This window comes from Scleropages formosus, chromosome 3, assembly GCF_900964775.1.
Source record: "Scleropages formosus chromosome 3, fSclFor1.1, whole genome shotgun sequence".
NCBI lineage: Eukaryota > Metazoa > Chordata > Actinopteri > Osteoglossiformes > Osteoglossidae > Scleropages > Scleropages formosus.
In genome coordinates this window covers 23,496,308-23,640,486 of record NC_041808.1, presented here as the reverse complement: position 1 = coordinate 23,640,486, position 144,179 = coordinate 23,496,308, and the positions used below count along the sequence as shown (strand labels likewise).

General features: G+C 46.2%; 2 protein-coding genes across 4 annotated transcripts in view; one reads left to right on the top strand and one right to left on the bottom strand.

Moving 5' to 3' along the window:
* Positions 1–9,796, bottom strand: part of LOC108936652 (FH2 domain-containing protein 1-like) — a 20,740-nt gene extending 10,944 nt beyond the window's left edge. Inside the window, exons 1-3 of the mRNA XM_018756162.2 lie at positions 9,722–9,796; positions 1,037–1,657; positions 442–503 (exon numbers count right to left, since the gene is read on the bottom strand). Of these exons, the coding sequence (XP_018611678.2) occupies positions 442–503; positions 1,037–1,450 (476 nt within the window). The 5' untranslated portion in view covers positions 1,451–1,657; positions 9,722–9,796. The remainder of the gene's footprint in view (positions 1–441; positions 504–1,036; positions 1,658–9,721) is intronic.
* Positions 9,797–29,785: 19,989 nt separating this feature from the next.
* LOC108936717 (F-box/WD repeat-containing protein 7-like) lies at positions 29,786–115,601 on the top strand. Of its 3 annotated transcripts, XM_029250511.1 has the most exons (13): positions 29,786–30,136; positions 47,518–47,580; positions 65,651–66,364; positions 100,436–100,518; positions 102,367–102,508; positions 104,184–104,318; positions 105,055–105,178; positions 105,712–105,848; positions 106,326–106,439; positions 110,647–110,828; positions 110,952–111,177; positions 112,290–112,500; positions 114,332–115,601. In XM_029250511.1, the coding sequence occupies exons 3-13, from the start codon at positions 65,720–65,722 to the stop codon at positions 114,598–114,600; spliced, it is 2,268 nt and encodes a 755-aa protein (XP_029106344.1). In that variant the 5' UTR covers positions 29,786–30,136; positions 47,518–47,580; positions 65,651–65,719; the 3' UTR covers positions 114,601–115,601. The 3 variants fall into 3 exon arrangements, with proteins under 3 accessions (XP_029106344.1, XP_029106343.1, XP_018611771.1); XM_029250510.1 differs by lacking the exon at positions 47,518–47,580 and having other exon boundaries at positions 29,824–30,136; positions 114,332–114,600; XM_018756255.2 differs by lacking the exons at positions 29,786–30,136; positions 47,518–47,580; positions 65,651–66,364 and adding an exon at positions 96,489–96,842 and having other exon boundaries at positions 114,332–114,600.
* The last annotated feature ends 28,578 nt before the right edge of the window (positions 115,602–144,179 follow it).

Here is a 144,179-nt window from a genome sequence, read left to right as displayed (position 1 = left end):
TGATGGAAGTTTATACTCATCATGTCTTCACCACAATCCAAACAGAAAACAGCCTGACCAGTTCTCTATGATTCAACCACAGATGGAGAGACAACACTAACCACCTTAACTACCTTAACTGGCCTGACTGCTAGGTGTACGTCAGCCCTGAGACACAGTACAAAGGTTATCCAGTCATTGTTCACTTTTACAATGTCACACAGTCGTTTGTTGTTTTATCCTGAGTTCTCATTCAGCTGAGGGACAACAGCAGGGAGAGCCAACATGCGCACGCAGAGGTCATACACTTTCCTCGTCTTTGTTCACCGGCTCGGTCGAGAATGTGAAGAAACGTTGTCGCACTTGGGACCGCTCTTGGCCCAACGGGTCAAACGACTGCTGTGTCCAGCATGATCCCAACGACGGCGCTCTAGCCCTACTGAGAACAAGAGGTGCGCTTACTTTTTGAACTGCTTGAGGAAGATTCCCACGTTCATGCCTCTTTTGGAGTCGAGAATAGTGATCTGGAAAGAAGAAGCAGCATGGGATGAGCGCTGAACCACAGTCGAGTCGCACGAACACTCCCTCGCAGCAGCCGCTATACCGAACTCACACTGAGGAATTGCATGCAATGTTACAAGGAGAGAAACAGCTGGGCCAGCGGCTCATCTCCTTCCTGCCAGTCGTGACCGCAGAAGGTTGCAGGAAACTTCAGTAAATAACAGTCACGTGGCCTTGGCTGAAGGCGAGGCTGACGGAGTCAATCGGTGCCGCGAACCGTCACACGCGCAACTTTAATGGACTCGATCTCTCTTAGCTCAGAGTTCACCCTCTGTGTTTTTAGCAACATTCTTCAGCAGCCCAACCCCACCTGCCAGCGTCCAACAGCGGGACGCAGACGGAGAACGGAAACCGGCGACAGCACCATAGCTCTTCTGTCAGGGTTGCCGGAGCAAGATCAGTGTGACTCTAGTATGTTTTGTCCCCTTGGGAAAGAAAGTGTGTGTGTGTGTGGCAACTGCTACGAGATAAACAGAGTAATGGTGCAGTAACTCACCTCCTCTTTGGTCTCCCGGAAGGAGGCTCTGGACCTGCCTCCTTGGCTGGCTGTGTCACGTGCCTCTTCGCGTTGTCCGAAGAGCTCCTCGATGGTACGCACATCAATCTGGTAGTGCTGCTGCTGCCGCACCGACAGCGTCCAGATGTTGGCTCTGCCCCGCACCTTCTCCTCCGGAATGGGCTTCCAGAAGAAACTGCGGACGCGCCTCTTCTTTCGCAGGCCGTGGCTGGGGATGCCCGTGCCCGGTGGCGGGGGTGGCGGCGGCGGCGGGACCGCAGGTGGGGGTGGTGGAGGAGGCACCGGAGGTGTGCCGACATTAGAGGAAGCGGGCATGAAGCCGGCAACAACGTTCTCGTCTCCGACGTCGCTCTCCTTCTGATTGACCGGGGTCGAGCTATTCATAACATGCATGACCGAGGCCTCTGCGGTTGCTGAGAGGGCAGGCGGGACGGGGACAGGAGATAGCAGGGACAGAGCAGCACAGGGATGGCGGAACGTCTCCTTAAACGGCGGCCTCTGCTCAGCTCGATCCTCATCTCAGAGTCCGCAAGACAGCGAACGCAGGGCGTCAACGTCGCGCTGATCCATGGGTCAAAGGTCTGACGGTGTTCAACATAGCTGCCACGAACGCAAACAACACAAAACACAAAAACACACAAAACATTAGAACTGTGGCTTGTGAAGCACGCAGCCTAGAGACAGCAGAAGCGCGGCCGGGCGTGTGTGACATCAAACGGGAGACCTTTCACAAATAAAGTGAAACAGGTGTAAGAGCAGCTAGACGAAGGACACCAAGAAGACCTGGAGCTCGAGTTACCTCTCAATGCCGTCCTTCGAAAGCTTTGTCATTACACGGTTTTACGTTTTACCGAACCAAAACACAATTAATTCCGTTCACACTCCTCCTAGTACCATTGTTTCACCTTGCATTCCACAAAGGATTACAGTAAATTAATCTTTCTTTAATAGTCTCCCTCTTGCAGATACTGACAGTCCAGTTCCCAGTGGGAAAATGAGCCTGAACTAAATGAAATGGCACTTTGTCGCACCTGCTGCTGAAAAGTGACAAAACTGGATCAATTAACGGCTGGCAACAGGTTGCGATGTGGTTGGTAAGTGGTGGGCAAGTTCCTTCAACCCACATTCAGTCACGGTGCATCACGAAGAAGAAGATGCAGGCCGTCTGTGTGTCGTTGTGGTCCCTTCTGGAGAACACGCGGCCCTCTAGCTCACACGGCCACGTCGGGTCCAAAGAAAGGCGTGTCGGTGCGTCCGGAGTCCCGTTCGCACACAAGAAGGGAGATATCGACAGGAATCGCATGACCTCCCACGCACTTTACGCAAACACATTTTGCCTCGCAAGACCCCCCACAGTCCATCTTCTCGTTTAAGAGTAGCTTTGCATTTGGCTACAGCCGGGATGATCCTCCCCCCGCAGGTAAGGGGCCACGGAGCGCGTGGCTCAGTGTCGTTACGCGGGATTGCTTTGGTGCATCAGGTTCATGTTCAGTTTACAATTTTCACATTTACTCAGATGAAATACTGTCAGACCAATAAGTTCAAACCCTTGCGAAAGGAGATCTGCTATTGCCCTCGTAGCCAAAAGCTCTGAGTACCCAAGACCTGTCTCTTCTAACTTTATTACACTACTCCACTGCTGTGGAGCTGGCATCTCACACACACACACACACACACACACATACACATAATGCCTACAACTGCTTGCTCTGAGTGGGGTTGCAGTGAGCCAAAGCCTAGCTGCACAGCGCAGGGCTAAGGTGGGGAGGGGACACACCCCGGACAGGACGCCAGTCCACATTGCAGGGCACCCCAAGCAGGACTCGAACCCCAGACCCACCGCAGAGCAGGCCCCGGCCAAGCCCCCCGACTCGCATCTCACCGGCCCCAAAATCACACTTATCTATTTAGAAGATGCTTTTCTCCACAGCGACTTACAATGTTAATCTACCTACACTTATTTACCCATTTGAACAGCTGGGTAATTTTACTGGAGCAATTTAGGGTAAGTACCTTGCTCAAGGGTACTAGAGCCAGAGGTGAGATTTGAACCTGCACCAGCCACTACGCTGCAAGCTGTCCCCCACGCATGAGCGCTCAGAAAAAAATGATGGAGACACAGGGCACCACCGAGGGAGAGGAAACCACATCAAGTCCTTAGTGAATGCTGGCGGTATGACTTCGGGGAGGCCGTTCTATTCATCATCACGCTGCACCCGGCAAGTTTCCCCAAATTTACAGTACTAGTACAGACACGGGATATTCACATCCGGTCCATCCGTTCTCTAAACACTACATAACCGCACGCAGCACGTCCATTTAAGAGTCACATTTTTCTCCGTCGCGCAAAGACTCGTAGCCACGACACCCGAGTCTACAGTTACAGCGCATTCGTATGTCTGCGCTGGTCTTGGCACTTTACTGTACAATAGGCTGCAGATTAAATGTCATTAAAGACTTGAACTTTTTGCACCGATTGAAGGACATTAAGGAGCTTTACTGATATAATCCTGTTAAGCATTCTGGAGAGGCAAATAAGCTAACAAAATCAGAGATTAGCATGGTTGCGGATGATTAATTTAATTGTTTCTGTACTCCGTAATGAAGCGCTAAGACGAGCTTTGCACCAGCCTAGCAGCCCACGTCGGAGCCAAGAAAAACTCCAGCTTCCGCACTTCCTGAGCGAGATGTTGTATCATACAAAATTGAACGCTTCCGCGGAAACGGCGTCCGCTGCGCAGCGCAAGCGCATGACAAACACTGTCCCAAGGAGTCTCGCCATCGTTTTACTCATTCATTACGTACGACGGCTACAGCGTTATCCATTCTCAGAGGCAGGTATTTTACAAGAGCAATTCAAGATAGAAAAGGAGACTGAAGACATCCTGTTTATGGGCACAACAGCATGGACCTCCCGTAAATTCTGAAGTCTGCAAGTCCCTGCCCTTTACCACCTTGCTGATCTGCTTAACGTTTACCGAGCTGAGGAAATTAAGACTCGTATTTCTCGGTCAAACGGCAGCACGGTAGAATGGCAGGTACGCAAGGATTATACATCCGAATCTTTCGATGTTTTTATTCTATATCGGTCAACATGACTGCAAAACTAACATCTGTTTGCGGAACGCAGGTCGCAACAAACTTCTTGAAAACAGAGAAGAAAATGCGCACACACACACACACACACACACATCATCTGAAGCCGCTTGTCTCATACGGGGTCGGGGTGAAATGCAATTTAAAAAAAAAAAAAAAAAAAAGACCTGGAAAATGTTCGTAACTCAAATGTTCGTAATTGCTGTAGCTTCCACAGCGTAACTACTTCTGCCGAGGGGGAAGAACTAACAAAACGTTCGCTGGAGATAACACAGAAATCTCCGCCAGCGCTCCCCTTTCACAACCTAAAAACTCAGGTGCAGAACACAACAACACACTACCTTATTTACAAGCCTCCTGAAAAGAGCAAGAGCTCTGCGGACGGGCTTTGTCGTTCTTTCCTTTGAGATGCCTTACCGTGATCGCTCCAGAAAGGAGCCTTGACGGCACCCGCCGCTGGCGCTGCCATGTCCCGTGTGTCCGAGATCACAATGACCGTTTGTTTAGGGGACACCTGACGAAACGCCAGCTCCCGCCGACCCCGTCTGTTCCTCACTCGGGAGGTTCCTCTTCCGCACAGCCTAGAGCAGCACTGTGCGGGCTCACCATGAGGTGGACTCATTTTACAAACAGAAATCTGGGAGAATTCTGTATCATTTTAACACATTTAACTCTTTCTTGTTCATCTGAGTCTTCTCAAGGTTCCACATGAGATGAATCTGAACCAGAACTACAACATTCAGCGATGTTTCACTTCCACTATTTTACTATTACTATTACGGCAGAAGGTGGTGTAGCGGTTGGGATTGTTGCCTTGTACTCCAAAGTACCCGGGTTCGAATGCCCCTTCTGCTACAGTGCCCTTGAGCAAGGTATTTGCCCTGAACTGATACAGTAAAGCGAGCCAAGTGTATGAACCTAACGCTGCAAGGCTCATTCGACTAAGGTGGCAAATAAATTCAGTTTTAATAGTATCTGTGTTCTGTCTTATTATTCTATCCTGCAGCACATGTATTTTAGGAAAGAAAGGATGATCTACATAGAATTCAACATGGGCAATGATGTCCAAACTCACGCAGTCTGTGGGTTTTCTGTTATAAAACAAAGGTGTCATTGGTTCCTTTATTTGGCAATTCTATTAACCCCGTGAACCAAATTAGATCTTCTGCAAGCGGACCCTCAGCACGGAGCCTGACCTCAATTCTTCTTCCGCCAGAATGAAGACAGACCTGGTGGTGGAGGACTTTTTCGGAAAGGAGGGAGATTTCCTATCTCGGCAGCCCAAACTGAAATGTCATGGGTCTCAGGAACGCAACATTGCTCACATCCTCCTACTGACAAAAGATGTGGGAGTACACTGCAGTTTGTGCGAGCATGCAGGCACGCACACACAGTGATCAAGCGCGCATGTGGATATAAAAAATTCACACCGGAGTAGGTTGTTGAGTAGGTCACCAGACACGTAGGGTACAGACCTCACTGCTTTGGACAAGGACACCGTGGCCATACTGATGCACAAAACCCAGTAAAGACAGATGCAATAATCTGTTCTTCCTTAAGGCCAAAAACACAACCCCTCTGCATGTCCTCTTTTACATTTATTCATTTTTCTGACATTTTTCTGCAAAGCATCTTAGAGTTGAGATGCCTACAGCGATTTACCCAGTTATTCACCATGGTAATTTTAAATGTATCAAGTCAGAGAAAGTGCGCCGATAAAGGAAACAACAGCAGGTGGTGGGATTTGAACCCCAGGAGCTTCCCATTGGAAAGTGATGTCTTTAAGCCCTTGGCACCTGCTCCTCCTTTTCAATGACTTCGCACCAACCAGCATCTAAGCTGCTGCGGTATCTTGACGTCCACCTACATCAGTATCACTCCCTTTAGTATCTCAAGAAATGTTCTTACATTGTGAGATATAACTTCAGAAAAATGGGTCTATCTTTTTCCAAACAACATATTAAAAGGAAAATGCTTAAATAGTTCTGTAAGTCCATCTGGTCAAGGAGTTCTGCAAGGGTTAATAAAAGAAGCGATAATATCCATAGCATAGAACAGAGACCCTTAGACAACATAAACGTCAACTGCATATAGTTTGAATGGATTCAATAAATCACGAAAAGCAAACCTTTCTACAGTAAATGACTTAAAAGTTACACAGGATGGAATTTGGCTGAAACGGGACCTGCATTAGTCCATCAATCCAGTCTTTCACTTTTGATTAAGGGGTTGAGCTCCATTCTGTCATTTGGAACAAAAATGCACTACAGCATTTCCCTCTGACACAGATGCAGGAGTACATTTACATTTCATATGGCCGCATGGACGATGGATGAGCGCACATGCAGAAACTAAATATTAATATCAGCGATCTTGTTGAGCAGGGCTCTTAAAGGTGTATCGTCTTTGCAGTGGATGCTGTTTGTTCTGTCGGCATGGAAACCCTGAACACAGTGCAAAACAGTGAGCGCCTGTTTCAGACTGTTATCTCACACCAGCGGAGCTGTAAATAAGTGTGCTTTCTCTGGATCCTCACGTTAGACATAAGCATCCATCTCTGCTTTGTGAACGAGAGATGCAGCATTGACTTTGAAACGAGATCGGTGTTTGCTGTGGATACATTAGGTTTTGACAAATAATAGCGAAGTCGAGGGGGTTGGACTGGGTCCTGCTCTCCGGTGGGTCTGGGGTTCGAGTCCCGCTTGGGGTGCCTTGCGATGGACTGGCGTCCAGTCCTGGGTGTGTCTCCTTCCCCTCAACCTTTTGCCCTGTATTGCCGGGTTAGGCTCCCCGCGACCCTGTATGGGACAAGCGGTTTCAGACGATGTGCATGTAGTGGAGTCTATTCATTTTTTGTGTATTACAGTTATTGGAATAGATGGAATTCACCAAATGATTACCCTTTTTCATATATTTTTCAGAAGTACATTAGTGAGGGTATGTCAGAGGATCTTGCAGGTGCATTTCACCTGTTTTCACGCAAACTCAATAAGACTTTACACTTCTTGAGTCTAGACTTTAATGCTCTTAATTCTCCTAATAAAGACCTGAGGGATGTAACAATAAAGTGAAATTGATCAAATTCTTGTTTGTATTGAGGAATTTTATGTTTGTATAGTTTAAAAGATATTTTTGTGAACAGTTTTGTGGGGGTGGCATAGGAACACTGTACCATAAGTGAATATTGTTTGTTCACCCTATGAAATCCTGTTAAAACTAGCCAAACGTGTTAACTTTGATGGTAACTTACATACTGATATTTATTACCAATTTATTTTTGTTACTTTACAATTGTTCTTTACATTTCTTTCTTTTTAATGTAATGACTTTGAGAAGCAGCGTTCAAAGGCACTTTATAAGAGAGTTTATTAATGTAATGATAAACTACAGTAAAGCCTCAAAGAGTGACTACAAAGAAATTGCATTCATGTCGCATCGTGGTAATACACTGTTTTCAGACAAGAAGCAGATGTCTGAGAGCAAAACTCTTGACGGTAGAAGTGCTCGCACATCCGTTGCCAAGGCAACCAAAGTTACCAAGGACTGTGCTGTGGTCCATTTGAATAAGATGAACAAAAGGGGAGGCGAGACTTTTAGGAGCTGTTGTTCACCTGCTGGGAGCTCCTCTGCGGGTCGGGTCCAGCCAGGCACTAGGACGTCCTCACTCTCTCTCTCTCTCTCTCTCTCTCTCTCTCTCACACAGACACTCACTTGAACCTTGTTTTCCATTCCCAAAAACAAAAGTATCCCATTAGGAGTCAGTATTGAAAGAAGGATGATCAAGCTGCCACCCAGAATGATACCAGTTTGTCCACATCTCCTGTACAATACCTCTCGTGTCCCATTATGTGTTTTTTTTGCATCACCGTGAGATGAGTGCAGTTATTACCCCAACGATGGACTGTCCACCAACTGAACCCCCAACAATGTTCACCAGTAGGACACTGGGTGTCAGGTGAGTTCCCACAATGCACCTCTGCCTGTCCCTCCTTTAATACCCACCACATCACATATGGTGAAGGGTAAAGCATCTTACAGAGAGGTGCTGGTGAAACAACATAACCCTCAGACAACACATTTCACAAGTGAATTCATACAGACAGACACGTTGGCTGAAGCAGCTTGTCCCAAGCGAGGTCACGGCAAGCCGGAACCTAACCCAACAACACAGGGCGCAAGGCTGGAGGGGGAGGGGACACAACCGAGAGGGGACACAACCGGGACGGGACACCAGTCCGTCACAAGGCATCCCAAGCGGGACTCGAGCCCAAGACCCACCAGAGAGCAGACACAGTCCAAACCTGCTGTGCCATCACACCCCCCCCCCGCGAGTGAATTTCTCTACCTGTTCATTTCCTTATTTGTTGTGTCCTTTCCTTTTTTAATTCCAGGTTTTCAGGCTTACCTCTGACATTTTCCTAATTGGCTTTTAGTTACCACAGTAACAAGGAAAGATGGTCCCTCCCCACAGCTTGCCCTGGGAACAACTTCTTGCAGAGCTCCAGTGTGAAGCACTTGAATACCTGCCTTCTCACGCGAGTGTTTATGAGGGACCAGCAGGGAAAGACCACGGGGACACTGCTGCTGTGAGTACAGCGCATCCATGCTGGCCAGAACCACACATCAATAAATAAAACAGCGTCAGCAGCATGAGGATATGGTCGGGGGCCTGCTGGACAGCAGTAAACAGTGAGAAAACACCAACCTTTGAGCTTCCTCCACAGAACCTGTTCTGTGAGCTTTGTGACTGTACAATACATGGGAATTAATTAGCCTTTCCTTTCCATACAGCATCACGGTGAGCACCTGTACTTGCACCCGTGTCCATGATCGGTGGTAAAATCCAGGAATTCCTGCTGAAATGACTCTGGAAAGCGGCGGCCTGCCCTGGACTCCGTCTCCGCCCTTCAGGTATCCGTCCAACGTGTCCCGCAGCGTGGGCACCTGCCGGAGGCGGCGCCGCTCACGCGGGAGGTGCCCTTTCGGACTCCGTCACCGCAATAACTCCCTTCTCCATTTTCCTTTCACTTCTGATGAGGTCATTTCCATTCCCAAACATAAAATGCAAGCATGCATTCCATACAAGCTTAAGTGTAAAAGCATAAAAACCCAAACCCTTCTGTCACAGAACACAACGCTCCTCCTAAATCCTCCTGTTTGGTGTTCAAACACATAGAACATATTGAGTTCAGAGACATTAATTAAACACAGAAAGACATAATGATGGCAGAGCTCTGAGTGCTATGCAGACACGGATGGTGGGAGACACACTCAGTCACTTATCTTCTGGACAGAACTGGAGCATCGGAGCTGGAGCTCCATCATCTCAAACCCGACATGATAATAATTCTCATTAGGACTGCATGGCAAACAGGAGGTTTATTCATTCTTATTAAATGAATAAGAAATCAATAATTCTTATTTATTAGTATGTTACAACACTTAATTATTTTATTTACATGTGACTAATAGTTATTATTACACGTGTCTACAGACATGAATATAAGTAAAAAGCACAAGGAGGACTCGAGCGCGGCTGGCGGCTGAAGGAAAAGAAGCGCGACTCACCTGCACCGCGTAAGAAGCGCGCTCTCCTTCCTCCTTCACGCACTTTCGCCGCGCCGTACATCTGAGCGAGGCGAGCTCCAATGGATAAATGCGCGTGTGCGTGTGCGTGCGCGCACGAGCCTCCGTCCGCCCCTTCGCGCACCGCGAGAGCGGCGCACTCCCGCGTACCGGGCGATCGCGCTCCGCGCCTGCGCGCTCCCGTTCAGGTGCGCGCGCTAGTCCCGCCACGAAGCTCGCAGGTAACCATTCACGTAACAATCTCTATTATTATTATTGTTATTGTCTTTCTTGTTGTACAGCATATAGCACCAACGACAACAACAATAATACATTTATTCATTTAGCAGACGCTTTTCTCCAAAGCGACTTCCAATGAACTCTATCATAGAGCAGTGTTACCAGCCGCACACCTTATTCACCGCGGTGACTTACGCTGCTGGATACACTACTTGCACTGGGTCACTCATCCATACATCAGTGGAACACACTCTCTCTGTCACACACTATGGGGGAACCTGAACAACATGTCTTTGGAGTGTGGGAGGAAACCAGAGCACCTGCATGAAACCCACGCAGATACAGGGAGAACATGCAAACTCCACACAGACCGAGCGGGGATCGACCCCACGTCCTCTCGCACCGCTCAGACGCTGTGAGACAGCAGCGCTACTCGCTGTGCCACCACCATACCACCCCAGTAATAATCACCCTTTTTTCTGACACCTACGTCCTAGACTGCTGAAAGTGTCAGATAAGCAAAGTGATTTCCTTATTTATACAGCAGGGTAATTTTTACTGGATTACTACAGTGTACTACAGCAGGAGGTGGGATTCGAACTGGGGTCCTTCAGATTGCACCAACAAAAATGAGCTCACACCGAAAAAATTCAAAAATTACAAGAAAGGCACATGTTAATTGGAACAGGAACAACACAGACACAGGCAAAGACTTTCAATTTAACATTACAGTGATTCTGATATGGATTTAAACAGCTGCATGAAACTGTAATAAATATACAGTAACTATATGTATATACAGACTGTAACATATTGCCAGTAAGAAATGCTGTGCAGTTTTTATGAGATCTTTCTTGTTTCTTGTTCATTTCTATCTATCTATCTATCTATCTATCTATTTCTATAAAGCGTGGCTTATGAATACGTCATCAAAGGATCTTAGCACACACACAAATATATGCCAACACATATACAACCATAAATATGTGTGACAAAGTACTGTTATCCAAAAACAAATGTCCTTATAGTTCTTCAGTATAATTTGACTAACATATTCCTGATTTACATTTTAAAGGAAGGAGAAACAAGCGCACTGGTTTGAACAAACAGGGAAATGAAAAAGGCCAGTTTGCTTTGGGATGCGTCAATGAGGGCCCTGTTTGGTCATATAATGGTTGCCTAGCAAGTCAACAGTGTGTGAAACTTATTCAGAGAAGGAGCTGATGTCACAGAGTAAACGTGGCAACGGGGACCCGCTTCCAGCACGGCTCTCCGGGCGACATCCAATGGGACGGCTCGTTTCGCGGGGACACGCGTTTTAAAAACTTAGGCTTTAGATGTGCAGTTCGAGCGAGATGTTCTAATGCGCAGTCCTAACCCTAACAGCAGAATTTAGTTTAAGGGCGCTTAGCTCCAGGATGCTGTATATCAGCGCATCCTTTCCTTGGACTCTGCGAACTTTTGACACTGTGTCCTCAGCACAAGGGTTTCTGTCATGTGAGTAAAGACCGTTTCTGAGACACTCGTAAGAAAACAACTGCTGGATGTCAGCATGACCAGCAGCCGTTGCTTACAGAGATGCTGCGATACTGGCGTAGTGGGAGGGTGTGATACTGGGATACACTGGAAAACACTGGGATAGTGGGATACTGGGAGGGTGTGGGATACTGGAATGGTGTGATACTGGGATACACTGGGATAGTGGGATATTGGGAGAGTGAGACATAAGGGTACAGTTTGTACAGCACTTTTTTCTGAGAGTTTTAAACATGGCTCCATGCTGCTGGATTAAATGTTTTGTCAGGTGGGATAAATAAGACTTTTCGTGGAATTCTGACTTCAAAGGGAGAATTAGGTTCCCAAAGAGGATTTTATTTTTCAAGAGCAGCTGTAAGTGCTTCTGAGCAGAGCAGGTTTGAGAGAGCAGTCCTTCCCAGCGAAGTGCCAGGTCCACATCAGGTGTGTGTGTGTGTGTGTGTGGAAGCAGTGACAGGTGTGTATGGGGGTTTACACTACACAGTCCTTTACTCAGCAGTCATACACATGTCTGTTTCCCTCTCCTATTATTTACTATAATTAACATTTAGTTGCTGCTTTGGTCCAGAACACCTAACAATGTTCGGTTCACCCATTTATACAGCAGGCTGATTTTACTGTGTCAATTCAGAGTAACTACCTTGATCAAGGCTACTATTGCAGGAGGTGGGATTCAGACCTGGAGGTATTGATCGCAAGGTTATGCTCCAGCCATCATCCTACAGCAGATTCTCTGCTTTTATAGCTCCTCTGTCTCCTGTGGCTCTCCTTTATGTTCCTTTGTGGCCCAGTTTGACCCAGATGGTCCTGGGTCTCGGTCCTCATAAATGAGCCCAAAGCGGGCAGTGCTGACATTGGAGTTGGGTGTCCCAGAGTCTCCGTTTGCCAAACACCTGCCCTTCTGTTGCGTTTCAGCTACACCGACCGCCGGGAGCCGAAACGGCATAAATCACAGAGCCGAATGAAGGTCAAGCGCCGTCAGCCCTCGAGCGCCCGGAATGCACACGGCTCACCGGGCGTAGGACAGCTGAGCACGTAGAGCGTGGGAGCTGCTCACCGTCTGTCTGTCTGTCTGTCTGTCTGTCTGCTCACATCCACACACAGACCCCAGCAAGTGATGTCTGAGAATTTGTGGAAGTGTTCCCTCAAAGGTGCCACCGTGCTGCAAAAGGCGATGTGTGATGAGGGAGGGGGGTGTGATTTTTTTTTGCCAGCGGAGCACCTCGCGGCTGCAGCTCGCACATCGTCCACGCGGGACGCTGCTCTGCTTTCTTCACCAGCTTCTGCACCCAACAGGATGAGGGCTCAGCCAAGGGCTGAGACAGAGAGTTAGAGACGGAGGGAGACGACCCACCAAAAAGGATTCGTCTCGAAACGGATCCAACGACGCCAGACACCGTGAAAAGCAGCTCCCGAACCTCGCGCTCAGCTCTGCTGAACATCCGCCACACACGATCAAACACCTGTGATGTGCTCGGTAGGTTTTTAAAAACCAAAAACATATGATAATGCATTTAATCTATTAATGCAGCTCCTAAAAAAACAGTTGACAGCCTTATTTCATCACGTTTACATATCGAACTCCAGCAAGCCGGCTGAAAAATTAATATGTATGGGAAGAATGTGGTAATTTGACACTATCACTGGGCTACATTTCCCAGAGATGGTTATTGTGTATAAGAGGAAAAAACGGTGTTCTGCACAGTGCATTATTGGAAAAGCAATCACTGTTCCCATGAAAGGAAAAAAAAAATGAAGATACAGCAGCATAAAAAACAGAACCTTAGATACCAGACAGCCTGTTTTCTGTGACATAGTGTAAAGTGTCTCTCCAGGAGAACCGTCCTCTACAGCTCCACAGATCGCGTCCGTGATCTGTATGGGCCGTGTCATATGAGAGAAGACATGAGTCTCTGCACCTCTTTAAATCACGTTCAGCAGCGCTGCTCCCAACACGAGAGAGTGTAGCATTTCGCCAGCTCTTCGTTTCCTCCCACTGCACCCTGGAGGCATGTTCTTCCAGCGCAAGTCGAAGGGTTGAGGCTGCGATCCGTGCGCGATGGTGGGCGAAGCGCGGAACAAAGGGCTGCGTTTCAGCGGAGCAAAGCGCCGATCGTGTTTTAAACACGGCGTGAAAGACGACACGCACGCATAAGACCTTATCGCTCTAAGATGCATGCAGGGAAAGCGTGAACACATGAGCATGAACAATGTCTCCATTCCACTGGACAGCGTTGCATTGTATTTCCGTGGTAAAAGGTTACGGTCAAGCACCGCCGCTACTGGGAAGGTGTGATACTGGGATGTTGGGATACGTCGCACGCTGAAAGTGCCGGCACACACTTGCAGAAAAACACGTCAGCGGACGAACTTTGATACAGATTTGGGTTTTGGCAATGACTGCTGAGCGGTTAAAGTGATGGTGATGGTCAGCGAAGGGGTTGCGCAAGCGACCGCCCCGTGGCGGGTGTCTTCCGGACCGTGGTCCTCCCACCGGATGGGAAGGTAACCTTTTCCAAGCTCATTTGTACTCATTAGGCTGAAGGTTCGAGGCTCTGCTGACTGATCCCATTAGCGTGTCAACGCTTTGGGCCGTCCGGTTTGGCCTTTCTCCCTACTGGAGCCCTACCTGAGTACACTGTTCAGTGCATTAGTGTGAACAGAGTGTGTGGGAGGTGCTGTTTACCCTGATAAGAACCTCCGTCATCAGCTCACCCGTGCCCGCAGTGCCCCCCCCCCCCGACTGCCACAGCTTTCTTGATACTTTCATGACATCCCTCGTCCCGCATCGTGACTCAGCTGAACCTGAAGCTCATGCTGGTTGAGGTTCCTCAAAGCCGTGGTGCAGAAGCGCTCCTCTCAAACACAGGCAGCTCAGTAATTTGCTGAGCTAGTTCCTGGTTCGAACAAATACCCGTCGCACCCCTGGAGGAGCACAGGGATGAGCTCCTTTGTTGGCCCGAGGTCACGCATTGCGTTGTCGAGCCAAGAGGAGGGAGGGGGGAACCTGTACGAAGCGAAGCTCGCCGACATAAAACATGCTTTTCATCCCCCTGCACCCATGTGGTAGGACACTGGGTCCCGTGGCTACGCCTGGCTGTAGCTCGGGCTCTTATAGAGTCATCGGTCACTGCGCTGTGGCACCGAGAGCCTTACGTCACCATCAACAAACAGAGGTGTGAGTCACACCGTGTCCCCGCGCGTTACATCACCCGCGTACTGCCCTTTCCTTTATAAGCGTGTCACTATTGTAGTGCCGGCGAAGTGGCACTGCCCAAACGCACTTGTTAGATCAAATAGACGACCCTGGAGCAACCAGCACCTTATTCATCTGTAGATGATGCACATTTGTGCTGCTCGCATGTGTATTGATGTCACCCAGAGCGACAGCATCGCGTGTCCCGCTGTAACAGCAGCTCAACGCTCCATTACCCAGCGGACCTTCACAGGCACTCTGTGTACATGGAAGGTGTGTGCAGACTGTGGCAGTGATCGCACTTTGAGACCGAACTGCTCATGTGGTGCACGGCGGGGCCGTCCTCGCTCGGTAGAGAACGCAATTAATAACTGAGCTGGTTCGAGTGACTCGGCCTTGGGCAGCGCAGGCAGCACCGAGTTATTGCGTTTCCACCCTTTACTTTGAGGGCGTGAGACCTTTCAGTGGTGCTATCATAGGCAGGGCGCCAGTGTGTGTGCCCTGCAGACACATCTGCACTTTGTTCGCTCAGCTAGGCACTTATTCGTGCAGCTCAGCACACAGTGAAAATGTGTGTAAAGATGTTCATATGAGCAGAGCAAAGCAGAGTCACTGTGGAGCACAGCAACCCTGATACTGATCACGTTTGGTACCATGATCCAGATCAGTACAGCTAAGTTCCTCAGCTACATATCTGTACAGTAAACTAAATCCATCCATGCATCCATCCATCCATCCATCCGTCCATCCATCGATCGATCCATGCATCGATCCATCCATGCATCCATCCATCCATGCATCCATCCATCCATCCATCCATGCATCGATCAATCGATCTATCCATCCATCCATCCATCCATCCATGCATTGATCCATGCATCCATCCATCCGTCCATCCATCCATCCATCCATCCATCCATCCATCCATCCATGCATCGATCGATCGATCTATCCATCCATCCATCCATCCATCCATCCATCCACCTACAGTCAGTAACTGCCTATCCAGCGCAGGATCACCGAGGTCCAGAGTCTATCTGCAATCCCAGGGCGTGAAGCCACTGAGAACACTGAAGTAAAGGAAGTTTGTTTTAACCCAGTTCCAGCTGATGCCGGTTGTCATCAGGCATTATTCTGCTGACGCGGAAGGAGAATGGAAGAGTGCCTCGAGGTGCCGCTGAAGGGTCCGTGGCCCTCGGCGACTGAGCTGAAGTCACTGCTCTGTTTTTTAGACCCAGTGACCAATAAGCAGGATTTCAGCTCAAAGTCCAAAGCCATTGAAAGATGGTAAAAATGAGCTCGGGGCTCTTCACCACAGCTGGAAAGTTTTCATTTTCACTTTCTCATGCATGACTCTCCTCCTTTCGGTCTGATAAGGCCAAGTTAACTACGGACCAAATGTTTACAGCTGTGATGCCCCCATGTGGCCAGACACTGTGAATGTACTTTGTATTACAGTACCGAGGTTTTGCTGGCTGTCATGCAACTCCTGTTATGGAGGCCACACGTTTCCTCCGACTGCAGCGCCGACATCTTGTCCAGGTGCACGGGGATCTGGGGCTTCTTCACAGGACACGTGAGGTCTTAATTTAATGTGAAGGAGTCTTGCTATTTTTAATAGATTCAGCTTTTATAAACAGGTGCCACAGTGGTTTGAATCTGACTAAGCCAGCGTGGAGCTCGTATGTTCTCCCCGTGTTTGTGTGGGTTTCTCCCAGGGGCTCTAGTTCCTCCTAAAACCCAAAGACACGTGTTTCAGGTGAATTGGTGACTCCAAATTGCCTGCTGTGTGTGTGTGTGTGATGGGCTAGCATCATGTCCTGTGTTTCCAGCACAGACTCTGAATCACTGCGACCCTGAGCTGGAAGAGCAGTTATTGCTCAGGTGTGTCATAATTGCGGGATTCCACTCCTGGGTGGATGAGGAACAAAGAGCACTGTGAGTGGAAAGATCCTGCGTTCAGTTCCACATGACACTGACGGTTGCGTGAGATCAGCTCGCCCAGCTAGTCTGACATGTAAAACACGTAAACTAAACCAGCGCTGTTTAGACCGAGTGACAATCGCTCTTTTAATGTGTGTCACTCCTCAGGAGGACAGGATTCATAAATCCATTAAATATTTCCAACAAGATCCGGTACTGAAATCACTTCTCCCTAATTTTACAATGAAATTTCCATCCATCCATCCATCCGTCCATCAATCTTCTGTCCCGCTTGTCCTAAAAGGGTCACGGGAGCAACAGGGAGAGCAGAGAGGCCCAGCCGCCCCTGTCCCCCGCAACTTCCTCCAGCTCAACCTGGGGGATCCCCAGCCGTTCCCAGGCCAGCTGTGAGATATAATCCCTCCAGCGGGTCCTGGGCCGACCTCGGGGCCTCGTCCCAGTTGGCCGTGCCTGGTATACCTCCAAAGGGTAAGGGCAAGGTAATTGCAAGTCATAATTTTGAGTATTTTTCTCATGGTAACATGCAGGCAGGCAATGAATGGATTCAGGCTTGCAAAATTTCCCAAGTTAATCTTTTTTAATGTCGTTGACGTGGTACGTATCACATATACTGGTATAGACTTACAAAGACAGCTGGGATCAGAAGTGTTGCGGTAACTCGTAATAACAGAGACATACCTCAATTCATTCACAGGGTACATTCTACATTATTGCGTCGTCTCGGGCCAACAACACTCAGGAACACCATCCGTAAGCACAATTGCCAAGGAGGCATCTGGTAGCGTAATCATTAGAGCTGCTTCCTTTGGCCCTGAACATTACAGGTTCCAATCCCCCTTCTAGCTGTGGTACCTATAAGCAAGGTACTTACCTTCGAGTTGCAGCAGAGATGTTACTCAGCTAGGTAAATACTTGTAAATAGCTTGACACTGTAAGGTGCTTTGGAGAAAAGTTTCAGATAAATTTAAGTTAGTTTGATTAATCAATCCCCGATTCCTACTCTACACTGCCAACTAATGGTGGGTTGCAGAATCACAGGTTATACTCATTACGCTACAAAGTTTCGAAATTATACGAGACAAATGAAAAATAAATGAATAAAAGGGAAAATGTTTGTGTGCTCGGGAATTTGCAGCTGTTCATCACAAGAGCAGCAGGACCCACTTCGTATTTATGGCTGTCACATTTTTACAATGGAAAAAAATCTGTGCTTCCATCACTGTACAGTGTTACAATTATGGTGCTACCTTGTGGCGAGTCTGTGTAAGTCATAGATAGATAGATAGATAGATAGATAGATCCCTGGAGGAAAGATCACTTGGCTGTAGCTACACGGCTGTGTGTTTGTGTGTTTCATTAACATGACTCAGATGACTGTGACAATACTCTCTAGGATGAATACTTGTTTCCGAGAAGACGCCTGCATCATTGTGTGGTAAGGACTACCTATACACATCCAAAGGGTTTCAGTCACCTTTGAAAGTTGCCGCTGCATTCTAAAGGAATTTCCTAAAGACTGGCGACTGGAGACACGTTTCAGAGGAAGCTGTGGGAATGTTTGCAGCCGTCGATTTCGATCGCCAAACGACCGTCCGGTCTGCGCAAAACAGACGCGTGACCCAGTGACGGCCGGACTCACGACTCCGGTGTAAGGGCGGGAGGATGGAGCGTCCGCGCTCTGTCCGCAGACCGAACGCAGAATGAGCGCGTGAAGCAGCTGCCCTTTCTGACCACACTATAAATGTTCTGATGATCCTCTCCATGCGTGCGTCACTTAGCGCCCGACGCTGAGATCACCCACGGGAAGAGGACCGGCGCACACGTGGTGTGCGAGGAAAAGGCCTCGCAGGCGATTGCTCACCCGAAGCAGCTGCCCGTCTCTGTGTGACATCCGGCACGGCCTGTTCGAACGTGCCCTCGATGTTGTCAATTCGTTGGAAGGGCCTGTTCCGTTGACGTGTTTGAGAGGGGGACAGGCTTAGATGAACATGGGAAGAGGCACGTGATACCTGGTGCCGGGCCGCAGCGAGGCGTGTCCGAATGGGCGGCTTCCAGAGCGCCCCTCCCCACACGCCCCCGCAGCCCTGAGATCGTATCGGTTTGGCCCGCATGGAAATGAGATGTTTTCCCTTGTAAAGCGCCACAAATATGAAGACAGCGGGAGTTATCAATAAAACATAGACCCCTGAGAGCCCAGCAGAGCAGCTGCGACGGCTCTGATCCACAGGGCTCGAGGCGTGCGACGACACGCCAACCGGCATGGCTTCCCTCGCCGTGTGCGGACAGGTGGAGCGGCAGCCCGAGCCAGGAGACAGGAAGTGTGCAGCCTTTGTGTGTGTGTGTGTGTGTATGAATGTGTGCGGGGGGAGGAGGGGAGTGTACCAGCTCTGTGTGTGTGTGTGGGATGGTGATTTAAGGCAGCACAGCGTGGGAACCTATTTACTGTGGACTCCTGACGCTGTTCGCTCACGGCCGACATGGCACCAGGTAGGTGACACACATCATCTTGTTCCTAGGAAGCATGCCGGGTGTGAGCGGTGGGGCAGATCGGTGTTTCTCAGCTCGCCGGTCACGTATATTTAGGGTTCGACTCCATGCGTTTCTCACCATCCTCACGTCATGTCTGGACACACTGTGATGAGAAGGGGCTCCTCTTCCGTTACCATGGCGGAAGGGCCACTGTAACTTAGTTTGAGGGAAAAAAATCAACAAATAAGTAGATAAAAAAACAGTGGAGCGCAGGGTCTCCGTGGTGAATTATGAAGGGAAAAACTTCCTCCGAAGGGAATTACGAGCTGCAGCTCAGACCTCTTTGTCATCAGTGACACACGTCTGCGCTTCATTGCTGTTATTTCAGGTCCTAATCGTTGGGCTTCTATGTTTTTCCATGAACGCTCTGCCCCCGGGCCAGTGGGCAAGTATCTCCGAGTCTCAGCCCCTCTCATAGCTCGGGTTCGACACGCTGAAGGGCTTCCGGGCTCCTGCCGCGACGCCCCGTAGCGTTCTTCCAGCATCCCCAGTCCGTCGCGTTGTCCGCACGCGGCCTCTGGGGCCGCCGAAATGGCGCCGTGCTACTCGGATCGGCCCCGGTGCCCTAAAAGCACCGCCGTAAGAGCTTCGGATACAGACACCCGATTGTCAAAGTACAGTTAGTTTGTTCAAAGCCGCTGTTTTACATGAGCAGCTGCATGGAGAATGATGGGAAATACAGAGGTGATTGAGACAGATGGTGTGATGCATGTTTACAGAGCAGTTAAGAGATCAGGAGAGAGGTGGGTCTGAAAGAGATGGGTTTGAGATCCTTTTTCATTGTAGCGTGAGGGATTCAGCAGTGCCGAGGGACGGAGGGAGCTCATTCCGCCACATTGGGGCTCAAACCGAGAACCAACAGGCGAGATTTCGGACCCCTCCGTGTTTTTGGCTTTATTTCCCCATAGAAGGAGAGATACCACGACACACACCGGTGGCTGAATGTCACAGTGATGTTCTGTGTGCGTTTCAGAGTTTGACAACATCCTTTCGGACTCCGGTTCTGGCAATTTCGAATACAAAGGTAAGGCTCACCTGTCAGTGGCAGCACACATCCACACACTCCTACAGCGTGCTTCTGCGGCGCAGCGCGTGTGACCAGTCTCTGTGTTTTCAGAGGCCCCCGACCAAACCGCTGACCCATTTGCAGAGGACCTCACTTCTACGCATATTGATCCCACAGGTAAAGGGAATTGTGGGTAACGGAGGGCCTCTTGTGACTCTCTCTCTCCCCTTTTTATGGTGTTTTTAGCGTGTTCCCTTGCAGTTCCGCTCCAGGATGCCCCGTTTTCCTGCCGTTTCCACACTCGGCGGCTCCCGCGTCACCTCCTTTCATGAACTCCTCGTTTCCCCTTTTCGCACCAAAGATTTGCTGCTGTTCAGACCGGAAACAGACACTACAGTCTCCCCGGAGGCGGGGGGTTCGAGCGGCGTGTGGCTCGTCGTGATCGGCCTGATTATCACAATGCTCGCTGTGGCCATCGCCGTCAGCCTTCTGGTCAGGAGGTGGAAGAAGAGACAAACTGCCAGTGAGTGTGTGTGTGTGTGTGTGTGTGTGTGTGTGTGTTCCTGAGCTGGACACACTCGTGGACACGCAAAGACAGGAACCAACAGAAAGTTAAAACTCACGGTCACGGTTCTCATGTGCATCTTCATCTGCTTCCACGTTCTCTAGGCGATGCAAAAGCGGATCCTTTCTTAGACGACTACTACGCTGAGAAGATTCCAGCGTGAGTTTTTTTATCTTTATGTTTTTGCTATATTTAGAAAGACAACCAAATACGTTCAAAGCTGCCTAATGACAACAGAAGGCACTTATTGTCATAGAAGCAGTGAGGACTATAGGGCTACATGTTTCGCTGTTGCTGTATGAAACACAGGAGCTCAATATCGGGAAGCGAGCATTTTCCTGCGTTACGTCTCATCGGGACCGTCGCAGTATATTTAGGTCTCGCGGCGCAGCCACACCGAGCATCGGGGCGCCGGGCCGCGTGCGGAGCCACGCATTTCCGAAGGGTGTTTCTCCCCGATGCGGAGGCCCGGCGCGTAGGTCGGTGTACCGCGGTGCCAGGCCACGTGGCACGCCTGGTCCGCAGCCCTCGGGGCAGCAAAGTGCCCCCGTGGCAGCTCCCCCTCGCTAGACACGCTCGTTCCGCAGCAAAGGCGAACCGTCGTTCCATCGTTAATCGGGTTGCTGTTAAAGCAAAGTTGCCATAGTTGGTATCTGCTGTTATTCAGCTCCTGTGATCATTTTACTGAGACACACCAGGTGTATATTTCTAAGCGTTTTAATTGGATTAAATTCAATAAGGGAAAAAAGGGGCAAACCGCCATCACTGAAATGTGTCCCACGCACACACCCCGCAGGCCCAGGTTTGAGGATGATGCGCCCTCTGTGCTGGAGCTGGAGCTGGACATGCGGGACTGGGACGAGTGGGAGATGACGACCGAATGTAAGTTAATAAAGAGCACAACTGCTCCTCCTTCACTGAGGCTCAACACGTTTGCTTGATTTGGTTAAAAATTGTAAGTGAAGAGCAAAACAAACTCTCTCTCTCTCACACACACACACACACACACACACACACACACACACACTTTCTGACCCGCTTGTCCCATACGGGGGTTGTGGGGAGCTGAAGCCTAACCCGGCAACACAGGGCATAGGGCTGGGGGGGGACACACCCAGGACAGGACACCAGTCCATCACAAGGCACGCAAGGCGGGACTCGAACCCCAGACCCACCGGAGAGCAGAACCCGGCCACACCCGCTGCACCACCAAACTCCCCCTTGCAAAACAAACTGAATAATTAATTTGACAAGTAATTTACATAACAACGATAATTTCAAATATTGATCGTCAGTAGCTTTTGTATGTGTGCTTTTTTTAGCCCCATGCAGCTTCCCTCTGCTACCAGTAAAGTGAATCTCTCTCTGTCTCCTGAGGTTTCCTCAAAAACCGATGTGAACAAACCAGATTTCCAGCCTCAGATTTAACGGCTCTTACTTTAAAAGTCTTGTTGGGGTTCGAGCGTCTTCCTTCTCACCTACGCAAACACAAGGATGAATATGCTGTACATGCCTGCGCAATCTTCTCGACGGGTTTCCTTCCGATTTTCCCAGTGGCTTTCTCTGCCTTCATCCGTAGCACAGGTGTGGCCCTGAGTGAGGGAAGGGGTTAGGATTTACGTACAGCTTGTCTGAGGATGTGTTCGCACAAGACCCAGCAGAGCTCCGGCACGCCTTAGTTACACCGCAGTTAGGCTTCTGGGTCTCGACTCATGGTGATATATGTTGGCAAAGCTGGATTTTGTTCTCTGTGGCTTCCTGTTGATTGGACTGGGTCTGTGTGTACAGCCGTTGTAATATACGCATGGGGTATAACATCTTGTCTTGTCTATCTTGAATGCACTACCCCACCTCCAAGCCTAGATCGGTGTTTACATCTATCAGTAATCTGACGCTATTCTCCTAAACGACTTACATTTGTGTATTTAACAGACACTTCTCTCCAAAGCAGCTTCCAATGAGCTCTGTGTAGTGTTACGAGCCCTCACACCTTATTCACCGCGGTGACTTACGCTGCTGGATACGCTACTTACAGTGGGTCACTCATCCATACATCAGTGGAACACACACACTATGGGGGAACCTGAACAACATGTCTTTGGAGTGTGGGAGGAAACCAGAGCACCCAGAGGAAACCCACGCAGATACAGGGAGAACACGCAAACTCCACACAAATTGAGCGGGGATCAAATCCACATCCTCTCACACCACCCAGGCACTGCGTGAAACGGCAGCGCTACTCGCTGTGCCGCCATGCCACCTTACAATGTTAAGGTCACAATTACTAACCCATTTATACAAGTGGATAAGATTACTGGAGTAATATAGGGTAAGTACCTTCCTCAAGGGTGTTACAGCCAGCAGTTGGGATCAAATCTTTATTTCTGTGGGACAGCTGGTAGTGTAGTGGTTGGACCCAAAGTTTGTAGGTTTGAGCCCCACTGCTGGCTGTAGTACCCTTGAGCAAGGTGCTTACACTAAAATTACCCAGGTGTGTAAATGGGTAAATGATTGTAAGCATGTAATAAGTGTGACCTTAACATTGTAAGTGGCTTTGGAGAAAAGTGTCAGAGAAATGTAAATGTAAACCTGTCGCCTTCGGGTCCAAAGGCGGCAGCCCAAACCACTGCACTACACAAGTCTCTTGCTGGCAGGATGCACTGCATTCTACTTCCCCAACTTTTTAGTAGCATCAAAAGTGTGTAGATACATGTGTTTTATGGCTGCTCAGGATGCCATGATCATAGAACTTTGAAGGACTGAGAGCCGCACTGTGTGTAGCGCGCGTTCTGACCACTAGGGGTCGCCCCGTTACACCACATGCAGTATGCTCTGTGTGTGTGTGTGTGTGTGTGTGTGTTCAGCAGCTGCTTTTCTCCAAGGGGACTTATAGCGAACACTGCGCAGTGCTCAGCTCACTCCTTATTTACCCAAGGTGACTTGCACTGCTAGACGCGCTGCCCACAGCGAGTCACTCGCCTATCGTTTGGCGCCTCTTCTGTCCTGAGGAAACCGCGCACACGCAGCTGCTAGGCCCGGTGTGTAACGGCGCTTTCGGGAACAGCATTTACGGCACACGGCAGCAATGAACACGCACGGCCCATGGGAACTTACTCAAAATGTCTCTTTATCGGGGTTTTTAACGTATATTCTTTCTCTTTTCTCGGCAGCCGAGGAAATTCCTGAAAGACAAAACTAACCCCGGACCATTCCGCAAGAAAAGTGTCGCCGATTTCAGAAAGCGGGAGCGACAAATCAGCACCCTCCCTCGTCTCATCTTTCCCCGCTCTCTCGCCTCGCGTGTCCAACACCGTCTGACGCGGGGGGGGGGGCACCTTTGCGGCTTTGTGGGTGTGCGGTCGGCCCGAATCTCAGCCGTACGTCCAAAAGTCGCGCAGGTGTGAGGGTACCGCACTTTTGGGGGCGTTCCTGCAGCGAGAGACTCCGCCGGACAGGCGGCGGCGTGCTCAGCCGTCCCTGCGTGACACCGCGGACGTCTCCCTGCGACGCCGCCTCGCCTCGCCTCGGCCCGCGGTGCGCAATCCCCCTCGGCAGCCGGTCGAGGCCTCGCTCGGCTCGGCGCTGCCTCTTCCGTCTCATTTGTTCGACGTGTTCCTGCTCCTGCCGTGGATATTTTTGACACTGTTTGATTTAAGCTCGATGCTGTAAATTATCGACCATGTGCTGTGAGACTAAGCACGCATGCCACTACTACAATAAAGCCAACAGAGATGCTGTGTGTAATCGCTTAACCGCAGTAAATTAGCAGCGCTCATTCACAGCGTTGCCGTGTGTGCGGAGTGGCGTCCGTCCCACACGTACCCTTGCCTCTCATCCTGTGCCGATGTTGAATGTCTGTGTAACACTTAAAACTGTTCATTTTGCTGATGCTTTTCTTTAGGGTTACTTACAATTATTTATCCCTTTATAATATAGCAGGGTCATTTTTACTGGAGCAGTTTAGGGTAAGGACCTTGCTCAAGGGTGCTGCAGCAGTATGTGGGATTCAAACCCATGGAATTTGGATCCAAAGGCAGTAGTTCTGACCTCTATACCAGCAGGTACTTTGTTTCTAGTGCCCTGTGTATCTGGCCTCCTACTTCCAGTAGAGAAGTTGGACACATCACACATCAGCTGAAACCACTTGCGCCATACAGGGAGCCGGAGCATAACCCGGCAACACAGGGCAAAGGGCTAGAGGGGGAGGGGACACACCCAGGACGGGACGCCAGTCCGTCGCAAGGCACCCCAAGCGGGACTTGAACCCCAGACCTACTGGAGAACAGGATCCAGCCCAACCCACTACACCACTGCACCCCCTTTTAGACAAGTTAGAATTCAGCGTATTTTCATTCTTAGCAAAGAGGCTGTAACATAACAATTTTTGTACAAAGTTTTATTAAAGCTTCCAGAGGAAAAACAGATGAGCTTGCCAATTTTTGATTTATTTGTGTTATCAGTGTTGTCTGCTTTTCACTGTGATCCCTGGTATGAGATGTTCTGTTTCTGCGGACACAAAAGCTGGCTTTTGTGGCTGGATGCCACTTTACCGTGGTGGACTTTTTAGCAGATGGAACTATATTACAATCAGGATATATGGGATGTGTTTTTGTTCAACAATTTTAACAACATATTGAACAATATTCTGAGCTGCATTTGAAATAAATCTGTTTCGTTTGTTGGCTACACAAAAATTTCTTCATTTGGCTGTTCATGGATTTAAGTACATTTTGTATTTTGAAATACATATATTTGTTCACAACCAGTTTATCTGACCATACCTTGAAATAATACTTTCCACATGCTTCCATGTGCTGTACATGTGCTGTAAGGATTGATAGCCTTCAGAACAGTCTTCTTCATAGATGTGAAAGCATGCCCGCGCGCGCACACACACACACACACACACACACACACTGTCCGAAACTGCTTGTCCCGAGCAGGGTCATGGCAAGCCAGAGCCTAACCCGGCAACACAGGGCGCAGGGCTGGATGGGGAGGGGACACACCCAGGACGGGACGCCAGTCGCACGCCCACCCCATGCCCACCCCATGCTACGTATATTCATACTGCCCCACAAGAGCCGGGACGGGTGCCTGCCAAGACGATGCACACAGAAAAAGACTACATAGCAGGATTAATGGAAGCAATATTCCCTCACATGGGCTGCTGCTGCTCCAGAATGAGAATGAGAGTGAAGAATGTCCATGATGGGCTGTTGCAGGAACGCAGACATTCAGGACTCTGTTTCGTGTATTTGCACAATCCCATCTCAGTATCTCTTCCCCAAATCATCCCATTCACCTCATTTCGTCTCCATCGTGATGAGCTCTGCGATGAATCCCGAACCACATTCGGAGGAATTAACGCCAGGTAAATTCCACCTGTGACTTTTTCACTTCACAACGGCAAAGAAGTACATCCTTTAGAGACTGCATTTTGTTGCGGTGCTATAAAATGAAGAAGAATGCGCTTTCGTGTTTTTTAATGGACACACCTTTTTTTCTTTCATTGTGTTTTCCCATAGCTGTGCAATACGTTGGTTTCAATCCCTAAAATGTTTACTTTGCATGCAAGAGCCTCCGCAATGTACAGTTCATTGAGCGTGTTACATAACAGTACGTTAGTCTGTCTTTTGTCAAAATGTTACCCAACAGCTTCCCTTTGCCCCACTCCTGCAGAGTCACCAGCGGGGGGTATGGTGTCTATGCCGTCTGTCCGCTGGCGCCCCTTCGGCTACCCAGTATGTTTAACAGCACGTCGCCAATGGGTTAGGGTTGGGGTTGCACTGAATTTCTTACCTGTCTACAGAGGCAATGAAGGGACAATTTGGCCTGGAATTAAAAGTTCGGCAGCCAAGCGCTGCAGGGCAATTTGCATAACATGGTAATCAGTGTTTGTCTTGCTATAGCCACACATAAGGGCTGACTTTGAAACCAGTCATGCATGATTATGACTCTGCGAAAAGGACAGGGTGGCCTCGAGTCTTCTGCTCCCCACATACAACGCTGTCGCTGCAGACAGAACGCACCTGAGCGTTCGAGGGTTACCTGCTGCCACGGCCTCCACACCTGTCTCTCCTGCTCCTTTCATTGTTGGCAAAGGTTCAGGTTGGACTGGTTTACCAGTCTGGCACCTCCAAGGTTAAGTAAACAGCAGCAGGGTTTCATCACTCAAACTGTGCTGGAAATCTGTAGAACTGGAATCTGATCCTAAGCCACAGTAGCTCCAGCTCTAGAAGCACTTATGGCTTTACACATAAAGCGTGGCGAGCTGGCGAGCAGACGAGTTTAGTGCACAGTACAGCGAGCAGAAGAACAGCTGTCAGTGCGGTGGAGCAGATGCCCTTGGCCATGCTGTGTGTAATTTGTCACGTACATCAACACATCCGTGTGTCATGTGAGCTGCCGTAGATTCCCGAGTCTGCGTGAAAAACACCTGCTATCCTCCGCGACTTAAAAGTGTCAGTCTGAAAGCTTATTGCTCGGCTCATGACTGTATCTGTCAGACAGGTCTATACGAGTAGGTATGTATGATCACACACACACACACACACACACTTTCTGAACCGCTTGTCCCATACTGGGTCGCAGGGAACCGGAGCCCAACCCGGCAACTCAGGGCGTAAGGCTGAAGGGGGAGGGGACACACCAGGACGGGACGCCAGTCCGTCGCAAGGCACCCCAAGCGGGACTTGAACCCCAGACCCACTGGAGAGCAGGATGAGGTCCAACCCACTGTGCCATCGTACCCCCCTTTATGTATGATCATAGAAGGCAAAAAGAGAAATGACATTTTTATGTTCAGCATACTCCCCAAATAATGGAGAGACTACTCATGGGCAGCAGGTGGTGTAGTGGTCAGGTCTTTTGCCTTGCAAACAAAGGACTCAGGTTTGAATCCCACTTCCTGCTGTAGTACCTCCGATGAAGAGACTTACTCTGAAAGATACAGCACAAATGGCAAAGTGGTATAAATGGAAAAATAGCAGTAAGTGGTCCAGTGTAAGAAAGAAACTTTAAGTTGGTTTGGAGAAAAGTGGCATCTAAGCACTGAAATATTTTTAAAAGAGTCACCATAGTGATCCAAAGGGCATACTTAGTCAGTCACACCCACTTTAAAAAGGATATCTTTAATATACTTAAAATACAGTGGCAATTATGAAGGATTGAAGTTCTTTTTTTCTTGCGTTTTTTCAAGAAATCATTTTATTGAACAAAGGGGCTCTGAAAAGAGGTGACGTGAATCAGCATTCATATCTCAGACAGGTACAGTTCCGGTGGTGGTGGCGGGGGGGCTCACCGGGACGTCCAGGGTCGGATATCAGCGGGAGGTGAAGGACAGGTGAGCCAATGGAGCACCTGCTGCCTCTGAATATGGTGACAAACATCTTACAAACACAACACCCACCAACAGCAGGCAAATGACATGCTGTCAGAACACTTGTACCTGCAGGGTGTGTCTGTCGGCCCCACTGCAACATGTAAAGGAGTGTTTATTTGGCTTGAAGCTCTACTTTGCAGCTTGGAACAAGGGACAGCTGGAGGCGTAGTGGTTAGAGTAACTGCCCTCAGACCTCAAGGTTGCAGGTTTCATCCCTCCCTCTGACTGCAATACCTTCGAGCAAGATATTTACCCTACAATTGCTCCGGTAAAGTTACTGAGCTCTATAAATGGGTAAATAATTACAACCTTAAGATTGTAAGTTGATGCGGGGAAAAGTATCAGGTAAATGCAGGTTGTTGGTTGTATTACTAACATGACTGCATTTCCACTAACACTTTCTTTTTATTCCCTTGGTAAAAACTCACGCAGACTCATCAAATTTATCAAACTGCTATCAAAGTTTGTTTTTGTTTTCCGGCATTAAATTACGTGTCGTGATCAGGATCACAGTAGTCCGGAGCCTATCCCTGAATCACCCAATAAACGTACCGCCATAAATATGTCACCCATTCACACACTACAAATTTAGAGTCACCATCTACCTGAACCGCAGGTCCATGGACCGTGGAAGGAAACCCAAACAGACACAAGGAGGACATGCAAACTCCACACAGAGTGAATCTGAGCTGGATTCGAACCTTCGGCTGAACCACCCAGCAGCAGTACCAGTTCCACCATCCACTTTATATAATAATAATAATAATAATAAATGATCGATTACACATATTAACAGTTCCTTTAAGCACTTTTACTAAAAATTGCATTATTGAAAAGTGCACTTCTTGTTAAACTCAAGCAGTGCCTGAGACATAACCCTATTAAACATTCCTTCAGTGAACCATATCAGTAATGAATGAATGAATGAATGAATGAGCTTATTGCCAAGTATGTTTACACATACAAGGAATTCCTCTTGGTGACAGGAACTTCCACAGCACAGACAGAATGACAGTGACAAGAGACACAGATAATAAAAAAGTAGAGTGGGCTAATAAAAGATTAAAAAAAAAACAAAAAAAAACAAAGTGAAAGTACACAATAATATACAAAACAGACACTAGACATTATACGACTGTACAGGTAATGTTATATACAATCACAATGCAAGCAAGGGAAAGTAAATAAAAGATATGATGTGAAAAATAAATATAAATAGCGTTGTTTATTGCACCAGTTTACTCCTAGGGGGGATTTAGCTGTTCATGAGGTAGATGCCATGGCCTGAGGCTGAGAAAGAAACTTTTCCTCCTTTCCACTAGTGCCCCCTGGCTCAGCTGCTGTCCCGGTGCTCAGTGCCCTGTAGCGCCGGCCAGACGCCGGCAAATCGCATAGCCGCACACGTACCCCTTAGAAACTTGCCGTTTTAAATCTAAGGGCGCGCTCGTTCATTTTTAACTGTTATTAACTCTGTTTCACGAACAACCCGCCCGCATCTCTTCGCGCAGCACGGGCACAAAACCGAGCAACGTGCTGCTGTGCGCTTTTGACGTCACAATCCAGCGCAAGGAAAGAAAAGAGGCAAGGGGCGGGGTCGAGGGCAAAAGCTGGAGCCGAGCAGCTTGAGTGATGAAAGGCTGAGGCCGGCGGAGGAAGTGCCTGGTGCGCGCTGACGTCATCACGCTGCGCTCCCATCACTCGAGAGTGTCGGTGTAGAAGAGGTGCTGAGAGCTGAACGACAGTCGGCGGCTCTTAATTTCACTGCGGTTTTTGATTATTTTGCGGCGTTATTTGGACTTTTTTCGTGGTTTACGAAGCCGTTGGGAAACCTCCTGGAGCGTCTGACGCTCCGGAGCGAGATTTCGGTCGAAAGCTGAGTCGTCGTCGTGTGGCTAGCTGTACCGCAGCCGTCAGTTGTGCTCAGGCCGGGGCTGGTGACCTGCTGCTGGGCGAAGAGGAGTCTGGGGACCACCGGCGAACCGACCACCAAAGGTTTTGGGCACGGAGAACCGGCTCAGGTGAGTGTTTTTTCTGTAGAACGCCACCGCGCGTGTCAGCTCGCTTGGACGTAAACAAAGTTGTGTGTACAGAGAAGTTGTGGTGGAAAACCCGTTGAGTTGTTTCACTCACTCGCTGTGTCGGGCGCGCGGCATCTCAGCAACGCACCCACAGGGAACTGACGAGCCTCCGGGGGCGGTTAGCGGCCTCAGTTCTTGCTCACACTGCACGCGCACCTCTGCTTTTTCGTCACTTTTCCTCCCAACTTAAGTTAACGTGTTCACTGTGTGTCTGTCCGTCCGTCGGAGTCCGTGTGTGCTCCCGCCGCCTTCCTTCGCCAAAGAGACTCGTTTTAATTGAACGTCTCCCGCTCCACACGCGCTCTGTGCTTCCACGGGGGTCGGAGTAAATGAAGTTAGAAGCATCGGGTCGGGAGGCGCACGGACATCTCGCGTGGCTCGAGGAGCCTGACCCGGAGGAGCACGTGCGCGCTCACCCGCCCGCGCAGCTGCACCAGACCAGTGCGTGCACCTGCACGCGCCCCAGAGACCGACAGGAAGGTGCGCAGCTCGTGTTCAGTGAGTCAGTCTCGGTTGGTAGCAGCTTCCTTCCAAGGATCGGATTGCAGTGTGAGGTGAAGGGCGTCATTAGGTTGCCACTATTAGTTGGAGTGGTGGTGGTGGTGGTGGTGGGGATTCACTCAGCAGCTGGCTGCCATAGCAATATTCACTTTTTTAAGACTAATCATTTGTCTAGTAGCAGTGTGTGCTGTCTGACCAGGTTACACAGCCTGGTACACTTCGTGGGCTACCCCCTTCACACCTTTTTCAGAAATGCTTGTTGAAAGGGTTGAGTCTTGAACGGTGCCTGCTGGATTTACTTTTGCATTTATTAATATTAAAGTGCTATTTCAGTGCACTGTCAAATGTGCATCCTGTAAAAACTTTGAGAGGCAGTTTGTGTGCAAATGACCATGTGTTCAAATTCTTTGTATGGACTAGGGACATTTTATTTTATGTAGCAAGTGCAACACCACCTATCTATCATGCAGTGGTTGCATTATGGTATGAATGCAACAGGAATTTGTTTTAGCATTCTTATAATGATGGGATGGGAGAAGGTCCTGAAATTCCACTCTAGAACAAGTGTTATTTTGTGTGCCTTAATTTATCAGCACCAAACAGTCACATTGATCTCTAACAGAATTTTGTGCTTTAGTTTATTCTTGTTCAGGTAATTAGGTTAAAATATTTTTCTCTGCTATTGTTTGTCTTGTGTGGATTTATTTATTTTTTTGCTCCCCCACTGTGATGACAGTATTCACAACTTAAAGCAGGTATCTGCATTACACTGTCCTTTTGGTTTATCCCTGGTTTGCGGCACGTGATTAACGTCTTAAGGAGGGCCATAGGAAAGTGATGATTGGAATTAATGTCAGACTTTTCACTTCCCAGCTCCTGATCAATAGTTGCCTGGATGGAATGCTAAAGACTGCAAGTGTGTGCCAATATCCCCTGCCTCTTCCATGCTATTCAAGCTCTTTGTCTTCCAAAGTGCCATAGTAGACCAAATGGCTCTCCGTAACTCAGCCAAATTGCAAGGAAGGTGTTGGTGCAACAGACTTTAGTCTCTTTAGGGTGTCTTTAACTAGTCTGTCGACTATTAAGTATGAAATGCATTATCTTCAGTCTGTGAATTAAACGTGAAAACGCTGTACAAGAGATTTTAAGGGCTAAACTAGCATCACCAGCAGTCCTGCTTCTTGGAGTGGTGTTGTAAGTTACTCGGGCCCCATTTAACACCTTTCTTATCAACCCCTTTGGCCTGTTCTGTAGGGCAGCATGTTGAAATAAAATGTTCTTGTAATGCTGCTGTAATGACATTGCAGATATGTTGCAGTTTTTAGTGTAAGTTGGTGGTATGTAAGTGGATGTTGTGTTAACATTTCTTGCTTCACTGTGTCAAGTATGTGTTTGTGCTAATTTTCACATCAGATTTGTCATGCTGTGCCAAGGCAACTGTTCTAACATACTAGAGTGCTGTTAGGAGTGTGTTATGAATGACCTTTCCAGGTTTTTAATGACAAATTGTGGCCTCCAGATATGTTTATACTAACACAGTTTTTCACTTAATGGAAAGTTTTCCAAGACTTTGATTTTGACATGCTAATAATTCTGCCCCTCCATGTTTTCAGGGGAATCTTCAGGATATGATTCACTGCATGATTCAAGAGTTGTCTTACAGCTGTTTCTGTAAAATGTTCAGTTGACTGCAAGCAGCATCTTGTTTAACTCACCAAGCCGTTCATCTGAAGGGTAGTAAAGCTGTTGCAAACACCATAGAAAATGTTCTTAATACTACAGTGTATGCAACTGTGTACTGTATGTCCAGATTTTAGTTTTATTTTTCAGTCTGTTCACATGTAGGTTTACTGCCTTCATCTACAGCCCTGTGACACTGTGCTCTTCTGTTATGAGCAGAGCATGCCTTCATAGAAGGAACTGAAGAAAGTGAGAGTGCATAGGGTGGAAGATGCTGTAATCTGGAGAAGAATAAATAGCTCTCTGAGGCTGTGAAAAGCCTGGCTGACCCAGGGCTGTATTTCTTTGGACAGAAAGGTGGCTGTACTGGAGACTATGTCTGAAACTGGAAAAGGACAGGAGAATAGTTCAGATGAGATGAAGTTGCTTTAGAGCAGAGGTTCTTAACCTTCTTTAGGTCACGGATCCCTTTTAGAATCTGATGAAAGCTTAGGACTTTCTTCTAGTAAAATCTTAAACTTCAGGAAAAATATGCTATGCAATTTCAGTCTTGATTACATTTACAGGCATGCCATCGACAGTAGTGGCATGGTACATTTTTTCATTTAGCTGATGCTTTTCTTCAAATCAGCTTACAATGTTAAGCTACTTATTTGCCCATTTATACAGCTGGGTAATTTTGCTGGAACAATTTAGGGTAAGTAACTTGCTCAAGGGTGCTAAGACTGGAAGTTAGATTTGAACCTGCCACCTTTGGGTTTAAAGGCAGCGGCTCTCCCCACTGTGCTACTAGCTATCCCGTAGTAGTACTTGCATTTTATTTTTAACTTTTATTTGCTTACTCCATTGTTTTCAAAGCAAGCTTGAGATTCACAGACCCCCATAGAGCATCCATACAACCTCAGGGACTCTATAGACCCCAGGTTATGAACCCCTATGTTAGTGTCGGGGCTGCAGTGGTGCAGTTTACACAGTGAACTTAGATATTCTTGTGAACCATAAATTTGCAGTTTATTAGGGGACTCGAAGTGAAACTTTTAAGAACAAGCTCATTTACCTGATTGTGTGTTTTGAAACAGAAGCTTAAACTACCCTGCATGTAGAGAGACCATTGTTCACATGTAGAGCCTATTCTCTGTCCCAGGCTATTGTGACTTGTTGAACTCTTATAGAATCATAGTGCTCTGCTTCACAACAGGCACACACTAATGTTCTGTTTGAATACATTTTATTTTTAGAAAGTATATGTAGAACCAATAGATTGAGTTATTCTTGTATTTTCAGTGTTCATTTTAAGTGAGTCAAGGCACAGTTTAAAGTATGTAAAATGTTCACACGTGCTCCAGGCTCATGCTTCAGAGTGCTAAATATTTAATTCTTATGTTTGTGACCTTTGGACATGGTGGCTGTGGAGTATAGGGTTGTAGATTGAGCATTAAACTGATAGCTTTGTCTGAAGATTCAGGAGCTGTTGCCCCTTCACCTGAGAGAGAAGCTCATTTTTTTTTCCTGAGAGAAGAGCATGACTTCAGATTTGGAGATGCTGATTTTCACACCAGCCACTGTACTTGGCAGTGAACTACCTGAATTCCTGATGGACACAGTCAGATGAGACCAAAAGGTCAGCATCATTTGAAGATGGCAGAGATTCCATCCTTTCTCTCCCTAGTTGGACACCTTCTCAGCCTCAGGTGCAACTTGATATTTTGTCTGAAAATCACAAACAGGAGTCTAGACAAAACATAACCTTAGTGGATTCCAACACCTGCATTGCATAGAACTTAAGTCAAAGTGCTTTGTGTTGTTTTTTTCACATTGCATTTTCCTGTTAGTCTAATGTCAGTATTTTAGATTATTTGTAACTGAGTGCTATCATGCTTACTACCTTTCTCCACATGTTTCTTATTCCCTGTTGCTTGGCTGTTGCAGCTCTACTAACTGCACCGATTGAGCCTCAGCTGGGCTCAGCAGGACCTTTGAAGCTAATATTTCCTCAGGGCTGGCATTGTGGAGTATTGATTAGAATAGGAGGGTCCTGGAATGGGGGTTCCTGGCTTACTGGCCTCAAACTATTCTGCTTGAAGGTTACTGCTTCATCAAACCCATGTATTGGTATAATGTGGGAGGGAGGGAGAAGGGGCAAAGGGGTTCTCACTGCAGGCTGTTTCACTGTTTGTTCAGTGGCTCATGTTCTGTAGCCAGTGTATAATGCAAAATATTTAAATAAAATTGCTTGCCACAGAATTAACTTTTGGTCCCATCTGCAATTTGACTTAAGAAATGGTAAGATGTTGGATGAAAAGGTCTTAATTTAAGATGCATTTTAAACTGGTTAGAGAACATGAGCAAAAAAAAAAACTGCAGAAAACTAAACAAAAAATGACAAGGCCAGACAAGACCTTTGGCCCTGCATGTTACCTTGGGGACCCTGCAGTATCCTCTGAACAAGGGTTGGAACTGCAGAAGATCTTCTCAATTGTTGTTGATAGCTAGCTTGGCTCTAAAGTACTAATGGAACAGAAAGCCCTATGACTTCTGGGTGAAAAGGTGGGGTCACTTGGCAGAGTGTCAGTTGGCTACTTTTGGTGAGAACATGAACATGAAGTGCAGGAGTTTGAATAGTCTTACATTTTATGTAAATTCAGCCATGGTTTTATGCATTATGTTGAATATATAGGCTTTGGATTCATGGTCAACAGGTAGCTGCTGTTCTCCAATCTCCCTGTACTGTGTTCCGTTTTTTTTTGTATTTGGCTTAAAAAAGGTGGGCTTAGACTCAAAGGATCTGTGCTCGAATCCCACTTCTTGCTGTAGTACTCTTAGTTAGGGTACTTACCCTGAATTGATACAATAATTTACCCTGCTGTATAAATGGGTAAATCGGTGTAAGTCATTTAACATTGATGTTTTTGTCCAAAGTGACTTAAAGCTAACAAATACTGAAAAATATTTTTTTCTCCAATAGTGTATAGTTTTCCTGCACAGCCCAGACTTCACTATGAGGTAGTGCTTTTTCTTATGCGGTTTGCTTTTGAGAAATTCTTCCCTCTTGAGAGACCTGTATGCTTCCATTTCCCACTGGATCAGAATTTTTGTTTATTGACTTATTAATATTCATTCAGTATTCATTTTTGTTAGTTCTTTCTGCCATCACTAATTGTAGGATTAGTGATACTGCATTTTCCAGTTGCCTCTGCTACAAGAGGGACAGCAGTACAGTTTGTGGAAACATAACACCTGATATCTGGAAATCTGAGGATACTGCAGAGACTTTTCACTGCAAAGTTTGACATGTTCCCATGTAATTGAAATTCCCTACATTGTTGACCTTTGTGTAATGTGGTGCCCACATAGCTTTTGTATTTTTGTTTAGCAATACATTAATGTGGCTTTTAAAAACCTGCACAAATGTATCAATTGGCTGTATTGCACTGTATGTAAAGTGACTTTTTTCCTGCCCTTTAGCAGCACTTTTTTGGGGTGGGCTATGTGTGAACAACCTTATTATAAAGATGCATAACAAGTGTTTGTTTGTGTGTATATTTGAAGCAATATTGTAGCTAAATACAGTTAGGAATCCCTGTGGACTCTGTGTTGTTTACTGCAAAATGTGGGAGGGGTGCAGCTCTTATTCCTTAGTGAGTTAGCATAGCACTACAGTTCTTACATAGCAGGGTTAGTGTTGCATCCTGAGGATACCTCCCTGGGCCAGGTTGACCCCATTGTAGCACCTTGCCCCGGTACTAAGCGTACAGACTGACCTCCCCAATCCCTTTACGTCCCATTGGTTGGCTGGCCAGGCGGAAGCACTCCAGTACCGGCCAGCTGGCAGCTCAGTGAAAGTGCATTAGGACTTCTTAGAGAGGATTATCCTCCCCAGGAGGGCTGGCCGGTGGGCAGAGCAGAAGCACAAGCCAGGCAAGCTTTGCCTCTTACATTCCTGCACCATGCTTGAGTTTGCAGAGTTGAGTCGTCTTGGCCAGCATCTTGCATCATGGGAGAGCAGATACAGCAGGTAGTGTAGTCCTTGTATGCTTATGCCCAATTTGGTTGTTGGTTCAAATTCCATACAGGGCTATGTTACAGTATGCTGAGGTGAAAAAAGTAAATTAACCTGAACTGCTGAGATAAAATGTCCAACTACATTTAAGCGCATAACTTGCATGTAACCCATGTATGTCACTTTGAATAAGCACCCCTCAGAAGTTGCTAATAATCATTTTTATCTTTTTCCTTCTGATGCCAATAGCCAGTTGTTGGTGGGTTCACCCAAAAAATTGAATAACTTGTTTTGTCTCCAGCTGCACCTGAAATCCGCAGTCTGGTCTACACATTCAAATGTGATTTCTCTTTTCCATGCTGAAGAGAATACCTGGCTTTTCTGACACATTTACAGCTCTGTAAACCTGTGTGTGTAAGAGTGCCTGGGAAGCAGGAGGATTCCTCGCCATATGTGTGGCCTATGAAGAGTGTTCCATTGTTTTTAGCCAGCCAGGAAAGCGGTCCGTTGTAGTTGCCTGTTGTTCCACTCCGCTGCCTTTGAGAGCCATCACTACTTACTGTAGTCAGGAATACAAGAATGGCGCTTGAGTGTTATGGGTTTGCTTCCTGTTCACACAAAGGGAGTCATTTCGAGTCTCTTCTGTTTTCTTTACACTGTGGATGGTATTTTGTGCCGTTTTCCCACATTCATGGCTTTGGTCTCTCTTGTGCTGCATTAATAGTTCAGTCAATGCACTCTGTGTCTGCAGTTGGAAAGTCATGGGGTATAAGCTTTGGGGAATAGGAACAGAGTGTCATGTTGACATGTCTTGTTGTGTGCTTCAGCTGCATAAATGTGACAAATGCAGTCAGGTGGTTCCTGCAACCCGTTCCAAATCTCCGCTTTGTCTCCCACATGGTGGCTCTAGCTTTCTCATCCACGGACAGGCAGGGGAGATCCTTGGAGGGCACCTGCGCTCTCGTCTCAGTTTCCAAGGTAACCGAGCCTGACACAATCAGCACTGTTCTCTCCCTTATAATGGGATCCAAAACAGTGCGATCAGCAAATTGGTCAAGTTGTGTAAGGATATTGTCTTTGTTCTTCTCACAAGACTCATCAATTTCCAGTTTATATAGCCTGCATTCTTTAAACTGGTCAGTTCGTTGATTGCTGATGGCCATTCCCTGCTGTACCGTGGGAGGTATATCTGCTTGGTTACTTGAGTTATATAGCACAGCAGTGTCAAGACCTACACTTATTTTGTCTTAAGGAGCTGTCAAGCTTCCATCCACATACTGCTTTTATCATACATTTATGCCAGACTTCTTTAAATATAAATCATTCAAATATCCACAGATATTTTACTGGTGTTGAAGGAAATGGTTGCTTTTGTTAAAAAAAAAAAAAAAATGTTGAAACATATGATCTGTGAACCTGGAAAGGGCCTAGTGTGTCAGATGGCAGAAGACCTAGACTCCACAGTTCACAGGCTACCAACTAATAATCATGCAAACTAGCAACATTGAGTAATATTACTACTTTAAATAAGCAGAGAAACAATGAGTAATCTAATTGTGGGATAGGCTTTGGTATTGTGACTTAATCTGCAGGGACAGCTGCAGATAGGGATTTAGATTGGATGCTGCTGCTAACCTGGAACATAATGCATCTGTCAGCCAGAATGATGCCAAAAGTGGCTTTGCACCCAGGGAAATAAAATGGTTAAAACTGAAAATTGTGTTGTTTTGAGCATATGTTTTTACAGCTCTTCAGACATCAGCCAGTGTAATAGTTAATATACTGGAAATAACTGGTAGTCTCCCTTGTTCTCTGTATTCTCAAAATAAAGCAAGATTCCACTATTAGTCTTACCTCAAGCTTTTTGGACACACATTCCTTTGTCAGAATTTGATTATTTACTCTTAGTTACATTGATGCTTTTGATTGCTAAGGCTTTTTAATTTACAGAAGCACATTGTTGACCTGCTGTTTAAGACAAGAAGACACAGCTTCTGGCAAAGACCGAGTGTCTGAGATGCACAAAAATGTGCTGTTCTAAGTGACCGTTTGACCTTTTTTCTTTTAATGATTCACCTCATCTATTTAATAAAGCTCTTGTAGTCTCTTCAGAGGTTAACAAGGTGGTGTGTCTGTTGTCCGCTGTCTGGTGACACAGTGATTAGTTTTCTACCATGACTTCATTACTCATCTTAAAGAAGAAATGCTTTTGAAGCCTTTTTAAGAAGATGTCTGCCCATGACTCGAGAAGCTTGTGAGGCCAATGTACCAGAAGTAATAATTAACAAAGCTGAAGTGCACACACACACATCATCTGAACCGCTTGTCCCATACGGGGTCACGGGGAACCGGAGCCTACCCGGCAACACAGGGCGTAGGGCCAGAGAGGGAGGGGACACACCCAGGACGGGACGCCAGTCCGTCGCAAGGCACCCCAAGTGGGACTCGAACCCCAGACCCACCAGAGAGCAGGACCCGGTCCAACCCACTGCGCCACCGCACCCCCCAAGTGCAGTAGTCTTTTTTTTTTTTTTTTTAAACTCTACCCTTCCTTCCATGTAGCTGTTTTCAAGCCTTTCACCCTGGTGAAATGTAGTTTGTCCAGTGTATCTTTTTGTCACTGTGACCTTCTAACCTCCTTGATAGTGGCACTAAATTTTTCAGAACTACAAAGGGTATTCTTTTTCCCAAAGTAGCTTAGAATTTGAAGTTTGAATTCTATGCTACTTGGTGATTTACATATTTATATATTTGGGAAATTTTTATTGGATAAATTCTGGTTAAGTACCTTGATCAAGGTACACAGCATTCAATCCTGCTTTATGATTGCACGGCAATAGCTCTAGCCACAATGCCACCTGCTACAAATAAGAAGATGGGGGAGATACTGGGGATGTAAAATTTAAGAAATTTACCTAAAATGTTTGCTAATGAGTCCCTGGTGAAAACAGTGACTCCTGCACTCCCTTTGGGTTTGTTTCTTACGGTGATAAGTGAGAGTAGAGCTTGCAGTCCCTGTGTTTGCCTCTGTCAGTATAGCAGTGCTGGAAGCAGAGTGAGACAGCCCACCTTAGTGCCATGTCCTCCTGGTGCTTTCGTGTAACCCCTTCTTGATGCAAATTAAAGGGTTTGCGTGGAGCGAAACTTTGTCCTCCAGCAAGTGTGTGATGGTAAATGTGCACCTGTGTCTGCTTGCAGCTTTCTGTGTGGTTCAATATACTGCTCGTGTGGTGTGAAATCCACCTGCTAAGATATCTTCTGGTGTCCCAGGGCTTCGAGCATTGACTTGCACAGCTTGTTCTATGTTGCATTTTTCATTTTCTTAGCAGCTGCTGTTATCCAGAGAACTGTCGTTTATTCTACTGCCCCATTAATACAGCTGACTGATGACATGAGTGGTACAGGTGGATAATGCCATGCTGGCATGCTGTTGTAGTTCCACTTGGAGAATGTGTTTCATTCCTTCTAGCCCACAGGTCCTGATTCTTAAACCCTGGGTCACTAATTGTGAACTCCAGGCTTTGGCATGGCCTGGGTGTCAGTGGAACCTTTCCAGGCTGGTGGCCCTCCTCAGGCCAACTCAGGTTTGCCTTTGTGGTCCTGGCAGGCTGTCCAGGGTGCTCTTTACTGCTGTTTTTACAAATTACAGACCCATGTGGTGTCTAAGCTGCCTGTCTGAAGTAAAAATGCTAACACTTGGCACCTGGTGCCACAAGGATTGTGAAAAATAGCTTTTGGGTCTATGCCATAAATGGACTGAGTGCAGAATGTACATTGTATCTTTAACTGTCCAGCCTTTACTCTTCATCTCCTTGCAGTGTGAATAGACTGGATCCTTAAACTGATTTTAATTGATGTACTTTTTTCAGCCCACCAGCTGCTAGAGGTGTTTCATGGTGTAGCTCACAAGGAGATTCTGGAACAAGATCATAACCTACATAGCGCTGAAGTCCTCTTATAGCAGGGCCGACTGTCACTGATGCTAGCAGCTATGTGTGCATTGTACTGCGTTGTGCTGTTGGTGTGGACACATTTTTCATCCTGTTCTGGGAGTCAGCTGCAAGGTAGTGGAGGTCAGTTTTCTACTTTCCTGTCACGGTTGTCTGGTCCTCTGGTGAGAACTTCTCCAGTGGCAATCCTTGTCCTCTGCATTCCTTACCTTTAAACAAATCATTTGCCTGACAGCCACCTTGCATCCTTGTGTTGTACTTTGCCTTTGTCTTGGGGGTCCTGCAGCATGGTCTCGCTCTTGGCGCCACATACCTTGTATCGACTTCTCTGCACCTGCTGTGCTACAGGATGCTGCATCCTAGCTTTTGTAGAAGAGCTGGTGCCGTTTCAGTACACGTCTTAACTCTTTGCATTGCTCGAGTGCAGGACTTCTTGATATTTGACTTGATGAAACTCCAGAGCTTGGTTTGAAACATGCTCTTGTTCTGCTTTTTCATACCTCTACATTGTAGTGTTCCCCCTGCCCTTTCTTGACACTTGAGGAATGAATTTTTGAAGGTCTGTGACAGGCCTCTGCAGTCAGCCTGTTGATTCTGAAGTGTTGTCATTTCCATCTGTCATCTTGTTTTCTGTAATCCCCGTCAATGTGCAAATTGCTACTGACATCATCCCGACAAATTAACAGCTCTGAGTGATGCAAGCAGTATTTCAACTTTGCCGACCTGTACTGGTGATCTGATGCTTAGCATGCTATCTAGCAATGATTAAAAAGCCAAGTTTTAAAGACTGACATTTGATATTTTGGAAATGTTAGCTAAACAAAAGCCCTGCTTTGGCTCCTGGATGTTTTCAGCAATGGAGGCAGTAATCTTAGGCTTGGCGGCATGCCTGCAGACTGGCCTCTGCATTAATTGTGTGGCCTAATGAAGACAAATGATTTTCAAGGCTGAGGGCTGCCTTGGCCCCAGTGAGGGCTACTTATGTTTGCCTCTATACCTCTCTCATGTTGCAGTACTGGATCAGAGGTGACATTAACACAGCTCTGTTCTAGTTTGAATTCCAATGACGCATAGTTTAACTGGTTCCCCCATACTTAGTAGTTCTTATAGTGTAGCTAAACTGTCCCAGCTCTTGTGGTGATTGCTAAGTTGAGTATTGCAGCTTGTCTGGGGTTCAGTTAGTTGTTTTCAATAAACTGTTGAACTGATTCTCTGATTTCTTCCTCTGTTGCTTGAGCTTTTTAAATGTTGCACTAGTGTACAAAGAACACTATAGAAACCCTGTACCCACAGGCAGGCTGCAGTCAGTAAATCCTCTTAAACATCCAGGACTTTGGTTAAACTTAAAATTATGGCCAAGCTTGTGACTGTGTTGACACTTTAAACTTGTCTGAGGAACTTCACTGTACATGCAAAATATTAATTTGTATACAGTGGAAAAATTAAAATGTGAAACTGTGTAAAAGCTATACAGTCCTCATAAGAAATGTTAGGTATTTTTAAAGATGGTTTAGTGTTTAAGGAACTAAAGTTTCAAAATGATGTCCTTGCAGCATTTGTTGATTAAAACTTTGGTCAGATTCACTCATAAGGTTTTTGAATGGCTGTTTTCTCTGATAAACCGATATCAGGCAGTAGAGGTTTTGTACGTCGCAATTTTTTTTTCTATGAATTATCTCAGCATAATTTAATTACATTATCAACTAAATACTGTCAAGCGATGATGCTGATTCCTGACGAATGTAGTGCACATTGGAAAGACACTGCAGTGAGAGATTGTCTGTCTGAATCTGTAACAGGTTCAAAGGAGCTGTATAAAATATTGTACCATATGTTATGGTACATAGGCTGTCTACTGTTACGTATTTGCCAATGAAATGCATTTTAATGTTGTGGTCTACAGCAAAAGTTCCCTCTGTAAACATGTGGGTGACTAAATTTCTCCCACTTGAAAAACCTGACATTTTATTTGTGTGACGATTCAGTTAAGTTCTGGAATGTTTGGACATCATTCTAGAAGCTTTTGGAAAGTGCTGCCTGATCATACCTATATAAATTGTAACCTTTTGCCCCTGAGCCCTTGCACTATGTATGTGGATATACAGTATTTAGTTTGTGTACTGTATCTGTATGCTTTTGACCCTACACTGACCCTAAAAATCTTAACCCTGGATGGGACATATAAGACTTTGAACTGGCCACTATACTTACTGTTTTAAAAAGGAGGTGCTATGATGCTTGAATCCAGGCTGACTAAATGACCGAAATGAAAGCTGATACATGAGATACTGTAGGTACAGTATCATTCACCGCTTATTTCACTAAGTGTGATGAAACGGAAGTGCAACAGTAGGCCTCCATTGTAGGAAATACCCACTGTGGGTTGTGAACATCCTGCTATCGAGGGAGTGCTGGTAATACCTGCTGGTTCTCATGTGCAAACCTGAAATGTACTGACTGTGAGTGGGCAGCAGACCAGAGCCATGTTCCTTGTGACATTGTCTAATGAGCCATCTCTCGTCTAAAAGGATGGATATACAGGTGGGTGATCACAGCGGTGGCGGGAGGCTGTACAGTGTCATGTTTTGCATTGTTCTGTCATGACCTGGAATCAAAACTTTCATCATTAGGTAGCTAATAAAAGCAAAGCATGTTTAATATTCAGGGTGGTTGTTTTCATCCCACAATGCAGCATTTATCTGCTGGGTTGGTGATGCGGTGTTCCAGAACATTAATACAGTTCATAAGACTTGCATTCTGAGTGTATCCTTTGTCAATCATACCTTTCAAAATTGCACTTGTGTCCCTTTCAACCAGTGAAGTACTAAAGATATGTGTCTGAAATAGTAGTACCATTATATCACACGCTCTTCACCTTCTGTAACCTTGAATTTGGTGGTGATGTGCTCAGCACTGACTGTAGGTGCGAGCTGGTTCAAACTGCATAATTTTGTTGCATCGTCAGTTGTTTTGTTTGAAATTGGAGTTGAAGATTTTTACTTGGTATAGTCAGGTTATTTTTCGTATGTAGGGCAGATGGCTCTACCTTTATATGCTTTGAACAAATTGTACAGAAACTGGTTTAGAGATGCTATGCATTGATTGTTCACAACACTAAAGTCTTTACTGTACTTGGAACAGGAAATGCAGTGGTGCTTTCGGTCTTAGCAGGCGTTATGTTAGAGTAACTAAAAATCAAAGAGAACCTGCATTATGTAAATTACTACTTTCAGGGACCTGAATATACAGTGGAGTGCAGTTTCTGTAGGGAACCAAGTGCAGCAGTTAATGTTTACTTCCTTTTCGGCTGTAATTGCATTGTTCTCGAGTGGGCTGCTTGGTAAAGAGCTTGTTTGAAGGCTACAGAAGCGCCAAGCAGTCCAAGAGTTGTGGCGCTCTTACTAACACTTCTGCTTTTGCTTGAAAAGGCCAAACATGATATAGAAAAGGAAATTTGCTAGTGAATATGGGGTTTTTCCTTTGAAATGTGGAAAAAAATTGAAGAATTAATGGATCCTCTTCTGTTCTTACTTGTGGGCTTGGGTTTTCTCAAGAGAGTGTTTCAATGGTTTTCTCAGGTCTTGTTTTACCCTACTTTCTGCCACATGTGGGGAAGAACAAGCTTTGTTCTTGAAATGTGCACTTTGATACCAGAGGGACTATGCTTTAAGCCTCCCTTGCTCAGAGTTGTTTGATCCTTTTTCCTGCCAAAAAGCCACAAGTTCTCTGGAAGCCAGAAAGCGATTTCTCTTTGCAACTGGAGCTCCGTTTATGACCGTGTCCCTGGACTGCTGCCTCCATGTCACCCTCCCTGCTTGTTCTGGGTGTGTGGCACAGGCGCCACGGGCTTGCTACTGACACACTGGCCTGGTTTGCATGAGGGAGGTGTCTGTGTTGGTGCGTCTGTCTGATGAAGACCCTGAGGAGAGCGTTCCCTGTACGGAGGTTGTTTCTGGAGACTGAGGTGAGCCCTCCTTTACCTGTGGTTTAGTCAGTACTGTAGAAACTTAGTACTGCTGGAGGTGGACTGTCACATGATTGAGCTGATGGCTTGGAAAGAAGGGGATGTAAGGAGTGATGTTCATCAGGCTTCTGAATAGATGGGAATGGGTTTTTCATTTCCTTAATTTTGATGTCAAAAATCTGGTGTCTCATGGGTAGGAGGGGCTCAGCATTGCCCTGCCTGCTAAGTTGCTGGGCAAAAACTGTGTACTGAAACATCAGTAATGTTGCCATGTGGAGCAATGCACTTTGGGAGGTAGCATCTTAATGACTGGGTGCGACCTGCATTCCTCCTCCATCTGCTCAGTCACTCTGCTTCCTGTGATGAGCAGCTGCTGGTAGACAAAGAGCAGTATGTGTAACAAGCTGCTTGTACCTCCTGGCTTGGTGAGGGTTTTGCCACCTCTGTGGACTGCCCTGTTTGGTTAACTTTTGCTCAGCCCACGCCACCAGTCGTACATTGAAGAGATTATGTGCCAGCATGGGGATCGCCCTTTGCCCTGCTTGCTGCTAAAAACCTGACTAGTATGTTTACATTTACAGCATTTATTGTACAATTGTTGTTATATTCGTATATATAAATATATATTGTTTGCCTAGGTAGCTCTGAGTTGTTTCTATGTAGCACCATGGTCCTGTAGGAACGTTGTTTTGTTTTACTGTATACTGTACCAGCTGTATATGGTTGAAATGACAACAAAAGCTACTTAGACTTTCACTTGGCTTTGCTTTCTTGACCGTTAACTGGAGGTATATGTGTAACCTGGGTTCATTTTGTTCCTTCACACTTTTCCTTTTTCTGTAAAGTTTCTACTATCAGTACAACAGATTGTTACATAAGTTATAATCAATTTCACTGTGGCCACAGAATAACACAACAGCTTCTGTTCTTGCCAGTGTCTCCTAAATCGTAAGTTTTAAAAATTATACAATACAGGACCGTAGAGCACTTTTGCATGCAGTGTCATCATAGAGCGCTTCCTCTCTGTGTTTTGTTCACCACGTGCCGGAATCTGTCCTGTTCTGGGTAAAGCTCACTGGACCCAGACGGTTGTGTTTTGGTACGACGTTGGGAATTTGGCCTGGGCAGCAGAGAAAGGAGTGTTCTGACACGCAGTGTGAATGGTGTCTTGTACTGCTCGGTGTTCCAGGCCATTTCTCAGAGTCCTTGAAGGGCTGACACCTACTCAAATCAATGGTTTTCCCATTATGACAAATGAAGCATCTGTTCCTCTTCCCTGGACATAATGGGGTGTCCTTTGTGCAAAACTGTTCATGTATTTGACTTTTAAACAATAAAATGCTTTCTATGCCTAGTGCTGTAAACTATATAGATATTTTATATATGGACATTTTATATTTTCATTTCTATTCAGCCTAAAAAAAAAAAAAAAAAAAGAGGACTGCAGATATTTTCCACAAACCAGAAAGAAATTACATAGCACTGGAAAAATTGTTGAATGAGTGTGGCCCAAGATCCCTTAATGTTTGCTTTATTTTTGGCCCTGCTCTAGCTTTATGTCCAGAAGCTCTTTGTCTTTTGGGATACCAAAGCAGAACTTATGCTGGTCAAGTTCTATATGCTGACAAATTGCTATGTGGTCTGTTCCAGACTGAGTATTTCCAGTGCATCCTAACAACAAGCTCTGGGATTTGTGTTGAGTTTCTGAGTAATTTACACCCAAGACATTTGTGCTGGAAATTGCCTTGCTAGACATCCTGAACCCTAATTGGTAATCCTTTGAATTATAATCATACTGCTCATCTCTCTTTGAGAGGAGTGTTCTGGGTGCTATGTAGGAATTTCTGCTTTCTTTGGAAATGTATCTCGCATTTGGGACGTGTTCTGTTTTGTTGGAAAATGATTTTCTCAAACACTTCATTCTTTTTTGTGTTGGGGGTGGGAGTAAGGGTGCTTTTCTTTACAGGGCAAGGAACAGAACCACTTCTTTTGTGCAATGTATAAAAATCCACAACAGGGCTCTGTTTGTTTTTGCCTGGGTTCTGGGAAGGCCCCTGTTTTCAGTGTTGTATTTGTACACCTCGTCCTTGTGCCATCCATTCTGTGAACTTGTTGCCCACGATGTGGTATAGAATGCTAAAGACACCCTGTTGTGGTGATGAGTATTAAAGCCTGAATCTGTCAGCAATGGAAACTGCTTTAACGTGGAAGCCATAGAACAAGTGTGACAACTGCACCCCGCTCTATGCGCCAGAATCTGTAGGTATATTTCTGAGATCGCTCTAGTGGCATGGTATGCCGTACAGCATTTTGAGAAGGAAATCTATTCTCTGTTTTCTGTCTCCTTCCATCTGTGTCGTTCTGTGAGCTTACTGATCATGCCATTGCTTTGGTTCTGAAGGACAAATGAAGGTGAAGGAGTGGACATTTTGAACTGAGTTTGTCCTTTTGGTCAGTTGGTGATCACTTGTACTAAAGCATTAAATTTATAGATGAAATGTTAGCTTTGTTGACTTGAGGTTTGCTGTCAGTGTCATGTTTTCTCTCATTAATGTGTCTAGTCTAGCCAAAGAATTACTAACTTTTCAGAAACTTTCTTTTTAAATCTGATAGGTTGCCTTTGTTTTCAAGTCAACCCATTGGCTTTGCAGCACTGCTTAGGTAGGTGTACAAAAACACTGAACTCTTGGGTTTAGGGTTGTGGTGTTTAAGGCTGCAGCTGCCAAACATGTTTACCTTTCTAGTGTCTGCATTAGGTTTATCTGGAAGGAAAGATCCTAGGCCCCTTTGAATGCACCAGCAGCCCAACCCTAAAGTGTTTGCATGTTCTCCCTCCAATGAAAATGCCTATTGGCACTGTAAACCAGGAACTGTGCTGTTTATTTGCAGGCCTGAAATCATTCATTAGTAAGTCTGAGTGGCTCATTAGTCTGTTCTGTGAAGCAAAGGTATCTTCTTGCCTTCCCAGGGATCCCTGTCTCCCACAGATCCATTTTGTGCATGTCATGTGGCTCAGAAGCTGGGTCACCACAGACCTGATGTGCTGCAGGCTTCTGGATATCTTGAGCTGTACAAAACACTGAGACAAGCTTGTTTTGTTTTGAAACCGAATGCACTTAAAAGGGACACATGTTCCTCAAGTGACTCCTGAATACTTTAACTACCTGAGCTGTGGCCTTTTTCCAGGGTGTTTGTCACCGGGGCAATGATGTACCATCTCTTCTAGGCTGTGCTGGAGGAGCAACAGGAAGGAGGGAGTGATCCAGCTGTGGCCTCACCAGGCAGAATCGTGAGTGTCTCCTCTTGACTTGTCAATGCAAACACAAACTTTGTTCTGTAACAGTTACCTTCTCTGCCCCCCCACATAATCAGTAAATTTTTACTCTGACATGGTCATGTAAGATTGTTTATCAAGTTTGATTTATGATGTGCTAGGTCTTTATTTATCAGTACCATCTTATGGCTGGCGGTCACTCTAGATTCTTGGTATGGAAACGGAGTTGATTTAACATCTGCTTCTGGGTGTTGGCATGGCTGCCAGTTGTCTGAACAATGGTGCTCTGTATGTGGTATCTCCCCTAACATCTTGGGAAACACATTTAACTTGTTTGGATGGGCTGAAGTCTATGTGCAATGTCTGGGAGCATCTGTGCACGAGCAGCCTAAAATTCTCAGGGACACAATCAGCTAACAGAAGGGGAAAAATACTACTTTTGTTATTTATGGTTGTGTGCACTGGTTTGCTTGCAGTAGTGGTTTTGCTTTGCTCTGCTCTCTTGAAAGTATTAGACTTATGCTCCTGTGTTATCAATGGCATACTGTTTTAGTTTAGGGAAGGAACTTGACATCTTTCACTTCGGATGACTGTTGCAATTTTTTTTTTTTTTTTGCTTCTCTATCTCAGAAGCTCAGATGACTCATTTTGCTTTTATATTTTCTATAACAAAATTTCGATCAACAAATCAGTTTCTTCTTCCAGTAATGGTCTGTGCTTACATGAAGAGGGAGTAGTGTGCTTTTTTTTTTTTAAATAATAAAATACTGTGGTCTTTCAGGGCACAGAATCCTGCAAGTTTTGGAGAACACTTTTTAATTAGTACCTGATGAGCACTTTAAACTTTAGGTGAGATGACATACTGTCAAGGTTACTACTTCAGTACAGTAATTAAGAGTTCAGACTGTGGTAAACCAGGACGCCCTTTGGCTTTTGAGAACTGGAGCTGTGCTCCCCTGTTGAGATTACTTTTTTCTGCATCTGTTATGTCCTGTTTTTGGGTGTAATAATTATGCAGTGATGTAATGAACTTGTGGAATGACTTCTTGTATCAACTTTGTAATTTAGTGTTTACTGGTTACTTGATGACCCAAACATTCATTGATCCATCCGTCCATGTTGAGTAGAACTTATTGACATTTAGTTCATTTCTTTGTCCAACAGTTTATATTGTAAGGTTTATAAGACTAAAGGTTTTAATGATTTACCCATTTACAAAGCTGGGTTATCTCTGCTGTATTAATTCAGGATGACTAACCTCATCAAGAGCGAGGGGCGTGGTGACGCAGCGGGTTTGGCCTGCGCCCGCTCTTGTCTGGGTTCGAGTCCTGCTCGGGGTGCCTTGTGACGGACTGGCATCCCGTCCTGGGTGTGTCCCCCTCCAGAATTGCGTACTCTGTTGCCGGGTTAGGCTCCGGTTCGTCATGATCCCGTTTGGGACGGGTGGTTTCAGACTGTGTGTGTGTGTGTGAGAGAGAGAGAAAGACTTCATCAAGAGTACTACAGCAGGATGAAACATTTGAACTGCAGACCTTCAGCTTGCAAGACAACTCTTAAGACTACCTGCCAGACTTACTTCCATAAGAGTGAACATTACGTGATGCTCGGTCTCATAATTTGTGTGAAAATGGAGTTAGAGTGGTGACAGGAAATGACTTGCTCCTTAAGGTAAATGGAAGGACTTCAGGGCAGAGGCAGACACCCACCATCTCAAGTTCACACAGCAGTTTTCTCAAGGTCTATCTGACAGTTTACCATGGTGTGCCAAAGAAGCATTATTCATTTACCCCCCATGTGTAGAAATGAGGTTGCCTGCCTCTGCAGAGATGGTGTTGCTTAGCAATTCCATTGACTAGAGTCACAGCAGTGAAAGGTATGAAAGAACCCTGCTGACTGCCTTCTCGCCAACAGGACAAACAGTATGATGAATGCTGAAATTAACCAGTATCTTAGTGGTGGGCTCCTAAAAGGTGAGTGTGTTAGAGGCTCCACAGGGTGTGGTGTGGTGTGGTGTGGTGGCAGTTCTACAGTTCCTTGACCCAGCAGCACACTGCCTGGTTCTGCTGTCTTGAGGTTGGTTTGCTTCATGAGGTGAAGCGACACGTTGAACTTTTTCAGGTCTGAAGATGATCATCTCTGGCTGCCAGCTTGCGAGTGCTCCACACCAACAGCTGCCTCAGAACAAAGGAGAGAAGTGTTGAGCTTCAGGGGTCAGTAGGTGTCTGTCTATGTGTATATGCAGCTTAGGGGCTTTGGAAATTTTCATTGAAAAGTTATCCACCTTTCTGCAGTGCCTTTATCACATTTCATCCTTGTTACTTTCAGTGGGCAGCTGTTGTCGCTTAGAATCTGCCAGGTGAGAGAACTGTGATCCCACACCAGCACTCCAGGGTGGTCTGTGTTCTGCAGAACCCACTCTTTGCTGCAGGAATGAGGCTCTTTATCACATGGTCGTTCCTGAATGGAAATGGAAGGGCGGTTCACAGGTGGTGTGTACTGCAGTCCTTCTTTCTTCCAGCTTGGTCCTGATTGTTGATGGCTGCTGACAGTTAATGCTGTGAGCTTCATCACAGTGGAGTTCATTGCAGGGGTGGAAAAATGCTAATAAGGCAGTGCTGTTCTGTCTTTTGGTGTTCCCTGTATGTAGCAGCACTAGTGGTCCTCCTTGACCCCCTGGGCTGTGAGCAGCAAACACTAGTGTTTCTCTCAGTTGGGGAAAAGGGCTGTTTTTGGTTCATTAATCTCTCTCCTCAGTTCAGATGACTCATCTCACAGTGCCAGTTGTTAGTGCTTTTATTGCTCATGTTATTCTGTAGCATAGGGTTGAAATCTAGTATTTCTACAATACTGTACATTGTTTCCAGGGTTTGGTTCCTGCATAAGAAGATCATGTTCTTGATTTGTTAGCATGTATCTTTGCATGTTCTGTTAGCCGCTGGAATAAGAGTCATTATTTACTTACAACTGTAAATTTGGTTAACTTGCCTCTTCAGCGGCGCCCTGTGTTGGGGATCTGAGCTCAAAGAGGCCTCTGTTAGCTGTGGTTTTCTGTCCTGTGTTTCTGAGCAAGATATCTGTGGGCAGCTTGGTGCCTGATGGGTTTCAAGTAAAGGGCTCTCCCTTGACAGCATGTACATTGGAAGAGGTGTGTGCCTCTTCACTGTCAGGTTAGAATGGCATTGTACCTTGAGTTGTAGGTGTAGGAACAGGGTTATGAGGCTTACAAATGTTTGTCAGCTGTTTTGTGCCCTTTTTTAAATTTTTTTTGAAACAAGGCAAGGTGATTCAGGATTCAAACTTTTTTTTTTTTTTTGCACTTGGGGAAACTTAAATATAACCACAATAAGCTATGTTGAGGGTCAAGGCTTCTGTTTGTTGATCCCTCACCTCTAGCCACTAGAGGGTGATAACCAGAATGTGCTGTTATGTGCTTTTTGTTGGTTGTGCTTCTGTCTTGTTTGTGCCACTCACTTTGCTGTGCTGTTTAGGTCCAGTTGCAAAAGTGAACACTGAAGGTGAACTGAGCCCAGCTTCAGTTTCATGCGCAACACACTTATATTGTAAATGAGCAGCTTTCTGGCCCCTTTGTCCCGTGTCAGCGTGGGAGCAGCCCCAGTAGTGAGAGTGCCGCTCACAGCTGATTTACAGCTCCTGCACGTCCCACAGCTGAGCCGCAGGGCAGCGTCTCACTTTGTCTCCATGTTAATTCTCTGCTCTTGTGTGCTACAGCACAGGCGCATGTTGACTCATCTAAACCGTAAAGGAAACAGCCTGAGTTCTTGCGGTCTTGTTAAATGACCCCCCCCTCCACCGCTGTTTCCTTCCAGGAAGAGATTTTCAGCTTCACACTGTTCTGATTGAGACATGAAACCCACACGAGCTCTGGCAGGTCCCGTCTTGCCACAAACTACACCCCACGAGGACAGCCTTTCCTGTGGGATAGCAGTCCACCTGTATGGCAAAGTGATCGGAGGGGTGTGTGTAGGGAGTGCTGTGACATCACACTGTAGGGTACTGTGACTCTACATTGAACATGGAAGTACCAGATTCCCATCCAACCCTTAATAGTGTGCATCACAGACCTGTAGGGCAGAGATGATCTCCACAAGGCTTTCTTCTCACGATGGTGTATGTTTGTGTTTGTGTGCCAGTGTACTTTGTCAGTTTTCTGGATAATTTTGCAATAAAACACAAGTGCTGAAGATGCTCTAGATGAACATGTAGTTTGCTCTTCTGAAATGGCCCCAGGATCAAAAGAACAGGGTGTGTGTAGGTTCCCATAGGTTCCTGTGGGGTGCCATCATGGCACCATAGGTACAGTGGGGTGTTACATTTCATTTAGATTCTCTCCAAGTGCAGCTGATCTCAAATATAGGTGAAACTGGCAGTCCTTTTAGTGTGAAGAAGGTATAATGTCACACCTGCACTTGTTTAACTGTGTTTACTGTTTAACAGCTACTCGTGTAACCTCAGATACTGGGGCCTTTAGCCTGAGCATAACTAAAGTGGAAAAACAATGTATAATAACTTTAAGGGTACAGTATACATCAGTAGTTCCCAACTCTGTCCTTAGTATGTGCTTTATCCAAATTGAGCTCTGAATTCTACTTGACAGAGGTGACATTTCAATGTATTGTACAACTCAGATTTCAAAAGGAAAGCATTTGCTGTTTGTTGCTTTTACATTTTTAAAATTTTGTTCAACACAGCAATATAAACAGTTTAATTTTATCCATTAACAGTATTTCAGATGGTTTTTCCAACAGTTATGTAATTGTTTTTAGCTTTTTGAACAATTAACTAAGGGATTTAACAATCCAGGTTCAATTCTAATTAATACCACATGGAACTTAAATTAACAAGTACAAACACACTCCTGACAGTTCTGTTTGTCAGGAATTTGGGTTCATACGAGTTCTCTGCTATTGTTCAAAGCGGTTTGTGCAATACCTGAATGATGGCAAATTAGCAGCTCAGCTGGAATAAAAGGCAGCATCCACAGGGTTCCAGTTCTATTTCTCTTGTCATTTCTCACATGGACAATATATGGATGAATGTGTAAAGGTGCTGCTGGTTTGTGCTCTGACTTGTCCATGTTATCTGACACCTTCCTGTGGAAGCAGAACAGCTCAGACTGTGTCCAGTGCTTTCTAATTGCATCACTGCGGATCTTAGGTGCTGACCTTGTGCCTCGGGCCTTTAGGCCTGAAACAACTTGAGCCTTTCAGAAGCCACAGGCCTCAGTTAAAATGTTGGATGTCTAAATATTAGGTCATGAAGCTAGCAGCGAAAGTGGTGCTGCTCTGAATGTGGTGTCGTCCGGAGGGCGGATCGCTCGCTTTCCAGGAAGGGATGAGATGCATATGCAGGTCTCTGACGCTCCCTATGTACAAGGTAGGAGTGCAGGCTTTCATTCTGTCAGGGTTGCACCATGCAGTGATGGAATGCTGTACAAACACGAAGAAGACATTCCTTTTTGTAAGACTCCTACCTCTTGGGAAACAAAAATGGCTTGTGTAGTTAAAGAGCAGTTTTGAAACAAGACTCGAGTTGTATTTTTGTGAAGTAAAATCTGGTGTGTCTTTTCAAGCGAACACTGGAGAAACTGATATTTTGACATGATTGACTTGGGCTGCCCCCCCCCCATTTGAAAAGTCAAATACATAAAAGCTCTTTGAACCATTCTGCCAACAATAAGGAACATGAGTCATAGTAAGAAACTTGACAAATTGCGAAGGAGCCGAAGGGCGACTGAGGGCTCAGCAGGGCAGTAGAGGTGTGGTATGATGGGAACCTGTGGCAAGTTGCTGAAATGTCATGATAAGTAGAATATAGCACTGTTTTCTTCCCCCCTCGTTTTATCTCTTCACGTGTGGTATAAATTTTAGCGCCTGAAAGTCCTGTCTGTTGTGTTCAATAAAGTGACAGCCAAACGACAGAGTACTGAAATAGTAATACTCCCAGGGAAGAACAGAATGAAATACATTTGCCATCTTGCAATGTTTTGGATATAATTACTTTCTACGTACCCTGAAAGTTAATTTGTTTGCAAGATGACACATTTGTCAAAATTCAGCCCTATGCTTCTACCGCTAGATGTGCACCACTAATGCATAATGCATAAATTGTCCCCCTGTAGCAGTATAGCAGTAGCTATGGTGGTTCTCTGTGAGTTGGAATGCAGACAACTAGGATGCATAACTGTATATCGCTCTAGATTTTTAGCTGGTAGTAGTCATTTGTAGAGTTGCTACATAGCCTTAGTAAAGAACCAGATAAAAGGACAGGTTGGTCCTATTTTTTTAAGGTGCTTATCCAGTTGCTGCCAGACAGTACTCTCTACTGCAGTGGGGAAATTGATGCATTGTGGAGGTTGGAGTCTCAATTCACCAGACAAGACGTGACTTGCTTTTTGTGCTTGCATCTTCAGCATCTTCTTGTACTTGGTGTGTCCAGTCAGATGGGTTGGCACAGCTGAAAAATGTTGGAAAAATTTACAAGCTAGCTTTACAAATTTTACCAGTAGTCACGTTATTACCACTGCTGGGTGGTTTACTGATTTTATTAAAAACATTCAAATTGCTGTGGACGTATTTGCTTTTCTTGGTTTACTTTTATCTCCATGCTGTTTTGACATTGTGCTGTGCATAAAACAAAGAAAAATCCAAATGACTTAGTCTGCTCTTTACCCAAGTAATGATTTCTCATGAAGGGGAATGGCCCCTCCTGTACCACCTGATTAGTATTTGAGCTGTAGAAAAAAAAATGTGGTTTATCAGTAGTCCTCATGGTCATCTCATTGCCAGTAGTAGAGATCACCTCTCCATAAAGAAAGCTGGACTCACTGCAGCAGATGCAAAGCCTCAGCTGTAGTCCATATTGTTGCATGCTGCAAAGCTGTTTTACGTATAGCCTATTATGCAGCGAAATAATGGACGATGTGCCCTGGCACAAAGAACATCTTGTCCATGTTTTATGAAGGATGTTTTTAGTGTTTTGGATCGATGTGGACTCAGGAACCTGACATGGTGTAAGACAATACTCATAAATAATGAACAAAATCCTTGGACTTGTCTCTAGTTCCATGCTGAGGGGGAAAAAGGATGTATGGATTGAGGATTTGATTTTAGATGAGTTTTGTTTTCATTAGAGCTATATGAAGCAAATGTCTAATAGTTGGGTTGTCATACAGGGCTATATAAACCAGTTTTTGTGCTTCTGTGATATTGTGGAATGTCAAAGCACATGGCAGAGGTATCCATAAAACGAAGGTATTGTATGTATGCTATGAAGGTACTGTATGTATGTTCCTTGAGGTCTCTTGGAAGAGCATATTTTAAGATGTACATAAGACGGAAACGCAGACAGTGCTGGGTTTCCTGTGTCATATGCATTTCTTAGCAGCACGTTAGCTGCACTTGAAATCTTCAGTAGAGGTGAACTCAAGGACTGTTAGTGTCTTTGCAATCTTTGCACTTTAATGGGCTCTTGATGTTAACTGCAGAAAATTTTCCTGGCACATTTAATTGCCGGATTAGTGGTTGTATTCTCTTATAGAGGAGGGAGCATGAGGGCGAATGTGCAGTTGGTTTGAATGCCTTTGTTCAAGGGTCCTGCTGAGTCTGTGCTGTTCTGCAGGGTGAGGGGTCAAGGTGAGGATGCTTCTAGCTGCCCTTAGCAGGGAGGGGTTCTGTGAAGGTCCTGTTTCTGACATTGGGAAAGAGATTTGTCGTCTTGATGTGGAGACCTTTTTGCTTGCATTTCCTTGTGTTGTGGTTTGGACCTCCTTGAGCTTGCACAGCTCTAAAGGTGGTCCTTTTAAATGTTGGGAGGTTGGTCTTTAAGGCTTTTTTTTTTTTTTTTTTTTCCTTTTTTAAACAAGTGAAATGGATACATTTGGAGAGCATTAATCAGCTATGAACAGCATCCCTCTTTGCCTGTCGAACTGAAAGCAAATTGCCTAAGGAGCTGTCTTGTGGTCGACCATCCCCTTCCTGTTGTGGGCTTGGAGTGTCTGGACTCTGCTGACTCACTGCTTTCAGAAGCATGTACCGACTGCTCAGCCAGCTGAAGCACCACATCCATTCCAAGGAAGAGGATGTTGGACCCAGTTGTAAGGGGCTCCAGTTGTCCACACCTTACCTACTTGAGGGTAGCAGAAGGCAACCAAGCTGTTCTCCTTGAGAACTTATCCAAAGTGCTGCTAGAAACTAGATGGTTACCATGACAAATGTAGTACTTTTACAAATGCAGAATGCACAACAGCCTTTTTGTGACGGGAAGTGTGTATCGAGCTGTGTGGATGGGGTTTCAGCTGTCTGGCTTTCTGGAGGTAATGCTCTGCAGCTTTCTTTCCGGGGCTATTAATAGACGCCCTGTCAAGCTCCGTCTCACAGAACCTGGTGTAGCTTCCCTGAAGGCTGCTACTGTGACCCCTACTGTCCCCTCCCTAGAAGCTCTTCGGTTCCTCTAAGGTACCTTGTCCATGAGCCAGTGAGTGTCTGCAGTCAGTGGCCTGATGAGTGCAAAGCAGTGGTGAAGGTGTGACTACTTTCAGTGCTATGGTCAGTGTTTCTTTGCTGCAGACTGCAAACAGCCTGGGGCAGCCTCACTGTCTTAATTTTTTCTGCCTCTCACACATGCTTGTTTATCCACCAGTCATTAATTTCTTCCTATCGTTCTGTCTGTTCCTCATATCTAGGCTGTGGTAAATGGCAGGGTTTGTCATGTGTTTGTGTAGATTGACTTCATGGTTCCTTGGAACCCAGAGAGGCACTCATCTAGATAATGGAATGTAAATGACCAAATCAAAGCTGATTTTTCCAAACCTCTAGAAGATTTATTTCAAGTGCAGCGTCTGCTGGAGATAAGGATGGATGTGCAAGTTACTTTCCCCAGTGGTGCCTCTGCTTATTCTGTAAGACCCTGAGGTGGGATGCTGGCGGCTGGTGTCTCCCCCAGGATTGTGACAGTGATTCCGGGGCTGAGCATCATGCCAGTGTAGCTCACAGTCAGTGGTGACTGGAGGAGAGAGGGCGGAACACACAGGCAGTGCTGCTGCTCTCTCAGCGTGTGTGTGTGATTGCGAGCAGAGTGTGCAGCCGGATGGGGACGGGAGGTGTGTGGGGAAGCGGCTGGGCGACGTGTACCCCTCGCAGCGTTGGCGGTGGCTGAGGGGACTCTCTACGCGCAGCTCAGCAGACAGCAGCAGGTGTCTCGCCACGTATACCGGTCCCAGCTGAAAGATTTTAGTGGAATCCACCTGATTCGAGAACTGCGTCGTCCAGTGCATCAGTGGGGCAGAGAGGTGGGACCTCGCTCTCTACTCCTGCTTTTCAAGTCCCAACCCCCCCTTCGCCTGCAGACGCTCCGATGTGTGGCTGCAGCATCATCTCCTCCCTGATGAAGAGGCTGGGCCGCTCTGCCTGCTGCTCCCACCTGCCGTCCTGCGGCCACGCCTCCGAGCACCTGCAGTGCCTGGCAGCCAGCTGCCCCCCCCAACCATCCAAGGTAACGGTGGTAACGCTTTAGCCTGCCGAAGGAGTTTGAAGAGCAGTGAAGTGAGTTTCTCTACGCTACTGGATTATCTGACGAAGTGGGCTCATTTCAGAGCAGCTTTACTCAGGCGGGAGATGCACCCGGAACGGATGTTGCAATGTCTCTGGTGCCTGTTGTAGCTGGGTTGTGGTCGCCTTTCTTCCTTCAGCTCGTGTCATAAGGTTGCATTTCTTAGTGCTGTTTGGGTACTACTTCAAGTGTATGCAGGAAGTTCAGTGTTCTGAAATGACTGGTGAATCAGTGACACACCATGCTCTTCAGAAAATTGCTGTTTTGTATGCTTCATATGTCTCTAGGGTGTCTTCTGACAGATCAGCAAGTGATTGTGCAGTGTTTTTTTTTTTTTTTTTTTGGTCCCCTCTTCTTCCTTCCCCCCCCCTTCAATATTTAAAATAGATGAGTTCCCACCCTGCCCTGACACAGGGAGTTAACTTTATTAATAGACTTTTTTTTTGGAGTGCACTTCATTGTACACTTATAATGCTTGACTCTTCTTGGTAACTTTTTTTTTTTTGACTGTCACTTGTAGGTTCTGCCACTAAGTTCATTGATTTTAATTATGAACTCTCTTGCTCTTTATTGCTTCTTATTATATTGGCTTGACAGTAGTGTAGTGCTTGATTTATCTGCTCCATGCCTTGCAGTTGATAACTCAGCTGTGGAACAATGCTCCTCACCAGCTGCTTACTTTCTGCATTGTTCTATGAGGGACCCCATAAATCTTACATCATTGATAATGGGCTACTTTATAGAATGCTGCCGTATGAAGGGAGTCCGATCTGTCAGTCAAACACGGCTAAGGTTTTTTTTTCTGCTGCTGTCTCAGCCTGTATATCTGCTGTCAACTTCCAGCTCTCTCTGGTGGATTGTATAGTGTCCTTTTTTAATGGTTAAATCAACTCCTGGCTGTATGAAGTTAGGGGAGTTTTATTTATGAAGGGCTGGATGGGTGTACAAGCAGATCTGTGGTGTTTTTTGGGGGATTGTGCAGATTTCAATTTGTGATGGTAGTTGCCTTGTGGATTACAGGAAAAAGCTGAGCTCTGTTCACTTGCTCAATGCCCTGATGCCAGTGTGAGCATGCCCAGCCCTGACAAATGCAGTAGTTCTGGTCGGGGATCTCTGTGAGGCAGCATGCGGCAAGTTGTATGATACTTAATGTTGAGAAGCCGAGGTTGTGCGTTTGTACAGCATGTTCAGAGTTTTTCCATACCTTATTCAGGACTAGCCTGTTGATATGTCTCTGTTTTGAGTCCGTAAAGAAATGGGGACCAGGTATTCTGAATAACACTTGTCATCGTGTCACTTTTCACGAAAAGCTCCCCCCCGATAATAGTTGTACTGTACAAAGACCTGTTTGCATCGTTTAGTTATTCCTTCATTGTTCTCTTGTGCAGATTATTGAGGACATTAGCAGCTGGAGGTGTAGGTGGATGGCCTATTTGGACTTTGTTGGCAGTGTAATTCATAGAGGTCAGCTATTCATTTAGCAGCTTTACCTCACTTTTGGCAACTGCCTTTTAAGTTTGATTTATTCTCAAATGTGCTCTTCCTGTATGGACTATGTTTTAAAGTGCCATGGTAATTAAGGTCCTTAATGTGGCTTTTGAAACAGAGTTCAGCTGTTCTGCTACTTCTGCTTCTTGTACCCTTTTGTGCTGTTTCCCCATGCTTTGTAACTTTATGCTGAGGTTTCCTAAAGGTGCTGGTAAGCTTTTTTGGACCATGGATTAACACAGTAGACTTTGGACTTGTTTTATGCAATGGTAACTAGTGTGGTTGTTTGGGTTCCCAATGCGATATGCCAGACTTCTGGGGTTGAAGAAGCCCCTCCTTGGTTGCCTTTAGGAGTGCTACTGCTGGCATCCTCAACTTTCCTGCCCCATGTTACATTTGCATTTCTTTATTGAGCAGATGCTTTTCCCCAGAGTGACAACATACATTTTGAGAGAAAAATATGAGTGCATCACATCAACAGAAGGAGAGACATGAGTGCAAACACATGATTCTAGAGTACAGTCAGTTTGTTGCATTCCACCATATGAACCAGTATATATCACAAAAGTACCTGCATAAAGGTTTATCCATTATTGAACAATTTATAATCAGAAAATGATTAAACATTTACCTGTTTATTATCAACTTAGGAAATCAGGGTAAGTGAGCCTGAAAGACATGAGTTTTGAGACCCTTAAGTGTAGAGAGATTCAGCAGTTCTGAGCTGGAGAAGGTCAACCATGTCAGAGCCACAACCTTTGTGCTCTTGGTTTTGTATCTGGTACTGCGTATGGCAAACCCAACTCTGGACCACACCATTTTACCTTATTTAGTTCAAGTAAGAAGTAACACCTTGTATTTCACATCCAACATCTTTCTCCCTGAGAGAGAGGAGGAGGAGGAATGATGAGGACCATGGGTCTGTGTATGTGTGTCACTTGGATGTCAGGCTGCCCTCCCTCTACTTTTCTCTCCCTGAAAGCTGCTAGTTGGAAAGTTTGGCTGTCTTGCTATACATCTGGCCCCCTTTAATGTCCAGTTGAATGTTCCCTACCTCCAGGTCACAGCTGTGGTATTCATAGGTGTCTTCACATAAGGATGACTCACTTCAGCTAACATCACATATCCTCTTTGGCCAGTATAACAATCTACCTTTGTGTGATACTTTTGCAGAGTAACTTTTCACTTGTCACTGTTATTTATAGTACATTATTATTAGCCATTGTATTGTAAATGGTGGCTCTGAGGGTAATTGGGCACACTCCCCTTTATGGATAGGATGTAGTCTTCTATCTCATGCCATTATCTGTTTCAGAATTGCAAAATAAACTTGTAGGTATCCTAGTGACTGAGAATTCTCATTTATTAGTCTCATTTCCAGCACTTAATGTGGCAAATTTTTTTTTTCCCCTTTTTTTTTCTTTTTAATAAATCCATAATGACACTGCTTTCCTTTCTACCGGTCTTTCGAAGCACATGCAGGCTGATTTGACACCTTCCCGGCAAAACTATGTTGGCTAAGTGCAATGAGTTCCTTGATGATGGTGGTGCAGCAGAGCCTCTGTGGTTGCAGAGGTGCCACGACTATTTGGACTGCAGGTTTCTGAATATATTTTAATTCTCATTTACCACTGAAATGCCAGGTGAGTGGACTTACTAGCCAGCCGACTACTACAAAAGCAGATAGAGGGGGAGTGAAACCTGGCACACGCGTGCACTGCAGCTCTCTCCTGGAACTTGACAGTGGCAAGGTAGCACGTCTGCGAAGAGGGCTTCATTCTGCCTGACAAACTTAACCTACAAGTAACGGCAAAGCAACACACAAGTGTTCTACATGTGTACGAGATGCTGCAGGAGAGCTGGGAAGACAGGACACCACCTGTCCTCAACACACTGTTCACCAGATTCCCAACATGGATAAAAACTTGTTTTTCACAATTAGACTCGCTCTTTAAATTGGTACGGGGTACATTTGTCTTGTTTTTTTGTGGAGAACTGTTTATATAACCTTTTTCTCAGGAAGATCAGTATTCCATGTAATCATTTAGGTAGATGGAGTTAATAAATTCATGGAATAAATGTGTTATCAGTTTATCACAGAATTTCCTCAGCTAAAGGAGGAAAGTGGTTATTATTTAGGAAGCCAGATAACCAGAGCAGGTTGCTGTGGTTCACTCTCACAAAGCTGCTCTCATTTATCTTCCTGATGCATGTGTACATTCCAGGTCTGGTGGGATCTGTTGCTGATGGACTGCTCACCACATACAGTCAGTAGCTGTCTTGTAGCAGTCCTTGAAACCCCCCAACATCACTGCGAACTGTGGAAGACAAGGTGTCTTGGACATTTTAGCCCCGGAGCACTATAGCTACAGTATGTGTGAGGTTGCCCTGCTGTTTTTAAAGGAGCTTCTTCAGGGAAGCTCTCCTTGAGGAAGAACGCAGATACTGGTTCTGTGGAGTTTGGCACTCATCATGCTGGGCAGCGGCTGTCTTTATACTCTGCTGTCCCGTGTTATGGGGGAGCAAGGTGCACTATTCACAGTGATACTGGTATTGAGGAGGAATTTTGGTGTTTTCATTGACTTGTAAAGTTATGCGTTCGTATGATTTCAAATGCTGGACCTAAGATGAGAGCAGCTGATTTAAACCAAACTAGAGATGTCAGCAGTAATCTATAAGCCTTGCTGCGCAGCATGAAATGTTGATCTTGTGGCAGTTTTTCCTCCAAGAAGAAATACATAGTGATGTATACAGTAATGTATTTTTTCCCTTTTCTACTCTGATTCACGTTCAGGAATCTTTGCCTCTGTGCCTTGAGTGCTTGTGCCTTCATGTCCGACTGGTGCCTTTCTGCCACCGAAGTGGCGCCCTGTAATACTGTGGCACGGGACTGATCGCAGCTCCCATCCAGCGCTCCTCATCTCAGTGCTCGTCCAGAGGTCGCCTTTTCACTGCACCTTTCTTGCTGTTTAATCCATCCTTTACTGCGTAATTTCCTGTGTCCTACCCCCTCCTCTGTATCCTCTAGAACTTGTACAAATATCACTTTCTGTAGGAGTCTGACTGGTGCTGTGTTCCAGGGGCTGGAGGTGATGGAAGGGCCCAATGACCAGAACTTTAGCACTTTTCCACTCTGTTAAAGCAAGGAATTAATTACAAGGTGGAGGCCAGAGTTGAAATTACACCAATTTTAAATGTAATGATCTTTTAAAATGTTCAGTCAAGTTTACTGATCCCCTCCCAATATATATTTATTTTCATCAACTTAGATTTATTTGGTAACAAGAGGACTTGAAAGCAGCCTTAAATTACAGGAAACTACCAACACAAAGTACTTGAATGAATAATGACAGGGGCTCTGGCCACATTAATACACCAGTCAGCTTTAAACGGCTTATAACACATTATAAAATGTCAAATTAAATTACAGCACATCTTTTGGATAGTGATGTTAATCTTTCATTCAGACACCAACAGTTTTACTAGAAGTGTGGGTCACTTATGGCTCATGCAGCTTGACGTTCCTGTTTAGGGCCTTGAAACGACACACATTTTCTGTGCCAAACCTTTTCCTAAATTTAGAATGGCCAAGTTCACATGTGCTAAAGACACACTCTATGCCTGCAGTGGCAGAAACAAGCCGGTTGACAGCAGCCATGAATTCTGCCTCAATGACATTACTTCTAACAATTAAAAATTTAACAATTTGAAATGTTTTCAGGAAGAAAATTTTTGGTAAATTTTTTCATGTCATTAAAATGAACAGTTATGGCAAACACTCAAGATTTAAAGAAATGTAAAAATCCAATTAAAAATTAAATAAAATCCTGGTGGTGTGTGAGGCCCCCTGTGTGCAGAACTACATACAGCATTTATATTTATTTATTCAGCTGATGATTTTCTCCAAAGCAATTTACAATGTTAGCTGTAGGTAGATTATTTACCCATTTTTATACAACTGGGTAACTTTACCAGAGCAATTTAGGGTAAGTACTTTGCTCAAGGGTACTACACCCAGAGGTGAGATTCAAACCTGCAACCTTTTGGTCCAAAGGTAGCAGCTCTAACCATTACACTACCAGCTGTCCCAGCAGAGGGCCTTTAGCCCAGAACGGAAGAATTGCCTGCCGAGTCGTCGAGCAACTGGACCAGACTGACTTCCCACAAATGTTTGTTTTGTTTATGCTGCTGGTAGAAATGTAAACCTTTATCTTTAGTAGGTAATAGTAATAGTACTGGGATTTATTGTTGAGAGCTGTACTCTGTTACCTGCTGGCCTGCGATTGCGAAGCTCTGCTTTGAGATGCGATTTCTGTGTTTGATAGTATAGAATCAACTGGCCCGTTTTAGTCACCTCTTCATTCTACATAATTAAATTTAGTGACAGGTTTTGAAGCAGAATGGTGCAAACTGCCTGAAAAAGGATGGTCTTTGTTGAAATCTCCCTCTTGTGTTGTGCACAGTCGCACCAACCATTATGATGATCATGGCCAGAGAGAGGGGCAGCAGCTGGACATGGCAAACACTGTAATTAGTCCACTTCTGCAAGCTCTGGCACCTCTAAAATTCCATGATGAACTATAACGTTTTGCTATTGTCTGTGTTTTTTGGAGAAGAGAAGATAATGTTACCCGAAGACCACTGTGCTTCCTCAGGCTCTTGGCTGGCTGGAGTGCTTTGCTTACCAGCTTGTGACCAGGCCTTTCTTTCATTGAGACTAACAGGGATGCTGGAGGGTGTGTGCTGCTGCTGGGGAGCTCCCTTTTTTTTGTGTGTGAGTGAAGGTCATCGCCATTCTTGCTCATTATCTGTGATAAAAGAACATCTCTCGCCACACTTTCTGCTGCACCAGACCTTTGTCCTGTGGCCTGACATGTAACCTGAGCCAGTCCAGGATGAGCTGTCCTGCAAAAGCAGGGTCTTTGTGTGACCGCACTCACCTTTGCGATGCTGCCGCTGGTCCAGCACAGCTCATAATACACAAGGTACCCTGGGCAACGCAGCTCCCCCAGCGTTTTTCTGGTTTCTGTTTGCAGGGGAACCACATAACACACTCGGTCTGGGGCTCTGTGCAACCACAGTCTGGCAGTTGTCCACCTGAACTTCAGGAGACCACAGTGGTTCTCCTGGTCCTGTGTGTCCTACAGTACTGTCCTGCGCAGCAGCACCGCCGTCTCTGTTTCAGAGCCTTTTGACCCCTTGACTATATGGACAAGGTTCTGCTGCTGAGTAGGCTGAACCCCCCCATTGCACCAGCCAGAGGTGGTCTCTGGATTGCAGATGTTTGCTGACACTTTAAAGAAATTTTTCACTAAACTTTTTTCTGCCATGCCGTCTTTTTTTTAGTTATTGTTTTTGAAGTTTGTTTTAACCAAGTTCAGAACTCTTTAGCTTCTGTTTACTGAATCTAGCAGTGTTGATCAAGCAACCCTTGTTTGCGTGGCTTGACCCCCTGAGAAGTTTGTGGTACGCCTGAGATCTGAGGTTCCCTGTCCATCTGAGAGGCCTTTAAGGAATATCCAGGGTCACGTGGTAGTGTGTTGCAGGGCTTTTTGTGTGCGGTCAATGGCGGGTCCCTCGCCGACTTCACCCATGGCCACTCTGTCCAACCTGTTTGTCCTGCAGTACTGTGTTCCATAGCACCGCCGCTGTCTGTTTCACACCCCTCGACTGCTGTGTGCATTTGTGTGAGAGCGCCCTCTGTCATTGTTTTTGGTAACACAAAAAGCTCTGTTTCTGTTCCCTTTGGATTGAGGTCACTGATAAAGCCTTCATTCTGCCCTCTTTGCTTTGGGTGTGCTGGCACCAGGTGGAGAAAGCTGCTCTGTAGGACTCTGCACATGCCAGTGAGGAGCAGGCTGTCTACTCGCTTCTCAAATGCATCCTGAGAATTCGTAATGAAATTCCTTTTCTTTAATGGACCATTAATGTTATAGTGCCCAGTTGACCTTCACTTACCTCCGACAGGTGCTGAGTCTCCCAGTGTTCCTCTGCTCTTGTTCATCCATAATGAGCTGAGGCCTGTAAGTTACTGGCAGTGCTACAACTGGTATTTGTACTTGCTGTCATGGTTTGATGCAGCTTGTCTTGTGCCTTCCAGTCTCGCATTCACATTCAGATGTGAAAATGGGTTTTATTAGATTTATTACTCTGTCCCTTTCTTTGCCGTTGGTGTGTAAATGTACGTCAATACTGTGTAGCTCTGGACCCATGTACAGCTGCCCCGACAGTGTGTATGCGTGAGTGAAATGTCTATTTGTGACAGGTTGGGCGCCTGTTTTCTGCCCCTCATTCCAGTGAGCACACGAGCACCAGCTGCGGTGCTCTGTCCCATTCGGCTGCTTTTATTCATTTAGCGTCCCTGCAGAATGACAGACGGCCTCTGTGGGACAGTCACACAGGGGTAGGTCATTGTTTCGCAGTACTTCTCACTGGTTCATTGGATCCAGCCTGCACTGCATTGCCCTGTAAGGATTGGTGAGGTCTCTTACCGAGTGTGCAGTGCATTGTTTTCACTTAGTGTGCAGGGGTGCTCTTGTTGTTCACTGTGGGGCCAGTATCATTTTATATGATTAACTTGTAGTCTGTTTTGTCAGTTCACTCTCCACTGCAAGGTATGTGTATTGTGGAGTTGATGATTTGTCTTTATTTTTCTGCACTGATGGACATGAGCTACATCATGTTACCGTTTCTACTCCGTCATTTTGGATATAACGTTTAGTTTGCACCCTCTCGTGGTGAGTTCTGAGCATAACAGCATCCTATACCAACACCTTCTATAGCAACTCATTGACCTCCAGTGTTTGCTGCTGCCACCGCTGGATCCTTTTCATTGCACGTATGTTCATGTATTTATTTTACTACACACACGGCAGAACTGAAATACGGTTTGCCACTGGTTGGGGCCCCATTTTTGTGGTGAGCTCTAACTGTGAAGTGGGTCCTGGAGTTGTCCCGTGATTTACGGTGAAAATTGCTTCAGTGAATGCATGATGAATTAATTAGTTTTTCTTTCTATGTCTCCTTGCAGAATGCCAAGGCTTTCCCCTCCTCAGACAGTCTAGCCAAGGTGCAGGAGGTAGCAAGCTGGCTTTTGGAGATGAACCAGGATCTGCTGTCGGGGGGCAGCAGGCGGCGGCGGCCAGGGGGCTCCGCACGAGGTAACACCTCCTCGGCACGGGTTACCCACGAGACGGGCGAAGACGGCGAGGAGGAAGAGCACATGGATCGGGTGGTGGAAGAGGAGCAGCAGCAGCTGCAGGGTGGAGCCGAGGCTGAGGGGCCCTGGGGCCCTACAGAGAGTGGCAGTGGAAGCAGTAGTAGTAGCAATGGGCAGGAAGCAGCTGATCAGGAGAATGAGGAGCATGAGGAAAGCCAGGTGAACGGTGAGGATAGTTGTAGGAAGGGGGCCCACTGGATGTGGTCCCAGGAGCCAGAGCAGCAAGGGGAGAGAGGAGATGAAAACAGTGGCTGTCAGGCTGCCCAGGACCAGTCAGGGGATGACTGTCGGTGCCGTAGACACGAGGAGGAGGACGAGGAGGAGATGGATCAGGACAGCGACGACTTTGAGCATTCAGAGGACAGTGGCCATGAGGAAGAGGAGGAGGAGGAGGAGGAGGAGGAGGAAGAACGGGACATTCGGCTGCACTCCTCCACACTCAGGAACAATGTTTTGGACCCAAATGACAATGTGGACATGTCTCTGGAGCAGCACAGAGTCCGGTCCTCACTTCTCAAGACCAAGGTAAGCATCCCGGGGTTGTTGGTTAAGGTTAGGTTTGATTGACTGGTTGCCTCTATATCTGTGCAATGTGGGAGACGTTTGTGTTAGGAAAAATACCAGGATTTGGCTGGTGAGCCTATGAGATGCTCCTCTTTCCTGTGCATCTTGTGTGACCCTGAGGTCCCATCCTTTGTCTTTCACCAAGCTTTAGAGTCTGTTTCAGAACAGCCCCCCCAAGCCTGCACATGTGGTCCAGCTGTGGTGGAGTTTTAATGCATGTCCTCCTCTGTGACAGTTGTTTGCCTGCTTGTCTGTCTCTGTCTTTCAACTTTTCTCTGTCCACATCAGCTTCATGGTACTTGCAGACATTGTGAGGGATGCTTAGCTAGTGGCAGCATCTGTTTGTTTGGATCCTGCTAAAAGTTGTTGCTGGTAATCAGCTTAATGTTGTGTATTTTCAGAAGTTGTTTACAAAGTTTCTTTCTTCTGCATCTTCTCCTTAACATGTTAAGAAGTGTAGCTCTTCCTGCTGCAGCTTGAGAATAAGGCAGGATTCCCAGAGGTGGACAGGTGGGGAGGCAATGTGCTGAGTACTGGGGGTGGTGCTGGCTGGGGGTTCAAAGGGGTGGGCTTCACTTCACATTCTGCCTCCAAGCCTATTGTAGGAAGCTGGGTTAAGAGTAGACCTACAGTTGTTCACAGACCGAGTTAAGGTACACTTGTAAGTATGTGACAGCAGGTGGCGTAGTGGTTAGAACTGTGGCTTTGCAATCAAAGATTGCACCTCCTGCTGTGGTACCGGTGATGAAGGCTGTATAAGTGGGTAAATCTTTAAGTAGCTTGAATCCAAGTTGCTCCAGAGAAGAGTTTTTCAGATATATTAATAATAATAATGCTACAGTGGCTTTATACTCCCTGGGGCAGTTAACGCCGTACCCTCGGACCTCTTCCAAAGTGGTCTACTCTGTGTCTGACTTAATAAAACTTGATTTCTGGATATCACGTTTTCAGATTTTCAGGCTTTTTTTTTTTTTTTTTAACATAAGTACTGTGGTGCAGATGGACTTGAATCGATACGTCTGCTGTATTAAGCAGGTTCGAAGTTTGTGGTTTTAGTCTTATTTTTGGAAATGGTTTGACCTGGCAGTGCTAAAGAGCAGCATAACTTTAATTAGTGTACAAAATCTTTTCCACATGGAAGCACAGATTTTCAGCTTTAGTTTACTAAAAATATTTAAATTTGGAAAAAATCCGGTGGGATTCTTCCATTAAGGCAACAGTATACAATTGTTTAAGAAGTCTTTCAACGTAATTACTGCAGCCTAATGAAAGAATTAATTGGAAAGGGTGTTATGGTGCTAAATCTCCTGAGGTTCCAGTGAGCTCCACATCTGTTTGAAAAGCTGAATTACACCAAATTTGTTTCCCCATATGCCTCCAGTTAGACTGGCAGTGTCAATGTATAGTCCTCTGGGGTAGCAGGGACCTCAGTGCTGGACTCTTCTGTAAAAGTAGGCTGCTCGTATACCAATGGAACCCTCCTGCAGCGCACTTGGATCTTTCACCCTCACGGGTTCCTTCAGTGCTTTACCAAAAGCTATTAGGGACAGCCACTGGGTTGAGGGTTGAACTCTGCTGGAAACGGTCATCGCTGTGGCCTTCCAAATTGAAAAGGTCAGTCCTATTGAATACACATGAGAAATATTTCCCTTGTTTTAGTGGGCAGTGACCATAAGGGGGCGCAGCTATCTCACACGGTTCCCTAGTCCACATTTACTGCAGCAGTGGTGCTGTTTGTCTTTGGCAGGAGCCTTCCTGTTAATAATCACTGCTCCTCTTTATCAGACCGCTGTTTGTTCTGCGTCCTTGGTTCTTTCGATAGGATGGTGATTCCTCTAGCTCAGGTTTGTGAGAACAGTTTGTCCTTGCAGGGCCGCGCCCACCCCTCAACCATCACTGTTCAGCACATTCCCGGTGGCTGGCAGAGTGACTCACTCGCTTTATTGTGCTGCTAATCCATCTCTTTTGAAAGACATCTGAAGAACAAGTATATGCACACACTTCATCAGAGGGTGGAGTTTTTACATGTGTGAACCAGTTCACACACACATGCACATGTTGTGGTGCTACGGAGTTGTCAGAGTCTATCCCGTTTTCAGGTTTTCTCTGATCAACCTGATCTGAGTTTGTGGGCATATGGAGGAGCAGCATTTAAAGAGTGAAAGGCATCTTAACTCTCCAGGTATGAATGAGTGCAGCAGGAGGAGCACTGCTTCTTGCAGCAATTCCCCACTGTTGCTATGGCAACACCTATATCGTGGCACATGCAGAGTTCAGGGCCGAGCAAGCCAACTAGTGTAGAATTGTTATATTTACACTGCTGAACTTGGTCCCACACAGGAGGACACCAGGCATGCCTGCCACTCGGGTCATCCTACAGCGAGCAGATGTGTCGTTATCCGTGATGCAGAGTGGATGAGTTATTGTCCCAGGACATTCACGTTTTCAGTTTTTTCGTTTTTCATCATCTATTTCGCAGCAGTGTTCAAGCTTTGGGGGCTGCTCCTCTGTGTCTGTGCAGCTTCAGAGCAGCTCTTGGTCTGTTGGGGTAAAAGATTAACTCCTACCAGTCATTTCAGTGTGATGGGTGTAGAGACTTCAGCAGAGCAGAGTGCAGCAGCGTGGAATTTGGGCTTTAACTGACCAGCGTGTCTGGACTGTAGTCTTGTGTGTGTGTGTGTGTGTGTGTGTGTGTGTGTGTCTGTGTCCCAGTATCATGGGAGATTAATGCTACATCTCAGCTTTGAAAGGGGGCTTGGCTGATCTTGCAGTGGGATGATGTTGAGGACAGTTATATGTGACAGTTTTCTCGGCTGTCGTGCTGAAAACTGTAGCGGCGTGTATTTCTCAGCTGCTCCGAGCTCTCCACATCTTCACAGGTAGAGATGAACTTGATGGCCTTCCTCTGTGTTTCTGGCTATTTAAACTCAGCATAACAGCGGGGGCACCCCCAGCTCACTTGGCCCTGAGGTTCAGTATAAGGGAATTGCGGTGTATGAACTTATTTACATAAAATGTGATTTTGCAGTTACTCCAAAACACTCAACTCTTGGACTCAAGACCCCCTAAAAATATTCTTATTCATGGAAAGGTTTATGCGTCTGGGAAAAGTTTCTCAGACTCTTAACACTTTCACAGTTTAGCCGTACAGTTTAGTCCATTAATAAATTCTGGATGGGGATGATGAGCTGTGCCGCTCCACAGCTGTGAATGGATTTAGACATGCGGCCCCCGGCAGCCCATCAGTCTGCCCCGCCTGTTAATGACAGTTTGCTGAGCTTCACATTCGGTCTCCTCTCAGTGACTGACAGAATGACTTGGGGGACCTTAACGGTTTTGCTGGTCCTCCCTCCCTCCCGGACTCGATATTCACACGTAAAGCCTCTTAGGGCCATTTTGTCGGCACTGCTAGCAAACCTGCTAAGCTTCTTTGCTGGCACCCAGATGGCCCACTTTTTATCATCTCAGGTGAGGGAAATGAACACAGCCGCTTCACCGGGAGGCAATTAAATACCCTCCATACTTAGTCTCCCAGTGGGCCCTGGGGCTGTTTATCTCTGACAGCTGGAGCAGCGGCTTAGAAAGTGGTGGTATTGGGGAAACGTGTGGTTGTCAGGTGGTACTTGGAGAACATTGACTAGTTTGATGCAGGAGTTGGATGCCAGACTTTCCATTGCTGCCATGGTCATCCTCGGGGTCTCTGTCCCCAGTTAGTCCTAATGTTAGCACTCGGATGTGGATGTTCCTTAGCAATCCATCTGTGAACTTGGTTGTAGACTTCAGCTAGTAGAATGACTCTTCAATAGACACAGGAGCAGCACTTCAAGTAGCAAAGTTATTTTTATCCAGGGGATATTTGGTTTCCTGGAGGTTTTTGGATTATATTAAAGCTTTTTTTTTTTTTTAATTATTAACAATCAAAACCTAGTTTCACAAGCACAGGGTGACCTGTTACTTGTCTTTCAGCCTAGTCGAGGTCTGGCTGTTTCCATGCGGTACTGCTGAAGAGTTGGTCCTTTTCAATGCCAAACTCCACTGTGGTACTAGGAACTGTTACATGCTGCACAGGGCTTGAGCTTGTGCAGTTTGGGTGGGCAATGAGCCCGTCTCTTCAGGGGGGGAAACAAAAACTTGATGTGTCCACGTTGGCAGAGCCCAGTCCCAATTGGTTGCTGTGCTCCAAGATGACCCCCCACCCCAGTGTGGGAAGGCTGTATCATGGCATGTACTGAGCAGCTTGCATGGACAGGCGTGGCCCGCTGGCATGCACAGGGGCATTTCGAACAGGACGTCAGCTGGAGCAGCAGCAGGAACTTGGAAGGGCTAGTCGGAGTGCCGCCACATTCCCAGTACAGTCGGTGTCTGCGTGTGAAGCGTCCAGGATGCTATATTAAACCCCCGTCAGTGTCCTGCGTTCTCGTCCTGTTCTGGGATATCACTGGCTAGCACACCATTCCCTTCCACCGAAACCCGTCCTTCCCTTGGCCAGCCAGTGGAGACAGATGCCCAAGGTGGCCGTCCCCGTGCAGGCCGAGGCCACGGAGCCGGGCATTGAGCCTCTCCCCCAGGCCAACCTCCTCCGCTTCTTCAGCATCAGCGTCGTGGCCCAGGGGCTGACATTCCGCTGCGGACGGGTGAGTTGACCGGACAGCAAGGCGGCACCTCCATTTCAGTAACAGCCAGCTTGACATGTCCAGTATCCACAGCTTTCATGATTGCAGACCCCACCCTATAAGTTGTAGGGATGCTATGTTTTTGTCTGCTGCCTGGTGTTTTTTTTCCCCCTTGTACATTTTCCTTAATTTCTCAGGGCTTTATGTTAATGTGCTGTCAAGGCTACTTTATCAAAACAGCCTTTTTTCTGTTTTCCTTTAGAACTGGATTTGCTGTATTTCAAAATACATTGAGATCCTGTTTAATTGGTGATTTGAACCTTACTCAGATAAACTAGTGTTTTTAGCTTAACTTGGAATCACATTTAAACTACTAAACTTGCAAGGCTGCTAATAGCATACTTGCGCATGCTAATGGTCACAGCAATTGATCTGTGGATGTAGTTGCTGGGAGCGTTCATTATTCACCTTGATCATTTATGGAGCCGCTGTATGAAGTACGACTGAATTAGATTTTCCCAGATTGCTGGACAGTATTCTGAGCCAAAGGCCAGGTGCACAGTACAGTCACACTTGTACATTTTGGTGGAAGTACACTATTGAATGATAACCAATTTTTATAAAGAGTTCAGTAATAATATATACTCTTCCGAGACCCATTTACTTTGGAATCGATGTTTTCCTTAGCTGCTTGTTTGCTTCCTTTTGCTGGGGCAACTTTATATGCAGACACTTACTGAGGTTCCATACACTGTGTTGTATTGCAGGCAGCTGCCTGTGGAGTGGGGGTTTCAAGATCTTAGCACTGACCGTAAAAAGACAGGCTTCTACACCCCTATTTATAGTACTCACTGAGAAGGACAATTTTTATATTGTTTCATTAGTTTTTGGTGATAGTATTTTGTATGTATTCAATTATTGACTACATCTTTGTTGAAGTGCAGTGGCTATTTACTGAATTTGTGTGTTGAGCACTGTGTACACATTTTTAATTTGCCATAATCCCACTAATATGCCTTTCGTAGAGAGTCAAATACAAGATATGCCTGCATTTTAATTGTGCTGTAAGGATTGCTTGTGGAATAAAGGAGAGAAGAGAGAGTTTCTGAAGTATAAAGTAGAGTAGTAGTACAAGATGATCTTTAAAGAAGCCTGGAACCACTTTCCCGAGTCTTCGTGCTGAGAACTTGCCTGTCCTACTCTGACACATGCTGTGATGGCAGAACCATGGCACGCCCCCTTGTGTTGAAGCTGGTTGTGGTGGTGGAGTATAGGACTGCTGCTGTGCTCTGCATGGTGACCTTCCTGACCAAGGAATGTGTTCTGCAGGCTCTGACGGAGGAGTGACTGACCTTTGGATTATCTCGATTCTTTGAGCTTCTGGGTGTAATTGATGTCACTCAATACAGAAACTGTATTAAGGATTACGACCAGGAAGGCATGTAATCCTGCACTTCTTGAAGTCTAGATGCTCCTTCCTGCGTGTTGTAAGACCAAAACATTTAGTGCTAAAAGTGTCGTGACACGTGAAATCTCAGGTTTGTTTTCAGAGTATCTATTTGTAACGTCAGCGTTTTACACACAGGAAGTAAGCTTTCCTGAACCTTGTCACGGTGTACAAAATGGCTTTATTGCCTTTTAAGAATGTGCAGCTGGAACCTGTTCACCTTAATTGTGAAATTCCATCATGTGCACTAAGAAGACTATGCTTGGACTCTAACCACAGTTGGTTTTTATGAAAGAAATAGCTGAAATTGTTGAATGATTGAATTGCTAGAGACCTTTGTCCTTTTTTGTTCTGGGGGGGCTTTGAGAATTTAGTTCTTATATGTCCCTTTAATGATTTAATTTTGGCCATTAAGTTCAGCATTGTATTGCTAAATATACAGACACTTGCCCCTTTATTTTATATACTGGGGGAACCCTGTTTTGCTTTTTGAGCATCATACATTCAAGGTAGAGTATGTATTCCTTAGGGTTTTTGGCCCATGCTGGCTTGACAGCTTCACACAGATTTGTAAATTTATTTATTTTTGGGTGACACATTTTGCCAACTTTTTCTTCCTCTACTGGAAAAAAAGCTTTTTTGGGTTGAGAGGTGGGGACTGTTTGCCATTGCAGTAAAGGTACTGCCATTTTTGTGGAAACATCCTGACATGTGCTTTGTGAGATTGCATATGCTCCTGCCAGAAGAACCATCCTGAGAAAAGCTATAGTGACTGTGAACAGATGCACCAGATCAGCCACAATGTCTTGGTACTTTGTGGCATTCAAACAGTGTTCAGTTAGTACCAAACAGTCTTCTGCTGCTGTAGCCCACCCATTTCAAGGTTCAAATTGTACGCTCAGAGCCTTTCTGCACAGCACTATGGTTCTGTGCTGTTTGGCACTTGAGCTTCCTGTCAGCTTTCATGAGTCTGGACATTGTGCTCTGACCATTTCACTGACAAGGTGTTTGACCACAATTGCGGCTCTGAATGGATTATCTATAAACTCAGCACTCTAGTGTGCAAAAATCCTAGGGATGTGGCTGTTTCTGATATCTTGGATCAACTACGTGTGATAGCAGCGATGATATCACACTCAAATTAGTAGGTAAAATGGGCCAGTAGGAAAAACATGGTTGGGGCTCACACCTTGTAGCCTGAATGCTAAAGGTTTGAATCCCTGCAGATTATCACCCTTGATTAAGGTACGTACCCTGAATTGACATAGTAAAAGTACTCTGCTGTATAAATTGGTAAATTACTGTAAAGTTGATTATCTAAGATTGAAGTTAGTTTTGGACAATGATGTCAGCTGCATAATGGTTCATTTCTAAAGTAATTAATATATTCTGTCTGTAGTCTTCCAACAAGCCTGAGCATTAAAAAGCAGGACTTGACATCTGTTTGTATTGACATCTTGTGGAAGAGACACTTCCCTTGTTCTCAGGCTGGAGAAAACATGTTAGTGTTTCCCCTATATCCTGCTAAGGATAAAACTATGTTTTTCAGGCATCCTGACATACCATCGGTTAATCTTATCTGGGCCAGTCCAACAGAACTATGTCACAACCACCCTCTGCCAGCTGCTGGAAAGAGCCATGATTCTACCCTCAGATCTGCTGAAGTGTTCATTACTGAAAACCTTATGGTGTTTTGGTTGTATAGAGAGGTTATTGAAAACCTGCTGTATACAGATACACTGGGCTTCTCGTGTATGTGTGTGGGTGTGAATGTGAGAGAAATATCAGAAGTTCTACATTTCAGATCTTCCGTCCAACCACTGTAAGTTACCAATTCCCTGAATTGTCTTTCTCCTCCTGTAATTTGTTGTTGGGTTTTTCCAGGTTGTTTCCCCACCGGTTAGTGCACTGTACTTTTGCCACAAGGTTGACCTCCTGCAACAGCCAGTGAGCTTGTGCAAAGAAAGACTGGGTTAAATGAAGGGTTGAAAAATGCAAACCTCTGAGGGATCTGTTTGTAACTTCATCGCAAGTTGCAGTTACTTTGGTAAATAAAACTTTTAAATCTTTTGTTATGTACTTTTAGCTGATGAGGAGAAACTTCACTACTTTTAGGACTGAGTGCTGGATGCTGCAGACTAGGGCGAGTGCTTCCCTGGCCCAGTGGACACAAGACAGCTGATCACTACGCTGTGGTGTGGACTTTATGGGGAAGCAGTGTCCTTAGCTCATTGCTTTCTGTGTTCTCGCTTTCAGACACACTGCTCATCCTTCTGCCAGCAGGTTAGTGCTGAAAGGAGACCAATGGGTAACCAGTAAATGTGGTGGCAGGCCTTCTAAATGCTGTCTTACCCATAGGGATGTCCTGAGCACACAGGAATAGTTCCTCATAGGGACAGTCCCAGCTGCTCTCCAGCCCCAAATGCCACAGAGGGGGGTATGTGCCAACCGCTATTCTGAGCTGGTTTCATTCCTAGCGGATCAGTGCCAGCAGCCCAGCTAAGCAGTGCCTTTCCCCTGGAAGAGAGTGACATGGCTATAATGTGGCCCTCCTCTTTCTTTGACATTGTACTGTTTCCCTTACCTTTGGTGTAAACCTTTTGGGGAAAAAATGTCTCATTTCATTCACTGAATTTAGATTGGCACATTAACCCTCTATAACCTACTTAAAATCACCATGAGGTGCATCATGTAAATTCATTTGTAGTGTGTGCATGTGCGGTGTACTTGTATTCACCTACACCTGTTGGTTAAGGTTTGTGCTTAATTTGGAGAATTGTTGAAGCGCATAGTATGGTGCACAAGGCGGGGGCGAATCCAGCCTAGGTGTGGTGTCCACTGGCCCAAGAGCAGCATGGCATTTGGACAGCTGGCTGAGCAGTCTGTCCACCTGGTGTACCTCAGAGTCAGATTGGAGGAGTTGGAGCACATTCTATCCTGTGACCAGGAGGCCATTGGGTTTACTGTTTGCTCCCCTGTTTCTACAAGCTCAATTTGAGTTGTATATTGTGTCAAAGTGGCAAGCCAATAAAAAGGTGTGTTTTGCAATGGAACTACAGGTTATGGTTGGGAATTCTGAAACTCTCATTCCCACTCAGAGCGATTCTCTGTAAGTAGCTTGCTTTTTTAAAAAAAATTTATATCAAGACCCCCAACTTGTCACTTGCATGGCTGCTTGAGGTGACAAATGCATGAAGTCCCACTGGGTGGAAAGTAGTGTTAGGTTCAGGGTACACATGTGTTTCTCCACATGTGGCAAAAAGGTGCTGACCATGTATGAAGTGGCAGCATGTAACTGGGGAGCAGACCATGTAGTGCCTGCCTGACACATGGACCAGCCATTGTGGAAATTTCCAGAATATTACAAAATGCTGCTGCAGCAGTAAACTATCAGCAATATTTTTATCATAATTATGTTCCAGTGACATTTCTTTTTTCCCTTTGGGCATCATGTTTCTGGTCTGAGATGCACCTGTTTACATGTATTAATTTAGCAGAGTCTTTCCTCTACAGTCCAGTACCAAAGTGCATCAACAACAAAAGCTTGTAGATACAGACACATGACTGTCAGCACAGTGCCACCAGAATTGATAGGAAATACAGAGGTGACAGTTGGTGTAATCCAAGTTTATGGAGCTGTCACAAGATCAGGATAGAAGTGGGTCTGGAAAAGATGGGTCTTGAGACTTCTTGAATGTTGAAAGTTTTAGCAGCTCTGAGGAAACTAGTTACAAAACATTGCAGCCAAAACCAAGAATCTATGGACTTCACATTTTGGACCTTTTTGGACCACTAAGCATCTAGAAGTGGAGGAGGACAGTGCTCCTACTGGGCTACAAGGAATGATCAAGCCCTGGCGATATCAGGGAGCAGATCCTTTGACCATCTTGTCAGACATAACCAGAGATTACATTTACGTTTATCTATTTAGCAGCTCAGGGCGTAGGGCCCCGTATGGGACAAGCGGTTCTGAAAATGTGTGTGTGTGTGTGTGTGTGTGTGTGTGTGTGTATTTAGCAGCTACAGGAAGCAAGTAGAGAAGGATAAGGAACAAAGACACATGGGAACTCTCTTGCAGGTTCCACTTGCACTTTGGTGTTCTGGACCAGCTGGACATGCACTGCCTCAAATAATCTGAGACTTCAGTGGAAAAGGAGTTGGTCAATGGGCCTAACTTCGGAGACGCTGCTGCGTGTGCTGTTGACGCGTTTTTCTTCACTCGATTTTCTTGAGAGCACAATAATGTATCCACTTCAGCTCTAAATTGGATCTGATTGTTCCTCTTCTCAAGCAGTAATTTTTAATTAAGGCTTGGAAGGACTGTGATGTTTAAATTCTACCAATCGCCCCCCACCTCCCTGACATGTGCCACTCAGGAAGAGAGAGAGCGCTGTTGCAATCAGCACATCTCCAGTGTGATGTGACTCATTATGCGCTTGACCCGCCGTTAAACCTGCAAACTGGCATCATTAGATGAAGCCATAATGACACTATCAATAGATGAATGCCTCAACATTTTGCTCCTCTTTAACCTTCAGTTCCTCCCTAAGGTGTCTTGCATGAAGAGGTAATAGATCTGCTCTTAATTATTTTAACGCAAGGAAAAGGTCTTTTGTGGATTTGTCTTCTAGGACGAGCATCTGTGCGATGGTGCTCTCTGCTAATGTGACACTTAGCAGAAACAACGCAGGCTGTCACTGAAGCTGCATGTGAGAAATGTTGATATAACCGCCTCCACCAAGACAAACTGAATGCGATACAAAGATCAACTGCAGAGCGGCAATTTAAGTTCTCCTTACAGGGTGACTTGTCCATCTTTGTGCTGTCTTACCCTGCTCCATGGTGCAGGTTAATATATACAGCCACAGTGGTCCAGATCTTATCCCAGAAACATACCTTAACTATATTTACATTTATTCTTTTAGCTGACACTTTGCTCCAAAGTGACCTGCAATGTTAAGCTACTTAGAATTTTTTTACTCATTTATACAGTTGGGTAATTTTTTTTACGGGAGCAATTTAGGATAAGTACCTTGTTCAGGGGTACTACAGTTGGGAATCAAACTTGCAACCTTTGGGTCCAAAGGCAGCAGCTCTAACCACTCCGCTACCAGCTGTCCCTGAACAAAGTGTGTGGCAGGATACACCCAGGGTAGAACCCTGGACCACTGCAGGGCAATCGCTCACTTGCTGAATCAATTTAGAGTCACTGATCCACATGAAACGTGTCTTTGGACCTAGAGGAAACCCACATGAACACAGAAAGAACATGTAAAGTACACACAGACTGAGTGGGACGTGAACCTGAATCCCATGAAATGTGTGGTGCCAGCGCTTCTTGTTGTGCCAGTATGCTGCTTACTCTTGCATTTACTTTTTATGTGAGTCATCTATGTTTTGTGTTCAGGGCTAGTGTGATAGAGAAATGAATAGCGAAAGGAAGATTCAAGCGATCCAGTGCTTCTGAATTGCACCTAAAACTCAGAAGATCTCAATGCCCTTGTTCCTGTAGAGAATTAGGAAGGCTACATGCTGTATGCGTTCCCCTCAAGCAGCTGCCTGTTCCTGGTCAGCGGTGCGCAACAGAGCACCCTGACGTGAAATGAGCCGTTTGCACGCGCACGCTGAGATGATTACTAGGGCGACTTGGAGGGGCTCATCATGAACCTGTCTCTTGTAATCATCTCATGCTCAATCGGAGCTCTAACATCAGCCCCCGTGGCCTCTTCTGTCACTTGTATCCATGTAGTGAAGTCTGCTGTGTTTAATGTGCTGTGGCTCTTTGCAGTGTTGGATATGTTATTGCAGAACTGTAATATTTGACATGGTACTCTGAAAAAAAATAACATTGCTTATTACCGTGACCTCTGACCAACAGTAGATGTGTCACGTGCCAGAACTTACACTCCTAGACCTGGCTACATTTCCTGCTGAAAAATGATGGGCTCACATTACTGAGTATGTCAGCTGATGAGTCTGTTACTGTAGATATTTTGCATAATGCAATGCATAGAGGTCTGCAGGGTTCAGACATGGTACATTTATCTCACATGTATAGGTGCAGCTTTGGACTTGGAGGCTGTGGGCTTGAATTTTTTTCCTTTGCGGTAGTACTTAAATTGCCATAGTAAAAGAAACCCACCTGTATAAATGGGTGAATAATTGTATGTACCTTAACATTGAAAGTCGCTTTGGAGAAAAGCCTCAGCTAAGTAACTATAGATCTCAAATGCCTTTCTGCTGTACCTGTCAGGTGGAATTGGTCTCTTGGTCACCTGTGACCCCACCAGTCTGTCCTGTCCCATTAACCCCATTTGTCATTTCTACAGTGAGTCTAGATCAGTTAACCAGAGTTGTTCTCAGAAGCAGGTTTTGTGCGATTTGTCAGTCGAGCCAGAAGATGGGACACAGCATAATCATGTGCTGTAGGATGCGAAGCGGCAGTGAGACCGCATTTCAGGATGGTTGCTTTATCAGCACGTAGGTCTTCTCTGAAACGTTTACCTTGGCTGGTGCTGCTGGACCCATAGATACAGAGTATGCCGGACACTGTTTACAAAGCAGAAGGTTGTGTGTGTGTGTGTGTGTGTGTGTGTGTGTGTGTTCAGGACTCGCTCTGTAAACTGCATTAATTTGTGCTTGCTTTGCCATGCTGCTGCTGCTATGGGTGTTGTTCCCTCCCACACGAGCAGGTAAGCAAATGCAGTTTACCTAAATTCTGTCCATTTCCATCCAGTCCCACCAACAGGCTCAGAGCCTTTTGTCTGGACTGTGGCACACGGAGCACTCAAGTACTTACTGCACCTCTAGTTTTGTTCCACAGTGGCCTCAGGGTCATGAGATGAGAAAGGCATGTCTCTGGTGGTCTTGTTTTACCAACATGTACTTGTAGTCTATGACCAGCAGAGGGCAGAGCTGGCTCAACTCGCCACTGGGAAAGCAACAGGGTAATGACAGTTTCAGAGCTCTTTACCATGTTTAGGGAATCTTGCTTGTATCACTGCTGTTAGTTGTGGTCAGTGGGCATGCCTTCAGTGGGAAGAATATGTTCTGAGATTTGGTAGCTGTGCTGTATTACCTACTGGAGTGCAGTTGAGCCTCTCTAGTGTGGTTTGTCTCCCCCCCCCCTTTTTTTTTTTTAATGTTTCGTTTGGTGATATGTCTGGGTTTGAAATTTTGGTTTGCTAAGAGCCGTGTTAAACATCGACATATACCATTTGGAGTTGACCGTGCACAGGCACCTGGGTTGCCATGGTTGTTATGGTTTAGTTCATTATCAGCCGTTGTGTGTGAAGGTGTTGGGCCTCCAGACACTCACCATACACTTCTGCACACTGCAAATCCATTGTATTTAAAAGCACAAAAATCTGTTCACTCTGTGCAAAATATGCCAGTGACCTCCAGTTGAACATGACATCCATGACTGCTTTCGTATTAGATTTGTTTGTTGCGCTAATGGTTAAATATCAGGGACCCCCTGAGTGTGTTGCATCCATTTTCACTATTACGCACATAGTGGCTTTGTCTTACCTATGTTTGAAGAATGCAGTTGCTACTGGCTCTTTTCAAAAATTATTAAAATTAGAGCAATGATGTATTGCTTAATTGTGGTTTCATATTTGCTGTGAAAATGTCGCTGTGGGTTTTTTTAAACAATGTAAGGACCTCATGAAAATTATTGTAGTTTCTCAGCTTTTCATCATTACTTATGTGCCAGTTTCATTTTGCAGGTTAGTGAACATAGGCTACTGTATGTTTCTTCGACCCGGATGCAGTAAATGGTCCTCTGCTGCTGCCTTTGAACTTCTCCAGGAAATATAGAAGAGTTTTTAAATGCTTCATTGTTGTATATGAGAGAAGCAGATGTGTGTATGCGTTTCTACAATTAATACAAAAAAGGCTTGGTTTTGTGCACATGTAGAGCATTGGAAAGAAATTGACTGTAAATATCTGATGTCCAAGCAGTGGTGGTTTTATGTTGGGATTCCTAGTTTTATGTGGTGCAGGAGCCAAGCGTGTCCAGTGCTGCTGACCTGTTGAAAGGGCCATCCTTCTGGGGTGGCCAGGTTTAGTAGGTGCACCACTGGAGATGAGCGTGCAGGCAAGTACCAGGGCCATAATGGGATGTCTGTATGGATCCGTAAGCCTTAAAGGTGAAATTGTCAAATAATGGTACAGTACACTGTATGCGGGAGAAAGCCCACAGACCTTTGTGTGGATGTGGATATCAGAAGAGTGGGGATGTACCAGATGTTCACTGGGAGCCTGTTGCTATGATCCCAGCAGCATCTGTGATGGAGCAGTTGGGCCCTGCATGGTGTGTGTGTGTGTGTGTGTGTGTGTGTGTCTCATAAAGAGAGCCCAGAGCTGTTATTTATAGCAGTCCTCCATTAAAACCAGGGTACAGCTCCAGAATCCCCCTGTCACCATGACAAACATGTGTGTTCCACCAGTGGACCTCTCCTAGCTCTTTTTAGGGCACGTGTGTGTCCTGCTTGTGCTCAGCCTCTCCTCCAGGTTGCGGCCCTTCACTGACTTGCCTTTTCCAGTTCTACATTTGCGGCATGTTTGCATGGCGTACATTAGCTAAGGGCTCCTGCCAGGGTCTTTACAGCCTTGATCTTTGGGCTACGGATATTTATGGCTCAATGCTTCCGCATTAGCATTCGGTGGCACACCACTGTCCGGTGTTTCACCGTGTTCCGGAGTGCTGTGCTCTGCATGGGGAAGACTTGCAGTTGCAGTAAGGCATTGGATCTCTGTAGGCTGTAGGTTCAAATCTGGAAAAGTAATGCCACTGGAGTGTTTGTGAATGGCTCCGTGAAGTGTGAAATTAATAATCCAAGCTCAGTTTGGTGCTGGATATGTGCACTGTGCCCTTTTATTCCCAGTATCTGTGGAACACTAACTGGCAGAGCCTATGGAGTGTGACCCCTGCTATGTACAACTACAGAACGGTCATTATAACTCTGGCTGTGGTCATTTTGCAGCTATGCTGAAATGTGTGTTTGGAGCCCTCCATTCCAAGATTAAAATCTTGGAAATTCAAGTCTGTGTATCTGTGTATGTTACCTGCTGTTACATTTGCTCCCAGTTTAAGGTTTGAAGAAGCTGGATGAGAAACAGGTGCCCATAAAGGCTGCACTTCAAACGGCGACTGCTGTCAGAGGCCAGTGGTGGCTGTAAGCCCCATGTGCTCAGCCCATAAAAGAACACAAAGTGAGATCAGTCACTTTTACCTTTGGTGCTTGTTAGCAGCTTGAAAGAAACACATTGGGGAACACTCTCTCTGAGGCCACGTACATTTACGCCTTGGATAGGTTTAAACAGCCTTCCTGCTGGTGGTTCTCTTGATCTATTACCCACGGGGAAATCTGATTGGGCTTCATTAAAACTGTTAAGTTTTAGTCAGGAAATCCCCGGCTGGTGACATTGCGATGGCTTTTACACAATCGGTACACGCTGGGGTCGGGCTTTATTGTCCACTATGGCCTGGAGGAAGTGTGCCCTCGCTGAGGTGCCAGTAATAGCCTCTCCTCCTGCTGCTAGACTCTGCCTGGCATTGGGTCTAGGCTTCCTGTGCAGCTCAGGAGAGCAAATGAGGATGAGGGAGGCTGAGAGAGGTCTGACACACAGGTTCCTGGTTGTTCTGCAGCCCAGCTGTGAAGGTACCTTTTTGAAAATCCTTAGCAGCAGTTTAGAACAGGTCAGACCAGAGGGCTTGTCAGTATTCTCACACCTGTATCCTTCTGCCCCGCTTCCAGCGTCTGAATGAGAGGCGCCTCGAGCCAATAAGCCGTAATTCTTCCAAGTTCTGGATCCTGAGAGCCTGAATGAGCACACCTCTTGCACCCTAGTTCTGTTCTCATACCCTCCATGGTAATTCACTGTGCTGTTAGCCTAGCACCCCATCCGCAAATTACAGCACTTTTATCTCCTATTTATGGGCACCAAAGGGCTGGAGTTTACTGCTCTGTCGGTCTTATTAAAGTTGAACGTATGTCATAGAAACTGGATTTTCTGTGACAGTTTTCCTTGTGCAGTTCTCTTGAGAAAATCTCTGTATAACCATTAAACAGATGAGGAGAAAAGACTAAACATGGCAGCAGCTATAGTTACAGCGCTATTACAAACTCCCTCCTGCTCTCTTTTGATGCTAACCCTTTAATCCTTTGAAACAAGTCTCCAACTTCCTGTAAATGGCTACCAGGTGGCAGCACACCTGCAGGAACAGGTGACTGGCACTGATACGCCAACCTGTTGCTCGAGGCACTCCTGGGGTTCCAGCTGGGGTCCTTGGCAATACAGGACTGTACTGGTTTCTTAAGCAGCTGCGCATGTTCTGCGCGATGAGCTGTTTTTGTTTAGGTTGTCATCAAGAGTGGCAGCCTCAAGATCTGTTCATGCTTTCCCTAGGAAAGTCCTGCTCTTTACCTGTGTGCCTGGCCTGAGAGAAGGGGCTAGGCAGGAAAAGTTTTAAAGCAGTAATGAAGCACCTACAGTTTGTGTGCCTTTTACCTGCTTGTTGCGTGTTTAGCACAAAGTCTGTTTGATAAAAGCATGTTGTTCTGTCAGGCTTCAGTGGGCAAAGCCAGGTCCTTGATCAGTAGGCCTCTTCAGGTCCCTTGTGGTGAGGAGCAAGTGGGGCCAAGGAGGCGCTGGTAGCAGGAGCCGAAGCACTCAGCCTGAGAGCCCTCCTTAATTAATCAATCATGTGGGAGTGTTACCAGGGTAACTGTGATACCCACGGGGGCAGATGCCTCCATCCCCCGAGCAACCATGTGGTAGGAGAGTTGTTTCAATGCTCAGATCCTCAAGCCCCACCTTGGTTGCAAGGAAGACCTATGTTAAAATCTCTCACTGTCCTTCAAGGTGTGCTGAACACAGCCCCCCTGTGTAAGACAGAGCCATTTGAAGAACCCAGCGCTTTAATGGCAGAAGGGAAGAGGCTGTGAGTGTGCAAGCGGTCAGTGTTGCTCAGTCCATCTGCGGACACACCGCTCTGCTCTGCTCTTCTCCCTCCTCCACACTTCAGTTTCCCTGCTGCTGATTTCATCTGAGAAAATGAGGATGAGTGTTTTTCTTAATAGCTGGATGGTGTGGACTTTCTTCTCTGTCTCGCTCTTAAGTCAAAGCACAGAAACAGGAAGCCAGGAGATGTCACGTTTTTTGCCAGGTTCACCCTGTGTGCTTTGTGTGTAAAAGAAGAGTGCAAAGTAATCCTCATTTTAGGTGGAATCAAGTGTTTTGGAATTATTTTTTTCCCCTTGAAATGTAATTTAATGTATTTGAGTAATCATTATCCATTCATCTGACACCTTTCTCAAAAGCAACCTAAACTGTTAACAGTATGTGTGTGTACACTAACCTACTTGCACTGATTTACCTGTTTATACAGTAAGGTAGCTTTTATTAAATCAATCCAGGGTAAGTACCTTAGTCAAAGTACTACAGCAGTAGAAAAGATTTCAGTGTGGAGCCTTTAGATTGCAAGATGGCAGCCCTGACCATTAGTTACACATTACTAACTGACAATATCTTGTACTACCTTTCTCACTTGTCCAGGTGTTCTCTACGTGCCTCTGCTCTGCATGAATCCAACTAAACCCGAACACCTGGGGTACAGGCAAAGGCTTATTCATTATGAGAAATATGAGAAATGTCTGACTGAAATGCATGTCCCTGAATTTGAAGGAAGACAGATTTAGTCTCAAGTCAACAAGAGCACACTAGCTACTATAGAGTGTCAGGATCCTCATTATGGTCTCCAGCTCAAGACGCATTCCTCAACCTGTTTATGGCTGTTGACTGTGATGACTCAGTGGTCGTCCCCCCCCCTTTCTCCGAGAAGGACAAACGAGCTGCAGTTCGGCTTGTAAAAAATCGTAACGTGGCAAAAGCAGTGGCCACCCCAGGGCTCAGTTTGACAACAGACAAGAGGTCCCTCATGCTGATGGAGTCCAGCCAGCCTTTGGGTTGCCAGGCAACAGTCTCTAGCCAGAAATGGGCTATATTTTCTATCCATCCTCTCATCTCCATCTCAAGCTCAGAAGTTTGAGTGCATCCTCTGCCTCTTGTGGAACTTCATTAAAGCTCAGTGTTGCTAGTTGCTCAGGGCAGAGAGGTCACACACATTTTCCGTGTGTGTGTGTGTTAATTCTAGCACTTATGAGTTAGTGCAGCGTGTACCATGATGCTACTGTGCTGTCACCATGTACTCCAAGGGCCTGAGTTTGAATCCTGCTTCCTTTTGTAGTTATTTTTGATCAAAGCACTTATCCCAAATTGATACAGTAAAAATGATCTAGCTGTGTAAGTGGCTAAGTCGATGTAAGCAGGTTTGCATTAAGTTGCTTTGGTGAAAATTGAGAAATTAATAATAGTACTTAGTGTTTTAGTGTTCACATGGCTAACTGAAGCCTTTACTATATCCATGTCTAGCATTATCAGAAATTGTAGAGAGCCTGGAATGATTTCACTGGAGGGTTTTGTAATTCCATGTGCAGTGCTAACATTGGCCATGTCCCAGGGGGCAGGTGGAAGGTGTAGTTTTGTTGCTGTGTCCCTTTCTAGGTCTGTGGTAGGCCATATGCTTCCTGCTTCCTGCAGACAGCATTGCCCTGTGTACTTTGTTGCGCTTTTCTGCTCACCACATGTATGAGGTTCTTATCTGCTTCCCTGAGCACCAAGCCATGAAGTTCATGCTCCGGCTGCATAGCTGAGGGGGAGACTTTGTTTTGGCTGCCACATGAGGGCATGGTGTTGTTCATTTCCATACAGCTGCTGCTGCCTAGCTGACCCTCCTCTTAGATGCTGAGATTGTTGCTCCTCTACAAAGAGGAGCCCTGTGGCAGATGGGTTCCACTTGATTGTTTTGCCCCGTTGTGTTAGAAATGGCCATTTTGATACAAAGGGTCAGCCTTAGGCTCTTGCCTCTGCAATGCACACACGTTGAGTACCTCTAAACTCTACAGTTGTTGCATATATTTATATTAAAAAAAAAAAAAAAAATGACTTGCAGACCATGCAGATGCCACAAACTGGATTGGATAGCAAACCAACCCCCACTTGAAGTTTAGAGATAAGCTGCAGGCAGATGCAGTCTGTCTTAGTGCCCTCCCATGGCTCTATGGGAAATGTACTCTGGTGGAGGATGTGAGGTAGCATGATCTGCCTTTGGAAAGGTCTGAGATAAATGAACATGCTGCATGGGAAGGGTGTGGGGTCTGTTGCTGCTTCGGTTTTGTCCGGTACAGGGCTTAGGTAACAGCATTCCTTTGAGGTCCATTTAACTTTCAATAGTATACTTTGTAAACTTTACCATTTTAGACCTTTTAAGCCATCTATTCACAAGTACTAATGTTGTAAACTGAGCGCGAAATCAGCTTGACAATAAATAGCTTTGTCTGCTGTATGCCTTTGCTGCCATGAGTCACATCAGTAGAAGGGCTCACCTCTCACTGTCAGCGTTGTTTATTTATTTGGCAATGAGTAGCACAAACACTGCTATGAAATCACCAGGACAGAACAAATGATCCTTGTCAGAGGAGTTCCCTTGGTGTGTGTTCTTCCTGTTCCATCCTCCTTCGATCAGCTGCTCCCGTATGGCTCCCTGAGGGTGCTCCCAATGTCCAGGAGATGCCACAGGGGCTACACAAGTGGCTGCAGCTGGAAGAAGTATGCCAGGAAATGCACTTCCCCACCCAGAGGGGATAGGCAGCACATGATAGAATGCAGGGCTGAGATGGTGGGAGCAGATGGCAAAAGTCCTAGTGAAATTTGCTGGGGTGTATCAGCTTGGTAGGCTTGCAATCTTGATCGTGAAGGCTTTGCTTGCCATTGTACAGAAGGCATCATCAGCTAAGACTTGGATTTTGTCAAATACATGATTAGTTGTCAAATATGATTATATCTACTTTGTTTGCTGCCATACTGTTTTTTCTAATTTCTTTTCTGACTGCAACTATTCATGACTCTGTGTCCAGTTGACATGCATAGAATCTTCTGATTGTGTAAGCAACTGTTTTAGCATCCTTCTTTCTTAGTATCATGGTGTAAACAGGATCCAGTGTTTTTCTTTCTTAGACCACATGCATCTCTGGTGACAAAAGTCCTGAAATGAGACATCAGTCCTGAGCAATCCCTGCTGATTCCCTCTTTCTTCTTGCTCAACTTGTTCAATACAAGCATACGGGTATGTTAACATCTGGGTGAGTAGGGGTATAGACTCCTTGACCCCACAGATGTAAGTACACACAGCTCAGCTGCAGAAATTGGCCCCAGGTATCCTTAGGTCACACTGTCCAGTAAACAGGTGACGAGCAGATGATGGTGCTCCTGGTACTTTCTCCATGGCTAATGGCTTTCATCACCTGTGGCTCTCTAGTGATCGAGCTGTGTGACCACTCCTCCCACTGCAAGATGGTCTTTGTTCCGCAAAGGTTCCACGAACAACCTTCCTGAACAACTGAAACGATCAACAAAATTCCTCTGTATTTGCTTGACAGCGATTTCAGTTATAAGATTTTAACACCATCACATTGGACTGGAAGAAGTGGTTTCCTTGTGATTTCCTTCAAAAATTTCAAGCTGGTGTTATCTTGGACCAAACCCCACTGCACTGCATACCTGAATGCTGCACTTCTGTTTACCAGGCAGCTTTGCCAGACATTTTGTGAATGCCCTTTCTATCAGTAATGTAATAAAATGCAGATGGTTGGCCCCTTTTGATGTGCAGGAAGTTGAAAGAAGAGCAGGCAGCATGTAATGAGTGTAAGGATTGCTAAGACTCAAGAATATGGGGTATTTTACTGTTGTCTAATTTCCTAAAGAATGAAAGTTTAGAACTACTCAGATTTAAGGCTTAAATTGCATGTTTTACATTAATCTGCTTAGTGTAAAGTTCTATGAGCATCTGAATTTCAGCCTTTTTTTTATTCTTTTGAAGTAGTGACACTCAGTTTATGCAATTCACTTTTCCTTTTTGAAGTTATACAGTTTCCCTTTGAATAAAACAAGCTCTCCAAAGAAATCTATTCTAAAAGGCCCACAGATACTGATAGACTTGTGGCCACTTCAGAGAAGATGGACAACAACCATACAGCACAAAAGTGGTTGAGCATCCTCTGCACAGTGTGAAAACTTATCTCCACCCTGAGAAAGGGTAGATGTAGCTACAGAACTGTGTGCAGCCCCAGGGACTGGTAGACAGGAATTCGTGCGAGAGAGTTTGGGTACGGAAGAACATGAGTCTAGAGAATCCATATTTAGACAGTGATGTGGCATGTTGACTTCTATGCATGCCCTTAACACTCTCTGTCCTTCCTCCGATATGTATAATTGATGGTGAGCAGCTTGCCTTTTTGAATAATAAAATGAGTATATGGCTTTGTTGTTTAGGTCCCAGGGGTGATGTGAAGACCCCAGCCTCTGTTCCACAGTCCAAGAACTGCTGGCTGTGGTTTTTTTTTTTTTTTTTTTTTTTTTTTTTTTCTCCCCCCCCCCTCCCCCCTTCAGGCAGAAGAACTTTACCTGTTTGAATCTGAGAGTTGAGCTTTAAAAGTAGAAGGAAGTTGAGGCAGTGTAGGACAGGCCAGTCGTACATGGGCCAGCCTGCCATTCCCTCAGAGTAAGTCTAAGGGATGATGTCAAACATGTTTTTAGTCTTTTTTGTTTCCCCATGATTGCTTGCCTGCATTCTCCCTGCGCTATGGAGTTAGACACTTAACTGTTAAATGAGTCAGAATGGTCAGGAGGCCTCGTCTATGATCTGCTACAACAAAGGCCCAGAGCTTTTCCGGGCTCCATCTAGAAAGCCCTGACTCTTTGGGAGCTCTAGCTCTCTACCGGTCCTATTCTACATTTACATGACATTTACATTTATTTGTTTAGTAGATGCTTTTCTCCAAAGCAACTTCCAATGAACACTATGTAGTGTTATGAGCCCACACACCTTATTCACCAAGGTGACTTACAGTGCTAGATACTCTACTTACAATGGGTCACTCATCCATACATCAGCAGAATACACTCACTCTCTGTCACTCACGCACTATAGGGAACCTAACCAGCATGTTTTTGGACCGTGAGAGGAAACCCGTGCAGACACGGGGAGAATATGCAAACTCCACGCAGACTGAGCAGGGATGGAACCCACGTCCCCTTGCACCATCCAGGTGCTGTGAAACAGCAGCACTACTAGTTATGCCACTGTGCCGCATCTTCTAGTGGACATGATGATGCTTAGGCCATAGAGACAGGGCTCTGTTCGCCCTTGTTCAGAAGAACACTGTAGCTGGGTTTAGAACATGGGACTTGCTGTCATTTCAGCCTCTCTGTAGGATTTCCCTTTTTTGGAGTAAAAATCCTCCCATTTTCTTGTTTCACCAAGCAGTGCAAAGTCAGTCTTTTTTGCTTCCCCAGTGCTGTCCAGAGCAAGCTCCCATGCTGGAGTTCTACTCATTGACTCGTTGCCTGCAATATGGCAGGATGGAACTAAGGCTGAAGGTCCTCCCTTTGTAGGATATTTAGGTGTGTGTCACTGTTCTAGTTAGCTACACTGTGATTGGATTTTGTCACTTGCACGCCATGAAGTGGTGTGACTTGAGCTGGAGTGTAAAGTGCTTCTTGCTTGTACCTGACCTTTATTTGTTCTTTTCCTCCAACATGATGCATGACTTACGCTGCTGCAGAAGGTGCTGAGACCCATGCAAAGGATGAGGGCTGGAGAAGCTGCTGGCTCTTGTCCTTAAATCTGACAGCCGTCAGCTTTTCAGAGCCCTTTTCGACTGTGATTTTGGGGTCTGGCACGGTTTATGTGCTTAGATTCATGTTCCTTATATGGCAGCCCAAAGCAAACTTACGTTTCAGTTCAGTTTTCAAAGTCTCTTGTCTTATGACATGCTGGATACTGCATCTATGAATTCTCTGAATAACCAGTTCTGTTTCATGTGATTTCCATTCATTTGAGCAACTACAGCAATCCTACCCATCCTCCATCCTTCAGACATGACTTTGTTCATACTTCCATAGCACTCAAGGGTTAAACCTTTCATGAAAACATTGTCCAGTGTTTGGTTTTTCCCTCTGCTGTTCTCTATCTTCCCTCAGCTTCAAAGCAGTTTTGCCCGAGGCAAGTGTGTCAGTTCAAAACCAAGGCCTACTCAAGGCTTTGCTTGCTGATGTGTTGAAGCTTTTTTTTTCCTCTTCCCTTCTCTTCAGTCTCTCCCCTTCAAATCTCCTTCTCCCACAAATGCTCTCCTCTGGAATAATCCCTGGTTCTTCATTTGTTAGTTGTGAAAATGCTGCTGTACTTAATGAGATTCACATTGATTCTACTCCTCTACCACTGTCAGTGTAGGGAGGTGGTATGTGATGCAGTGTGATGGAGGCAGGTGCAGGTGCTAGACCAAATGGTTTGCATGAACAGTCACCTTAGAAAACCAGAAAAAGTGGTTGTAGAGCACATGTTTGACACCAAAGATGATGACATGTACCAGTGTGAAAAGGGAGCATGGTTCTGTTATTGCTGAACATGCAACACTGCCAGTTTCTTACATCCAGGAGGAAGTGCATGGTACTGGCTTGCAGAGCATTTCAGGAACCCCTCATGCACCTGGAGTCGCACAAAACCCAAAAATGGTTGCGTATTGCTGTTGAGTTGCGTCAGCTGTGCTTTAGCAAGGACCACTGCAAAACCAGAGAAAGCCTAAATCAGTGTTTTTTCTGTACTCTTTAAAGTATGTTCTTATATCTGATGCCCAGCAGGATAGATGCTTTCAGTTACCAGTAAAGCTTTTGCTCCTGGCTTCACTCAATGGCATCGTGCTCCTGCTGAGAGAGTATTGTTGATAGATGAATATTAAATACACGTTCAGATTGGAGCAGATGCTCAATTTGAGTTGTGCAAGGCCACAGGACTGTGCCTAATATCACTCTGTAGGGATCCAGCAGGACCTTGTACCTCTTCAGCTTTTGTGTGGATACACGACACTGGGTTCTTCATGGTCCTGCGGGGTGAGATCAGTAACTCTTCATGGACTTAGAATAGTGAGTTGCATTGAGAGGTTCCTTGTCCTCCAAACTTCTGAGTTCAGTTGGGTTTTCTCCTTCACACTTCACCTGTAGTAAGAGCACTCACTCAACATTTGTTTTCAGAAGCTTAATAATGATCACTGTTTAAATGAGGGCACAATGGGTTGGGGGACAGCAGGATCTTCTGATCTTCTGAAACTGGTCCACCTGCAATTCTTCCAAATGTGTGAAGAGATGCTTTCAGCTAACGGCTAGCAGCTTATCACTGCATGAATTCTGTTATCAGGAGGGAATTCTGCAGTTCTTGTTTCACTGTGCTACAGGTTATTCTTTTCTCTGCTTCTTGCTGAAGTCTGACACACATACTCAAGACATGTGAAATAAGGCAGCGTTCAGTAAACATCTGTGTATCGGCATGCAGACGTTGTGAAAACGAGCAGTGAAACTTGGAGCAATGAGTGTGAAACATCGCAGTACAAATATTGTACCACTTGTGCTTATTTCTGCTTTTTTTTATCAAAATTAATTTTTCCAGAGAATAATGCTGTTCTTACATATATAAATTGCATTTACTGTAGGAAATGATCCATGAGCAGTAAATGGGTTTTTAAAATACTGCACCTCTGCCTCCTATGATGTTAAACTGTAAGGATGACATTGGTGTGCTCAGTACAGCACGGCTGTAATTAAAAGAGAAATGGAGCTAGTCTCCCCCCAAGCGCAGCAGTGTGGGCGTCTTAAGCACATAAGAGTTATGCGTGGACCATGAACATGTATTGCAAGCTCGCTGCAAGTGAGTCATTTTAAATCGAACTCTCTACCAATCAGGGCACAAAGGCCACATTATAAGGAGAATAATCTTCTAAAAGGGGATATGCAACAAAAAAAATCCCTAAGGAGTTAGATTTATTTTTGAGGATCTATGGTTTTATTGACGTTGTTCATTTGGTCATATATAAAACTTTTTTTGATGATAGTCATGTGAAAAAAGTATACCCTCTGGTTGGCAGTGTATTCAATGGTTTTACATATCAAAGCATAAATAACATTTGGTCCTCACCAACTTCTGTAATTTGATCAATCTAGCCACAGATAAGACGGTACGTAAGAGGTGTCATTATGTCATTTTTTTCAACAGAAAGTAAGCTAAATGCAGAAACCATAAGAGGAAAATTCAGTACACCATTAGAAGTCAGGTGGTGCTACTCAGATGCACTTGATTAGTCAGTCATCAAGAAGTGTAACCACTATATAAATCAAATTTGGTCCAGACCATTCAGGTGTATAGCACCATGCCAAGGAGAAAAAATATCAATGGACTCAGAAGCTATGTGCTGCTCCTCGGTCTTGGAAGGCCACTTCCAAAGAACTTAACAAGACTGCTGCTAGTCTTCTCAGGAGTGGGCATCCCAGCAAATTTGCCACAAGGTCAGACTATTTGTAAACGAAATGGTAAAGAACCCAAGAGCTACATCTAGGGATCTGCACACCTTGATGAAATGTTAAGCTTCATGACCATATGATCAGTAGTAGACTCAAAATGTGTGGCTTTTATTGGAAGGATAGCCAGGAAAACACCCCTTCTCTCAAAAAAAAAAAAAAAAAACATGGCAGCATGCTCAGGTTGGTGAAGTTGCATCTAAAACCATACAGCATATCGCCAAAATTCCCTCATACCAGCTGTCAAGCACTATGATAGAGATTGTTTGGGCTTGTTTTGAAGCTGCAGGACCTTGGCACCTTTCAGTCATCGAGTGTACATGAACTCTACTCTATATTGAAGGATTAGAGACATAAATGTGAGGCCATGTGTCCCAAAGCTAAGACTTTGCCGAAAGTGGGTCATGCAACAGGACAGTGATCCCAAGCAAATTTACACCAGTAAATTGACAAGTGAAAGGCTGAAAAGGAAGAGGAAAATCAAGGTGTTGGAATGACTAAATCAAAGTTCAGACCTCAACCCCATTGACATGCTGTGGTGGAACCTTAGGAGCGGTTTATAAACTTATGCCCTCAAACATCAATGCTGTAAAGAAGAGTTGGCCAAAATTTCTCCCAAATGATTTGAGATTGAAAGTCATACAGAAAACAATTACTTTATTATTGCTACTAAAGGTGGTTCTACAACCTGCTGAATCAAGAGGTGCTCTGTGGCTTCTGCGTGTTGGCTTTATTTAAATAGAGGACACAAATCTTTCTTTGGAGTTTATTATCTATTGTTAGATTTACCTAATTTTAGGACCTGGTAAATGATTTTTTTTGATGTCCTGCTATATAAAACCATAGAATTGAAATGATTCCATGTGTTTTGTACGGAAGTGATGTGGTGTCACATCCATTTCTATTCCTTGTGCATGTGAAACCCACTGCTTTCAATGGGGAACGTGAACAGTGTGGAATGTGCAAAGAAAAACCAGGCCCTCTAATCCAATTAGGATAAAGGTTTTTTTTTTTTTTTTTTTTTTATAAATCAGAGTGGAGAATTCCCCCTAGGGAGGCCCACACTGGGCTTGAGGACCAGTGTATCAACTTGAGCAAGCACCACGGTGCAGAACCGCAGCATTGGGAGGGAGTGTCTCAGGCCATTAGGCCAGTTTCTGATGGGCTGACAGGTTGACGAATCCCATATTTTGGGTACACTCTTGTTTGCTGAGGACTGGGGCCAAAGGTTGCAGGTTCAGACCCCAGCTGTGGTTCTCTTGAGCTAGGTGATTAACCTGAATTAAACTTGGAAAATATTCAGCATAAAAATCAGTTAAATTGTAAAGAAATATGAAATAGTAATGCCACTTTGGATAAAATTACATAGTTTAATTTTTTGTGGTGGGTAAATGGTTCTGAGAGGGTGTGGCAATTTACTCACTGTCATTGAATTAGAGTAGATACTTAGAATGAGGAGGTCTCTGTGGTAGTGGTCCAAAGGAATGTATTGCCCCAAACAAATGTTTTGTTTAAATGCCTAGGACTGTAGACAAAAGTTTAACATAAGCACATTTAAAATTATAAAGCAAATTTCAAAGAGCATTTTCTACATTTGTATTTTCCCATAAAAACCTAACGCTACTTATGTGGCTTGTATTAAAACATTTGTCTTAATACAAAAATTTGAATGTTTTCAGGCAGTACCAAAAATCTGATTCTTTCAGGTGTGTTTCTTGTATCCATGAATAAGTTTAGCTTCTCTACTACTATTCATAGAAACTTGCTGTTGTATTTTTCCCCAAGGCATTGATGAGATATGACAGTTCCCATCTTCCTTAGTGTGTGGACACCTGCTCTCAAGCACTAGTCTTTTTTTTTTTTTTTTTTTTTTTTTTTTTAAAAACCCTTCCCGACAAGGTTCCCAAATTTCATGACACTATGAAAATGTTTTTTTTTTTTTTTTTTTTTTTTTTTTTCCCCCCATTCTTTCCAAACACAAATATTTCAGCTTTGAGATGTTTTTTTTTCCCTCCCTGTATTTTTAATTTCCTCATTGAAACACAGCAGGAACACACGCATGTGAACGTTGAACAAAGAGACCTGATGGGACACAGCGTGCTGCTAGCTTGGCCCTTTGCCCTGCTAATGTTTTACAGCGCAACAGTGGATCAGTGCTCAGTTAGTATGGCCCTCTTGACCCTGCACATTCCACACATTCCTAACATGACAGAAAGGTCTGGATCTGGTAGGGGGAAGAAACACTGCAGGTCCTCTCTAGTACCACCCTGAGGATGTTGCTGTGGTGGAGAAGCAGAGGTAAGAGGCTGCTGGGAGGTCTGTCCCAGGTGGTTGGCAGACATGCATCTGCTCTGTCAAGTGAGCAACAGGTGGAGTCTCTTACCATGGAGTTTACTAGGCCAGTATTTGAAGGCCATCATATACAAACATGGTTGAGTGGAGGAGCATGTAGTTGATTCAAGCCGTTGATGTTCTGTGGTGCTGCAACAGTGTCAGGTTCCCATGTGAGCAGTGACATGGGGAGCTACAGTCATATGGAAACACACAAAGTTTTAAGACCAGCCATTTGAGCTCCTGGGGCAGGTTGATGCTGTGTATGATACTCAAGTCGGACTGGACAGAGCCTTTCTGTACAGACATATTCCTGGCACTTTCCTGCTTTTTGATTTGTGCTAAAATAGAACTTTCTCTTTATCTCTGTGTTCAGAGGTCAGTTTGTGGGGGTAATCTCTCCATGCAAGTCACTTTCCTGAGGCCACTGTCTCTCTTTAAGAGGCCCTCTTCAGTCTTTGTAACTTTGTCTTTGTGTCTAAAAAGACAGTGTTCTCCCAAATTCACCTTTTCAAAGACCAGTAAGATTGTAAGTAAGCCCACAAATAAGATCAGTGCAGACTAGTGAAATTGTATAGGAGGGTTTTCACCATCTCTTGCATAGAAGTATGTCAAACTCTGTGTGGAGTTTGCATGTTCTTCTTGTTTCTGTGTGGGTTTCCCCAGGTACTCAGGTTTCCTCCCACAATCTAAAGACATGCTGTCCAGGTGGATTGACGACTCAATCACCCATAGTGTGAATGTGTGAGTGACAGAAGTGTGTTTCACTGGTGTATGGATGAGTGACTACTTATGGAGTGTAAGTAGTGTATCTAGTAGTGTAAGTCACCTTGGTGAATAAGGTGTGGGTTGATAACACTTAATAGTGTTCATTGGAAGTCACTTTAGGAGAAAAGTGTCTGCTACATTATGAAGTCTGAAGACTTTTGACCAATTCCTCCAGTGTCATAGGTGTGTTGTTGTAGGTCACGGTCTTGACTTAGGGTGCAGCTTATTCTGTCCCATTATAACTTTAATATGGACTTCTCTGAAACAGCTCCTCCCTAAGAAGATGCACTTTTCAGTTGGTCTGTCATTTCTGACCACTAAATTCAGTCAGGCAAACATGTTAGTGATCTGCCAGGCTGTGTGCGCAGAGGGGATTGTCTACATCAGAGCTGACTGTTTTATTACCAGTGTGAGGGCATTCTGTGTTTATGGCTTTTTAAATTTAAATGTGAAAGTAATGTGCAAGTTGTAAGAGTTTAATCAAATTTCATGTTTATATCAGATTAATCAGGTTTTTCTGTAAATTAAAAATACATTAATACTTACCAGGAAAAAAGGTTGGACTGATTTATTGGCTTTGTTGTTAAAGTGCCTGTGAATGTAGAGAGAGAAGTAAATTTTCACAGATGATGGGCATGTTTCCATTACTTGGATAAATAACAGAAAAGGGATACTGTATAAATCTATTACATTAACATTGTCTAATCAAGATTGTAGAAGTCGGGCTCCAACCTTCATTACGTTGATTTCTGTATGTGTGGAAACTGTAATTGCTCGTTATTACCAGACACCCTATATTAAAGGGGATATCTGCATCTGGCAGTAGTGTTCCCCTTTCTTTCTTTTCTCTCTAATGAATGTGAAATATTTTTTCCAGAGCTCAATTTTAGTCAGCTATAAAACCGGCCATAACGTTTCCGTTTAGCCATACTACTAGCACTGGAGTGTAATGGCTTAAACTCCTCTATATATATACTTGTCGTTTTCCCAAATCACAGCCAAGAAGATGAAGATAAAGGATTATTTTCTGCCCGTAACCGTTGCTGGGTCCCCACCTCCTCACTCTGTCGATCTCCGCTGGTTTCACGCGTCTCGCTGTCCACGGAAGAGCCGCTGCTTTTGCGTTTTTGCAGGATTAAAGTAGACAGTGTTTGCGCTCTGTGACTGATCGGTATTTAACTGCACGTTAGAACAGTCCGAGCTCCACCTGCGCCGTGGTGAAGTCAGTACCGCGACTGCGCTTCCGCTGGAGGCGGGACTGTACAGTCGATGGGGTGGAGCCTGGCAACAAGTGCGCGCTTCGATTGGTTCCCAGTTTTCCAGCTTGGGCGTTTCTTTTAAGAGCGCGTTTACGATTGGCTGTGCTCTTGCTAAACTGGGCGGTCTTCCGCATGACTCCTCCCGTGGCGAGGCTCGTTTAATTGATGCGCTGCGCATTCCCGTGGAAGGGCGGACTGCACCATTCCGTTCCGAGCCGCCGGGGAGCACGGAGCCTCCGACACCCGAGCAGTTCTCTCTGCGCCTCTCTTCCTTCATCGACCCCCGCCTTCCCCGTGGGGCCGCCCCGCTCCCGAGTCTCCTGCGGATCCCCCGGCGCGTGTGACACGGCGGCGGCGCTCCCTTTGCCGGCTCGGGGACGCGCCCGGGCATGTGCACGGCGGAGCGGGCGCGGGATGTACCTGAGGACACCTGGCGGGCCGTCGTTGCGGAGCTGTAGGGTCTGACACGGCAGCAGGTGAAGCGCAGGACACCGCAGAGCACCGCAGTCATGGGCTTCTACGGCACTTTAAAGATGATCTTCTATAAAGTGAGTTCCGTCGGTTTCTTCGTCGCTGCGCCTTCTGCGGAGGGTGGAAGCCAGGAAGGGTGTGTGTTCGTGTGTCTTCGTGCAGCAGCGGCACTGCGGCTGGCGACTCGGACCCTAGACCGGCCTGAAAGCGCAGCCCCATCCTGATCGTGGTGGTGATGATGATGATGATGATGATGATGATGCGAGGGGAGAGATTCACACTCTACTCTTAAATTATCCTCTCCATTTTAGCGGTACGACGGACACGCACTCCCAGTGGTGCAGTGAACCTCACCGGGACGTCTCTGTGTGCAGCTCCGGGTTATCAAGCAGTCAGTGACATTATCGGTACCCACAGGAATGTGTGTGTGTGTGTCTATTTGCCTAGCTGAGGCTGGGGATGAGGTGTGTGCGATGCGCTTTTTTCCCCCCCGTACGTGTGTGTACTGTGTAATTGTGCAGTGTGCAGTACACGCACCATGTACGTCCCCAGCACGGGCTTTACTTGTACACCCTTCCCCAGCTGTCTGTGACAGTGTCCTCCCTTTGATCACCATGATACATTGTAACCATTTTAACTCCACTGTGTTGCTCTCTGGCAGTGGGTGACCTGAGCAGTGTGTGCAGTGTGAGGGACCTCTTCCCAGTAGACAGTTCAAGGGCTTTTCATTTTAAGAAATGAAACCAATTTCGCAGGAATGGACTTGCTGGCACAGCAGCGCACAACAGATATTCATCCTCACAACTGCTGCTTTTCAGTCTGATAACGTGAACATGAGCTGTTTACACCACCGCAGTTTTCTCCTGTGTAGGTAAAGTAATAACATCAATTATAGGTTTTGTTTCTGACAAAACTCTTGGGAATGCAAGAAGGGTAGATCTACGGAAGCACGTGCCCAGGACATGTGAGTAAACACGTTGTAAGGAAAGTTGCATCTTGAGACCTTCAGATGTTAGTAATTCTGTTTCTTATATAAAAAACAGATGCATGGCAACATGCATTAAGCGACACCAAAAATCAAAGGGAGGAAGTTCTTCACTGGACATGAACTGTTTCTTTTCTTTCCAAATGGGGGAAATAGCTGTCATTTTCCTTTCTGAATCTAATCAAATTCTTCAGTTTCAATCCAGATGAGCAGCACACACAGTACTGCTGGTGTGTGTGCGCACGTGCATATATATATATATATATATATATATATAGATAGATAGATAGATAGATAGCGTGTGTGTGTTGTGAACATAAATATGACAGTTTTGGGGATGATCTTTCCGGGCAAATTTGGTGTATGTGTGCTGCTTGTCTAGTTGAGGGTACTGCATTTGCCAATTTCTCAGTAGAAGTATGTTTGAATGGTAAGAGGAGGCTATTAAAGACAGTGTGTACTCTATGCTTCATCTCTGTATGTGTCTTAGTACAGGGATCAGAGGGTTGCCCTCCAGCTCAATATGCATTGCATATGTTAGTCTCCTCCTCCTCCTTCCCCCCCCCCCCCCCCCCCCCCCCTTGTGTGACAAAAATCAAGGCCTCTGTCTGCCCCCCTCAACTGATCCCTTCACCAAATGGGCGATTAGCACCATGGGATCCCAGGGAGTAAGCAAGCGTTGCAGGTGGTGCACCTGTCCTGGGGGGTCACACTTTTCCTGAGTGAGATGTGAGATGCAGTATAAAAGAATAAAATCAGGAAAAAACAAAGGTTCCCCATTTTGTCAGGGGTGGGGTTGTGTCTTCTGCCCCCTTTTTCCTCCGTGCTCCTGCACTGGTGCAGTTTTGCTCTCCGTGGAACACAAATTGCTGCTATGCAGCAGTCGTTGCTTTGGAGACGGCAGCTGGCTTTCAAAAACCAGTTAAAGCGACCTGATAGAACAAGATCTCGCAAACATTTAGGGGGAAAGAGCAGCTGACAAATATTAGTGTATTAAAAGCAGAAGCAGTCTCTATCGGCTGTGCTGAAAACATTTTGTGTGAGAGTTGTACAAGGGTCTCTTTGCCTCCTTGTGAAGTCGATGCTCTGGTCCCTCAATCATACCTCTGTGCAGTGGATGTTTCAGCAAAGATGCACTCCAGGAAAAAGTACTTGATTTTCTTTACATTAAAAAAAAGTTACAGTAATTACTTGTTCATTTAGCTGATGCCTTTCCTCTAAAGTAATGTACACTTTGAGGTTTATAAACTGCTAAATACAGTGATTTACCCATTAATTCAATAGGGTAATATTTATGAGTTCAGGGTAATTACCATGACTGAGGGTACTACAGCAGGAGGTGGGATTCGAACCCTGGTCCTCTGATCAGAATGTGACAGCTTTAACTGCTGCACTACCCACTGGCCCTTCTGTGTTGTGACCAACATTAAATTGTGTTCATGTGAAAGCAGGACGGATGGGGCCATCTCTCCTGGTCTTCACTTCACATCCAGAAACAGGGTGCCCTTCTCGAAAGCTTGCAGTTTGAGACAGTTTTCATATGGTTGGTTATTATCAGTAGCTTGTTCTCTGGGTTTTTTTGAGGGATTTACAGACAGAACTGCTGCCCATTTGCCTGATCTAAGTTGGAATGAATTGACTGAGCTGTAGTCCTTGCTTGGTGTCTGTCTCCCTAGTTGATGCTTAATATTTTAGCAAACATGTTGCTCAATTAGCATTTTCTACAGCAAAGTTTGCTTAAAACAAAATAGCTGCTACTTTTCACCCGAACTGTTAGAAATTAAACCACTGTACAGGGTGTAGACGGCATAAAGATCTTTCCATTTGTCTCTGAGTGCTCTGTGGTGTTTGTGCCATTGGCTGGTGTGTGTTTTATTAGTGCTGTCTGTAATCTGTGTGTGTGTGTGTGTGTGTGTGTGTGTGTGTGTGTGTGTGTGTGTGTGTGTGTGTGTGTGAGAGAAATGAAGAACGGGTTCCTCAGTCTCCCTGTGTACCCAGCCACATGAATGGGGCAACTCTGCTTTTGGAGCAGCAGAGTGGAACCATTGTGGGGCGAACAGGCACCTTCTCGTGCCCTCTTCTGTGTGTGTTGGGGGGGGTGTTTGTTCCCTCTTGCTGAGCTATAACAACATCTAATGGTTTCATGCTGCAGGTCGCAGCTTTTTTTTTTTTTTTTTTTTTTTTTTGGGAAACACACTCATCATCATTCTCCTTCACACTGAAGAGAGTGTTGAAGTGCTCTCATTGTACTTAAACATGGTGTTGTGTATTAGTACCACATAATTACCAAGTCTTAGTGCCTACGCCCCAAATACCACCAGTGTTACGTTTGCATAAGTGGCATGTCTCACATTGTTTATATAGCTCTGCTGTGTTTACTGTTGCCAGTAAGTAGATGCTGTCTGTCAAAATGAGTGTGTTTTAGCTGAAGCGAATATACCCTAAGCCGTGGAAACTCCAGGCGCTTCTAATCCACTTTAAATGGCACATGACAGGTTTCCATCCTAACTGTTGTTTATCTAATGAAGGCCAGGAGAGTTTGGGTGCACTTACTTATTTTGTTCCCTCTGCAGTCTGGTGTCATTTTGTCCACAGTGCTGGTCATGGCTGCTCTTGCTTTGCTGCAGTCTGACCAGTCTACTGATTTTATTTTTAATTTTGAACTTCCTTCTTTTTGTTTTGCAGATGAAGAGAAAGTTGGACCATGGCCCAGAGGTCCGATCTTTCCCTTCTGGAAAAAAACCCTGCAAAGGCTCAGAGTACCCAAGGTAATCCCCCTCGACCACAGCTGCCCTTTCACCCTGATCCCCAGTGTCATCCTTCAGTGGCAACAGTGGGGAACCTAGGGCTGTTTCCTGTACTCTTTGTCGGTCTGTTGATGAAAACAGTGTGGCGTACGCAGTCAGTTGTGTATGATCAGAGGTGTGTAACAGTGTGGCATGGTGCAAATGAGCGGACACGGTGGCCTGTGTAAAAATGTTACTTGGCTTGGAGTTGCCTTACAACTGCAATTTTTGTTGGCACAAATAAATAGAAACACAATGATACTGGTGGGTGAGCAAAGCAGAAGATGCTGTCACCTGCCATTAGTATGCGTTTCACCTGAGTGGCAGAGATGAGGAGCCCATGTGTGGTGCCACCACATCCAATTTTCTGTCCTCCCTGGGTGGAGACATATTCACAGTAGGACAGTGGATCGCACAACTGCGGCCTGTGTCATTATAGCCCAGGTGGGCTGTCCTCTTCCGGGCACTAGAAGATGGACCACTTGCCTGAGGACATGCAGCACGCAATCTCGTGTGCAGCTGTCGCTTACCAGGACTCGGAGAAGATCTGCTGGCGGAGCCTTTTTCACACCCACGACCAGTACGCCATGCTGCTCCCCAAGGGTGTTGTTAGATGGAAGCTGAAGTCTGTGGTTTTGAGTTTCTGGTGTAGTGAGTTATGGGCTGAGGTATTAACACTGTTTGAAGAGCTTGTTGGTGCTGCTGGTGTGTGTGGTGCAGTAACACAGCCTGCTGGCCTTTATCTGAGATTCTCAACTGAAACTAAGTGTTAGGCTGGATCAACCTCCTTTTTTTTTTTTTTTTTTTTTTTTTTTTTTTTTTTTTTTTTTTTTTTAAAAAAAACTTTTAAACTCGTGCTTTTTCACTCACATCATTGTGGTACTATAATGGTTTCCAGGGACCTTTACTCATTTCTTTTAGGATACTGAGACCAAAGTGTTAATGAGTGAATGAATGCAGGCTCATGTTATGAATAGTAACTGAGTTAATGGCTGATTCTGACTGTAGTGCCAGGTCCCAGTGTATACTTCCCTGGTGTGTGTATGTGCGCACACTCACGTGCTGCCCTGTTGGAGAGAGCACCTCACTGACAGTGGTGGTGCTGGCTGCTCTGGCTCATCACAAGTCATTCATTATAACGAGAAGCTTTCTGCCTTTGTGCTCGAACACACTGACTTTCACGGTTGTTGCCGGGTTGAGAGGGAAAGTGCTGAACTGGGTTTTAGAGGTTTCTGCATTATAAGCGTTTACGCTTCAAATAACACCATTGAGCCCAAGGTCCGGCTTGCACTGTTGCTTATCTTTGACATTGACATCAGTTTTTGGGAAGTTTTTGTAGATCCTGCAGCTGTAGTGTGGAATGGCACATCGGCAGAACTAGCCATAGCTCCCAGCACCCAATTCTCTCCACCATGAGAGTGCTTGTTACTCTGTTTAGAATGAAAAGGTTTTGTTTTTCATTAAAATGTGTTAAATGTTCATTTGGTTCCATCAATCATTGTTCTGATGGAAAGATATTAGCAGATGGGGAGATGCTTGCTCAGAGTTCACTGGCTTCATGTCTTGTACACTCTAGTGATACCATGGCTTCAGCTTGAAGATCTCATTTACAGTGCTGCTGTAGCCACCCTGTCAGTCAGGAGTGTCTGACAGCTATCTTGCTCTTCCCAGCATGAACTAAGCTTCAAATTGTTGCCCTTTCCCCCTGCCCTTTTTAACAGTGAATTGCAATGGTTAGCTTTTTAAAATGAGGTACAGTTGAGCTCCATAAATAACTGGGTTCTTTCATAGTAATGTTTTATTGCTTCTTCCTCTCTGGTTTATCCATAGTCCAACAGGGCTTGTTCCATACCCAGCCACACCCACTACGTTTGGGGACCTGAGAGCAGCCAATGGACAGGGGCAGCAGCGGCGGCGCATCCCTTCAATCCCACCTCCTACTGGACTCCAAGAATGGCTGAGAACCTTTCAGGTGAGTGGGTAGCTCCTGTCTGACACACTGACACTGCCTGCCACATCATATTCCATATAATATAATTACATATTTTTATGTTGGTGTAGGATATTCTAGGTCATGTGACCAGATCTTCACATCTCAATATTACCTGCTTTTAACTCATCCTCTTGAGCTATTACTTGGCTAGACTTCCCAAAGTCACAGATAATGTACTGTTCATATTATATTAGACATAATAATAGGGATATCACGTATTGTTTGTGCTGAGCAGTTTTGCTGAAGTTAAGTCTCCGCAATGAGCTTTCCTTTCCTGCTCCATGAATGTAATATCGGATGTGGGGGGCGGGGTGCTGTTCGTTCTGAACAGATGTTATCACTGCCATAATCCCCTGATCCACACTGTTTGTGATTAGATGTTTGCCTTTGGCGTGTTTGTTGCTCGCTTCATAGGTCTTAATAAAAAGAGAGACTCGACCCTCATTCTCCTGAGCTTCACTTACTTGGGTCGTTCGGAGCCGTGAAACTGGCGTAGTCACTGACTGGAAAATCATGTCAGTGGAGCAGCAGCAGTGAGCCCCAACTTCTGCTTGTGCCAGTACCCTGACAGCATCACCGATTTTTAAACAGTCTGTTTTAATGGAGCAGTCCAGCAGTTCATTAATTTTGACCTTTTACATGCAGATGGCAACTGCGGTGTTTGAGTGTCTCACAGCAAACTGGGGCTCCATTGTGCTCTATTTTAGGGAGGCGTCTCTGTGCTCACCAGTGTGCAACAACGCAGTGTTTTCCCACCAGGCTAATTTCAGAACCTTCCGGTGTCGCACTATATTTAGAACACAATTTCCATGGAAATGGCAGAAAGAGACGTAACGCTTAGCTGTTTAGCAACTTCTTGTTTTCCTCTTGTTTGTGTGTGGTTGGCAAAGAAAGGCTGTTAAGAACTGACATTTCTTATTGAGCGCTCTTTATACTCTTGTACCCCAGACCCTACCACAGTCACGTGCTGTCTTCCCTTCCATTGATAATTGGGGTTTTAGGAGAATGGTTTCTTGATTCTGCTGCAGCAGGCAGTGCAGTCTGGGATTGGTTGAAGTCAGGTTGGAGGTGGCATGGCACAGTGCAGTTGCCCTGAAAACCAGGGTCCTTGCCTCCCCACCAGTGCCAATAAATGGCTTTCTGCTATTGCTCCTACAAGTTGTCATTTCATCTCGCCAAAGGCACTGATCCCATGAAATTAGCCAGGGTCTTGCTGTGTACCTTCCAGAGCACAGAGTGCCTTTCCGTGGTGTCTGCATCGCTAACAGCAGCCAGTGCTGCTTGTCTGCCCTCACGCACCTCCTATAGGTGTTCACTTTGGGAAGGCTTAGCTGAAAGGAATGCAGTTATTCTTGAACTCGACCTCCTTATGCATATCAACCAAGACTGTATTGAAAGGAATGCAGCTTTTCTCACATGAGGCCTAACTGCTTAACAATAACCCGTAACATGAGGATACAGGATCATCCTGTTGTCCTGGGATCGTCAGTACTTTCGCTCTTCAGAGATAGACGTGAGCTTGTTGCTCGTCTGCTTGTTTCATGGAACATCCACGTGAGAGTTCAGAGCGGTGCCCTTACTCAGCCACTGCTGATGTACCTGTGCTTTGGGGCAGCACCGTGGCTAATGGGCAGCATGTTACATTCCTCTGCAGAGCTGGAGCGGACCAGAGAAGCTGTTGGCACTCGATGAGCTCATCGACAGCTGCGAGCCCACGCAGGTGAAGCACATGATGCAGGTGATCGAGCCACAGTTCCAGCGTGACTTCATCTCCCTGCTGCCCAAAGAGGTGAGAAACGCCATCCACTCCATGTCCATATATCCCATGTTTGCCTCTGCCCCGCCCACAGACATGGATGATAAATGTGCTACACCTCTGCTCTTTTAGTTTAGACTGGCTGTTGGAGGTGTCAGTGACCCAAACGTTAGAAGCTGGATGTGTTCTGGCTCCTGGTAAAGATGACCAGTCCATTAGTGAGTTTATGTACCTTGACCAGCTGATCAGTGTGAGTTCAAGTCACCTGTCAGAGCAGGTTAGCAGCACCTTTTGATCAGACCCAAGATTGAGGGCAGCTGGAGATGGGGAGGTTAGGGGGGGTTCTGGAAGGTGTTTCTCCATTTCCTCACATCTTTGGCAGGAAGGGAAACCCAGGTAAACATCCTTGTGCTGCCACCCTCCACCAACAGCTTGTTCGGTATGTGTGCTGTTAGAGACAAGGCAGCACCAAGGAAGTCCCCCATCCCCTGCTGTTGACAACTTCATCTGACTCTACACACATGGCAGTGAGCTGTCAGTCAGGTGAAGCTGTATGACTTCTAACTGGGTATTAAAAATTCCTCAGCCCCCAGCTTCCTGTGAAAGCGGCCTTCTAGCCGTGGGGTTCAGCCACCCGCACATACATTATTCTGTATCATCCGCATTTGTTCATGCCAGTATTATCAATGCCACTTTCTTCAAGTATGTAGCACAGTGGTGTGGGGGTAGGACAGAGGGCTGTCCCTCAGGTTGCTGTGTCCCTCCCCAGCTGGCTCTCTACGTGCTGTCCTTCCTGGAGCCCAAGGACCTGCTGCAGGCAGCACAGACCTGTCGCTACTGGCGCATCTTAGCAGAGGACAACCTGCTGTGGAGGGAGAAATGCAGGGAGGAAGGTGAGCTGTGTGTGTACACACACACACTCTGCCCTGGGGAGAAACCCTGAAGCAAGCTCTGCATCACACCACTCACTGTGCTACATTACCATGTGTAGTGTGGTACTTTGTAAAGCATGTGCACGCATTGCACTTTGAAGCAGCTCACACCCTTTAGACCTGGTACATACGAGTTGAGCAGTTGATTGGCAGCTCATCAACAACTTGCTTTGATACTGAAACTCTCTGTGATAGTGTCATGCTGTGCGGCACATAAATGTTGCTTTTCGGTTTGTTCCCATCACAAGCTGTCTGGCCCAGTGCTATGAGCAGTATTAACAGTTAAGTAGTTTGTGGTTTAAACTTACACTGGGTGCTGTGCTCTGCCCGGTTGTCTGGCCCAGAGTCCAGGAGTTCACCCTAGCATGGTAAACTGGAGTAAAGCTCCCTTCAGGGGCCCCGTGAACAGCATGGAGACGTCTTTCTGCTGCTCGGCAGGGCCCCCGGGGCCTGGCTCGGCAGCCCATCCTGAGCTCTTCCTGCTGTGCTGTCAGGTATCGACGAGCCGCTGCATGTCAAGAGGAGGAAAGCAATCAAGCCTGGTTTCACACACAGCCCCTGGAAGAGCGCCTACATCAGGCAGCACCGCATAGACACCAACTGGCGGAGAGGAGATCTTAAACCACCAAAGGTACCCTCATCTTTTGTGTTTCTGTCTGACTCTGTTCCTGCAGCCATGGGTAGAGTTCATCAGATCTGGACTTCTTTCATGACTTATAGAAAGATCTGGGTAGTTGGCTGAAGATATTTAGCTCACACATTGAATTGCAGCCTCTGGTCCTGTCTTATAGACCAAGTTTTTAAACTACATTTCCCAACCAGGAGGAGAAGCCCCTTGTAATCTACACGTTGTCACCTGTTTCCTAGCCTTTCATTTAAGCTCCTTCCGAAGTTGCTTGGTAACATTTTTCCTGTTTTTAATTTGACAAAAATGGTTGAATGAAAGTAGTACAGGAAGCAGGCCTTGTCACACAGTGGTCTGCCTACTTCCCTGGCTCTTGGTCACCTCCACTACAGTCCTCTCCTTCCATGCTATATTCATTAGATTCTACATACCCACTACTCTAATGTTGAGTTTTTGAAATTAAAAGAAGTCCATGTCTTCTAGGTGCTGAAAGGTCATGATGACCATGTGATCACCTGCCTTCAGTTCTGCGGCAACCGCATTGTGAGCGGTTCAGATGACAATACGCTCAAAGTGTGGTCAGCGATCACAGGGAAGGTAGGAACGCCCATCTCTCTTGGCGCTGGGCTCAGCCTGCTGCACCGATAGCAGCACAGTGTCCAGTGAAGTGCTTCCTGGTTCAGGTTTACTTATCAGTGTCGATACACATGAAGGGTGATTGATCGATTTATCGTCATTGGAACATACTGAATCCTCGGCTCCTTTTAATGCAATCTGAGGCAGTTTGTTCCTTTCCACTACATGTGGTTATTTGGTTACCGCTGCTTTCCTACTGTATGGTGTAATGATATTTTTAAATGTTCTCTTTTTAAAATGGCATTTTGGCACAAGTTGTTTTTTAAACACACAGACCTTGATCTGTTCTCATAATGTGTGTAAGACCAGGGATTGGGGACAGCAGTGATGTTCATAATGCCTGTCCTGCGTGAGATGGTGGCCATTGTAAGGGCTGTTGGGTTTTATGGTCCTGCCCTCGCAGCTCCTCATGGGAAAAGGTGGCTTGTTTGCCACTAACCGGATTCTCCTTCTTATGGCCTCTCTTAAAAGGGTTGTTTTCACTGTGGTTTTGTGGAAGACCTCCCAGACAACTGTAAATCAATGTGCGTCCTGCTTCTGGATGCCATCTGCTCCAGAGCTCCTCAAATTGCTCCACTTTAGAGCCCCAGTGCAGTGTCTTTCCTTGGTGTGTTTAAAGGTGCAGAACCACAGTTGTGAACACGTTTAGTCATGAGTTAAACAATGTGTGCTTTGGAGGGTCATGATAAATGTCCAGTAATTGCCTGTCTGTAAGGGCACTGACGTGTGTGTGTGTGTGTGTGTGTGTGTGTGTGTGTGTGTGGACATCCAGCTAGACATTGTGTTGAGTCGGACGCTGTCACTCTCTTCAAGACAGTGTGGTTATTGACAAAGCCGTCTATTATCTGGTTTACAAAGAGATACTCCCCGCTGATACACACTGACACAGGACACTCTGTAGTCTTACCATGGTATTGGCTCCATTTCCCTCAGTGACACGCAACTACATCCTTTAATAATGATAACCATCGAATGCAATGATGCTAATATCTTTATATGGGGCAGCAGGTGCATGGTGTTTAAGATCATCACCTAGCAATCTGAACGTTCAAATCCCACAATCTGCTTGGTGAAGTTAATCATCCATTTTCATTAACCCCTTATCCTGACTAGATTTGTGATGGTCTTGCACCTATCTCGGAAACAATGGGTGCAGGACTACCATGGCAGGGTAATCTCTCTCTCTCTCTCTCGTTCTTCTGATGGTCTAACATTTTACATTGCCTGTGACAAAGGTGTCTACTAAACAAGGGTGAATTGCAAGAGAACGGATGCATCCAACCGATGTATTTGCCAGACCCCGTGCCCTTTCCAAGGTTGACATTACTGGGCTCACTGGCTGCTAATTTCATCATGGAGTTGCAGTAAAAGCTAAACTACGGTACAGCAGCCACATGTGGTCCTCTGGGGACAGGGGTTTGAGGCCTTCAGCTTTATACTGGTGTTCACAGCCCATCTAGAACACAAAGGTGCACTAAGCAAAACACTGGAGGAGTAGTGACCCCAGACCCAGATGGCTCTAGGGTACTTTGTAGTGTGCAACTAATATGTGTGCATGGGTGGAATTGTGCTTGGTCCACAATCAGGCAGCTCAACGTCAGCGTGTGGCTGCGATGTCGCGTATAACGACTGAAATGAGACGAAGGGTCATTGTGAGGCTGACGGTCCCTCCTGGGGTGTGCTGTCCTCACTGCAGCACAGCTGTCCTTCTCCTGCAGCTGTGGCCCACAGCCAGTAGCAGCTCAACTTATCAGCACCAGTGGGCTTCCCTCTCTCTCGTACCATTTCACCCTCTGTAATATCATGACTCTGAGTCGTGATGCTCCGTGAGACCTTCCCCTTGTAGGAATCTTGCACGCTTTGTGTGTGAGTGAGAAAGAGAGAGAGAGAGATTCACTCCTGAATACAGGCTACTCTTTCACTGTGAAGCTCTTTCGTGGAGCTGTGTTTTTGGCCCTGGCCAAAGGCCAATGGAAGCCATGCTTTGGCATACGCAGCTGCGGCAATGCTGGACGGATGCGGCGCCCCCTGTTAGGGATCGGAGAATGACTGCGAGTAAGGATTACTGTGCGATGCTGGGCTGTCCCCATTTCAAAGTGGGCCACAGTTGTAGTGGTGTTAAAGGAGATTATTGACTTCTGCTTTTGTTACATTGTTGGAAGAGAAAAGAGAATGCCATAATCTGCAGAATTACGAGACTCCGGCTGGGGTGTGTCTTCACTCAATTGCTGCCTGTTTGCCCCTTGGTTTCGGTGCACATTCCTCAGTTGACGAGAGGCTGCCACACCCTTTTGGACTCGCACCTCTAGCTGCCCGCACGCTGCAATGTAAGGCGGGACAGCGGTTTCTGACTGCCTCGGGGCTCTTTACTGAGGCACCGGCATGCTTCTCCCAAAGTGCTTCTCGTTCTTCAGTTTTGCTTCCCCACACTTGTTTTTTCTTCTTATCCAGCTTCTTTGTTTCATCTTTCATTTGTTTTTAATATGCTTCAAATAATTTGGCACCACCATGAAAAGCGAAGGGAGAGCTGTTCGCACCTGGAGTGGCACTCAGTGTATGAGTTTCTGCAGTTCTTTGTAATGTTTGTGGAATGACAGGTGTGTAAGCGTCCCTCCCAGTTTCCTCAGTGTTTACCGTATCCTGGGAAACCAGACGTTGCTCCAGCAGTGCATTTGCCACAATGTTTTGTTTCAAACTGTTCAGAACTGTGAAATGTTTGAGTCAGTTTCACCAATTTCTCTGTTAATCGCAGTTCTGTAGGTTTCTGCAAAGTGTGATTTCCCCCTTGGCACTGTGTTGGAAATCCACCCTTTGCCTTTTCTTCCGTAAAAGTGTCAATTTCAGAGTAACAGCTGAATCCTGCAGCAGAAAGCAGCCATAACCATTCCTCATTAGTGTGTACTGCATGTCATTTGGAAAAGGACTTGGCTGTTATTTCTAATTACCTATTAATTTGTATAAAAAGGCTGGTATGTGTGCGTGTGGTTTTACTTGCAGCACCTCTCGCTGGCGCTCCTAAACACACCCTCATCACGGAGTCCTGTGACACCATATTCACTCTGCTTGGTGTGCCCTGCATCATCCCATCAATACACACCTGCCACATTTCACTTAGTCTCTTGTACTGCTTGTACTATATGGTACAAGAACATCCAGACTATTCTTGCACCTCCTAATGCGCAGTTGCATTGCATATTTACATGTGCTCTGATGGGACTGCTGCATACCTCATATACAGCATATGTACTGTTACTATGTGCAATGTAATGGGGCCCTTTGCCTGTACATTTTTGTCTGTTCGAGCAGCTGGTTACACTTCCAACTGGGTCAGTTTATCTGTGTCAGTTTCCAGCAGAGTAGTGATAAACAAAATATCCCTCTTCGTCGTGATCCTGCCCTCAGTATTCCACTTAACAAAGCCTTTTGGTAATAGGCTTTTCTGTAAATCTGATTGAATAGAATCTGTGTGGGGAAGTGAATGAACTGCTTATAGTTGTATACAAAGGGCCAGCAGGTGGCATAGTGGTTAGAGCTGCTGCCTGGCACTGGAAAGCTTCTGTAGTACCCTTTATCAAGGTACTTATTCTGGACTGATACAATAAAAATTACTCTGCTTTATAAATGGGTGAATTGCTGTAAGCAGCTCTGGAGAAGAGTGTCAGATTAATAACGGGGAGGCCTGAGGGACACTGGTGTCTCTTGGTGCTCTGTGGACAGAGCAGCCACTCTGTTAGCCCTCAAGATGAGCGCGACTCATGCAGATTTATTGGGACAATTTTGTTCTTGCAAAATGGGTTGCCATTATCAAGCTATTATAGTCATTAAATGTATCTATTAAATATTTCCCCAATGTAGCAAATGCCCAATTATCCTTCCAAAATTAGATTTTAAGAATTCTTTCAGTCAAAATCAGGCCCATTTTTATTATTTTTAATTTAGTTGTGGGGAAAGGAATCAGGAGCTATGATGCATCCATTGCTCAATTTTTGGCCACAGGAATGTTAAATACTCAGACTGAGTCCGACGCGCCATGTTTTAGTGGAATGTGACCGTTTTGGTACTTGTGCCAATGCATTGAGTAGCGTGACCCTGGCTCAGGTGTGATACCTGCAGGACCTTGAGGAGATAATCACGGAACCCTGCGGCTCCTTCACTGTCCTCCCTACAGTGCCTGCGGACACTGGTGGGTCACACAGGAGGCGTCTGGTCCTCCCAGATGAGGGATAACGTGGTCATCAGCGGCTCCACAGACCGTACGCTCAAGGTGTGGAATGCTGAGACAGGCGAGTGCATTCATACGCTATACGGCCACACGTCCACAGTGCGCTGCATGCATCTCCACGAGAAAAGGTGAGCATGTCACTGTAATAAGCCATCACTTTTTACCTGTTGCATAAGGTGTTTGCCTCATCGTTCAGGATTGGTATCATTTGGTTGGCCTTACGGTGGTGTTTAACATGACCTGCTTGTCAGGGTGGTGAGCGGCTCTCGGGATGCCACGCTGAGGGTGTGGGACATTGAGTCGGGCCAGTGTCTGCATGTCCTCATGGGCCATGTGGCGGCTGTGCGTTGCGTCCAGTATGACGGCCGCCGGGTGGTCAGCGGTGCCTACGACTTCATGGTGAAGGTGTGGGACCCTGAAACAGAGACCTGCCTACACACGCTTCAGGGACATACCAACAGGGTGTACTCGCTCCAGGTGAGTGACAAGGTGGCGCTTTTTCAGCTAGGTATCTCACGTCTGCAGTCCAGTTCCTGTTCATCCAGGGCTACGGAATCCCAGTGAACCCGATGTGTGCAGGTGAACCTCACCATTCACACTGCTACTGACCATTTTTCTCAATAGTAAGGTTACAATTCAGAGAGCAACAGGAATGCCGGGGGGGAACAATAACACAAAAAGCTTGAAATGGGGGCACAAGATTGTAGAGCTTTAGTTACTGGAGGATTAATCTGATAGTGATACACACATGCATATGGGTGTCATTCTGAAATACTTAAAATGAGTCTTGTACAGTTTACTCTTATAGATATGGAACTTTGCCACCAAGGTGAAATTGATGAAATAGTATTACATTTATTCATTTCAGTAATGCCTTTCTCCAAAGCAACTTACAGTAATTTACCCATTTATACAGCTGAGTAATGTTACTGGAGGTAATCTTTTTTAGGGTGGTAATCTTGCTAAAGGGTGCATCAGCTGGAGGTGGGTGTCGAACCTGCAACCTTTGAGTCCAAATTCAGCTGTTCTCACCACTACGCTACCAGCTGTCTCTCAGTGTTAGTTTTTCCTCCTTTTTCTTAAAATAGCATTTACCTTGATGAAATTTATGGATGAGTTTATAGGGTTTTTTAACTTGTAAATAAAGTAAATACTTAAGTGTCCCCTTGCGGAATATTTTCAACAAACCCATTGCATCATATAAGGACTAACAGTACCTCTGTGGAAACAGAATTTGACTACTGTTCAAATGGAGGGTGAGAAACTCTCCTTAGATGTTACAACATCACAGGGAAATGAACACACGGGGCACTTGGCGTATGTTCTGTAAGTGTATGTTCTCCTCCCAGACTGATACCCAGTTTAACAGTGACTTGTTCAGCTCTGAGTTATTCTGCAAATCCAGGTGGACCTTCTGTTCTCTAAGAATTTGTAGGCAGTAAAGTTGGTTCAGTTGTGGCGGTGAGGTGAGTGTGATGTGTGTTAGTGGTGCGATGAAAGAACAACCACCTGGACCTCCATGGCCACCTGTCCCAAGTACTTCCTTTTGGCACTTTCAGCAGCCCCAAAATGTTCCTCCATCCCCACAGTTTGATGGCGTGCACGTGGTTAGCGGGTCACTGGACACGTCGATCCGTGTGTGGGACGTGGACACAGGGAACTGCATCCATACGCTGACGGGCCACCAGTCACTCACCAGTGGGATGGAGCTCAAAGACAACACTCTGGTGTCCGGCAATGCTGACTCCACTGTCAAGATCTGGGACATCAAGACGGGCCAGTGCCTGCAGACGCTGCAAGGTAAGATGTAGAGAGGGACAATGTCCCTTGTGAGGGAAGTATAGTTATTGTTTTAGTCTTTCAGATTAGCAAGAACTGGAGCTCAGGTGACCTGATCTCACTTAAGTGTCACAAGCAAAGCTGGGTCACCTATATGGGGTCACACTGGGCTCACAGGTGAAAGGATTTATTTTTTTAATTTTTACACTATCATTGTCTAACATATCTGAAATGATTCTAAAAACCAAATTATTTCAGACTAGAACGAAATAGTAGTGTCCTGTAGTGTGTTTTGTGTGTGTCCAGGGTGTACCCTGCATCCTGCCCTATGATTCCGAGATATGCTTCGGACCAACAGGATCCTGCTCCAGGCATGGTTATTGAAAATGGTTGGGTGATGATTGAGTGCATTTGTCACCTTAGTTGTATATCAGCTGTTGTATAACTCACCTGTGCGTTGCTTGCCCTGCACTATTTACGTGACGCACTTGGAAAGGCAGATTGACTCAAGTATTGGTGGTTGGAGCTACGTATGACACTTCTTTACACACACAGCCATGAGAGAGAGTGAGAGAAGGAGGTATGAAGAATTTGCAACATTTTGGGGAGGGGAATACATTTCAGACATCGTTCACTCCACGTTCCAGTCAAACTTTTATAAGACCATGTATTTTTTTCATAGGAAGGAGGAGCCTTAAATGAATTTGGCTGACAGAGCAGCTGCTATTCATATAGTCTCCTTAACAGGAGTCTTTTTACTGCTTCTGGGGAAGAGCTCTGTGGCCACTGTAGGGGGGCACTGACTCACCACAACAGTGGAGGAGTGTTAGTGAGGCATGGGTGGTGTTCGTGTGCCGGACAGCAACGAATAAGATGAGACCCCCACCTTTCATTTGTCTGGGACGCCTCAGCAGATTCTCACTATTGAGTTGCTGTCCCTCAGTACAGTTTAAGTGAGTTTGTGGTGTCAAAAAGATGCAAATTTTGCAAATCTGCCTGATCCTCTATTCCGACCATAGAAATGAATATTAGAAGTGATGGAAGAGGATTTTTGACTTAAGTTCTCCATGGCAATTACAAGCAGGGAAATGCTGAATGCTAAAGAGATTAATCTCTGACAAGCGATTTACTCATTGAAATGGAAATTGTTGTCCTGTCAGATTATGTTAACCAAAAGAATCCTCGACTGTTTGTGTGTGCGTTTGTATGCGGGTGTGTGCTGCGTTTGGCAGTAATTCGTGTGGTTGTTCTGCTGAATGAGGATCCTGTGAATCGTGCATCACTCATGGGGGCGGGGGGGTCTGGAGCACAACGCTTTTCACACTTTGTGTCATCTTGAACATTAATTTTACATTACTTTGCTGTTACAATGAATTTCTCAAAACGTGTCTTCGGTGCATTTGCAGAATAATGGCAAGAGCCACGTTTAGCCAGTATTAGTGGATTTTATTCAAGTATGCATGGCCCCATAGTTGGAATGAAGTGAAGTTTTTCTTACCGCTAAGTGTGCACTGACCATCATTTTGCTTTATTGGTTACGTTTCTAGCATAAAGACCAATGAGTGGCATTGTAATTAAATGGGATGCTAAAAATCAGGTGTGCCTGTATTCACACAGCTAACTTTTATTACCTCTCTCAGGTTAAAGTTAGGGGGCATTTTCTTTTTCATACTTGTTACTGTACATTTCATCATGTTTCATACCAATGAATACTGATGGTGCTTATCTCTCAAGCTCCAGTGTACAGTATTAAATCACTTAAATGATGTCTGTAGCAGTCCATTTCTATCAGTGCTGGAGTGTGTGTGTGTGCGCGCGCCCCCCTCAACATGTCCTGGTTTCCCTCTTGCAGGTCCCCATAAACACCAGAGTGCTGTGACATGCCTGCAGTTCAACAAGAACTTCGTCATCACCAGCTCGGACGATGGCACCGTCAAGCTGTGGGACCTGAAGACAGGCGAATTCATCCGCAACCTGGTGACACTGGAAAGCGGTGGGAGTGGCGGCGTCGTGTGGCGGATTCGTGCCTCTAACACAAAGTTGGTGTGTGCTGTGGGCAGCCGCAATGGGACAGAGGAAACCAAGCTGCTTGTGCTGGACTTCGACGTGGACATGAAATGAAAGCCAGGGGGTGGGCGGCGGGGGGGTGACGGAACGCCCCATGCTGCCCCCACCCCACCCCCAGCAGGGGGGCACAGCTGGCCGTGGGAGCTCCTCAGTTACTCGGTCAGGGAGCGTAGAGTGGCTTTGTCTGTTCGTGCCTGGACCAGCCTTCAGGATGAGCTCGTGAACAAGCCCACCGCTTAATGGAGTCACTTGTTGAATAAATATGTTGAAAAGGATTGTCATGAAACGGTAAATAGTGTATAAAAAAAGTAGAATGTTTTACGACGGACTAAAGCTAGTTCCTGCGGGAAAGTACTACAAGACAAGGCCAATAATCCCATAGTTTCAAACCAGGGAGCAACTGCCTCACACCTTTTTGTCTGTCTTCATTTTTTTTATTTGTCTTTTGTTTCCTGGTTTGAATGCTACATATAGAAATGCATACTGTGAAACTTTACTCTGCCTCCGTGAGCTCTGCAGATGGCCACAAGCAGTCACAGTATTAACCCGTCTCTCTTGTCTGTCCGCTCGCTCTGTGTTTTTGTTCAAGTTCCCAGTCCAGTTTTGGCTCTTCTCTGTGGGGAATCGGGTTGATTCCCTCTGTCCCGAGAGCATGGCTCTATGGGTAGCGGTGCTCTGGCGGTGCTCTGCAGGGGGTCCCCAAACACGGGTGGGAACTGAGCTCCATCCTAGTGCTGCGTTCCCAGTGGGCAAACTGGATTTATGCTGCTAAAAAGAATGGAAAAGGTGGAACTTTTTTTTTTTTTTTTTTTTTTTTTTTTTAAAATGAATTGCTGTGACGTTTTAGTCCCAGACTAAATTTTCAAATCTACTCTAGTTTGGACTTTTTAAGGTAAGGAACATTGAAAAAAGAAATTACCTTTTAGCCACTGAAACTTGAGCCAAGTGTGCCTCTAAGAGGCTGAAAGCAGGATGGTTAGAATGGGGGTTTACCTGCGGCAAAGGTGGCTGTGTGTGTGTGTGTGTGTGTGTGTGTGTGTGTGTGTGTGGGGGGGGGGGGGACATACTGTAAACACATTCCTTGGGATGATGCTCTTTTCACCTGTTTCGTTGACAAATTTTACACACTTGAGCATTGTGGGGGGCATGAATAAGAAATAAAAAGAACCAGTCTAAATTCATGTTGAAATGTGCTGTAGTGAAATACATTTATTGTGTCATCATGTGTAAAACAATGGTGCAGCGAGTGTGTGAGTGTGAGACAAAGTGACTGGTGTGGGACAGATGCAGGACAGTGCCAGTGCTGTGAACTGACTGGGATGCGAACGGGACAGAAACAGCACCTCATTGAGCAGAACTGTGAAAGCGGTGTAGCACTGAACGTTAAACAATCACTCGCTCTCCTCCTGTTGTTTCCCCTTAATTTATGAGCTGGTCTGAAAAAATCAGATGTTACAGGTTCTTTTACAGTTCGTGTAACTGCCTGACATTAACAGACAGGAAGAACTTCAAAGGGATTGTGTCCATTGTTTGATTCACTTAGAATTTTTATTTTCTTAAGTGCAATAAAATGTTTTTGTTTTCCATTTCAAGTATTTCAGTTATCTGTGTTCATTGATACTGTTAACTAGTGTTTAGTCAGCACCGACACCTGTCCTACCAGACTTGGTGTTAGGTGCACTGAACAGCTTCCTACCCATCAATACAGCACAGAGCGCCCTACCCACCCCACCCCCAAGAACACTCACACTAAGGGAAATTTAGTCTCATCAGTCCATTGGAAATATGTGTTTGGACAGTGGGAGGAAACCAGATCACCTGGTGGATGCTGCAGATTCTCTACCACCTCCTCTGCTGCTCAGATCCATTTGAGCTGTAGGTGCTTCTGCCAGGCTCAGCGACGGTCATTCGGCCATCCCAATAGCTTCTGCTCTTGGTGGCTGAAGTGCAGCAGGTATGAAGATCGCCTCCTGCTGGCAGCCTTCCTACAGCGACTAGAGGACTGTTGTTACTGAGCATCGGTGAGTGGTCTCTCGCAACGAGAAGTTCCCTTTAAACAGTGTTTTGCTCCCTTAAAGGTCATCGGATGCTGGGAAACGTTTTCTTCCTCCCAGTTTAGCTGTGGTCAGTTGTGAGAGAGCTGGACTTAAGCCCAGTCTGTGCGTGTATGTTAAGGCTCAGCACATGCTACAAATCAAGACACTCTGCTGTACCAGTGCAACTGATGTCCTGACCAAGGAATTCCCCAGTGGTCAAAGTTACAACCAGAAACTGTTCCACTGAAAAAGTTGGTGAAACAAGTAGGTGATGGTTGTACTTCTGCCAAAGTGTCTCGAGTTACTTCTAAAGAATGAACACAGCTGAGGACTGAGTTGCTAGTATAGTTTTAGAAGCTGGGTAGGTCATGATCTAGCAGTGATGGTATGTGCTTTATTAGCAAGGATCTTCGAAATATGAGAAAACTGAAAGGAATTTCAAAAAAGCAAACATGCAAGAGGGCTCATAAATATGCTGGCTGTCAGTTTAACCACTGTCCAGTGCAGGTCAATGTGGTTCAGAGTCTGTCCAGGAAGCATAGGAACACCCTGGATGGGGTACTAGTCTGTTGCATCTTTCTCTCTCTCTCACACATACACACATTGCACTGACAATGCAATGTGTGTATGTGAGAGAGAGCAAGTACAGTGCCATGTTTCAAAACTCCTTGTGAGGTAGGCTGGTGTGTGCTGTCACACTGAGTCACCTTCTCCCTCTCCAATCAAGATGCTCCAAGGGTTAAAGTTGCACAGTACCTGCCCGGGTGTATGTTTACCTCTGTCGGTCCTTCACTTTGGACACCTGACAGTGCAAATTTCAAGGCAAGCCAGTTAATTTTATCTGGTCCACTTAATGCGATGCCTCCCCAAGAGAGCTGGTGTTTGGAGACCTGTCTCATACACTTGGAGGCATTGGGTGGTTCAGTGGGTAGAGCCATTGCCTTGTTCCCAAAGGCCCTAGGTTCAAATCCTTGCTCCTGTTGTAGTACCCTTGAGCAAGGTACTTACTCTCCATTTATGCAGTAAAAACTACCCAGCTGTAGAAATGTGTAAATCAGTGTAACAGTACACAAACCTCATATGGTGAGCCTCCTTGGACCAATGAAGAAAGTTATAGTCCATGTCTTTAACCGCTGTGCAATCTGCAGTTTCTGCTCCACTTACTGGAGGGCTAAGCTGCTCTGTCCTTGAGCAGCAGACTGTTGCCTTTCATGGTCAACTTAATTATTTGAATTATTATAGAACAATATTTCTAAGAAGCTGTCAAGGAAGCAGATCTGAAAGGTATCAAATTGGCCCTTTTATAAAATGTGTCTGGGTCTCCTCTCCAGTGCAGAGCCTCCTATCACATCTGATGGATTGCTTTGGAATGGAGGACGACTGGCTATCAGCATGTCTTTGGGAGCTCCGACTCATTTACATTCCCCCGAGGTACGCGGGGGCACCTCCCCTCGAGCTCTCGAATGCCAGGCGTGGCTAATCACGGGCATGGACCCAGCTCCAGCCTTGCCGCTGACTGGCGAGGAAAGAGGCTGCTGCGGGCACTGTTCGCACCCTGGCATTTCAGCTGCGGGCAGAGTTCCCCACGGCAGCGCCAGGCTATCAGAGTCCAGGGTCACGGTGGCCCAGTTTAGGATAATCCCACAGGGTTCCCCCAATGGGAACAAAGGCAGTGATGGGGGGTGGACGGTTCAGGCTGCCCAATGTCTGTCTTCTCTCACAGTTCTCTTTAAGGTGGCGCTGGCATCAGCACTCTGTTTACAGCCTCTGTGTTCCCTTCTCCAAGCGATCTGCATCCTTCAAGCGCAAGTAGGTCCAACATCTGCTGAAAGGCGTCTTTTTGCCCTCAGCTTTGGACTGAGTAATATTCAAATTAGCCTGAGCTCATTCTGAGTGCTGCCTCTTCAATCCTCTTCAAGTTCTTGTACTAGAAAGAGCCCCAGTTGCAAATGGAACATATAATGGGCATCACAGGGGTTTAGTGGGTAGCACTGGTGCCTCACAAGCCCCCCAGTCTGTGGGTTCGAGTCTTGCTCATTCTACGTGTTCTTCCTTTGTTTGCAACAGTTTCCCATGTATCCGTCTGCTAAACGAATGTGTCGATCTCATAGGTGTTTGATGTACTGGGCACTCTTCGGGCACAGAACAATGGGAGCTCCATCTGTTGGGGGTAGCGCACCACACTGCAGCCACAAACCAGGTCCCAGGGTGCACTGTCTCCATGTCCACATTGCAGGCATGGAGCCTCTCCTTATTTACACTACCTGCACCCCAAGCTCAGTGATGTGTTTGCAGTGTAATGCTTCTCAGGGTACCCCCCAGAGGTCATCCCAGCTCATATCGCTTTGTCCCGCAGACTGTGACGGACGCCACCGCTGGGTCAAATCACTGCTGTCCAGGGTCAGTCCTGCGGTTCGGCACCAGTGTGGTACTATGGCAGTGGACGGAGCCATCTGCTCTGCGCCGGGCACTGCTAGGACACACAGGCTTAGCGAAGGTGCAGCAGGAGCCGAGCCACCTGGCCCACACCTAAAGGACGCTCCGAGGGCCTGTGTGTGTGTGTGTGTGTGTGTGTGTGTGTGTGTGTGTGTGCGCGCGCGTTTGAGCATGCTCAGAGCACGTAGCACTGCAGACGGAGCTGCAGTGACTCTTCCTTGGGTTGCTTGTGAGTAACAATTCACGCAGTACCGTATTAACTCTGTTTTGCTTCCACTTACAATTCATTGCATATTTATCTTTAGAGCTGTTACTGTCACAATGGATAAGTGTGACAGTTGGCATCTTGTGGCACCTGCTTTGCATCCGTCATATTGCGGTGCGGTACCCTGGTAGCAGTGTGTGTCCCAGCTGTCCTCACTTCTTCTTTTATTCTGATTCACATAAGTGAAGAGGAAATGCTTGTTTCACCACAAAAAACAGCAGCAGTTGACATGGCTCGTCACTGCTTCTGGCACGGAGTGCCTGTAATACGAAGGAACAGAAATACGTGAAGTGTCTAAGAATCGATACATTCAGCGAAGATACACAGCAGACCCATGGAGACCTGGCGCTCGGGCCCCTCTCCCACGCATTCCTTCCTGCACGCTCTTCTCTCAGTGATGTAAGTGTGGATTCGCTAATGTTTAACTGCTGCTTTGAGTCATCGTCTGTGATGAGTGACTCCAGAATTCTTCCCGCTGTCCGCTGAGACATCAGCCTGCTGAAACCCATCTTAAGTTGGGTGCTTATTGCAAATCTTGACATCTAAAATTGCACGTTTGCTGCAGTGCTAACTTGCAGTCCTCAACATGCAAACGTATATTTCATGTAGCACAGCGTTATGAACAGATGACATTTGCAGTGATGTTTCTCACACTGTCGGTGTCTGAGTCCGTAGTGTGTGTCCCGGGCTCCAGCGGGGCCAGTTGCTGCGTAGAGGCACCAGGGAGTGCTGGATCCACCCACAGCTTGGAGCGTGATGAACGACATGAAGCTGCTATGACATGACAGCCCGAACACGGCCGTCTCTTCTCTTGACGCAGGTGAGTGGCAGACGTTTGTGCCGCAGACACCAGCAAGCCTCTTGTGCACCTGGCAACATTGAGAGGCTTTGTCTCCTTCCTCCTCCTAAAAACCGCACCTACACGCACACACTGTCTGAACCGCTTGTCCCATAGGGGGTCGCGGGGAGCCGGAGCCTAACCCGGCAACACAGGGCGAAGGGCTGAAGGGGGAGGGGAAACACCCAGGATGGGGCACCAGTTCGTTGCAAGGCACCCCAAGCGGGACCCGAACCCCAGACCCACTGGAGAGCAGGACCCGGTCCAACCCACTGTGCCCTCCTCCTGGGGGGGGAAAAAAAAAAAGTCCCACTCTTAACCCAGGATTACCCACAATCCATTTATTCAACAGACTTGTAACTGTGACTCGGGTCGGGGGAACGTCTTTCGGACTCTTAACCTTCAGCTGGTATGGTGACGCTCTCAGTGACGTGGACCGCTGTCCCATGCTAGCAGCACAACTAGTTGTAATAACTAGTATTTACAGAGCACTGATCACGTGTGTTGTAGTAAGTAAAGACAACTGACTGAGCGGTACTGATGGGTAACTAGTAGTCGGTGAACCGCAATCACGGATGAACTGCTTTCCAAATGTCTTGTTCCACCACTGTGAGATTAGTATCTGCTCTGTATTTCTTAGAATTCGCAATTTTTTGGGAAGCAGGTTTCCCTAGAGTGGAGGGGTGTGTGTGTGTGTGTGTGTGTGTGTGGTTGTCACCAGCCTTAGGTGTCAACAATTAGTTCGGTTTCACCAAACAAAGTATCCAGGAGCTGCAGCAGCTCTGGGGGCGAGGATTTTATGAGCAGATTTGAATGAGCCTCCGCACTGCTGCTCTCAGGTGCCTCACTGTGGCATTTCCCCCCGAGGAAGAAAAGCGCCGTGGGCGTGTGTCGGGGTCCTGCCTCGGCTCGGGCTCCGGGCCCCGCGACTCCAGGCTTGTTATAGAACACCAGCCCTGGAGCGGTTTCACAAACCATATCCCAGATAGGTCTGGAGATGGAAAATAAATATATGTAAGAATACTGCCAGCGAGGTGAAAAGTTGCTATACAGACACACACACACACACACACACACACGCACGTTGAATTAGCAGTGTGCGGTTAAACAGGCTGACACAGCCCAGTTTTGCCAGGAGCTGATTTCATGCAGCGCTGAAGGCGGGTGGTCACCCATAAAGCCCAGCGGATTCGTCGGCGCACGCGTTATTTGCTCGGCAGACCCACTAACGTTGGGAGCATTTATAGAGCGTCCCTCAGTGCAGCCAGGCGTGACACATTTACACGGCTGCAATTCTCAGCTGCTGTTACATTTTGCTGTCTAATCCTCTATCGTACAATGCTGTAACTTTTCATTGTTTTTTGGTATGTTTTGAATAATATACATGTTTTAATTTTCTATGATGTTTATTAAAAACACACTAGTTGAGTGCTCTCCACTGAGCAGTGCACCACTCCTCAACTGAGATTTACATTTATAATATTTGTTCATTAAGGTAACACTTTCCTCTAAAGCAGCTTACAGTTTTATGCTGTTTATCATTATTTACCCATTTATACAGTTGGGTGGTTGTACTGGAGAAATTTAAGATAAGTACCTTGTGCGAGGGTACTATAGCCAAAGGGAGGAATCGAACCTGCAACCTTTGGGTCCAAAGCCAGTAGCACTAACCACTACACTGTCAGCTGTTCCATAGAAGCCGCTCCCCAAGAGGTGAACCAGTCTTATTTCCAGCTGGCTTCCGAACGGAGGTTTAATGGTCTTTGACCAAAGAATCAGACGGAAAATTAAAAATATGAACGTGGGGGTGTTAAAACAAGCTTTGTTCTGCATCCCTGTATCGTATCGCTGCCGGTTTGCCGGGTATTAAAAAACAATACACGTAACATCATGAACGAAAATTAAGCAAACCTAATTTTGCAGGAGGGAGAAATGATGTTTTCTAAGATTTGTCAGTTGAGTGTCTGTTGTGTAAATTATGCGGAGACCACAGGTTCCGTTATGGTCACGGTGCCTTCAGTGTAAAAATACGGTATTTAATGTCTCTGTGTGCTATTTGCCTCTTGTACCGCAGGCGCAAACTTTGCTTGTGCCCAGAGGAGATCTTTCTGCTGCTGAGAGCTGGAAATTAACTTCTGGCAGGCTGTCACTTCAGCGCAAGAGAGTGATGCTGCTCGATGCCGCTGGCCGTCAACGGCCCGTCAAGTCCGTCTGCGTCCGTCTATTTACCCGCACCTCTTCTTTAGAGCGCAAAGAGCCGGTTGGACACGGAGCCAGAAGGGAAGGACAACATAACTGGGCTACAGGAGAAGAAAGTGCACATGCAGGGCAGGAACGCGTTTCCCTTTGACGTGAACAGATTGTTACGGAATTATGCGCTGACCTGTTCCGCGGTGCCGTACTGGACAAAGAAACAAACACGGTGGACCGGTCACAATGGCCCAAACGCTGTGCATGCGTTGAAATGAACCAATGATAAAGGATACCATTCTATACCCCCTACTGAATCCCACACTGTACTACAGTGGCCTTCTCAAAAGGAAACTTCAGCCCAAAAGCATTCGTGCGGTGAGAAATCATAAATAAGATACAAATGAGCATAAAAACTAAATCTAAAAAAATTGACGGTTTTCTGAGAGAAATGTAGTGTTGACCTGGACTGCAGAGCTCAAAAACAAGAAAACTAGGATAACCGGTACGTATTTTATAACGATGTTCTCTCGGAAAGAAGGCGTGCGGTGAGACAAAGTGCATCGTGGAGCGGAGTGAAAAGAGCAGCATCTCCCAGCGCGGTGAAACCCCTTCGCTGCCCTACTCCGTAATTATAATTATAACCCCGCTGTTGGAAAACAGTCTGACGGAGAGAACCTTCCTTTTGGCACACAATGTCTTGTGCGCAGGTCACTTTGGAAAACGTAAGAGAGGGCGAATTATCGCCCAGTAACACGTTTCTCGTTAAACTGAGGCTGGTTTGATTTGCGTATTTCGTATTGGGTTTTAAATAAGTAACAGGCGGTTTGGAGTGAAATCTTCATTTTTGTCTCTCGTGTGTGTATTCTTACACCCCAGCACACACGTGCCTACGTGCGGCAGATGTTAGCTCCGTACACGAAGGTTAGTGATACATCTCGTACATTTGGCTTGAGATTTCTAACCTTCTGGCCAACTATATCCGGTATAGTTCATAACTAAATTTCTACTGAGTGAGCAGTAATGCAGTACGTGGCTCTGGTATTACTGTGAGAAAAGTTAGAAATAAGTGCATTTCTTTGTTCAGGTCCTTTTGTTATATTCCTATTGGCAGGGTGTTTAATTTTTTTTATTATTATTATTTAAAAAAAAACTTGTCGTTCCACAGTAAACATGGTGAAATAGAGCCCAGTCATGTTAGTGATGTGAACTTCAATGTAAAAGCACATCTCTACATCAAGTTCCTTCTTCCACTTCAAAAACTTTTGATGAAGGCTTTATGAAAGCAGCAAAGAATTAAGAAATTATAAAGGGTAGTTAATTCATAATTAAATCACACCATTAACAAGCATGCTTAAACATTTATTATGTCATCTAACTCTGATCCCCAGTATTTCCTCTTCATCTGATTAATACGCTTAGAATTCATACGGTGCTCACAATGGAATATTACAGAAGGAGCCAATACTATCGGCAACACTTTGAAGGAGGCGGTTAATCTTATATTATTTTAGCTTACGCTATTTTTTTTATCTCCAGCAAACAGATGCTGCCCGCAAACTTTCAACGCATGATTTTTACAGATAAATTATCCATGTTTTTCCGGGAGAACCGGCATTTTCGTTTTCGGAAATGAGATCTGTCTGTGGCCTTCGCGGAGAGACGTTTTCTCCCCCCCCCCCCCCCCTTCCCTCATCCTCCCCCCTCCGTCGCGTTTTTACATTAACGGTTATTTTTTGCTCTGTCGCCATAATTGGAGCTCGAGCTGAGTGCTGTGGGCTGCGGCAGCTCCTTCTCCCCAGGCCGTTTCTCAGTCCTAATAAGACACTGCATGTCACTTCATTTTTTACCCCGTGTCATTATCTTGAAAGATTTACCCGTTGTCACGACGAAAATGTCAACCGAGTTACTTTTTTTTTTTGCACCTCTGTTTTCTGGTAAGGGGGGGGAACCTGCACTTGGTTGAAGTTTTTTCTGAGTTACTACAGTATTTGCTGGCAGATTAGCAAGTAAAACTTTGTAATTCATGCCCAGAGCTCTAATTATTCTATACTGATGCTTGCATAATTTCAAATTAAGGGAGAGGTGTGAAACGTGTCCGTTTGCTGCGTCGGCCTCGTTCTTTATTCGGCCTCCTCCATTCATGCCTTCGTTCATTCAGTCAATCATTCGCCCCCGAACTGAAATCGGCTCGTCTCCCATCTGGACGTGTTGCTTTTCCTTCGGCTGCGTTTGGTGAACGGTGCGATGCCGAGAGCGGGAACGCGCTCGCTTCCGTTTTAACTTGGCCGGGGCCTCCGCTGTCTTCCTCCGTCTCCCCCGGCCAAGAAGGGGCGCTTCTCCACCAAACGCTCCTGTGAGGAGCCCGCTGCGTCTCTCCGTCAAAGTCGGCAGGACCTGAAGGATGAGCCTCCGAGTGTCTGAAATGAGCTTCCGAAGAGAAGGGAGGCTCGCCGGAGTTCGGCAAACCGCTTGGCGGAAGGCGCCGGGTGGAGACGGGTTCGTGACTGACTGTCGGGGCCTTTGAGCTCCACGCTGCAGCTCGTTCTTCATGTGACGTGTGGCTGAGCTGTCGGAGGGGGGCACTACGCTGTGCCGCTGGACATGATGCCCACACAAACAGGTGTGCTTTGCAGCTCAGAGCCTCACCAGGACCCCTGGTGCCTAAAGCAGGACTGGAGAATATTCTAAAAACCACCAATATATTTTTTTTCCGAGTCCCTTTTGGACACAGATGATTATTATGCATAAGGCTCAGCAAACCTTTAATAATGTAATTAAATCATCCAAAAAAGTTCTGTGCTTTTGGGCAAATTAATTATATAATATTTTTAATTAAACATTTTAATTAATTCCACTTTAATTTGTCACTATTCTAGCTTCGAAAACATGGTGGAAGAGACTGAAGTAAATTTAATTTAATGCACCAGGGTGCGAATGAATAAACAATATATCTTTATTATCAGATGCAATTCACATAAACAGCATTTCCAAGAGCCTTCTGAAAATCTGAATCGATTGCTGACATAAAGCGTATTGTTTTTCTTTCCCAAGGTTTAATTTTTTGTTTTTTGCCTGCATTTTCACTTGATTAACAGTGCCTTCAGGTGTTTTACTAGGGAAAAAAATGTGCAGATGGGCGGCAAAATCAATTTGTTCTTTTCGGAATTCTAACTTTTGTTAAAACCGGGAACGTTCTGTCAGCCCAGAGCCCAAAACTGATCTTAAATATGTGAGAGATGGTACTTAAGCAATTCCGGAAGAGATTCTTTTAAGAACCCGAGTTGTTGATAATTTCACGTATCGTCGTCATTTCATAATTTTTTACATATTGAACAATATTAAATGTTAGCTAAGCACTATTTTCGGTCAAATAGGCTACAGCTGACCGCTTTCGAACCTGAGCAGCTGACGATGTGTGTTTGTGTGTCACATCCATCCTGCAAGGTGGAGCACAGGTACAATAATTGTGACCCCCCCAGAGCTCCCACCTGCACTCAAGTGGACGTAGGAGCTCCGGCTGGATGCGCCAACGTCCGAGTGGCAGCGAGACCATCGTTTACTTTCTGCTGCAGGGGTTCGAGCCGCACCGTGCTCCAGCTGTCTGACTAGATCCCTGTGTAGAGGTGCAAGACCCCAACAGCTCCATCTTGTGAACGTGTAAGTGAAGGATGGAGACCAGTGGCCCCTGCGCTGTATGTAGGCACTTCTGCTGAAGCCCCGTCAAGCTGACAATTCACTGGCAACGGCAAGATTTTGTACAGTGGACAAAGGGCATAAATGTCAGTACGTCTTTTGCTCGTTTGTTTCTTCATGCAAAACCCATAACCTGCGGTCCACTGAAGGGTCACAGTGGTCCAGAGCCTTTCCCAGAAGCAGACTTCATAAGACGGGATACACCCTGGACAGGACACACGTTCGTTACACACACCCACACACACACAGGCTTAGATTCATCTTCGACCGGTTCACCCGAAACGCGTCTTAGCGCTGTGGGAGAAAATCCACACGAACGCGGGAAGAACACGCAAGCTCCGTGCAGATTCAAGCCTCCGCGTGAACTCGCTTTACCACTAAGCTGCCCTGAGATGTAATTGTTGGACTAGATTTATTGAGTACCATTGATCATCACCGTCACGCTTTCGGCCCCCATCCTGTGGTCCGCTTGTTCTCCACTCTCGTGTATTCCTGGCGCTGCAATGGCAGCCGAGGCGAAGGTGCGGCTGGAGAAGAGCTGCCGTCTTTTAGACCTCCATTCCGTTAGCAATTGATTATATCTGGAACAGTAGAAAAGGTGACCTTCTATCCAAATAATAATTAGTTTAATTAGCAATTAGCGGAGGAGGAGGATCAAGCAGCAACAGCAGCAGCAGCAGACCCCGAGTCCCTGAGGAAAGGAGCCCCCATCCTTAATTACCTTTCGGAAACCGCGCATTTAAACATCCACTCGAATACGTGCTGGAAGATGAAATGTGTTTAATACGAAATATTCAGCCATCTCGTGTGATACTAGGCACATACAGCAGCTCCTTTGTGCAGCTTGGGAACGCTGTCGTCACACGGTTTTATGTCCTTTGGAAAGGCGTGACTCACGAGGGCCTCTGGAAGTGAAGGTCAGGCCTCTGCAGCTGAATGGTGCTCTAATAAAAAAGGATCTGTCAGCCCGGCATTCCTAGCCCGTCGCCTGGTGACGCGCTCTCGTCCCCGTCTCGCCCCCCCCGCTCGAGCGCGGATGCAGCGGTCACGTTGCCGGCCGTTTTTCGCAAAGATCGCCTATAAACATCCACGTTCCCGAGTCTGGGAGACTTCAACACTGCGTACTTTGTACCGTGAAGCAGTCACGCAAGTAGCGTTAAGCTTGTACGCAGGGCGCCGGGTGGCTCGGCAGTGAAAGAACCTCTCGTGCGCTTTACCGGTTGCTGGTTCAAGTCCCGGACCGCTGCTCTACCTATGTAAAGAGCGTGGGATTAAAGCACCGGCTGAGCAACTGACTGCTGTATGTTTAATGACGGTGCTGACAGGTGGGGAACGGCGAGTGGGCGGGGCACTTGCTACCCCATTACTGTAGCTTATTTGTTGTTTTAGTGAAGCTCGGCTGCTGCCCTGCAGCTCCGTGCCGCTCTTCGGCAGTTCGGACGTAATGATTCGAGGCCTGCAGGGTTACGCGCGCCATCTGGTCCGGGGACGTGCTGTTAAGGCAGGTGCCATAGTAACGGAGCGAACGCTACGCGGACACCGTGTTTTTCATTAGGCGTGTTCGGACAGCGCCGCAGCGTGACCCCGGCGACCCCTCGCTTCGGACCAGATGTCCGGCGTCCCCTCCTCCCGGCTTGTGGAACACGACGCTCTTCGGCGAGCGCGCGAATGGAGCTCGTATCCGCGTGTTCAGGCGCTGCCCTCTGCCTCCATCACTTTCCTGCCCATCCCTGGGGCGCGGTGCTGGAGGCCAGTAGGTGATCAGGTCGAGTTCCTTCAGCGGTGCCCCTCCACACAGCACGCCTGAGCCCCTCCTGCAAAAACACCCACCTACACAGGCAGGTCACACTTTACTTACTTTGGATAAGAGCTCCACCGGAGGAGATTAAATACGGACCGTAAAATAAAATCCGTTCCTTCCCCACCGGTGACCTCTCTTCCAGTGTCTGGGCCTCGTCCAAGCCTCCGTCTGGGCAAAGAATGCTTCTAAAGATTTATCACGGGGACACATGCATCTCTTTGCTACCTATTCTTTTAACTATTGTGGCGTTTAGCTTCGCCAACAGTCATAAACCCCGAGGGAGATCGGCTTTGGATCGATATGTTTATTTAAAGCTGGCTCTTCCTATTTCAAAAGCATTACACGCAATCAAGTTCGCTATTGCTGAAGCACTAAGCAGAAAAGTAAAAACATTTTGTCGTGAGGAATGAGCTCTGACAGTTTTATGAACCCCTTTCTAAGCGCTGGTGTCAGGAGCCTGAGGATAATGAAGTGGAGATGGGGGTTCGGACCTCTTTCCATCCCCTGCTGCTCCTCATCCGCGTCTCTAAGAATCGCTGTCGGACAGCGATTTCTCTGCAGAGGCTTAGAGGACACGAGGACCCGGTCAGCTCCTGCGGATGTTGTCCGTGCCCAGTTAGCACCCGAGGCCAGCGGCAAGCGCACAAAGAAACGCACTGTTTCCTGGGCGAGGGACCCGCTGCAGCTCCTGGCCGCCTTGGTGCTCGCATGGGTCGCACAAACAGCCGTTTCACACGGAGACCGGAACGCTGTGGGGTCACTTGTACCGTGGCTTCGTTGTCCAACTCCCTTTCCAGCGTCTTGCGGACACGGTTTGTCTGAGACGCTGCGGCGCGCTTCTTCCGAGGGGCCGACCGTGAGCGACGGACAGCGTGTGGCCGCGTCTAGAGGTCCGGGTTCGCCGTGGATTCGTTCTTCTTTCAGGGTGACGGTTGCGGTCGCGTTCGTGTGCATTTATAGAGCCGCCGTAGCAGCCCTCTGACTTTAAACCGTGTCTTTCTGATTTTCCGTTTGCTCGAGAGCAAAGAGAAACCTCCGAATGGAGTTTCCGGAGTCGGAGAACCTGAAACCGACTGGCAAGCCTGGCTTTGGAGCTGATTGGAAGGCAAAACCTGCGTGCAGAAAACCAAACTCCGACCTTCTCCTCTTCCTCCTCTTGTTGTTATTGGGTTGGTTGCTTGACACCTTTGTCCAAGGAGGTAAATGTTTTATGTGAAATGATGTGACAAATATAGCTATGCCTGCCATAAGAATGTATGCAGCAAAGCCACCCAGCTGGTGCAGTCGAAGAGTTTTCAGGTATCGGAGCTATGGGGGGGGGATATATCGCTGAGTGCTGCTCTTGTCTCGTCAGCAACGCACCGTGAACACGGCGTGATGCACTGCAACGAACGCAGCAGAGCGCCGACGCGCATCCTCCGGTCACGAAACGCAGCTCTTCTCTGACATCCAGCGTCTTATACTTGCGCTTGGCTTGGTGCTCCAAGTTAAATAATCTTCACGTTCAAAGTTGACCCCACAGAAGTCTGAGTAATTTTCAATGGCAGCTAGATTTTTAAATTGTTTTATTTTGTCTGGCGGATTTACTTAAATTTTTTGGCAGATCTGTAGTATGACGGATAAACTCCGTGGTATGCGTCGTTCTGGGACTGAGCAGGCGGGAGATGGAGTTGGGTGGAGCGCCGAGCTTTATTCTGCTTGCGTCCCACGTAGACGTAAACGGGAGAGGCTGTGCGTCCTCTCTGATTTCCTACTTACAATAATAGTGCTGTAACAAAGCTTATAAAAATACTCTGTAGTTTAGCTTTATACCCATGTGTCGTGTCTTGCCTCTTGTCTTTCGTCAGCTTGGCTTGGCAGGGACAGCCATCCCGTGTCTTGTTCGAGAAGGTCCATCTGCATGTCATTTCCCACGATGCTCCTGAGGTGCAGCTCTCCACCTGGACAGCTATGTGTGTGCCGTCTGCACGAGCGCAGGGTTCTCAGACGTCCGATGGAAGAAAGCATCGGAGGTTTGCTTTAAGAGCGGGTGAAACGTGAAGGGCTGTCCACCCCTCCCAACCTTCGGTCAGCACTGATAGACCTCAGTGGTACCGTGGTGAACTGAGGGCAACCCAAAGACCCAGTCTTCAGTCTGTTAGATCACTCAGATGTCACTTAATGTATCCAGCCCACTCAGTTGGGCAGCACGGTGGCACAGCGAGTAGCGCTGCTGTCTCGCAGTACCTGGGTCTCAGGTGCGAGAGGACGTGGGTTCGGTCGGTCCCCGCTCAGTCTGTGTTGAGTTTGCATGTTCTCCCTGTGTCGGTGTGGGTTTCCTCCTACAGTCCAAAGACATGATGTTCAGGTTCCCCCATAGTGTGTGTGTGTGTGTGTGTGTGTGTGTGTGTGTGTGTGTGTGTGTTCCACAGATGTATGGATGAATGACCCAGTGTAAGTAGTGTATCTAGCAGTGTAAGTCACCCTAGTGAATAAGGTGTGTGGGCTCATAACACTACATTCATTGGAAGTTGCTTTGGAGAAAAGCATCTGATAAATAGTAAATGTAATATTTTTCAATGGAAGAATCAGTCTTAATGATTCTTTTGACTGTTTACTCTACAATTCATGAGTGCACAGAAATTAAAAAGTAGACAGGGCCACGTTTATAAGCCAAAATATAGATTCTGAAACCCTTACATCAGTATCGTGTCGATGGACTAAGAGATACTGATTCTTGAAACAAAATGCTAGGTGGTTTTCTGAGTAAATAAATGATATTAGTGGAAAGGCCAGTGACCGAGCCAGAAGAGGCAGCAGTGTGTCTCGGTGAAACGCTGTCTTTCTCCCGTCACATACTGTGGACCTATAAAATTTCCCTTTGTAGAAATGTTCACCAAGGAAATAACTTTTTTCAAACATAAACATAGTGTTTTTGATTGGAGAAAATTATTTCCTTGGTGAACATTTGTACAAAGGACAAATTTATTTCTATATAGTTAATGGCTCCTATTAGTTTGTTAGCATCCCTTTTGGTCTTTGTGCTGCCCCGCACCTGCTGCCTCTGTACATCACGACCTTGTGACCACGCCGCGAGCCTCACGGTCGCCCACATACTTACCCCCCATGTACTTTCACCATTCAGACCAGACCTCACTCTGCGTAGTACTTAATCGTGGAAATCAGTGTGAACTTACCCTGCTTTTGGTGCCTCTCGTGACCACAGAGAATCGGAGGGGTTTAAACCTAAACCTTTGCTTCCTTTTACATCTGCTTTTTTCCATACATTTCAGATTAAAAAAAAAAAAGCAAATAGTTGTATGCAGGCTTTGCTTAGTGCAAATACTGTGAAGTATGTGGCATGTCCAAGGTGTACCATGTAGCTTATAGGTCATTTGCCTTTGTTTCCCTTGGCTCTGGCCGTTCTTCCAATTGGTATTGCAAAGTAGACATCGGCATACAAACTCTGGGTGCGTTATGCCAATCCATTGTTTTATCTGTTTGAATTATGGGGCTTTGGAAACAATACATATTGAACTGCTCATTGTTGGTGTCATTACAGTACATACAGTATCAAACAATAAGCAACTAATCCAGCGGTAGTTTAGGCACTTAAAGCATAACTTCTAAAAATAGATCTTCAGAAATGACATGACATTTCATTTACATTTATTTAGCAGATGCTTTTCTCCAAAGCGACTTCCAATGGATACTTTTTAGTGTTACCAGCCACACACCTTATTCACCAAGGTGACTTATGCTGCTAGATACACTACTTGCACTGGGTCACTCATCCATACATCAAAAAAAAGGAGTAATTCAGTAATTTAAAGCTGAGAAGGGAAAAATCCCAAACGAAACAAAGCAATTACAGAGCAGTGGCAGCACACAAAATAATGCAACGCTGATACCTCAGATTGCCAAACTCATTTTTAGGACTGCACTCTGTGATTAGTGGGTGCCTTTACGGTGCAACGTTATCCAACTGTGTTATTGGATTCTACGGTCCCCGAATGCTTTCAGGAATATAGTATTTATACCGTACCTTGAGGTGATGAGTCTTATTTCTTTTTTTTAATCAGAGCTGAATATGATTCTGTTGTCTTAGATCAGCATGGTTTGGTTCAGTCTTCCTTATTGTATCTCATTTTTTCATTCCACATGTATATCAAAATTAAATGTATATCCACTGGAGAAAGTCAATGTCGTTCTTCATTCCATTAGCCATATTAAATACCTGCCTCCTTGCACATTGTGCTGGTCCCTCTGCCCACTGGATGCTGCCAACGAGAACCACTCCTTGGAGAGCTGCCCGGAGGGTGATTTGGCAGCAAAGCCGCCAATCAATAAAAAGCTATTTAAGGATGTGCTGCAGTGTCCCACCCTTTCACTTTTGTAAGACGAGGCTTTTTCCCCAGCGTTTGACGCAGCAGTCCCGTTCCTGCCAGTCCCGGCCGAAGGTGGCGACTATGACTCTGTGTGCTGCCTCTGACGTGTACATCATAATCCTTATCTACACCTGAATGGACATTAAGAGTCTGCTGCTGGTATCCAGCTAGAAACTACTTTAATGCAGCTGAAATTTACACTGCTGAGTGTAGAGCTTAAATTGCTCCTCTTATTGCACCGCAGTGGGTTGGACCACAGTCCTGCTCTCCGGTGGGTCTGGGGTTCGAGTCCCGCTTGGGGTGCCTTGCGATGGACTGGCGTCCCGTCCTGGGTGTGTCCCCTCCCCCTCCGGCCTTACGCCCTGTGTTACCGGGTGGGCTCCGGTTCCCCGCGACCCCGTTTGGGACAAGCGGTTCTGAAAATGTGTATTGCACCACCAGTTACACCTGTTTGTTTAATCTTGTTACCATATTACTTGAAGATGTTCGTACACATCCCCATACGTAATCATACCGTATTTTGTTTTTTTTTTTTTTTTTTTTTAAACTGTGTAATATTTACGCTGTTACTTTAGTTTCCCCAATACTTTGATGTTTCTGTATGTTGAATGTGTGTGTGGAGCCCGACCACATCAGTCTGCTTGCGTGGGTGTGCAAATGTACAGTACTTGGCCGTTATCTCACACACTGTAACTTAGCAGTCTTTTCATCACCTGATGAGGACCTTTAGGAGGAACTGGCAGCATCCCAGGATGGCATTAAGATACGACTGAGATAATGTCAGAGTTTAACATTTGTAAGCACACTTGGTTATGTCAAGCATAATTAATTGAAGATGGCCTGAAATAAAGGCCAGCCCACAGTCGAGTCTCTCTGTAAAGGTATCTCTAGAACTTCCGTTATATTTAAGGTAGTGATATATCCCAGCAGAGGCTTGCGTGAAATGATTCATTGCTGGGTCGACAAAAAGATTAAAAATGCTCTTTAGAGATGGGAAGTGTAATAGGCAAGTGCAGATTTCATTTATATTGTACTAGCCTTGTTCATACTTCTAGACTCCATTATTGGTAATGAAAAGGTGATTCTTTGGTGCTAATATTTCTATGACAAAAAGTTGTGAAACAGAACCCATCTGTGCTAAAGGGGGCATCACATCCCCACAGTGTCTATGGACTGTGTTTTCCAGGGCCGAGGGAAAAACGGTATACGGCAGCCTCCTCCCTACGCTCCGCTCCTCTGTGGTAACACTGACACTTTGTCACCTGAATGTAGACCTCTGAATAAGTAATAATAGTAATGCAATAACTCGGAAATGGAGGGTGGTGGACACAGCAGACAAATCAAGATGATCCCTAGCGATTGTCATTCAGTTCCGAGGTTACGCTCATGTTCTGTCGTCATGTTGAAAATTATTCATCATGTAATGTAAGATGACCGAGTTTGTACAAGTTGTTGTGTTATTGCCAAATTCTTACTTACTGACGTGTGCAGTTAATGGGCACAGTGGTGCAAGAAGCCCTTTTCAAGGGCTGTAGTAATAAGGAACTCGCTGTTGTCTTCATTACCAGAGTTTGTCACCTGGGACAAAGGTAGTAGTGATGATGATGATGATGATGATGATGATAGTAGGATGGCTCCACCCCTCATATGGACACTGATCTACCACTTAGGCTTCTCTTACCTTCAGTCTGGGTGCACAACAGCAGTATTGCGCTCTTCAATATAGGAATTCACAGGACTGACATAGCGAATCACTGTAGGCTGTTGATAGTAAAGTTCCTTCTGGGGCGGCTGGATTCACCCATTGCTGAATGGACTCAGGCTTGGACCCAGAAAGGCCAAAGTAATAACCCCGTACTCTGTGGACTTGTATTCTGTGTTTAATGAGGGCTCTGCTAAATGGATGTGGGATTACCCTGCGACCGTGGGTAAACGCAGGCATCGAGGGACCGTTCTTGGAGTCCAGTGTCACCGAACCAACGGCGTATAAATGTGCTGTCTCAGGTGCGAATGGATGGGGTGCCTCTGCTAAGTACCGGGCTGTGTTCCCATTGCCTTCCACAATCTGGAGTCGCAGCTCTCATGCACAGCTGTGTGTTCATGCGATATTCAGCAGGCTAGTGGATGATGCCCGTTCCACCTGTTTTGGGTCAATAGTATTTCCCATAGTGGGGGACGCTTAAATGTTCTTTTCATGCTGTCACTCCTCTCGAAAGACATGGAAAAAGCAAATGCCTTATCCCTAGTTATTTTTACTTTCCTGAATCTTCTACTTCTCTTAAGGTAGAAGTAATCTGGAAAACACACCAGTTTTTTCTCCTCCTCCTCCTGCGGTATTGACTTTCAGGTAGAGCCATCGTGCATCTTGTCCCCGGACCTTCCTGAGAAATAGGCAGCATGGTTAGCAAAGACACGGCGCATTGATCCGTGCTAAACGCGGCGTGAGTCCAAAAGGAGGTACGTGTTCTGAAGAGACAGGCACCACAGAGAGAGATGAGGCTGAAAGTCCTTCAATTATAAGAGGGCACACCACTGGTATGGAGAGATCATAGAGGGATCGTACAGAAATCATGCAGAGACCATACACCACCCAGGGGTCGTACAGAGGTCACATGGGGACCACGCAGGGATGGTACGGAGATAATAGGGGACCACACAGGGATGGTACAAAGATCACATAGGGACCACGCAGGGGTGGTACGGAGATAATATGGGGACCACGCAGGGGTCGTACAGAGGTTACATGGGGACCACGCAGGGATCATACAGAGATAATATGGGGACCACGCAGGGATGGTACAGAGACCGAGACCAGCTGGTTAGAAGTCACAAACTGCTTTCTACACTATAGACCTCTCAGCTCCTCCTCCTCCAATGGCCTTAACTCCTGTCTATATCATGGAGTCTGTTACAAGTAATAAGGTAAATGGTCTTGCAGTAACTCTACAAAGTAAAGCCACAGCCACCTCAGACTGTTTTTGTAAAACATTAGCAGTGTTTTTGTTTATGAATGCACATTAATTTAAAGGTTATTATTCTTGTGAAATCAGCACGATTAGTTTTTAACAAGGCTATTGACTCCAGCGAAGGCTACCGGAAAGAGAGATGAGCGTGCTGGTCATGCCCGATCTCACCGTGAAGCTCCTCGAAGCCCATTTAATCACTGCAAACCGTGTTCAATCTGGAACTAGAACTGGAAGAGCGGCAGAAGTTCAGCTGTGTAGAAACTGGGAATCGTATAGCGGCGACACGGAGGTAACCGTTTCAAAGCTTGCTTCCCTCAGGAAATATTTCCCCAATTTCATTTACGCTCTGCTCGGATAAAAAGCGTAGATGTAGAGCCCTCTATTGTGTTGTAACCTACTTTCCTAAGGAACGAGACGTTTGCCCTCTCTAGCCTCATTTCCTTTGAATGTACTTTGAGTGGTTTTCACACACCGCGATCTAACGTGTTCTACGACTAATAAATAGGCGAGCGCTTCAGCTCTGCGGGGTCATGCTACTCATAGTACTTCTGGCTCCGGTAGCTAAACTGACCTGTTGTTGACCGTCGCCCACGTGGGACACGAGGACAGCTCCGCAGTCCCCTGAACTGCCCGTCCCAGGAAACGCTGCCTTGACGACCGAGGATCTCGGCGCATTTATCGTTGTTATTTTTCTGTGTGTATTATTATTTGTTGTCAGCATATATGTGAGTTGAAAGGCAAAGCGCCGAGTGTGTCTCACCTGGTTGGTACCGTCCAACAGCAGCCCTTTACAGGAGGGACTATTTATGCTTTTGCCATCTGCCAGGCCACCTCACCAGCTGTTGCTCCTTTGATCTCCGCTGATGCCCCACGGTCCGCGGTCCAGAGTCCCCACCTCCGCCTCTGCGGTAACAACCACCGCAGGCTGCTTCGTGCCCACGACCCACCCATCCAAAGCAGTCTCCCCCTGGAAGTGAACCCGTTCCGTACTTGGATCCACGGTCCCGGCAGGACTACGTGAAAGTGCATGAATTTACACAGACGAAAGAGATGCAAAAGAATGTGCGCTAGAAGAAATGTGGGAGTAAACAGGCCTGGGACAGTGCAGCATTGCAGCCACTTTTTATTTATTTATTTTTCAGGGTTTTAAAAAGAGGGGGAAAAAAAAAAAACGCTGGAGTGCAGTGTGAAAATCACCAGTGACCTTGTTTGCTTGCGAGTGCCCTGTGAGTCACACCAGCAGTCGTGCCATTATTCATTTGGGCCCCCAGCAGCAAACAAGGCGGAGGCGCTCGTTCACGTTATTTCCCTGCCGCCGGAGAAGGGGGCACCGCAGATAGCATCGTTTACAGTCTTCTCGCGCACAGGAAGAACTTTCACACATGTTTACTCACAGTCAGTCTGCTCAGTCACTTGTGGGATTGCTGCGGGTCATTGTTGTTTGCTTTGTTAGCAATAACCTTGAAAGAAAATGAAATGTTGCCACGTGGGAGACGACTCGCAGCCTCACCATCAGCCCACCATCAGGTCTCATTTGCACTGCTCTCCACAGGCGATCGGATGTGTTTATTCTTTTTTCTTTTTTTTTTTACCGCTTGTTAAGTTATGCATCATTTCATCTTGTGTGTCGCAGCGGTGAAAATGCTATGCATGTGTGATGTTTGCACATGTACAGTAGTCATGACTGACTTGAAATTATTCAATTTATTTTTCTTTAGAAGGGGTGCGGTGGCGCAGTGGGTTTGACCGGGTCCTGCTCTCCGGTGGCTCTGGGGTTCGAGTCCCGCTTGGGATGCCTTGTGGCGGACTGGCGTCCCATCCCGGGTGTGTCCCCTGCGCCCTGTGTTGCCGGGTTAGGCTCCGGCTCGCCACGACCCTGCTTGGGATGAGCGGTTTCAGACGATGCGTGTGTATTTTTCTTTAGTGTAACTGGTGCTCTTGTTAACTTTTTTACTCTGTCAATTAAGGCTAAGCACCTTGGTCAAGGGTACTACGTGAAGGGGTGGAATTCAACCCCAGGTCCTTTGAGTACAAGCTGCCACCTACACCACCTGCTGCCTAAATAAGTATAAAAAGTACAGTATGTAATTTCGTTGCTTAATTTGACTTTTAATTGCTGTCTTCCAGGCTCATTACAGGACACTCGCGGTGGGAGGCTGGCCGGTCACCGGGGAAACAATCCCCTCCTGTGCTTGGGCCACACTTGACCGGTCAGCAGAGGTCCAGGAAGGTAGCAGCAGCAGTTCCACAGAGCCAATGTACAGGAAATGGCACCGGGGAGGGAACCCTGGGAATCGAGCTCAAAAAGACACCCGGTGCTGGGTCCTGTAGCGCTGCCGCCGGAGCACATGCGTGTCCCTGAGCCGTTTCGAATGGCCAGACACAGCTGGCTTCCTGCTGAGATGCGGCAGAACCCGGGCAATGCTGCGGAGCCTCGCTCACTCGCGGCATCCAGCTGCGTTTTAACAGGCGTCACCTGACACGGCCACTCTCGTCCCGCGGCATCGTTCCGTTTCCACAGCGTCCCCCTGCGCCACGGAAACGCTCCAGACGGCGTCACTTTAACCAACAGTGACTCAGCCACTTGATTAAATACGCGGATTAAACAGTCTGCTGATCTAGCCAAGGCCTCTGAAGCTGGAAGCGGGCCTTTCGCTGGGGTCCAGTCGGCTCTAATGAGGTACGACAGTGTGCGGCTACAAATGATAATTTCCCGGGAATCGTGAGAGTAGAAGGGCCTCGGGGCTCTCCCGGGGCCAATTACTCATAAGGGGCCCTTCATCTCCGCACCGTATCAATAATGAACGACAGCCGCTGACCGAAAGCATCTCCTGGTCGCGCTGAGGCTCCCGATCATCCTGACCTCACGGCTCGTGGACCGCGTTCTCGCCCGGAGCCCGAGGTGCGACCGTGCGCCCCGCTGCGGGACTACCCAGTTGAGCCATTGAACGCAAGACACAATGAGCGTTAGAGCGGCTCATTCATTACAGGGTGGAAACGCTGCATGTTTATTTCATGAGGGGCCCGCGGAGATGAGCTGAAGAGCATATCTGCTCTCCCTCGTAAGAGCTGATTTCTCAGTGTTGTTCTCAGTCTCCAGGGCAGCACCAATAAAGGCCCTTTATTCCATCGTCTTGACAAAGAGCGCCTGACAAAGCATCAGTTATCAGCGGAAAAGCGATGCTCCTCTTGGGTTTATGGACTCGGCAAATATGCTCACATTCTCGGCGCTCCGCCGGAAACCCTGGAAACGGCGATCGCGACACCTGAGCGTCGTGCCCGCAGCGTGCACATCCCATCCGGTACTGGTGTTTCCAGACCGGCAGCCTGTCTGGACGTGTGGCACGATGGCCCCTCGCACCCAGGGCTCCGGCGTCGTATTCCCTTCCCCAACTTTCCATCTTTTTCTGTGGGCAGTTGATTGTATGATGAATCCAGGAGTGCTGAGCAGCCCTTGAGTACCAGCCTCCATTTGTTCTCATCAGTCATGAAACAGCGGGATCACTTTTAAATATTTACATTCACATTTATTAATTTAAGGGCGGCATAGTGGTGCAGCAAGTAGCGCTGCCTCCTCACAGTGCCTGGTTGGTGTGAGGATGTGGCTTCGATTCCTGCTCAGTGTGTGTAGAGTTTGCACATGCTCCCCGTCTCTGCGTGGGTTTCTTCTGGGTCCTTGGGTTCCTTCCAACAGTCAGAAGATGTGCAGTTGAGGTGCTGGGGCAGCTGGTAGCGTAGTGGTTCGACCTGCTGCCTTTAGACCCAAAGGTCACAGGTTCAAATCTCACCTCTGACTTAACTTGATCAAAAGGTGTTTAGCCTAAATTGCTTCAGTTAAAATTTCCCAGAAAAGTGTCAGCTAAATGAATAAACGTATGAACTGGTGACTCTAACTTGCCCGTGGTGTTTGTGTGTGGCTACACTGCAGTGGAGTAGCGTCTAGTCCAGGGTGTACCCACCCCTTGCTTCTAGGATAGGCTCCAGTTCACCGTGGCCTTGCTCAGGGCAAGCGGTTATTAAAATTGGATTTATTGATTTGCCAGACACTTTTCTCCGAGGTGATTTACAGAATCGGAGTAAACATAAGTGCATCAACAACAGATGAAGAGTTTTAGGAAAAGGCTAGTCAAAGCACAGCCTGTTTGTCTGATGCTACAGTTTTACACGTGACAAAATACCACAGTAGCTACATATAGAATTGATAGGAAACAGAGAGGTGATTGTAACAAGTGGTAGGATGCAAGTCTGTGGAGCAGTAAGGAGATCTGAATAGAAGTGTCTCTGAAAGAGATGGGTTTAAGACTGTTCTTAAAAGATAAAAGGGATTCAGCAGTCCTGAGGGACAGAGGAAGCTCATTCCACCATATTGGGGTCAAAACAAAGAACCTTCAGACTTTTGATTTTAGACCATTGTGAGTGGGACCACCAAGCAGCAAATAACACAGTATTTTAGGCATTTACTGTATTGTTCCACCTGTTGTTCATCACAGGTGGAACAATACAGGTTCCCGAAAGTGGCGCTCTGTCCCGACCGGGGTCTGCAATGGCTGCAACTGCATCATAAATGTCTGGTTTGGGTTGTGGCACGATGGAGATGAGAGTTCCCTGGACAAATAGAGGGAGCAAAAACTCCACCGGAGACCAGCGACATGAACACGGGGCGATACAGATGGGCGTCTTAAACTGACACGGAAAAGGAGATGAGAGGGATTTTGTCCTTCGCAAAATCAGCAGCTTCTACAGCACCAGGCCAAGGATGAACAGAATCATTTCATTGCTATTGTGTTATATATAATTGCAGCCTGATACACAGGCCAACTGGGCGACTTAAACCATAATTCCGCAATATAGTACTATGAAACAAAAATTTAACAACTCATTATTATACTGTATTATTCATAATTGATAGTGTTGCTGTGTTTAGACAGCAAAAAAGGGTTATGTTTTTATTGATGTCTCTCTCTCCATATATATATATTTTTATATACAGTATGTATGTATATATACACACACACACACATGCATGATGCACGCAGACATATTTTCTATGCTTGGGTTTTGAAGTTACTCTAGTGCTATATATGAGGGAAATTGCTAGTGTGTAATTCCTTCAGTGTCACTCCCTCGCTGTGTACGTCGCACTCCGTATCAGGGTCCTACAAGTAACCGGTCGTGCGGCCGGTTTTTCGGTTTAACTCTGCGTTAGGGTCACTATTCAGCATTGCCCTTCTTTTAAGCATCAGCAGCTATTAATATCCGTAGTTTTGCATGCGACGCGCTCATCGTTAGCTCGGAGATTTCTCCGGAAGCTTGTTATTCCTTGAGGAAAACCACAGAGGGGTTATTTCATTTATCCGTTACCCACGAGAACCCGGAGTGGATGCTGCGTCTCGGAAAAGGAATTCCAAACACCTCTTTGCGATTCACCGCAAGCCTGCGCCCAAACGCGCCCAAGCGCTCGCTGCTGCTGCGCAACTTCGGCCTCGGCCCTCGCGTACGGTCCGGCGCCGGAACGCGTGGCCTCAGAAATAAAATAGAGGAGTTTGACTCAGAGAGGGAGGCGATGTACGGTTTTGTCCTCGGTGAGCTGCGAGAATTGGCCGTTAACGCTCTTTCCTTTTCCCTTCAAAGTCGTCGTCCGCAAAAGTCGACGCGAGCGACCGCGCCACCGAGCGGTCGTGCAGGGAAATGCAGGCGGAATCCTTTGCTCTTTGCTTGTTTGGCAGGACAACGTGTCGATGGCCTCGCTGGTGGACGTGTGGTGGACGCGCTGCAGATACCCCCACCCCCAAGCTACTATTTCTCTGGTTCTCCCAGGAGAAGGCGTGGGTGTGGAGCTGAAGATTGGACACACCATGACCGCAGGGGGGTTGTGTGTCTGGTGTGTCCAGGGCGAGCGGTCCTCGGTAACGTTTGCGGCGCCCATCAGAACCTGTTCAAACTGCAGTACGCACTGGGACTCACCCGTTGTTTCATTCGAGAGCTTTAGGTTAGCTGAGTTTTTAATGAAACTTTTGCTCCAGGTAAGTCTATCTTAATATGTTTTTCCCTCTCGATTCCCGATATTTGTTGGCGATGCCGTGTGTGATTTGAACACGGTAACGTGGTGTACGTTACAGAACCGAGAGCGTTGTGCATTTTCAGACGTTTCCGTATGCACGTTCGAACAAGTTGTGCCATTACATTAAGTTTTCTGAAAACGGTTTTGTACTGACCGCTTTTCAATTTCTCTGTTAAACAAATGAGGGGGGAAAAAAAATCACTGCATTTCATTATGAATCATCAGGCAATAGTCATGGGGTCTCTTAGTTGCCTGTGTTCCAGAATGGGCGCTCTTGTGCAGCACGGTCCTACAGTTCCCTCCCTCGTCATGTTGCATATAAAGTTAATTAAAAAAAGAAATTTGTCCATCACACAGATAAACTCGCGGAGCGGAATCCAAGGCTCATGATTTATTTATATTACGTTTGCTCGCATTCCGGCCTCTCAAGCATTATGTGCTAAATAATACACAATCAGGGTTGGCACATTAGAAAGTGTTGTTGAACAATGCAGCGATATAAATAATGCAGGGCTATTTTATTGTAAATGCTGCGTCGCATTACATGTAATATATGTAACATGCCCTGGTGAAAATAAATTGGACCTGTTGACAAATAAGACACGCCGAGTATCAATTTGTGCAACGTATTGTTTTATGTACAGTGCTGAATGCATTTGTGAATAGAATTTTTATTTCCCTGATGAAACGGAAACGTTATTAGAGGTGCGTGGGCGTGTGTTGTACGTAAACTGGGTGTCTCGCTCGATCTGAGTGGAACATTAGGGCATTGCGTAGTTTAAGGTTTGCAAAGATATAAAATGATTGATACGTGTTCTTATTTTATATTGCTAAGCCAAGTAAAGTGTAGAGCAGCTTGCTCGCACAAAAGAAGTCATAATAAGAGACGGGGTCATATTATTTGGGAAGCTTGAGGCTCAGCCCGGTAGAGGGAGTCACAGCGGGCGCTTCAGAGGAGGAGGAGGACTGTGTTTTGTACTATGTGTAAGAACATGGTAAGAGGGAGGCTCGTGGGCACCGAGGGGGGAGGAAACGGCGCGGTACCTCCACGTGGCCCAGGAAGGATGCTTCGTGCTGCACCGACCCTCATGTCAGGTGGGATCAGCGTCAGCGCGGAAGAACGGCATGAAGGAAAATAGTCCACAGTGGAGTTGAATAACAAGGAATAGCCTCTAACATTTTAATTAGGAATATAACAATGTTAAAAATGTATATTTATTCAGATAATTTTTGGATTAAAATACACAAAGGGTAGCGTCTCCGTAACAAATGGGATGTGACCGGCAAGGAGTTCGCTACAGTTTCTCTGAAATATGATTGTCTGTTGACACACCACTATTGGAATGTGAAATTCAACTGGCCAACAGATAATGTGACTTTTTGTCTTTTTTTTTTTTTCTTGTTATGGGCTTTACATAGTTTACATTAAAGGCAGTTCCGAAATGAATTGCTCTTGTCAGCAGGAGACTGATCTGAGACCTGTGTTCAGTTACAAGCCATTACTAATGAAGTGCTGAACATCAATCACAGTAAATCCTGTGGGCTGTACAATGTAAACCCCCCCCATTCATAATAAATTCTTTTTCCCTTAGATATGATCACTTGTAAACTAAAGGCTGCTGATTTGAATCCAGCTGCCGCTCCCGCTGCAGTACTCGAGTAAGGACCTTCACCCTTAATTGCTCAGGTGAGAATAGCCTGCTCTGTTCAAGGTAAACAGTTGAGTCACTTTCAATGAGGGTCTGGCTAAATGAAAAATGAATATTAATAGTTAGCATAATACAGTATGATTCAGTGAAAGTGCTAATGAGGAAGCTTTGAAAGTAGAGCGCTGACCCCCGGCAGGGGCTCAACAGCGAGTAGCTGACGACGACTTCGGGCAGACAACTTAGAGTTTCAAGGTCTAGACTCAACGGGTTTCAAGAATTGTTTTAATCCTCGCTCAGTTATGCCGCTCAAACGAGCGCAACTACGGTCCTGCGCGATAACGGTTGTGAACGGAGGGGCGCCAGGGGAAGCGGTGTAAAATATGCGGCGGCGTCGCATGCGCATCGCCGCTCTTCCGTTGCTGCGGATGTCAGTTGAAAAGTATCGATTTTTATTTATCGATTAACGTCTCCCCCCCCCCCCCCCCCCTCTGTATTTGCGTTGCTCCGGATGTGCAGTATCTCATTGTCCTTTGAAGGCTGAGCTGCTACGATGCAAAAAATTCATAGAAATCTCACGAAGACCTTCGGTACGACGTAGTAGCTTAAAATGGGCCCCGGCAAGTACACGCTGTGCGCAGCGTGTGAGCCATTCCTCGGCAATCTCGATTCGTAACTGGCAGCGGGTTCCGGATCTCCGCTACGGCAACAGATTTTAGACGGACGATTCAATACGGAAATGCGATGCGACGCCTTCGTATGTGAAAAATCCTGAGCGGCCCGGGAACTTTGAACGTGAGTGACGTTCTGGTTCTCACTGTGACGGTTGCGTCTCCGGTGGGACCAGCTATGGGGTGCAGCGAGTATAAAGCGCCACCTCGACCGGATGTTTAAATTAGCTCGCTTAGGGCTCGTCGCCTGCATCCGGTGACACGATCTCATTAAGCTCAAATTAAGCTCAAACGCATCATTCCTCAAGAAGTCGGATGCGTCGGAGCCGTTTCCACGCTGTAGAGAAGAGATCCTGAATGGCAGCCCGTGCCGTGTGCGTCGGAGCAAGTGTCAGAGGTGTGTCTGAGCAGAACGAAGCGTCACCACCCCCCCCGGGGCGATTAATGCAGCATCGTGATTAATCACCTTGGGGGGGCGTTCGGCACACTAATGCCATAGATAAATTAGACTGTAATAAATTGTCACTTTTACACTTGTATTCTTTTTATTATGTTATCTTGCAGGGAGAGTGTGACAAACATGCAATTTATATTCCATAAATCTCATGACAAAAGGTGGAGGGGAGGGGGAGAAAAAAGCATCGCATGTAGTCGTAGTCA

Excerpts from the sequence above, each read along its gene's own strand:
- LOC108936717 (XM_029250511.1), top strand. The coding sequence starts at position 65,720 with ATGAACCAGGATCTGCTGTCGGGGGGCAGCAGGCGGCGGCGGCCAGGG. Across the intron at positions 102,509-104,183 it reads AATGGCTGAGAACCTTTCAG|AGCTGGAGCGGACCAGAGAA; the intron begins GTGAGTGGGTAG and ends ATTCCTCTGCAG. Across the intron at positions 110,829-110,951 it reads ATGCATCTCCACGAGAAAAG|GGTGGTGAGCGGCTCTCGGG; the intron begins GTGAGCATGTCA and ends CCTGCTTGTCAG.